Source organism: Notolepis coatsorum (assembly GCF_963971535.1).
Source record: "Notolepis coatsorum genome assembly, chromosome: 19".
Taxonomy (NCBI): domain Eukaryota; kingdom Metazoa; phylum Chordata; class Actinopteri; order Aulopiformes; family Paralepididae; genus Notolepis; species Notolepis coatsorum.
Window position 1 is genome coordinate 39,199,037 of NC_140183.1, and position 144,179 is coordinate 39,343,215.

At 42.8% G+C, this 144,179-nt stretch overlaps 5 protein-coding genes across 5 annotated transcripts; 1 reads left to right on the forward strand and 4 right to left on the reverse strand.

The window, feature by feature from the left end:
* Window positions 1-3,788: 3,788 nt before the first annotated feature.
* Window positions 3,789-39,904, reverse strand: rab11al (RAB11a, member RAS oncogene family, like). Its single transcript, XM_084336822.1, has 5 exons — window positions 39,537-39,904; window positions 32,920-33,115; window positions 27,187-27,380; window positions 22,812-22,892; window positions 3,789-5,819 (listed from the first exon to the last, which is right to left on the reverse strand). Exons 1-5 carry the CDS (start codon window positions 39,574-39,576, stop codon window positions 5,683-5,685), a joined length of 648 nt encoding a protein of 215 aa, XP_084192948.1. The 5' UTR covers window positions 39,577-39,904; the 3' UTR covers window positions 3,789-5,682.
* Window positions 39,905-41,807: 1,903 nt separating this feature from the next.
* On the reverse strand, window positions 41,808-54,127 carry rab25b (RAB25, member RAS oncogene family b). The gene is made up of 5 exons (XM_084336409.1): window positions 53,823-54,127; window positions 47,403-47,598; window positions 45,209-45,402; window positions 44,944-45,024; window positions 41,808-42,779 (listed from the first exon to the last, which is right to left on the reverse strand). The coding sequence occupies exons 1-5, from the start codon at window positions 53,857-53,859 to the stop codon at window positions 42,655-42,657; spliced, it is 633 nt and encodes a 210-aa protein (XP_084192535.1). The 5' UTR covers window positions 53,860-54,127; the 3' UTR covers window positions 41,808-42,654.
* Window positions 54,128-59,791: 5,664 nt separating this feature from the next.
* Window positions 59,792-65,838, reverse strand: lamtor2 (late endosomal/lysosomal adaptor, MAPK and MTOR activator 2). Its single transcript, XM_084335771.1, has 4 exons — window positions 65,644-65,838; window positions 65,251-65,413; window positions 63,672-63,761; window positions 59,792-60,834 (listed from the first exon to the last, which is right to left on the reverse strand). Exons 1-4 carry the CDS (start codon window positions 65,709-65,711, stop codon window positions 60,778-60,780), a joined length of 378 nt encoding a protein of 125 aa, XP_084191897.1. The 5' UTR covers window positions 65,712-65,838; the 3' UTR covers window positions 59,792-60,777.
* A 1,828-nt stretch (window positions 65,839-67,666) lies between these two features.
* On the reverse strand, window positions 67,667-117,425 carry ubqln4 (ubiquilin 4). The gene is made up of 11 exons (XM_084335977.1): window positions 117,257-117,425; window positions 115,080-115,231; window positions 114,801-114,964; window positions 92,414-92,676; window positions 90,970-91,128; window positions 89,756-89,984; window positions 89,114-89,253; window positions 88,915-88,998; window positions 83,840-83,955; window positions 71,512-71,692; window positions 67,667-68,960 (listed from the first exon to the last, which is right to left on the reverse strand). Exons 1-11 carry the CDS (start codon window positions 117,401-117,403, stop codon window positions 68,799-68,801), a joined length of 1,797 nt encoding a protein of 598 aa, XP_084192103.1. The 5' UTR covers window positions 117,404-117,425; the 3' UTR covers window positions 67,667-68,798.
* A 7,163-nt stretch (window positions 117,426-124,588) lies between these two features.
* LOC311246463 (1-phosphatidylinositol phosphodiesterase-like) lies at window positions 124,589-140,586 on the forward strand (the record flags this gene model as incomplete). Its single annotated transcript, XM_084336617.1, has 6 exons — window positions 124,589-124,594; window positions 128,928-129,088; window positions 129,237-129,411; window positions 130,527-130,593; window positions 133,466-133,469; window positions 139,734-140,586. 6 exons carry the CDS (start codon window positions 124,589-124,591, stop codon window positions 140,584-140,586), a joined length of 1,266 nt encoding a protein of 421 aa, XP_084192743.1.
* Window positions 140,587-144,179: the final 3,593 nt, after the last annotated feature.

The following is a 144,179-nucleotide window of genomic DNA, read 5'->3' on the forward strand; positions in this document are numbered from 1 at the left end:
AAGGTGTAAGATTAATTTATCCAACTCACCCAGTATCAAATACTTTGATTCAGTGGAGAAGCAAAGAGAGAGGGGTGGGTGACTCACACGGTGACATTTATTATTTTCTTGTTAGTATTATTTACAATATTGTATTAAGCTTACTATAATAGTAATGGTAGAAACTGTTGGGTGTTTTTTTTTATTTTTCTTCTCTTTATATGAAAAGGTCTTTATGCATTTATGTAGAATCCTTTTTGAGGAGTGATAGGAAATCCTTATTTCAATCAATGCACTTACAAACCTGTCAGAAAAATCACACAAGATGAGCAAGTAATGCATTTGAATGTAAAAGATGACCACTGAAACTTTAATGCACTCCTTAAACGCTTATTGTTTCATCAATTTTACAAGTGAGCTTTAAGTTTTTTTAGTTTTAGTTTTGGAAAAAGAATTTGCGAGGATGATTTTCGCCGGTCTATATTTGAGTTCTTCCACGTACATTTATAGAAAGTAACTTAAAATAAAATTTAAGAAAAGAATAAAAAAAAGAATTTCTCAAATCTATTTTGCTAACATGGGTTATTATTTCATAGAAAGCGGAGGGAAAAAAGTCAGTATCTGGATGTTATTTATGAGAAGTTAAAAAATGAAGCAACATATTTATGAGTAACCTCAAGACATTTTGTTTTTTAATTAAAAAGTACAAGAAGTTAATATATTTCTAAACACAGGGAAGTCACTTTCTACTAATAATTAAAAGTTTAGAAGTTTTATTTATGAAAGTTATGGAGACTCACCTTTGCCCGCATGCTTCACTGTAAATGAGGTAAATTGCGACGTGAGTTCCATAGCTTAAATTTGAACTTCAGACATGCACTATTTCAAACAGCGGTGCATTCGTGGTGGAATAATGACAGAAAATAATATAATATTTTTTAGGATTTGGGAGATATTTTAGTCACAGAGCATCAATTTTGTGCCTCAATTATATATTTTTCCTGCATCAGCATTCTTTGTGTAGTGCTGCTTGCTATGACCTTTGACCCCCTCGACTAACCCCCATGTTACTGACTGAACCCATTACACATTTCCTCTGTAATCTAAACTTGCTTTTACTTATCAAACGTATATATAAACATTTTAAAAACATGTTACGACTGCAATGCTTGGAATGAATGAGGCAGCTGTGCCCCCCCCACAGAGGGGTCACTCATAACCTGTACACACATCCATGCATACATTTTGTATGTCTACTACTTGGACAGTTTGCGATCGTGTAATTATAGCCTGAAGAGAGAATCAAAGCCTTAATGAACGACTTTCCCTAACGTGTTAATAAGACAGGGTGCATATTGGGAGATAAGACATCGAACAGTGGAGAAAAACAGTGCACCACCGTGTAGTAGATCTATGTAACTAGCTGCACACACGTATACACACAACAACACATTCATATCCGTACTAGTTTGCATGTATGTCGTATGGTCATTTAGATCGGAGGGACAGCACAAGTTCTAACACCAGTGTTTCTTGTGTCGTTCCTCCCCCGTAGATTCTCATAGTTTGAGGCCCTTTGGAAAATTGACAGGGGTTTGAGTTCGGGGCAGCGACGCCATTTCAGTTCCTGCTGTATGTCCACATCTCCGTTATTTGAGGATGATTGCATTGTGTTAAAAATCACATAATGTATGGATTGACTTAAGTTCTTAGTTGACTTAAAGGAGCACTTCGCAAAAATAAATAAAAAAAACGTTGATTTATTTTGCTCATAGTCGCACACATCCAAAAACTATAAACAGTTTTGTGCATATTAATGACAGTTATTGAGAGTACATTAGTTTGAATATGGCCACCAGTGGTCATCAGGGACATTGAATTACAGCATCATGAAATTATGTTGATGAAAAAATAGCAATACCTTGTCTTATAGGGACTGCTACCTTATCCTTTCATCATAGAGCTGTAATTAACACTGACTCAGTGTCCCTGATGACAATATTCACTCATTTACTCTCAATAACTGAAACTAAAGGAATGTGTGCAAAACTGTTTAGAGCTTTTGAATGTGTGTAAGTGCCCCTTTAAGACTCAAAAGTTTAATAAAAGAAACTTGACTAAGTACAAGATTGGCACATTTGTGTTCTTCCTCCGTAATGCAGCACTCTGTCATTTTGGGAGGAAGAATTATTCGCTGAACAATCATTTGAAAATTCTTAGAATGATCCTATCTTACTTTATCCCCATTACGCCGGCTGGCACATAGGGCAGCAACAAGGTTTCTCTGCCCTATGCGCCAGCCGGCGATCCTATCTTGTGTCATAGTAAATCAAAACAAAAACCTTTTTTGATGCAGCAAAACGGATTTATTTTCTTTTATTTGGAACGGAATTGTTAAAACAGCGAAACGGTAACTCTAGTTTGCCTTCTTAGCTTCAAACAGTTTTCTAGGGACTGAGGACATTTGTTTATTATACAAATACACTCGTTTTTATTTTTGTACTTTCCGATGTTCAAATTTTCCTCTCAAAACTACACAGTAGAACTTTAACCCGCCCCCTCGAAACCTGTTCCAAAGGGGTCAAAACAGACAGTTTGTCTTTGGTAGCGTTTCCGATTCTTCCAGCACAGTAGAGATGTTTCATTCTGGTCTAATAGTGTTCTTAGTGCATTAGTCTTTTGGGCCAGCATCACCTGGCACTAGTCTCTGGTTTCTCTGTGAACAGTGAGGGAGGGTCCTCCATGTGGCCCTGGGTGTGGCTGACCATCACTTTGATGGATGATATAAAAAAAAAAAAAAAAAAAGTCTTTGAACTCTGTTACAGTGTGCCATGCTCTTACGAGGCATGTGATATTGCAGGTTTATTTCTTATAGCACATGTTTTTTGTGAATTACATTTTTTGGAACATTTTTATTATTGTATTCTGCGCCATATTCGTTTTGGTTCTTTGTTATTTTTCCAAGATTCAAGATGTATTGTAAATGTTTCTAATAAAAACAAAAAATGAAATAATCTCCAATGGAATAGTGTGCTATGTTCTGATGTACAAGATGACGAGACAGTGTTGAGGAAACTGCTGCTTAATGGTCTTAATGGACTTTTAAGTCCAACCAAAATTGACAGATGACCATTATCATTCTTCAGAATGTCTATGTATTACCAAAACATGAATTTACAATTAAATTTGTTTTATATAGAATATTTATAGTAATCGTCTTATGTTGTCAGTGATCAAACGGTTTCTTATGAAGCCAGTTTGATCCGGATGAACTAAAGACGTCATATGCTTTTGAAGTCTGATGGCTAATACCTTAGAACAGTTTGATATCGGTTCCGAGGAGGCTTAAGGGTCTATAACTACCGCACTCGTGGGGTCTTTGTCTTGGAGAACTGTTCAAATATTTGTATCAGTTTTTATGTTTTATTTAGTAAATTTGAAAGCCCCTTCATTTGAAAGGGAGTGTTCACTTCGGTCCCATCAACAATGTGATCGAACTGATCACTGAAATTCAATAACAAAGCAAAATTCAAATCATGCTGCATCCAGTGACATCACTGGTCAAATATGTCACACTTGCCATAGAGCATCAGACAGGGGGCGCCCTTTGTTCTCCCACAGCTTTAGAGTGGAGACTTCTCGATGCATGAACGGAGTATGAAACTTGGGAATTCTGAGAACATCCATTCTAACAGAAATCGTCGATTGTCTCTTTTGAATGAGAACAAGATTCCCTGCTTTCATTTCAGACAGACTTTGAAAGAATCCCATTTCCCTTGTGAAAGGGCAAATAAAAAGATAAGTCAGACTATTAGCAAATGAGATTTATTTATACATAACTCAGTCCAAATATACACATTTGAATAAACACTTAAAAACCTCTAGCCTACACCACCCAAGGACCCGTGAAGTGAACAGAATGCAGAGGTTTGTTGTACAGACAGCAGGTTTAATGACTGTTCATGTGTGTCGTCGCCCCTTCTGCTTTTAACAGTGTCCCCCGGAACAGTAGCAGTCCTTCTCCTCTTCCTCAATAACCCTCGTCTATAGATCCTCATCCTACCCAAACCCATGCTAGTCCCTGACAACTACACCCCCTGCTCCACCCACACAAAAAAAAGCGAAAGCCGGGACACTCCTTAGGGAGAACCCAGAAGGCATGATCCTGTACAGTGCAGAGAGAGAGAGAGAGAGAGAGAGAGGAGTGGACGGGTGGCCAGTGGAGGATTTCATTGAAAGTAAAACAAGCCGTCTCTGGTACATCACAGAGCAGGGGAGCGGGGCAGGGCTGAGTGCCCTCACTAACCCATTCCCTCGAAACATGATCTTGTTCATCCATCCCATGCTAGCAGCCAGGCGGCATGGCAGAGTCCTCGGCCCACTCCCAGCCAATACCCCCCCCCCGCTCTTTCTCTTGCCACAGGTTGAGGAGGTGAAGTGACCCGTCAGCGATAGTGATGCAGTTCTATCGTCCCGTCGGAGTTTGGAGAAAACGCCCTGAATACCTCACATGAAAGCATGACTCATCTGAAGAAAAGAAGTGTGCACAGGACAGGAAGCGGGGTCCAGACACAGACCACAGAACAAATAAAAGACACAAGTTGACATGTAGAGGGGCGGAAGTTATCACTCGGAGAATGAACCCCCCACGCTGACATATTCCAGCAGGTAGGTTTGGGGGATGAAATTACTTAATTCCTTGTTCATCCATTAGCGAGGGGTAGTTGCGCTTTTAACAGCTCCCTCGTTAAAAAAAGAAAATAATAATTTGATTACCTGCGAAAGCTAGAGCATGAAGAGCAAGAGCACGAAGAGCAAGAGAGCACCCTTCACTTTGTAGTGAGCAGCGTCAAAATCTAAACCACCCAGTGTCGATATACAAAACAAAAGGTCAAATCTAGTGTTCAATAAATATAAGAGATATATAACTATATATTTCAAGATGATGGGACCGACTGTGGAGACAGACAAGGTACAGTTTGGAGACACTCCGGGTCTCTTCTACGCAGATTGTTATTGCCCTTTCCTCCGATGTGGAACACAGTAGTAGAGGGTGTTTGCAGTCTTACTAAGTACAACTTTACCTGGGAGGACAGTTAACAAGAAGAGAAGCTGCGTTCTATAATAATATGCTCAATTTCTCATTTTGAGTAAATCAAATTCCACTCACGTCCCTCTTTCATATTTAAAAGCGGATCGAGGTCCAAGCGGAAAGGCGAAGCTTCGCGTGTTGGGAGTGGACCGCCGGCGGCTCGGTGGAAACAAGGCAAATAATAGGCTAGATTTTGCAGAAGCAAAAGGTTTCTGGTTTGGTCTGGATATTCCCGGTCCATCCCCACTGTCCCGTCTACCTCCTGATGTTCCCTTCCCTCTTCCTACAAACTTCTTTTAACGCTCTCAGGTGTAAGTCTTGTGGAACGATTTGATTGGAATTCTAGAACCCCACAGCTAACGAATAGAATGTTCAGTTCTAAAAATTCTATCTCGCATGCGAGCTTGTACACCTGGAGGACAATGGCCCTACGTCAACCCTAGTACCAGGGTGCCCCCCGCCCCCTCTTATGCAACGGTTCTGGGTTCCTGTCTCTCCACCCCCCCCCCCCCCCCCCACCCCACCCCCACCCCACCCACACATACACACAACGCCCTCTCTCCCCTGTCTGTCTGTCTGTTTCTCTGGCCTGGAGGTGGGGGGTCTGTGTCTCAGTTGTTCTGGCAGCAGGTGCCCTGCTTGGCAGGCTGCGTGGGCTGCACTATGATGGGCACCACGTTGGAGCCGGGCGAGAAGTCCGAGTCGCTGCGCCCTGACATCTGCCTCTGTGACACAATGTTGTAGATGGCTGTGGGGGGGGGGGGGGGGGGGGAGGAGAGAGGGAGAGAGAGAGGGAGGTCAGTGAGTTTAGGTCCGGATAACAGATAAAAGGAGGTGACAATGGGTCTCATTCTCCAATATTTTCCAAAGACTTCTCTTAGGGCAACCATCTTGGAACCGACAGACAGAATCGACGACAAGTTCACTCCGATTCCCCAATGCATGGGGAAGATGTCTTAAGTGGCTCAAATGATCACAGCTGTGATACCGGTGTTGAGGAATGTCACCATTCTGAAACGTGAACGCGCGTCCCCGTCCAGGTAATTTGCATACAAACCACGCCTCCGAAGCTCCTTATAAGGCAGCCAATAGGGAGGTGTAGTGGTTACGTCATTTTCGTTTTTTCCTGTTCCACCATCTGTTCCACTTAATGTATTTCCCCATTGACCATTTCTAAATCTGCTCGTTTTAGATAAATAAAGCATTAACGTTGGCATGGTGTACCTTTCTGTGCATATTCATCCACAATCTATAGCTAAACATGAAAATATTTGCAATTAATCGTAAAGGTAGCAAAATAACAACGTTTATGTTTTCGTTCGCTGGGAAACTACACTGCTATTTGGCGCTGCTGACTGACGTCACCACAGCGTAGCCTCCTGCCTGTAGTCACAGACCTAGGATCAGATTTCCCTTGCATCCCATAAGCTTAACAATTCGTACAATGGGAAAATAACTGACCCTGAATCTGTGGCTAGTATCTCTCTGGTGATCATAACCATTAATCTCTAAAGCCAACCACCATTTTTAAAAACAATCACGTTACCATATTTGTATTTATATTTTAAATCGTATAACGTTATTTCGCTGCATATTAAATCACTGTAAATACTAATGTAAATCATTGTTTCGTTGTACATAGTGTATAGTTTATAACGTAAATGGTTCTCTCTTTGTATAATTTTGTCCTCACAAACAAAGTATTCTGCCAGGGAACTTATGGACACGACAGTAGTTATAAGGTTTTTGAGCTTGTAACGTTAACGTTAGTTAGCTATCGTGGTATCAACGGGCCGTGACGTGTAGCTAGCTAGCTAGCCGGCATGATGAGTGTGCAGTGCTTGCCCCACATGTCTGAGAAGAGGACCTGCCCATTTTATTCGTTCCCCAAACTCCTCTACATGCCCCGATTTAAAATGCTTCACGACAGTAGACATAATGCTAACGTATAGTACGTTTAGCGGGGTAACGTTAACGTTAGCTAGCTAGCTTGGTATCAGCTGGCCGTGACGTGGATTAGGCGACAGCACTGAACAGGCTGCCTAGTGAACAACAGGCTGCCTACTGGTAAATGTAGTTCTTTTTTACGACAAATTAAAAACCTTATAACTACCTTTATTTAAACCAAAAATGCTTAAACAATAATGTTAGTGGTAGAAGGGAACTCATTTTGTGCAAAAATGGAAAGCTTGCCAATGTTCATCAAATCGCAAAAAGTCAATAGTTAGGCCCTTGTTACACACTGTTTTTGTGCTCGTTTTTATACGTTTTTGAATAAGTTTGCTGTCCCTTTTACACAGAAATTAGTTTTTTGGCGGATACGTTGTGGCCCTACTGAAAACGCTAAATTGTGTTTACCGTTTTGGAGTAGCGCCAAAACTCGCCGACAACAGTCGTGTAATTTGCACGGAGCCGTTGTTGCGAAAACGCCCATGCGCAGTAGATACCATCTGCGTGCCCTTCCGGTGACAGCAGAGCTGTCCCAAATAGCTGCAGCTACCATGTGTTGTCAAGTTATTGTTATAAGGACCCCAGTCCAAGCTACAACATTCCCTTAACAATTGTTTGTATTGAGCCGTATTGTATTGTACCCATTATGCAATATGTTAAATAAAGTTTACATCCATTCATTCTGCTAGCATTACCGATTGCATGAGCACTGCCACTGGCTAACATGAGCTAGCGTTAGCTATCAGACCCTGTTAGCTCAAAGCTCCTCTTTCAATCTTAACAAGCATTAAACAAATGGCCCAGTCATCTATTCACCTTTGTTTAATACACAGTGTTGTCTCTAATGTTATCTAGCTACTGATAGCTCCCGATATCATCAGTTTGGTGCTGGCTAACTAGTGTGAGCTAACGTTAGCTTCTAGCCACAATGCTATACTGTTATAATGGCATCTTCCATTCACGTTAGCATGCAGCTAACAATGTAGCAAACAAAGTCACCAATCTTTTTTGAGACTAAACTATCCGCTCTTGGTGGTCACTTGTGTTGATGTTAGTTTTGTTTCATCAACAAATGAGAGAGCAGAACACACAGTGAATGTATCCGTTTTGTTTATTGCACTTTTATTACACTTTGCTGAAAAAGAAGTGCTGCATTGGGTAAATAGGCAAAGATGGTGGCGCCCGCCTTGTTGACATTTTCTTTGCAGGAAGTGTATTGGCACATTCAAGTTCTGATTGGTTGAAAATTGCCTTCATGTTCGCCACCTACTGCCACCTACTGCTTTGGCAGTGTACTACATCACTGTGCTCCAGGTGACAAAACGAAAGTGTGACTCGCCTCGCTACGTTGCTGCGAAACTCAAAATGAAAATGAAATGAAAATGAAACGAAAGTCTAACCGCAGCCTTAGACACACCTGTCCAGCTCATTAGAATGCAACTGATGATGCAGCCGTGTGAAAATGGTGGCCGATATGCGGAAGCGCTTTGCGACCGATAAAAATTAGATTAGATGAATGTATTGTCATCATATATAATACATACTCTCTTGCGCACACACACACGTACTGTATAGCCTACGTGCGTAATGAATGAACGCAGTATAGGCTTATATTATTCTAATGACTTGTTTTATTAGGAGAGTCGTAGTACAGCCCCCCATGCAGTCCGCTCATGGTATGCCCAACTCTGGCGGCCTTAATATGTGTACTGTACGTATAGGGCAGATCATAGTCATGGGCGGCGGGTGTATAAGGCTGGGGCAGGCTGTGCCTTCCCAGACCAGTCGACACATTATTTTTATTTATTTATAAAAAAAAAAATTTTTTGCCTTTATTTTTTCCCCTGTGTACCTGTGTGTGTGGGGGGGCTGGGGTCCGTCAATGGATAGGTGTGGCGACACTTAACATTCCAGACGGCCTGAATACACTGAAGACTGGCAGGAGCCCCCACCAAGAACTTGTCAACAACATCCCTGCAGAACACCATATGCTTGCCTGTACCTAATATGTAGAATTATTGTTTGTTTGTACATTGTCTGTACATGTCTGATGTAAATATTTAGCATTTATATATAAATAATATTGGGCATACTGCATAATTAGGCAGCCTGTCTGTGTGTGTGTGTGTGGGGGGGGGGTCGCCCCGACGGAGGTGTCAATGGGTAGGTGTGGTGACACAGTTGACATTCCAGACCGCAATGCATCCAGTACTGTCTGTACCAATCACATCGCACGCACCGTTTGTATAAACATTATACAAACATTATAAACATAATTTAGCTGCTGCTGATGCATAATGAACGAATGGTGAGTTGTTTAAAATGACAACATACATGTGTTCATTATTTGATTTGATTGATCCGAGAGACCGAGAGAGATTGCTCCAGAGCATCAGAGCATTACATTTTCAACTCGAAACTGCGAACCACAAAGCACCGCCGCCACTGTTGAAATGTATATACTATATATGCGCAGGCTGCTGGCTAGTGTGTGTCTTGTGCTGCAGCCGGCTCGCTGGCCGAGGTGTCAACGACGAAGGTGTCAATCTGTGGCAGCGTTTAACATTCCAGGTATACAGGCAGTAACCAATCACGCATAGGCTCAGGTTAAATAATGTGGCCAATCACATCATTCACATGATCATCCTGAATCTCAGAGTAAAGCAAACATCTGTGTTCTGAATTTCAGCCCGCCGATCGCTTTGTAGAGAAGCGAGGAGGCATAACTAGCGATCACCTGAGGCTGTATGTTGTTTTATCTTGGCAAACAAGGGCTTGCTCTAAGAGGACATGATGAGAGTCCGAGTTCATCAAATCGTGGAAACTTTTTAGAGCTACTGTATGCACATTGTTTTCAAAGCATGATGAGATCTAAATTACGAAAAACTTTCACTTCATTGCAACTTGTGATTCAATTCTCACCAAGACGAAACGTCGCATTTATCTGCATTAAGGTAAGACAATGGTTCATATATTATTGGATGCCTTCATTTGAACACTTAATTTGCACTATATATAAATGAGTGGGGCTCGCTGTAGTATAGCCTAGTAGTGTGTGTGTATATGAAATCAGAACCTGGACAGTTTGCGTGAAACCAAAAATAAAACACACAGCAAGACTTATGGAATATTAAGTTCCATCTATTTCCACGCAATTAGCTTTAGTTCTTATTTATTTATTTATCCACTGTCATTTGCAGTGTTGGTGTAGTAGGCTACATAGTGTATTTCAATATCGGTTTTATTGATTAATGATATATTTGAAGGAATGCAGGTTATAGCTATATCAAACAAATGTCTGTCCCATTGTACCAATCAATAGGATATATTGCATGTTGGCTATAACCTGCATTATTTCAAATGTATAATTATTAATCAATAAAACAGATATGTAACAAATAAGAAATACAAATTCCACAGAAGGCATTAAATAATTATTATTTTCAATCATTTCACAATAATTGCACAATTGTGTTTGAATATCTGAGTAATTAAGTAATTATACATTTGTCCAAAATAGCTGGTTCAGATATGGTTAATTCAGCTGCCCTGTGATCAGATGAATAAATTTTTTTGATCCACTTTTTTCTCCCATTTTCTATATTTTTTTCTCCCATCCCAATTTCGTATCATCCAATTCAACCCTCCCCTGTCACGAACGCCGTTTCTTGCCTCCCACAAGCCGGCTACAATGTGGACTAAGTCATACATAGCACAAGTCCCCTCCGGTACTTGAGGTAACAGCAGTCGCATCTTTTCACCTGCGCAGCTCGATCTCTCAGTGGCGAGGAGTAACGCGTGGGAGGCTCACGCTGCCCCCGACACTTCCTGATTCTACTGCGCAGGCGCACCAACCGACCTGTAGGAGTCGCTGTCCACAACGCCCGATCCCCACCCATCAGTTTCCCACCCCCTAATACGGCCAATGTGTATTAGTACGGACGACCAGCTAAACTGAAAGCAAATGTGGAGCGCTGGGCTCGAACAGGCAAGCCCAGCGTCTCCCGATTTTGTGGCGAGCGCCTTGCCCAATACGCCACGTAGCCGCCCTGATCAGACGAATCCATATTATTTATTTTTCCGACATCAAATGCGTAATTTTTTATCGTACAAATATTGTCATATTTATTGAAATTATGATTAATTAATTAATTCCAATGAGGCCTGTAGGGTTGACATGAAGGAATCACTATGATTCCTCCCAAATAAAGCCATTAACACTTTCAGTGCCGTTCACGGATAAACACGTTTCTGGCGCCCGACTGTTGAGTGCCAATCACTGATTAACCCGTTTCTGGATCGTTATTTCTTTTATTAGCTATTTCCATTGATAATTCATCGGGCAGCCTGTGCAGGCGGTCCTGAATGGGTCTGAGATCGCAAACGTCCATTACCGCCACCTAACGCCTTGCACGTACTTGGATTCTCTCTGGCTTAGTCTGTATGTTGATCTAACAAATCCAGTCCGGGTTGTCCTACTCGGGCAGTAGCACCGTTCATAACACATGGATTGGGGAGAATCAAGCACCGTGTATTCATGTATTTTCGTGGATTATCTTGGCAACACGATCAAGATCAATACTTGGAATGGCGATCAGATAATTGGATTATTCTTTTTGCAGTACATCCTAGTCAAGGTAAGTGCTATACGTTATCAATCTTGCGTTGATCCAAGCATGCCTTTATTGTGACCCGTGCGTGTCCTGTAACGTTACTCCACAACGTATGCCGTTGGTGACGATCGAAGCATAAACACCCCCCCCCCTTTCATGCATGCATGATGAAACATAATACCGTTAATCTAGCGTTGATTTCAGATTGATTATCGATCCAAGCGAGGAATGGCACGCTTTCTAGTGAAATGCAATAAAACGCTGTTTAGCAGCGTTTCCTGGGATTACACAGAATTACTCTAAAACTATACTCATATTCACCACGGTATAAAACGGGAATGTATTGATGAAAAAATTATCCGTTTCTTGCATGTTGACCGGAAGAAACTCAATGACAATCGACTACATTACTAGATCCATAGCTATAATATTTAATATAGTTTTAGCACTGCAAACACCGGCATGTACCCCCGTTCATTACGGCGCTGGCACACACGGCCATACGCCCACAGCGACCTCTGGCGCCCAATGTGTTAAGAACACAGAGCACATAGTCTGTCAAGTTAAGTGTGCTCCTCAGCACTCGTAAATCCTGCTCTCAGCCACGGCCGAATCCAATCTTAGGGACGTTTGGGGAATCTCTCTACCGGCCCTAATGTGTCTCAAATCAGCCTGAGAGCAAATTTTTTGTCGTAAATCCGTTGGAGAATGAGACCCAATGAGTGTTGTAAGGTGAAGCAGGGCTGGTTCTATGCTGGCTCTCGTCTGTGCTGTATATCCCTCTCTCTGGCGGACATCAGCAGTGAAGTGGCTCTTCAACGGGGGGGATATTGAATCTATTCTTAGACATTCCTCACCTTTTAATAAAAAGAAAACTACAGCCGGGGTGAGCTCTGTTCCATACAGATCAGAAGGGTTTCCAAGAAAAACAAAGAGCCCCCCTGGCTCATGCTTTGATTCGACACAGGTTAGAAACACACAGGTTATACACAACACAGGTTAGACACAAACACAGGTTAGAAACACACAGGTTATACACAACACAGGTTAGACACAAACACAGGTTAGAAACACACAGGTTATACACAACACAGGTTAGACACAACACAGGTTAGACACAACACAGGTTAGAAACACACAGGTTAGACACAACACAGGTTAGACATAAACACAGGTTACAAACAACACAGGTTAGAAACACACAGGTTAGACACACGTTATACACAGGTTCGACACGGACACAGGTTCGACACAAACACGGGTTAGAGTCAGACACGGGTTAGACACAGACATGGCTTAAGACACAGTCACAGACACGGCTTAAGACACAGGCACGGGTGAGACACAGACAAGTGTGATATACAGGTTAGACACAGACACAGGTTAGACAGACACAGGTGAGACACGGGTTAGACACAGACACAGGTTAGACACAGACACAGGTGAGACACAGGTTAGACACAGACACAGGTGAGACACAGACAGAGGTTACACCTACCAGCACCGCTACTCTTGTTCACGCCCTGGTCACATCCCGTCTGGATTACTGTAACTCCCTCCTCATTGGTCTCCCACACAAGTACCTCTATAAAATCAAACTGGTCCAAAACTCAGCCGCCCGCATTATCACTAGAACTCCCTCCCATCAACCACATCACTCCTGTTCTCCACCAACGTATCCGGCCCGCGGGATGATTCTGACCGGCCCGCGAAAGATGACAACATGATAATAAAAAAAAAAGAAAAGAAAAAAGAAAATTTTATATATTTTTTTATTTTTTACTTTTTTCTTTTCATGTCAACGTTCACACGCACAATATACGCTTACCTAGGATTTGACTTGATTCAACAACAAAGCAGTCGGGGCAAGCCGAAAACGGTCGAAAGTGTGGTTATTTGAAGTTTGGATTTTTTCACAACTGAGGTAGGTAGATTAAATGTTTAGAGACTAAAGTACAGAAAAAAGGTACCGTTGGGTACCGGTATCGATTCACAGGTACCGGTACCGTATCGGTTCAAATGTGAACGGTACCCATCCCTACTGAACACACAACTGCAGGGCAAGGGCATTTTTGCTCATGAAATGCATAGCCATGTGAAAGCCTTCATGACAAAGTTGCAATTAATTTCAAGGCAACTAGGCAGCAACAATCTCAAACACATGAAAACCCTGAAAGAAGTCAAACCATCAGCTGATCACCGGCACAGGTACTCATCCATGTTGGGAGCACTGCATGATGAATTTTCAAGGCGTTTAAGATTTTAAAAAGGTTGAGGATGAAATGCAGCTGGTTTCCTCTCCCTTTACCTGCAGTGTTGATAGTGCACCCACTGATTGTTCAGCTTGAACTCATTGACCTGCAGTCTGATTCACTACTGAAAGAGCACTTTAAGTCAGCATCACTGCTAGAGTTCTACTCTGCTCTCAAGGAGGAGAACTTTCCAAACATGAGGAGACATGCTCAGAAGATGTTGGTTCTCTTTGGATCCACCTATATGTGAACAGACATTCTCAGTCATGACGTTTACCAAGTCCAGGTACAGATCCTCTCTCACTGATGAACATCTGGCAGCTGTGCTTCGCATCTCCACCTCAGACATGCAACCTGATTTTGATGGACTTGTTAAAGCTCAACAGAGACTGGATTTATCACACTGAATGAAAAAAAAGAGCTGAAGAACACTAAAATGTGGAAATATAACAAGTGAAATGGGACACTTGATATTTTTTTTTCTTTTTTTTGCACAGTTCTGAAAACATTAAATGTTTAATATAGGCATGTAAAGTAAAAAAGGCTACAGGGACACTTTTCTTTACACAGTTCAGTGACATGTCTTGTTTATTTTGGCTATAAGATGATGTGATGTCTTTAGAAAGCTAAGAAAGTCCTTGTTTCAATAGTATATGAAACTCAAAATAATAACTTTATTTGTATAGCACTTTTTCATACATGCCCTTTGTTATTAATGTTTCACATTTTGTTTATCATTTTGGAAATAAATTCTATTTGAATAAATGATATTTTTGAAAGCTAACCCCACCTTTTAATTGCCAAATAATAACATACACTCTTACCAGGGGTCAAAACAATGCTTTTTATATAGAAATAAAATTTATATTATGCATAATTGAGTTTGAAATTTTGGCCCGGCCCGCCAACATATTTTCAGTTGCTCATTCGGCCCCCCGGGAAAAATAATTGCCCACCCCTGACCTAGCCCCTCCTTATCTCACAGAACTACACTCCCTACTACACTCCCTCTCGATCACTCAGATCCTCCTCTTACATTTAGCTGACGCTTTTATCCAAGTTCTGTATGACAAGATACAAGATTCCTTTATTGCCACACAACCAGGTTGGTGGTATTTGTGATCGGCACAGAGTGTATTAAGCTCTACAGTATACAGTACATAAAACTGGAACATAGATACATTTAGGAAGTACAGGCACTGCTGGGCCTTTTTCGTGATGGAGGTGATGTTGGTGTCCCATTTTAAGCTATTGTTGATGTGGGTGCAGAGGAATTTGAGTGAGTCCGTCAGGGTTATGGGTTGGTCAGAGATTGATAGTGGGAGTTTGTGTGTTTTTTTTATGGCTATTTCCGTGGTTTTGAAGGTGTTGAGCAGGAGGTTGTTGATAGAGCACCATCTCGCTGCTCTGTCCAGACCGAGGATGGTGGTGTCATCTGCATATTCGAACATTTTTACTGAGCTGTCCAGGGAGATGAGCTGGTTGGTGTACTGTAGAGGGCCAGGAGGAGAGGACGCAGCCCTGAGGGGCACCAGTGCCGAGTGTCAGGGAGTGGGATGTGAGATTGTTCACCTCGACTTTTTGGGTTCTCTTGCTGAGGAAGTCAAGGATCCAGTAGTTTATGGCCTATTGGCACGGTAAGCAAATTGGTATGGGTCTAGTTGGGATGATAGAGGATTTGAGGTAGTCTAGGACCAGGTGCTCAAATGACTTCATTGCCGTAGATGCGAGTGTCATCAGGAAGGGCACAACTCTATCAGCTGAGTAACAATGTTCATCAAAGTGTTGAGTGCTACAGTAGGTTAGTATATTAGGACAAGTGCATGACAGTAAGGTTAGTTAGGGTTAGATTTTTATTTTTATTTTTTTATTTCAGATAATGGTTGAAGAAGTGCGTCTTTAGTCGATGGCAAAAGATTGGACAGGTTTCGGTTGTCCCAACTGTGGTGGGCAGTTCGTTCCACCATTGTGGGGCAAGGACTGATTAAAAGGCGGCTTCTCCTTGATGACCCTCCCGGAGCTCGGATAGGAGTGGGTCTGAGATGGCCAGAAGATGCAGAGCGTAGGGGTCTTGAGGGTGTGTAGTTAGAGACCATTGAACGGAGGTAGGCGGGAGCGGTTCCCTTTGCCGCACGGCATGCCAGGTCGAGGGCCTTGAAGCGGATTCGTGCGGCAATGGGGAGCCAGTGCAGGTCCCTAAGAAGTGGGGTGACATGAGCTGACTTCAGTAGGCTTGAGATCAGGCAGGCCGCTGTGTTCTGAATGAGCTGAAGAGGCTTGGTGGCAGTGGCCGGAAGGCCAGCAAGCAGTGCGTTGCAGTAGTCAAGGCGGGAGATGACTGTTGATTGGACGAGGAGTTTGGTGTAAGGCTGTCCCCGAAGCCTGTTTTTGGGATTCGAACTTCGTCAGGGTTTTTCGAACGAAAGTTCGAACCTTCGTTTTTTTTTTTTTTTTAATAATTTTTTTTTATATAAATATCCGCAAACTAAATCCTCAATTTGAATAAAGTGATTAATCTGATTAAATGAGTCTTTTTATTAAATCAACTTTCTTTAATGAATATAACTTAGCAGTTTTTTTTAATACTATAATATTAGTGTAGCCTAATATTTATCTGCAACTGTGAAGAAAAACCCCATTGGTTTAAACAGAATGAATAGACACATAAAATAAATGTAAAATAAATCTTTTTTTTATTAATTTTTTTTTTATAAAAAATTCTAATTTAGAATTCGAATGTTAACGTAACGTTCGAACGTTCAGGCTCAGCCTTAGTTGGGTGGCTTCTTTTGTCAGGAAGGGGCGGATCCTTCTGATGTTGCTGAGGAGGAATCTGAATGTTCTGGTTGTCGCTGCGATGTGAGCGGTCGGGAACTCTGTCACAGCTGCATTCTCGATTGTGATGGAAAGGTCGGTCAGGGGGGAGGATTTGGCCGGCAGGTGGAGCAATTCTGTTTTGCTTAGGTTCAGTTTGAGGTGGTTGGTCGTCATCCAGGCGGAGATGTCGGACAGACAGGCCGAGATCCGCTCAGAGATGTGGATATCCAAGGGAGGAAGAGTTGAGTATCATCGGCATAGCAATGATACGAAAAGGCATGAGACGTGATAATGTTACCCAGAGATTTAGTTTTCCTTCCAACTTGTCACTCCCCCTTCCCGTCTGACTACCATGGGATCCAAAGCCTTCTCCCGCTGTGCCCCCCGCCTCTGGAACTCCCTACCACAAGACATCCGTGCAATAGACAACCTCCCCACCTTTGTTTCCCCGTCTCAAAACACATCTGTTCATTCTGGCATATTCACTTTAATTTTATTTTTAAGTTTATTATAACTGCTCCCCTATGTGTAACTCTGTAATATTGTGTTTTTACTGTGTAAAAACAACCTTGGGTTCTTTCGGACCTTGGGAAAGGCGCCTTTAAATCAAATGCATTATTATTAAACACAACCACAGGTTAGACACACAGGTTAAACACACAGGTTAGACACAGGTTAAACACACAGGTTAGACACAGACAGGTTAGACACAGACACAGGTTAGACAGACACAGGTTAGACACAGACACAAGTTCGACACACAGGTTAGACACACAGGTTACACACAGGTTAGACACAGGTTAGACACACAGGTTAGACACAGACAGGTTAGACACAGACACAGGTTAGACAGACACAGGTTAGACACAGACACAGGTTCGACACACAGGTTAAACACACAGGTTAGACACAGGTTAAACACACAGGTTAGACACAGACAGGTTAGACACAGACACAGGTTAGACACAGACACAGGTTCGACACACAGGTTAGACACACAGGTTAGACACAGGTTAGACACACACAGGTTAGACACACAGGTTAGACACACAGGTTAGACACACACAGGTTAGACACACACGGGTTAGACACAGACACAGGTTAGAGACAGGTTAGACACAGAGACACAGACACAGGTTAGACAGACACAGGTTCCACAGTGACTCACTTTCACTGATTCCAATCACTACCAGATGGGAGGGCTTATAGGGAGAGCCGCTCTACAGGATGACCCTGGATGACCTTTGACCTGCCCCATTGCCACTGTGACCGCCTGCACCTGGCATGTAATGCTCCGGTCCAATGGCTCTTCCTATATCGACCCACTAAGCGCCTCCCTCTGTTCTCCTCCCTTAATGAGCTAATTAGCACTATCGTTAGCTCAATGGCGCTCGCTGGTTTGAAGTTTTTATGAATTAGAAATTACTGCCGAAGACAGGGCGCAGGCAGAATGGCTAATTGTTCAAATGGAGGCAAGAGGGGATTTGGACGTGGTGATAAAAAGAGAGTATAAATGGCATGTGGAGCGTACTGATAGACAGCCCCTGAAGCCATTGAACTGGAAGCACCACTCAACTGGTGGTTTGTCCCTTTCAGCACTCAGTCACTAGCAATTGTCTCATCAAATGCATTTCCTAGGGGTAACACACCTCTTGGTTAAATTGCTCACACAGCAATTTACTAATGTACTTAGTGGGAGACGTGTCTTGCTTGAAAATTAAGTCTGGCAGGCAAATGCCAGGCAAATCAAAATCTGGTGGGTCCAGGTTTGAATTCCGGAGCACATTTGTGACCAAAAACAAAAAAGGGAAACTTCTCAAGTGGTTTGCTTGGGGGAACGGCTGGCTTGATCAAGGCTCTCCCCCATGCCTTGACTGTCTGAGTGGCCGCAGATTACCCATGCCTTCAATATTAAACATTCAGCTGCTGCTCAGTCCACTGACTGCTCAGCAATGATACATGTTGCCACAATGAGCTGGATTTTGCTGCCATCTAATGGTAGAAGAATGGGTCGCAATGTGTGGAACATCACAGCACGCTCTTGGTCAGATGCTTTGTAATAATGAATCAATGTTAACAATGCTATGATGAAAACACTTTGTAAGAGTTCAAATGTGACAAATTCTAGCATTTTGAGTCAGTATTTTTTTTGTCATATTTTACTAAAACAATATCTGGGCTTTCATAACCTGTATGTCATATTGATAAAGTCGGATTAAGCATAGTTCACAACAGGCCTTTATGAATTGTGATATATAAAACGGTTATAATATCACAGCTAAGGGCCGTTGTTTGGCCCGATGACAATCCCCTTAGCTGTGATATAATCCAAATATATCACGGCCTGTAGTGAGCTATTGCTTTAATTAAACGGTCACCACGTATGGCAATATAAAAGTTATAGACACACTCCAATTTAAAAGTAGTGTAGGTGGTTGCTATGCAACATACACTATCTAGTTTATTTTTACCCTTGCTAGCGAGAAGAAAAGTGATAGATGGTTACAGCAGGGATGCTATCCTTATGACAATATAGCAGCTGCTAATTTAGCTTAAGAAGCTCTAGTCTGAGTCGCTCAGAGCGCATTCAGACCAAGCAGCCAATGACCTGTTTACTGTGCTTGCTAATCTTAACATGACAGTTTAGCAGCCCATCAAACAAATTTACAAGACAGATAACTAAGTTAGCAGCTGCTACTCATAAGGATATGAGATAAGAGTCCTTTCTCAAGCGCAATCCAATAATCCATGCTGTTCCCCATATTAACACTATGTGGACCGTCCACGTATATATACACGTGTTTCGATTCCACCCGTTGAGGACCAGAGCCACGAGTTAACTCGTGGCGAGTTGTTATTGTTTTATTCCATATTAATAACGCTATTAACGTCCGCGATCGACTTGCAGGACCTACCCACATATTTGATTTTCGAAACATGCAATACCGGCCAGATCCGCTTAGGGGCGCCATCGCTCCACTGCAGTATCATTGAGGGCGATTGAAAAAAAAAATGTTCACTGTCTGTGGGCGTTTCATACGAGCCTCGGTTCCAAACGAAAACCCTCCATCTTTGATCCCGTTACCGAACGCATATTTCAGCCTGGAATAATGGGATTTATGATTAGCCAATGGACATATCGATCTACCAGATTCCGATGACTAATGACGAAATGCTGCCGGCGATCACATGGCCTGACGGTAGGATACTATTCACCCAAATTACAGCTGGATTGGACATTGTTTTAAAACGTAACGTGATCGATCAGTGAAAATGGTATATTGAACGCATACTGTATTGCTAATCAATAATAGTAATCGGCGTTCCCCGCCGCCCCCATTTCATCCATAGATGCTCTGTAATAGTCCGGATGCTACGCAGTTTGTTTTATTTCATTCGTATATATACAGCAGAAATGGCGTTTGATATAACGTGACTAGCCTTTAGCCTATTATCTAGCTCCCCAGAAAAAAACCGAGGCGAAAACTGCGATAAACCTTATATTCACGGCGCTATAAAATGACAACCAACAGATGGATTTTTATTTTCTTTAAGCCATTATGAAGGCACGGTTTATGCACTCAAGTGACAATGAGAATGGACAGATAGCAATACTATAAATTATATATATAGCTGTTAGAAAGTACATCGGTTTGTAAACAAACCTCTGTCCTCTGGCCTATAAATCGGCGCTACATGCTGGTCGTCAATGTGTTAACAAACAAATGCAAAGTCAATGGGGTCAAGTTCCTGTCTGAAACTCACTGAAATGTGAGCGAGTGCCACTCCACCAACAGCCACACTAGTACCAGGTCCAATGCGTCACACATGCCTGTCATCCCTGTATGCCCAAGTCATCCCTGTATGCCCAAGTCACTTGATTGATTGATTGAAAACTTTATTAACAGATTGCAGAATGGGTACAGTACAGTACAGCTCAATACATACAATTGTTCAGGGGATGCAGACCAGAGTAAGACTTTCGTCTTGTTTACATCAGGGTCCCCCATTTTCAATTAATCGTAACATATATGACATACATGACATACAGATAGACAGTACTGCTACATCTATACATTTATAACATACCAGATTTGCAAATACAGTACCGTTTGTGATACCAAAAGGTGGGTGGGGGGGGGGGTTGGGTAGGAGTGGGGGGGGGGGGATGTTGGGTATGAGGGGTGGATGGGGGACACTGTACAACTGTACAAACAAAACTGTACATTGGAATATTGACAAGACCATACTTGGTAATTTACTTAGAGGGGGTTGTTAGGACATTTACAGGGGCCAGTTTCGAATTGCAGTCTCCCGTAGGTGTTTTTTGAGAGTGTTTTTGAAAGTGGGTAGTGATTCACATTCCTTTACAGCTTTTGGTAGGGCGTTCCACATTGATGTGGCATAATTGCGAAACGTGTTTAGTCCCTTGTTTGAGCCGAATCTGGGTTTAACATGATTTGTGGAGCTCCCTCTGGTGTTGTGATCGTGGTATTCACTGACCTTTGGGAAGTATTTTGACATGTACATGGGTACCTTGGTCGTGTAGTGTATCTTGTAGACCAGGCCCATTGCAAGTTGCTGTACTCTGTCGTCTACTCTAAGCCATCCTAGGTTGTCAAAGTGGGCAGGGGTGAGGTGGGTTCTAGGAGTAAGGTCAAGCAGTAGTCTGACCAGTTTGTTTTGAGATGTTTGTAATTTTGTTTTTAGCGCCTTTGAGGTGCTTTGGTACCATGAGGTGCAAGCATAGTCGTAGTACCCTTGAATGAGTGCTCCTGCCAGAGTCTTCAGGGTATTCTTGTTTACCAGTGAGGAGATCCGGTACAAGAATCGAGTTCGTTGGTTGACTTTTTTTATTACATTGGATGCCATTTTGTCACAGGAAAGATTTGCCTCTAGGATGGAACCCAGGTAGGTAATATCTTCTTTCCTTGTGACAATATTGTCACCCACTGTAACTGAGAAGCCGTCGGTCTTGCTGAGTTTGTTATTTGAACCGAAGAGAATGGACTCTAGTTTGCCCATGTGTAATGATAGTTTGTTATCAGCGAGCCATATGCAGATTTTGCCTAGTTCTGAGCTGAGGGTTTTTTCAACCTGTAACTTGTTCTTGTCAGAGACCAGCAGAGCTGAGTCGTCCGCAAACAGGAACAAGTTGCAGTCACAAGCTGACGACATGTCATTTGCATAAATTAGGAATAGTAGCGGTCCTAGTATGCTTCCTTGTGGAACACCACAGCTTACTGTGAGGGGGGGGGGGGGGGGTAGGGTACCGTTTACCTCCACCATCTGCTCTCTCCCCTCCAGGTAGGATTGCATCCAGCTCACTGATAGACTATCAAAACCAATTGCTTTTAGCTTGTCAATCAGAATGGTGTGATTGACAGTGTCGAAGGCCTTTTGTAGGTCCAGCATGACCATGCCGCAGTATTTGCCCGCGTCCACCTCTTGTTTGATGTGGTCTGTAAACACCTAAACTAACGCTAGCTGATAAGGTTAACTAAGCTGGTCCCAGAACAGTTAAACTAACCCTGGAGCCGGTCACAGCAGAGGAGTCCTCTGGACAACGTTACGTTTAGTTGTTGCAGAGCTCCCAACAGCGGGTAATGGGAGGGGCTGAACATGAGACCCCTTCTCTCTCTCTCTTCGTCTCTCTCTCTGTATGTTCAGTGCTTTTAAGTAGCCAAACGTTACACTATAAAAACAAACTGGGTAGTTGATGATGATAATAATGCAGAGGAAAATTACTACTAAAATTACTATTACCTAAATATAAAGATAAACTAATCATTAGTGAAGATTAAGATATGTAGACTAGAATAGAACATGCAATGCAAACTAGTTTGGTTCCAACTCAAATATAATTCAGTTAATGTCTGTTAACTATATATTTGTTTTATAGATGGCTAAGGGAGGAAGGAGTAAGGTGTGTGACTACACATATATATATAAAGAATAACAGCCGAAATATAGAAATCGGAATATTGGCATCGGCCCTAAAAATCCAGTATCGGCCGGGGTCTACTTAACATATACAGTAGATAACAACACATTGAACACATACAGTGAGTATGAAGACATTGAACAGATATAGTATGTGTGACTGACCTGTGAGGATGGTCTGGAAAGCCAGTTCCACATTAGATGAGTCTAACGCCGATGTCTCCAGGAAGGACAAGCCGTGTTTCTCTGTGAAAACACACAAGCACACATTATCCTCATGTCTTGTGGTTCACAAGCCCACATTTGTTTCCAGGTTAGCAGACTATAGGCTAGGCACCAAATCCATGGGCCTAAAGCATGAGGAAACGGTGAAGACAAACCCGGGATAAAGTGGATAAAGTGAGAAAGTCAATCTCTCTCAAAAAAAAAGAAACATACTTTCTACCTCAACTCTAACATGGGCCGAGAGGTCTTCTCTATTTGTCTGACTTTCAGACAACCATCTTATCAACGACCGTTTACAAGTCAAAGTATACGCAACGCTAGAAGCCAATAGGCTCAAGGTCAAAAGCAAGTCTAGCCACTCTACAATAATGAAAACCGCAGTGGGTTGACAAAATCGTAGAGTCTAAACAGTCTGCCTGTAAACAATTTACTCGCCGCTGAAATGACAAGCAGTACATCCAATTCTAACGCAATGTTTCTCAAACTCAGGTCGGGAAACAGTGATGGTCCCTGGGTTATTAGCCATGTGGTCCTGGGGCTGGTTATCCGGTAGTAGACCGCTTTTGAGTATCAGTTGTAGTTTAACAGTCCCTGAAGATGACTATACTATTATACGGCATGCAAATTTCGCGATTCTGATTGGCTGAAACAGTCAAGTTAGACGTGGTTATTTCTCATAACCCACGCTTGTGATCCCAGAACCCGCCCACAACCGAATTACAATCACTCCGCCAGTTCGACTTTTTAGGAAAAACCAAGATGGCGGACAATAATCTTTACAAATGGGTGTTGAAAGCGTCATAACGACTAATTCAAAAACGATTCTGTCACGTGGAATGTGTTAGTTTCTTACACAATGTTGGATTATGTAATTGGTGGGTCATGAGTCATTGTGGAACAAAATAAAGATTGCGCCAAGTCTGTTGTTAGCAGCGATGCAGTGGTGGGCATACGCGGTCAAACGACGTTTAGGCTACGTCACACAGGCAGAAGTGCGCGCATCCTATTATTATGCAAAGTCTAGGTGATAAGTGCCAGTCGGGGTATACCCCGGCCGGCACTTATCACCTAGACTGTGTGTGTGTGTGTGCGCTTGTGTGTGGAGTGTTGGGCGTGTGTTATGTGACAAAAGACCGCCCGTCTCGTCCCCAGCTCCGACTCATGAAAGAGGAGAGAGACATGTATGCGCGTGCGCGCGCGTGCACGTGGCGTTTGGCCTTGGCCCATATTACGACTGCACCACTGGTTGTTAGATGCCATTCGTCAAAAGGACACTAATTTCACTGTTAATAAAAGTTCCAATCAATCAATCAATCAATCAATCAAACCAATAACATGCTTTGAAGCAACCTATTCAAAATATAAATCGCGGGAAGTGTGGTGTTAGATGGCATTCGTTGTAAAATCTCCCTCTCCTTCAAAAGGACAGTCATTTCACTGGATGTCCCGCACAGGTTTGTTTGTAAACACAAGTTGGTAAAAATGTCCGATTTCATTGCAAATTTTGATCCATTTGGTGGACTGACATTTGATGAATGGGATGCACAGCAGGAGAAGCCGGATAAGGAAAAAATACTGTTTCAGCTAAGAGGCAAAATAACGACCCAGATACTCTTTTCACAAACTGCACTATAACCAGGAATGTTACCATCAATGTAAATAAACCATAATCACCCTACAAAAACAGTACTGTATTTGTAAATCATGTATGTCATATATGTTATGATGAACTGAAAATGGGGGACCCTGATGTAAACAAGACGAAAGTCTCTCTGGTCTGCATCCCCTTAAAAATATTGTGTATTTAGCTGTACTGTACCCATTCTGCAATCTGGTAATAACATTTTCAATCAATCAATCATTCCAATAACAACCGCTAACTTCATAATTCATCTGTATCGCAACCGAATCACGGATTTCGTCGAGGCAGGTAGCATTATGTTGGGAAAAATGAAATGAAATAAACAAATGTGAATTAAAGAAGTTAAAATGAAGTTTAGCCTATTAAATTGTTTTAAAAGCCTATAGCCCATGACATATTTTAACAGACTAGAATTTTTTTTTTTGGGATGTACTTTTTCTGCAGAAGGTTTTGTGAATAAATCTCCATTATGCTTCAATTAATGTGTGTTTATTGTATAGCAATAAGGTTGGATGAATTCTGCAATTGTATAAAGATGTAAGCACTGTCTATCTGTAATACAATTTTCAATCAATCAATCCCATAACCCACGCTCATGCCTTGAAACAGTGCTGCTTCTACACACGGAGGCAACGTCTCTTTTTTTTTTGGAACTACTAACGACCACCCCTAGGCATAGTCTAATTCTCATAACCCACTCCTGCACGTGATGTAATGCTTAATTACTTGCTGCTCCACATGATGAATGAAAAAGTGACAAATAGGAAGACAACTTTTTCCTGGAGTGCACATATATCATGTGGGTGTCTGATGGGCCTAGCAACACGGCAACTCAGTCACATTGTTCTGGGCTGTCTAGGTCAGAAAACCATTCCGATTTCCCTGTCCCTCCAAGTCAAGTGGGGGCTTATTAGACAATGGGAAGATCCTTGACTTATGTGTCTCCGTCTTTAAGATGGTGGCTTGCTTGTAACCATTTTCATCTTCCACCTAAACGATTCACTAAAATATGTTTCTGACAACATATTAGGTCGAGAAATAGGATATGCAATTGTTGGATCTTAATTCATATTTGATCTGCAATGCCTAGTTTGACAGTTTGATCGGAATTTCTTGAGCCAGGTGCGTGGAGCCAGCCGCGGGAAGCAGCAGCTCATTCGCTTTTAAAGCTACAGGCACAGAAACAGCCAGTGGAGAACAGACTCAAACAGAGGGGTATTTTCAGCAAAACACTTCAGACATGTTTAGCGGACCTTCAAGACCTATATTAATTAACTTGTTGAAAAAGGAGTATAATATGGGACCTTTTAACATTCTGAAATACTGTAGTGATTCACCATAGTATTTCTATAGCAAAATATTATTGTAATCACTAAAAGTAATCCTGTGACTTTACCACAGAAACTACATTATGTATGGTTATGTCTAGTGATTTGAGTATTTATATGGTTTTGGTAAAAAAAAAATATATATACTATCATTTTACTATAGTTAATTTTCCTACGGGATCTCCCCTCCTCGTTGCCACCTATGGCCTGCCAATCTCCCACGGACGTTGACAGGACAGAAACCTGTGTTCTGCACACATCAAAGGGCCCGGCCCTCAGGTTTAGAGGGGCCTTGTGATCGACAGCCAGCACAGCACCGCTGCAAAGCTTGTGTCCCCGATCGCTCAACCCCACATCCTCCCTCTCAAGTGCTGCCTTTGAAACGCTCCGCCTCTGAAAGGGAGGTTATGGTAATGCTTTATGAGGAGAAGCAGTGTTTGTTGTGTGTTGCATGGTTTAGCTGATTGCTTTGTGCCCGCTGTGGTTACGTTTGATTTTCTTTTTGTTTGTTTTAATTGACGGAAAGGACTCTTTCTAAATGAAATATGAACAACAGAAGAAGATTTACACTTCCATTTGGGGTCAAAACAAAAATCACATCTGTGCAAATAATTTTTAAAGATTCCCTCACCACTTGTTTTAAACACTTTAAAAATGTTACATCGAATAACAATTTGTTTGGTGTGGTTTTTCTGTAAATGTTCCGTTATATGCGCGTTGCTCACCTATGACCAATGTGTTTTGTGGGTTGCTTTAGGTTGCTAACATTACTGAAGCTGCTATTGCTAAACTGTGCAGTACAAACACTGATTCCCTCTATGTTATCAGAAACATTTAAGCAATCTTTATAAATAAAAGCCAGATATTTCTGCTTTAGCACAGGATTCTTGTGTAAATAGTGGATGGAAGATTATTCAAAATCTGGTTTGTATTGTAAAACTGCACAACGTGCCATTGTTTGGTTAGCTAGCTACATCTCACTGGATAATGCCAACATTACAGGTCAGGTGCCATTGTTTGGTTAGCTAGCTACATCTCACTGGATAATGCCAACATTACAGGTCAGGTGCCATTGTTTGGTTAGCTAGCTACATCTCACTGGATAATGCCAACATTACAGGTCAGGTGCCATTGTTTGGTTAGCTAGCTACATCTCACTGGATAATGCCAACATTACAGGTAAACCCATTTCACACAGCGCAGCGGCTGTCAGAGATGTCCAGGCTTCACTGTTGCCTGGACATTATAGAAACAACACAGTACCTTATAGAGGCCATATTGACGACCCCGACTATGATCCCACTCCTTTTAATCAGGCCTATATTATATGGAACATGAGAAATACCTGCCATGCCCTTGGCCTCGTCTGTGGGCACTGCCCGTAGGTGGCGCAGGTCGCTCTTGTTGCCCACTAGCATGATGACAATGTTGGTGTCTGCGTGGTCCTGCAGCTCCTTCAGCCAGCGCTCGGCGTTCTCGTACGTCAGGTGCTTGGCGATGTCGTAAACCAGGAGAGCTCCGACCGCCCCGCGGTAGTACCTGGAGGACACGAGAAGGGACGGAAAGAGACAGACGTCAACACACCACCGCTTCCTCTGGGATCTTCAAGAAGATGGAGGTGGTCGAGGTCAATACAACATAGGAACTGGAACAGCGAGACGCTGAGCTATGCATGAATGGAATTCACTCCATAGACATTATCACACAAGAAAAACCGTAAAATATAATTGTTAAAACAGCATGTTTTGACGAGGGATATTTGAACAGATGTAGAAACTATTGAAAAGTATGATGGTTAAAGTTCAGTAATATTATACAATGTCAATGAGTTAAGAAAGTTGTGAGAAGTTGTTTTTCAAATGTAATTGAAAAGGTGAGTTACAATTATGTGGTCAAATACACTGTATTGGGACTTTATTGTAACATCATTATGTTAGAATGATATTATTTCAAATTGTAATTAGTTGTTAAATTAGGTGTGTATGAACATACAGTAGATGTGTGGACCTATAGTTATGTACAGTTAAGTATTATTTAGCTACTTAATATAGTTTGATTATTGTATTATGTAGCTTGTCTCATCTGTATGTGTACTAGTCCTTTGTCCGGTTTACTTATAATGTTATATGCAATGATAAGTATTCACAATATACGCTTTTACAATATAAGGAACCCAGGAAGAATAGCTACTGCAATGCTGTAGCTAATTAGGGATCCTAATAGACTGAACTAAACTAAAAGCATTCAATTTATTAGACTAATCTAAAAACCAACATGTTTCCCGTCTACTGTCTGTCTACTTTGCTTTTAGATAAATGTAATGTCCTGTAAGAGTGAATCATCTTACTTTCTATTATACTATACACTGTGATATATCCAATAATTGCACTATAATTGCCATATATTTCTTGGTTTTGAGTGAGCAGCAATAAACCTGGATGATTCATTTTTATTGTCTCACATTTTTCTAGCAGTGGTGGCAATTTCCCAGTGATATACAGTAACAGGCCCCAAACTGAATGAGTGGAAGGGAAATTAAGACAACCTTGAGGACGAGACAAAAAGTCCCTCTCATGTCCTGTAATGCGTAAGTTACATAACACATGTGGCGGCACGGTGGTGTAGTGTCGCCTCACAGCTAGATAGTCCAGGGTTCGATTCCCGCTTGGGGACCAGGTCGCTGCGTTGCCAGGTAGGGTATCTCCCGGGCCTTTCTGTGTGGAGTTTTTCCCCTCCAGAATATAAACCCAATGGAAAAACATGCAGAACAGATCGCTAACGCTGTCGAAGACAGACATGAGCACTTGGATTGGGGGGGGGGGGACGACGACGACGACGACGGGGTGGGTCAAGCGCAGAGACGAAATTTCATCGGCGACCCAAAAATTGCATGCATGTGTTCCTGTCTGTGCCGCCCATCGCATGAGTGTGTCGCTGCATGACGACAGTGGTAAACATCGGACCAGACATGTAGATCCAATGCAAAACTAGTTTGGGTTTGAGACTTGTCCTGTGATTGCGGTGTTAACGATAGCAAAGTCCATTTAGGATACAGCAACTGTTCCATTTTCATTCTAGTTACAAGTAGCGCTGCTTTTAATGTAATATCTTTCCTTATTGGAGTATCTTTGATTTAAGTCAGAAGATCTACAACATGTGTTGGGATGATCAAGTGTAGCTATACCTCCACCTACAGGCCTGATTCATTCTGTAATGTCTTCTGAATTTGGCTCTAATGGCAAATATAATGTGTTGAGAGACCACATTGGGTCTACTCAGTATATAGGAACTTCAGTGCAATTTAGTTGCATTTTCTTTTTACAGAATCTGTGTTGATGTAAAATTACCCAAAATGTTATTACTGTTGTGAAAATTATGACCAAAATTATTTGGTCAAAATTATTTGGGTGCACGAGTCAGGGAATCTCATGATTCGATTTAGATTCTTGGGGTCAAGGTTTGATTCTCGATTCAGTACAGCATTGATTTGATTCTAGATTGTTTTGAGTTACTTTTCCCATTTGACTACGGTAGACAGTTCGTTTAATAGGTCTCAAAGAAATGTTTCTTGGAAATATCTTTGGAGTTAATTAATCGATTTTGAATTGGTAGAGAACTAGAGATATAATTGCAACATATTCATGTGAATACATTTTTTCCCCACCCCTACTGGATACCAACAGAATAAGACCATTTCACATATCCAATCTGCTTCTGTGAAAACTAGGGATATCCCGATCTGATCACGTGATTTTCAGAAGATCGGGATAAAAACAAACATGACCATGTTCACGTCTTAAACTCATACTGAGGCCTTAGTTTGTTTTAAATTGCATATCATCATTCATTTATTTATCGTCACACAGAGCAGAAGAATTTTGCCAAAACAAACGCATTTCCTTTGATTTAATTATACATCCGCATTTCATTGTATACTTGTATGCCGTGACAAATAAAACTCTTGACTTGAAAAATACATCAAATGATTTATGTCAAGGATGAGGGACATCCACTAGTTGCAGAACTTGCAGTCACCTGATTTTTACAGACGATGGCGCCATTGCTCTCATGAAGCAGCAGGTTGGAGGAGGAGTTTTTAGATTACTCCGGTTGCAATGCCTCGCTTGAATGAAGTTAACTTTTCACCTGGATAACGTCAACATTCAGGGTGAATGTAATGTGAGAAATTGGGATGAAAAAAAAATCTGATCGGGAAAGATCGGTATCGGTAGATACTCAAAATCACATGATCAGGATCGGATCGGGAGCAAAAAAAAATTATCGGGACATCCCTAGTGAAAACATTGCATAATCTGCTCGGTTATCCTGACTGGCCCATCAGTCAGTTGTCAGTAGTTGTAAAGTATAAAAGCTTGCTAGCCCACAAACAATTTTTTTTTTTTTTAATCCACTTTTTCTCCTTATTTTTCTCCCATCCCAATTCCGTATTTCCAATTCTCCCCTCCCGTCTTGAACGTTGCTCGACTATGCCTCCCACTGGTCGGTCGTAGGGAGGATAGAAGCCTTGCATCACGTGTCCCCTCCGGTACACGAGGAGGCAGCCTGTCGCATCTTTTCACCAGACAGCGCGGACTCTCAGTGGCGAGGTGTAACGCATGGGAGGCTCACACTACCGCCGCTACTTCCTGTCTCTGCTGTGCAGGCGTCCCCCAACCAACCTGTAGGAGTCACTGTCCACAACGTCCAATCCCCACCCGTCCAATCCCCACCCATCGACTTCCACCCGCTACCTCTGCCAATTGAGATAGTATGACGACTGGCCCAAGCTGGAGGCAATGCTGACACCGGGATTCGAGACCGGAGTCTCTTGCATTGGTGACAAGCGCAATCTCCGCTGCGCCACCCAGCCACGCCCACAAACAAGTATTGAAACTATTTAGCTACAATTTAGTTCATTTGAATGGTTAATAAACATCCACAGCAACGGTTACAATTGATTTATCATCTGCTAACACAGGTTAGCCAATGGTGGAGCCCCATAGTGAATGATTTCAGAGCACTGCCTGACATTTTAGGAATGATGTTGAGTGTCAGATGGGTTTGGCTCAACGGTCCATTCGTCACAGACACACACACACACACCTCTGCTACAGCTTGTACTGTGATCACAACAATTCTGAACATTTCAGCCTACTGAGCCGGAGGGGTTTAGATAAACTGTGTCCATAACACATGTATGCATAATGCATTATGGCTGGATCCACTATTACACCTGCGTGCAAAGTGCAAGGGGGTATTGTAATTGTGTGTGTGTGTGCCAGCGCTGTTGATCGCCCCCACCCCCCCCCAAAAAGAAAATTGACAACACAAATGAAAGTCAAGGTTTTAGTCATTGGTGTTTATAGCACTGGAGACCGAGATGACGACCAAGATGGGGACAGACGAGACTTCTGGCAGAGGGTCACTCAGGGACACAAGCTTGGGTGAGGTCTCCTGGTTGAGGTGAGGTCTCCTGGTTGAGGTGAGGTCTCCTGGTTGAGGTGAGGTCTGCTGGTTGAGGTGAGGTCTCCTGGTTGAGGTCTCCTGGTTGAGGTGAGGTCTCCTGGTTGAGGTGAGGTTTCCTGGTTGAGGTCTCCTGGTTGAGGTGAGGTCTCCTGGTTGAGGTGAGGTTTCCTGGTTGAGGTGAGGTCTCCTGGTTGAGGTGAGGTCTCCTGGTTGAGGTCTCCTGGTTGAGGTGAGGTCTCCTGGTTGAGGTGAGGTCTCCTGGTTGAGGTGAGGTCTCCTGGTTGAGGTGAGGTCTCCTGGTTGAGGTGAGGTCTCCTGGTTGAGGTGAGGTCTCCTGGTTGAGGTGAGGTCTCCTGGTTGAGGCCTCCTGGGCCTAAAAAATATTATGAAGTGTCTCCTCGCCTCAGTCTACTTGGTATTCGCCAAAATATTCTTGACTGGAGGTTGAGTTTACGTGGAAATGTGCTGTGGCCTGGGTGTAGACTGAGTGCTAGTGTTGTCAAAAATATCGATGTTTCGATACATATCGATTCTGAATATTTAAAACGGTTTCAATAAATTTAAAAAGAAAATTGTATAAGGAAGTTGCATTGTTTATTTCAATACCTGTAATAGTACAGTAGTCCACACACACACACACACATGTGCATTCAGTTAAGTTGGAATATGACTGTAATACAAACAGTTCAGTTTATCAGGTACATGCAACACAGATTACAGTGTTTACATCTGTCTGCTTGAGAAAATACCATGTTCTGCAATACAAATTATTGAAGTGAGATGAACAGACTGAACTTTATTTTATTAGATAAAACATGTTGACAAAGTTTTACTTTGCAGTTGAAAAAAGGTAATAAATTAAATTTGATAAAAAAAAATCGTATCGTGACGCAAGTATCGCGATAGTATCGTATCGTGAGGTGTCTGGTGATTCCCACCCCTAATGTCATATATGTTATGATGAATTGAAAATGGGGGACCCTGATGTAAACAAGACAAAAGTCTTTCTCTGGTCTGCATCCCCTTAACAATTGTGTGTATTGAGCCATACTGTATTGTACCCATTCTGCAATCTGTTAATACAATTTTCAATCAATCAATCTGTTATGCTTAACACACAGTACTATTAACTTTACTTAATTTCTAAGATTATATCACAGTTATTTTTAAATGTGTGATCTAGAAGATAAACAAAGGGTTTTTAAAGTGTTATATTTATCTTCTCTTATAGTACCAGAGAGACGCTGAGGAGAATCAACCAGCAACAAAAGCAAAATATATTAAAAAAAAAAGATATACCGGTATTTATCTTTTTTCTTCTTCTTTTTTTTACATTTTAAGATTGAACCTTTTTCCCTGTGGTATCGAAAATGGTATCAAATATCGATACTTTTCAAGGTATCGTATCGAAGTTTGAAATTCCAGTATCGTGACAACACTACTGAGTGCCAGTCTAATTTCATGTATTGTTGAAATGTTTATAATATTATTTAATTAATAAAAACTTGGTTGGTTTTAAGGGTATTTTTTATATATATATATATATAAAAGTCCTATAGAAATAGAGTGTATTATTGTTAACATTACAGCTTGTGTGTGTGTGTGTGCTCACGCGGAGGTGATGGCCCGGTAGCGCTCCTGTCCAGCCGTGTCCCAGATCTGAGCCTTGATGGTCTTCCCCTCCACCTGGATGCTGCGTGTGGCAAACTCCACCCCGATGGTGCTCTTGCTCTCCAGGTTGAACTCGTTACGCGTGAAACGGGACAGCAGGTTGCTCTTCCCTACACCTGAGTCACCGATCAGCACCACTACAGGAGAAGAAGAAGAGAGAGAAGCGGGGGGGGGGGGGTCAGGAAGAGGAACAGACAAAAACAGGAACGATGAATCAGCGAACCAGTAACTGTCGACTAGTTACGACATTTGTGATTTGATTAATCAGACCAGGGTAAAACAGCATTTGCAAATAATTATTTGCGTTTTTAAATGTAACTGCCCTCACTGTGATAATGTTTTACAAACTAAATGTTTTGTTGATGCTAACACAAACAGAACTGACAAACAAATGGATTTCATTTATTGCATATACTGTATTTCTTGTCAATGTGTAGAAGGTTTTTTCTACACAAAAAGTAGTAATATGCAAAGGGAAACCCTTTGGCTCCATCATCTAGATGCATTACATGATCCTGGTCTTAATGAGGACATAGACTTCAGATGTTTTCTTATCATTATGTTCTGTCTATGGTTCTCCTTTTAATGCACATAATACACTATTCTAGTGGGCTGCTTGGGCAGACAACACACATTTGTGGCAAGGCAAGCGTTAGTCCCAATTAGTCTAAATAAGGTCTACCGGGTACCCGTCATTACATCTTGTTGTTGGTCACTAAGTTGACTGTGGGCATCATCTCTTCTTCCGATACTACATTCTGACTGGTCGCTCTATTTGAAGTCAATTGTTTATTTTCTCTGACCTCTAGCTTTTCTGGATAAAGATATTTTTGCCTCGATGAAGACCTCTGCATAGGTTGAAACATGTGGGCAATTTTAATGTAGCAGCCATTACAAAAAGGCTTTTTAATAGACTTCCTTCCTCTGTGTCGTTGTTCAAGTGGAGCGCCTGGACCATCCTCCTTTGTCCAGATGTCATGTCACGTTGTGATTTGTACAGGAAAACTTAATACCGCCAAATATATACGGTCAAGAAATACAGAAAATATTGGTGATATTTGTTTTCTGCTACTGTCCTGATACGGAAGACCTCACACACCATCAGGTGATATAGAAGAAGAGCTCACACCATCAGGTGATATAGAAGAAGCTCACACCATCAGGTGATATGGAAGAAGACCTCACACCATCAGGTGATATAGAAGAAGAGCTCACACCATCAGGTGATATAGAAGAAGAGCTCACACCATCAGGTGATATAGAAGAAGAGCTCACACCCATCAGGTGATATGGAAGAAGAGCTCACACCATCAGGTGATATAGAAGAAGAGCTCACACCATCAGGTGATATAGAAGAAGAGCTCACACCATCAGGTGATATAGAAGAAGAGCTCACACCATCAGGTGATATAGAAGAAGAGCTCACACCATCAGGTGATATAGAAGAAGAGCTCACACCATCAGGTGATATAGAAGAAGAGCTCACACCATCAGGTGATATAGAAGAAGAGCTCACACCATCAGGTGATATAGAAGAGCTCACACCATCAGGTGATATAGAAGAAGAGCTCACACCATCAGGTGATAAGAAGAAGAGCTCACACCATCAGGTGATATAGAAGAAGCTCACACCATCAGGTGATATAGAAGAAGAGCTCACACCATCAGGTGATAAGAAGAAGAGCTCACACCATCAGGTGATATAGAAGAAGAGCTCACACCATCAGGTGATATAGAAGAAGAGCTCACACCATCAGGTGATATAGAAGAAGAGCTCACACCATCAGGTGATAAGAAGAAGAGCTCACACCATCAGGTGATATGGAAGAAGAGCTCACACCATCAGGTGATAAGAAGAAGAGCTTACACCATCAGGTGATATAGAAGAGCTCACACCATCAGGTGATATGGAAGAAGAGCTCACACCATCAGGTGATATAGAAGAAGAGCTCACACCATCAGGTGATATAGAAGAAGAGCTCACACCATCAGGTGATATGGAAGAAGAGCTCACACCATCAGGTGATATAGAAGAAGAGCTCACACCATCAGGTGATATAGAAGAGCTCACACCATCAGGTGATATAGAAGAAGAGCTCACACCATCAGGTGATATAGAAGAAGAGCTCACACCATCAGGTGATATAGAAGAGCTCACACCATCAGGTGATATAGAAGAAGAGCTCACACCATCAGGTGATATAGAAGAAGAGCTCACACCATCAGGTGATATGGAAGAAGAGCTCACACCATCAGGTGATATAGAAGAAGAGCTCACACCATCAGGTGCTCCAAACAGGTTTAAACACTGATCATTTGACCCAGTTGTGTTGGTAATCTACGTTCACATTTACATTTTACATTTAGTCATTTAGCGGATTCTTTTATCCAAAGCAACTTACAAGTTCTGTACTGTAACAAGTCAGCAGGAAGGGTACAACTCTGGCAGCTGAGCGTAAGTAACATTGTTCGTCAAGATATTGATTGGAAAAGTGTGTTTTTAGTAGACGGCGGAAAATTGGGATTAATAAAAGTCTCTATATCTATTTACTGTATCAAATCAAATCAAATGTATTTGTAAGGCCCGACAAAACACGTTAATGTCCCCATGGGCCGGACACGTCTTCTTTAAACAAGTCAAGAAGAAACATCACAATAAGTCAAGAACAAAACAAGAACACCATTAAGTAATTTTTTTTTTAAAATAAATGCAAAATAAAATGCAACACTCCCAGACATACCCCACGCGAAGGTAAGGAAAAACTCACTAAAACCTAGCAATAGGAAAAAATGCACCACAGGCAATGTGGAGGAGAGAAACCTTAGAAGGGCCATTCAAGGGGGGGGATCTCCCTTCTTAGATGTCGGTGATAGTAGTGTTGCAGTAAAACAGGTGAACAGTTGGTAGGCAAACTAGGCATGTATCTGTATCTATCTATCCACGTCTCACTTCTAGGACAGAGATGGCATCACACCTAAAGGCCCACATTGTTGAGAGCTCCAGTAGCTCACCGCGTATCTCGGCGCTATTTCGGCGTCGGGGACAGCCGTGCGCGTCACGGATCTGGGGTACACGAGTTCGACTCCCGGACTCGCCGTATTTTCTCAGAGTGTCTTCCCCTGATCTATGTCCCATTCAACCCGTTTCTGTCGGTCATGCTTGACCAGAAAAAGCGATAAACGCTAAAAAATGAAGTTAAAAAGAAAAGAAAAAAAAGGCCCACATTGTATGAGCGTGGGCGGCTCTTAGCAAAGATACAAAACAAACTGAATCATGAGAGTTGTGATGTCTACAATCAGTGGTGATAATCAGTGGTGATGCATTGTGCCTCATCTTCACATCCATCCTCTCTTGGATCTCACCCTTCAACGGGGACGCCATCCATTTTAAGAATTCACATATGTTCTTCCTGTGCCCCAGGACACTTCAGTCAGTAATAGTATTATTTGTGAACATGCACCACTCTCTCCTAGATATCAGAGAGGGAACCACATCGAATCCGGTGATGTCACCGGGATGTAAGGTCGGGGGGCTGTTTCGTTGACAATGAATGCAGCCCTGACTTTATGAGGCCATAAAATGTTTGTAGCTCTTACACCCAATCAGAGGGTTCTCCCTCTCTTTCTTAGATAGAACATGTGAATTCTTAAAATGGGTGACATTCCCCTTTAGGTACAACGGAACACACACGTTACACAGCGATGTATTTTTCACAAGGACTACAAGTCAAGTGAGTCAATTAGATCAGAAGTGAAACACACACACACACACACCCCTGTAGTTGGGCAACAGAAACCACTCGCGGGATGTTGAGGTCACATTGACAAATCAACTGGCGTGTGTCTACATTAAGTATTGAAGCAACGTTGCTCATCCTCGAGGCAAACTGACTCAAGCTCATCACATGGCGCTGCTGCTGCACGGTGGTGTAACTGACACGGGTTGAAACCTGCCTGACTGTGATGGTGATGTGGCGCTAGGGCCAGAGAAGCTAACAATGGTGCTCTTGTTCTCCCGAGAGCCATCTTTCATCAACTTTCAACTTGGGGTAGAATTTGTAGTTCAAAAAAGGGGAGCAGCATTTTCTTGGAACCAGACGACTCTCTCTCTCGCTAGGGGGACTACATTTCCCACTACACATACATTTCCCGTCCCCCGAAGTGCCAAAATGGGTAACTGTCCCGTTCTCGATTCCGTGTGTCACAAAAGGATCCTGGGTGGAGGACAAAAATCATTATGCAACGTCTTCCAGTCCCTCCGGCTGTCTGCAACGCGATAACGCCGCTAGACTTACACGCCCTATCGCCAAGCTATTGTGTGTGTTGCATTCCTCAGCAATAAAAGATACGGCACCTTTTCTATTGTACGCATAACTCTGCACAACCCAACGTGGCCTAGCCCAGTGTGAGCCTAGCCTACATCTTCCTGGGAGTCCAGGAATGGTGACAAAGAGGGACAATTAATTTCAGAATCTTGTCAAGTTGAGCAAACAATGTGGCCTAATGCTGAGAATGAGATTCAAAGCCCATCTGTTGGGGGCGGGCGTCATCAATATCCCACAAAGCCTTTAAAACCAGTGGCCAGATTACAATCATATGTCTGAATTCCTTCAGCACAGCCCTTTTTACCATGTAGTAATGTAATGTAGGCCCTATAAAGCTAGTGACATGCGCAGTCAGTGTTGAGCTATCGTTGACATAGGCCCACATTAGTAATCGCAATCTGATGTCGTTTAAAGTATCTGCTCAGAACCTATTCGTGGGAAGGGCAATGAGGAGCACATGTATGTATGACTTTAATAAGAGGAAAGTTGATAAGGAAGGAAGAATGTAGCGTTTTGGTCAGTCCGATTATGTAAATTTGTTTTGTGCCGTACTGCATGGATGGAGATTGTTTTATAGACCAACTTGTTCACCTTTCAGTTTCTCTAACAAACACCAATCCCATCGTTTGTGGCGACTAGTCACCTCACACCTACCATTCCCATCTATCCATGCGAGCCTGTCCATTCAGTTGTATTGAAGGAACGGAATCATTCTATTCTTGCACAACGCCCTTTTTCCCCAGTGAATGACTGAACGGATGCACATGTGAATGAATTGATCCCAGGATGAAAAATATAGTGCGATCAGTTGAAGAGTCCAGAGCCAACTACCCCCCCCCCCCCCCCCCCTCCTTTCTGACTGTGCAGCAAAGAATAGCCTGCCCTGAACGAGGCCTCACTCACTCAACAGACTACTCCTCAGATGGGAGCAGTCTGTGATTCAACAACAGCTCACTGACTGACTCATGCTCTTCAAACAGAGAGTGAGAGAGGGGGGGGGGGGGGGGGTGCAGTAAACCGGAAGTACTGGACTAAATAAGAATGCCAACACACTAGTTGTTTCTGATAATGTGACGATAAGACTGCCACTCTGGTCACCTGATACAGTTTCTATGGATCACTGTGTGTTTGCAATGTAGCACTATATTCAGATAAACCAGCCACCAGCGCAGGAACTGTCTGGGGCTTAAGAGAATGTAAATATCATCGTATCTGTTCTGTCAGAAAGACACACACTCCAATCGCTAACACACAGGCGCACACACACACTTAACCTATGTCATGGAGGTGGTATTTCCAGTTTGACTACACATGCTTGTTTAGACTTCCATATTTGAGCAAAATACCCTAGGCATTGTATTACCCTTTGTTATAAGACCATGGACAAAGGGAACTGGAGTTTACTGGCAAAGGGCAATAAAGACAAGCTCTTCAGCTTCAGGTTTTTCCTTCTCCCCACCTGCTTAGAGTATCATTTTCCATGGCCATGGCACGGGATGAATGGGCTTCCTGCATAATACATTGTAGAAAATAATCTTCACCAGGCTGGTCATATCTGGACAAAAACTACCTTCAAAACTGTATTGATTTTCATAACAAGGACTCAGTTAATGTAGCCACAAATATTATAGTCTAATTTATAGATAGATAGACCCCGTAACCGTAACAAATCATGTTCAAATGCTGGGAGTCGTTCACGTTCTCTACAGACGACACAGACACAGGTGATTTCATGATGTAGCCTACACGGTGGAATCAAGCGAATAGAATAAGAGCTATCCTATGCGCTGTTGTCTTGTAAAGCTATAATCTGTTTTGTTGGGTCATCCTGCCATAGGGTTATGACCCCGTATTGACCAGCACTGCTCCTCCAGATGATTGCATCACAGGCCCCTGCAAGATGATGCTACTTAGTGCGATGTAAGAGCTGCTTGTCCTGTTGTTGCAATCAACGAGCTCAACAGCTAACCATAACGTAGCCATAATTATGTTCGAACGAACAAAGTTACAGTGGCATCAACTGCGCACTTCCTTTCCTTTATCAATTTTTTTTTACTAGCGATCGCGTTTGATATGGAGTGAATTCGCATTTGACAACTGGAGACAAATCGAAAACAAATGAAAATGTACTCGCTCGCACCTGTCAAGTGTCGAACATAACAACATAGAAGGTCGGTGTTTAGCTATACACATACAAAATGGAAATGACATAACAAGATAAACAATCACTCACCTTTAAAAAGATAGTCATATTCGTCTTCTCTGTTCGTCATATCTTCTACTCTTGTGCTACTATCTACGCACTTTAGGATGTGAGTGCTGGGTATCCGTCTATAATATTAGAACAAAGTTCTTGCACATTTATTCCGGAAAGGACCACCGTCCACGGCTTTCGGTTCCCACGGAAGAAGGTCAATTCTTGCTCTGACGACAGTAACAATCGGAATTGTCTTTAACTATAGCCTAATGAAATAGTATTTGTCGCTGTTGTTGTTTATAGGCATCAGATTCCCAATAACAACTATGGTAAACTATCTTTCCTCCGAAAGTTTCCTCTCTTCTTCCTGTCCTCTGTCATTTGCCATTTCCGAACGACGTAACGTCAATTGTTAGTCCCACCTCTTACTCATTTTCCACTGGTCAATGGATGACAGACACCTGCCACTAAGGTTCGCGTGATTGGTCCACTTCAGTGTCACAGATGATTCGACTGCTCAACGGTCCTAGGGTGACGCACCGGTATTCAGCCCCAAGCCTGGAGGTACAGGTTTACAGGATCCAGCAGCTTTACATTATGCACAGTATCATACAATTATCTCAGTCTAACACGTGGCAGTGTAGCTTACAGTGAAAGCAAACTCTCGCAAAATAGGTCTTCCTAGGGACGCGGAAGCAGGGTTTTAATCAAATGTCCCCCCTTCCCTCGAGGAGACATAATTGGTGGGTAGCCTAATTCAAGGTGATTAATTTAGTGGGATCCAGGGACTAAGTCCTTGAGAGGGACCCCATCAAAATGAAAAATAATTCAATTTAATTTTGATTGATTGCATTTACTGGAATATGTATCTAACTGGTAATGTTACTCTCCAAAGTTATTTCCAGAGCCATTTATTACCAACAATGGTATATCTGTTATCTCCTCATCTTGTAAAAAGGGTCCACCAAACCTTTTTTCATATCAAGGACCCCCAAATGGACCCCCGTTTTATCATATACTGTCCCCCCATCTGATAACATTTGTGTTGTTACTTAGATATAATTTACTATAGAATTGTATAGGTATGTCTAACCGTATAGAATAAACGCTAAATGTCATTATTAGCATTATCACACTGTGCTAACTTCAAGTGAATGAGGCAGAGTGAAAACAAACTATTCTTAATTTTGGGGTCCCTTATGCTATGAATTGTATCCTAAACACATAAACAAAAACAATCCTGTCATATGGAGGTCCCCAGCCTAGTGGCTTATCAAGTTGGGTTTCATTCAGTGTGAAAAGGCTGTCATAGACACTAACGGTACACAAAAACCACGGTTCGGTACGTACCTCGGTTTTGAAGTCATGGTTCGGTACAGGTTTTCGGTACAGTGGGGGAAAGTTTGGCTTTCCATGTTCCACTCAGGGGTGATGTAGTGTGCAGTAACTAATTGTACTTGTAGGGCTGTTCGCCACACTATGAGGCTATGCTAAATTACAGGTAATCTCTCAGTGTTGTGTGTGTGTTGAACGAAGACCCGGCCCTTTGCGCAAATTATATTTTGGGAAGGGGTGAACTTGGAGTTTTTAATTCAATTCTGCATGAAAAAAATCGTTAGTGGTTAACATACTATTGTATTCGTTCGGTACACAGCCGTACTGAACCTAAGGTCCAGTACTGAAATGGTTCGGTACAGATACATGTACCTTTACACCCCTAATAGACACTTTTTTTTTTAATCTACTTTTTCTCCCCATTTTCTATTTTTCTCCCTTCCCCAATTTCGTATTGTCCAATTCTACCCTCCCCTGTCTCGAACGCTGTTAGGCCATGCCTCCCACAAGCTGGCTGCAATGTGGACGAAGCCTTGCATCACGTGTCCCCTCCGGTACTCGAGGAGGCAGCCGTCGCATCTTTTCACCTGCACAGCGCGATCTCTCAGTGGCGGGGGTCTGCGTGGGAGGGACACGCCGCCCCCGTCGCTTCCTGATTCTACTGCGCAGGCGCACCAACCGACCTGTAGGAGTCGCTGTCCACAACGTCCGATCCCCACCCCTCAGTTTTCCCTCCCCCTAATACTGCCAATTGTATTAGTATGAACGACCAGCCAAGCTGGTAGCAACGCCGAGAGCTGGGCTCGAACCCAGCATCTCCTGCGTTGGTGGCGAGCGCCTTGCCCACTGCACCACCTAGCCGCCCAATAGACACTATTTTTAACTCTTTTTTGATCAATGTATTATTTGTTGCAAGATACAAAATGACACCAATATGTATTTTTTTTCTTTTCTTTTCATAAATCATTTATTTCACAACAGAAAGCAGTCCATCTCACCTCACCATTAATCATCTGCAAGAGCTCAACAGTGAAGGAAAAAGTTATATTCATTACAAGACAGACTGTCTTCTCCAGAGTCAGTCAATAACTTCCTCTCTGTGCGTTCAGTAGAAAGCTATCTGGCTGCAAGCTAGCCTAGCTTAGCACAAGTTAATGGAAGCGGATACGGACCACTAGCCTAGCTTAAAATTCAGGGGGAGATGCTTTTGGCCAACAGCTAGGCTAGCTGGTCCGTATCCGCTTCCATTAATTTGTGCTAAGCTAGGCTAGCTTGCTACTGAACGCACAGAGAGGAAATCGGTATATATCTTCTTGTCTGACTCTGGAGAAGATGGTAAGCGCATTTCCTTTAAATATTAACCACCACGAATCATTGTTTCAGCTGGAAGAATACATGACACAATCACTTGTAATTTACATTTACAACATCACTGTCTCCGAAGGCAAAGTTAAAACATAACATGGGTGTCATTGTCCCTTCTCTCTGTATTTATTGAGTCTAAACATTGTCTTGCAACTCAAAGACATTTTCCACTGACCAACTGTACACTCAGACAGTAGAAACCGGTCAAAGGTCTCCTGTCTACATTCATTCACAATTCATCATGTTTTTGGAATACACTGTGCCACCTATGAACGTGTGTCACCCTTTCAAATCAGTCAATTTCTAAGTGGCGTCACTCAAGCTAGCCTGCAGGGTTTTCGCCACCCAGAGTTTTTATTGTGGCCTGTACCACTTGAGACTGTAGGTGGGGGGGAGGAAGTCCCATTGAGCTCCACTGTACAACCCCCCCCATCCCCCTGGAGAATTAGTCTGATCAAATGTTTCTGCAGCAGGGCTTCTTTTCCTCTGTGATGTCAGCTCTGGGGGCGGGGCTGGCCAGGGACACAGCACGGATAGAGCCCGGAACCACCTCCCTGCTGCTCACCTTCCTGTGGATCTCTGATAGAGGGAAACACAGATGTAGTTTAGATCAGTGCTTCTCAACATGGGGTCCAGGGACCGCCAGGGGTAACTGAGGGAGTTCCAGGAGGTCTCCAGCAAAATGAGGAATTGTTTACAGTGGAACAGGAGGTACAGTGAGAGAATGTATAAGAATGACTATTCTGCTCTCTCCTCTCTCCACCTACAAACAGTTATGGAATTCTGGATTATATCATATGTAACAACAAATATCTTGTCAGATGGGGATCCCTGGGACAAGATATTATCAAATGGGGGTCCTTGACCAGTTACATATCAATTTGGGGTCCCTTGACATGAAAAGGTTTGAGAACCAGACAATCAAATGAATTATGGATATTTGAGGACTGACTTTGCTTATTACATGCCACAGTAACAGATATATAGGGGCAAGTTTAAGTTGTTATTATTATTATTTAATTGTTTTTATTTTTATGCTGCTACTTCATGCTTCCTCTATTGCCTTACGTTGCAATTTTATTTTAAGTTACTATTTAATAAAATTGTATGCCTTCATTTAATTCGTATTAATTCAATTTAATAAAAAATTAAATGGAAGGTTATTCAAATGCTGCTGGAAGGTCGAGGAACCAAACCCCAATATTTTCTCTCTCCTGTACCAGTGTGTATGAAGTATAATAAATATGATGCGTTTATAAAATAATCTAAAATAATCTGAATCTGAAGAGGCCAGTACAGTACTTCAGGGTAAACAAAAAGAGTAAACAAATATCTCTGGTACGGTCATCTCTGTCTCCTGTCCCTCTCTACCCCGTCCTGTGAATATTAATGTTAGACTACTAGAGGTTAAAGGTCTTTGAGGTCCCAGACCCATACCAGTCTTTGTTATTGTTGTAGCAATGGAAGTTATAACTCAGGTAAACCAAGACATGTCAGAACTGGGAGAAGAGCATCCTAAGTTGTACCACATGTGGAGATGAGACTGATACTTTGTTTGTCTTGTTCCATATAAGACCTCACTTCACTTCACTTCACTTCACTTCTCTTCACTTCTCTTCTCTTCTCACCTTACCTGTTGCGTATTCTAATTGTTATAGGCCTACATACAGTACTAATAAATCGAACTTCGACACAGATATTTATTATCTGTGTTTTAAAATATTTTGATATTGTGATTAAGTATCCCTTTTTTATATCATTATCATCCACATTCAAGAAATCATCATAACAATGATCAACGTCTAATAGCAGTTTTGTCCCGCGGCCCTCCATATAAAATCCCTGGGTTAGTCTTAAATACCCCAACAAGCTGCAGCACAGCCTCCCTCTGACACAACCACTAGTGACACAATAGGTTAGCAATCCCTTTTTGGTCTGTTGCTCTTCCTGTCCAGGCGACTACAACGTGCCACTGGTTTCAAACTATCAAAATGGTATGGTCATAAAGAAACATGCTGCCTTTGGAAACTCATAAAACCAGGGGGAGGGGTGACAAAGTTATTTTGACTAAGTACTGTAGTACAGTTTTGAGGTATGGCTACTTGTACATACGTATTTTAATTTAAGGGGAAAGTCCTATGGTACTTTTACATTACTATTACTCTATTCCACTTTCAAAGGAAAAGTCCTGCTTTTTTTTTAATTTTATTATTACACTTCACTTACCTGAATCCTACATTTAGCTACTAGTTACTATGAAGAAACAGATTCTGCACACAAAATGTGTAAAATGTCAATGATAATCATGCACTTTCAAATATGAATCCTGGCGGCTTAAAGAGGAACTAATCAATTTGGAATGGAATACTTACTTTTACAAGAGTACACTAAGCCTATACTATCACTTTTACAAGAGTACACTAGGCATACTATTAGTTTTATAAGAGTACACTAGGCATACTATCACTTTTACAAGAGTATACTAAGCCTACTATTACTTTTACAATAGTACACTAGGCCTACTATTACTTTTACAATAGTACACTAGGCCTACTATTACTTCTACAAGAGTAGGCTACACTAGGCATACTATTAGTTTTATAAGAGTACACTCTGCCTACTATTCTAATGGGGTATTTCTACTTTTATCAAGTAAAGGACTTGTGTACCTAACTAATAAGAGATTGATTATACCATGAATACGGTATATAACAATACTTTAAAAACTTCACTAGGCCTATACCTGAAAGGACATCGTTGAATGCCGTCTCGACATTAGTTGACTCCAAGGCAGAGGTCTCAAGATACAACAGGCCTTTCTTCTCTGTAGAGGAAAAAGAGAGCATTTAAGTCTTTTGTCAGTAAATGGAATTAGATTTCAGCTAAATCACATATTGATACATATGTCTCATAACATATTGATAGATAAAATTATCCAGTCAAGATATATATACAGGTCATACAATGATTCTAATCAGCTTACCATTAGAAATGGTGGATGTTCGTACCTGCAAAGTCTTTCGCCTCCTCAGTGGGCACCGATCTCTCTGAGGCCAAGTCAGTCTTGTTGCCCACCAGCATCACCACGATGTGGGGGTCAGCGTGGTCATACAGCTCCTTAAGCCAGCGCTCCGCACTCTCATAGGTCAGGTGCTTGGTGATGTCATAAACCAACAGGGCTCCAACAGCCCCTCTGTAATAACTGGTTAGAACAGATAGGACGTTTAAAACATTAGGAATACAATATGCCGTTTATAGTCTGTTATCTCATTCATTAGACTTTAGTAATTCCCACGTCGTTCACAGACAGAGTAGCCACCCTATGCCTAGCTCTTATGGCAACTGAAAGATTCCTTTTTCAAATGAGTGCTCTGAAGTCTTGCACAGTAAGAAAGCCCCATCTTAATTAAGTATTCTAAGCCTAAATATCATAAATTCTATTTTCAGACTAAAACTGCCAATGGGGTGAGAGAATGTCGCTTGTTCCAATTGAACTGAACTCATTGATATGATATTTTCTGAAACAAGTGGCAATATCTTAAAATTAGACAGGCCAGTCCTTTTGCTTCATGATCATTTGAGCTTGTTTTGAGAAAATCCATCAAACAAATGACAGAAATGATCTCACCCCATTGGCTGAATTAAAAAAAAAGTTCCACCAAAAATTCAGATTTTAAGACTACAAGAATACAAGATTAAATTACTTGAGATTATTTTTGCAGTGTACACCAATCCACATTACCTTCACTACCTTTATTTACCTAGGGTAGGCTTGCTGAGCATGGGTGCTCTTTTTCAGCAACACCCAGCTTCACACTGAACAGCTCCACACATGAGGGCTGCCCAGGACAGGAGGGCGTTATTCATTCACGTCCCCGCTCATATTTTTCCTGCTGGTTTGATTGATTGATTGATTGATTGAAAACTTTATTAACAGATTGCAGAATGGGTACAATACAGTACAGCTCAATACACACAATTGTTAAGGGGATGCAGACCAGAGAAAGACTTTCGTCTTGTTTACATCAGGGTCCCCCATTTTCAATTCATCAGGTAACAGGTCTGGGGGATCGAACTGATGACCTTCTGGTCACAAGCCCGCTTCTCTAACCTTTATGCCATTGCTGCCCGCTAAATTCCTTCCTCTCTTACTCCAATAAAGTCCAATCTAATAGGCTTGAGCTTCTTGTGTGAGGCTGAGCACAAAGGGGAAGGGGGGAATTAGCATATTGGAATTATTCAGCAAAGTAATTACTCCAAAAAAGCCGGTCCGACAGAGAAGAGAGCTAATCCTGCGCTGGTGTCGCATATCCTCAGAGTGTCGTAGAAATGTTATGGACATGGTTCTATTGTTTTAAAACATGTTTCCGTGCTGTTAATCCTTCCAGCTTCATTACATCATTTTTAAAGATAATTTCCTCATCCAAGGAAAGGGTGCCGTCAAGGTCTGGGTGTTGAAATACAGGTTTCTATTAGCCAGTTGGAGTTGTGGACCTGGTGAGCCAACTGGAAAGAGACTGGGACCGGGAACCTGCTGGTTGTTCTTCAGGTTATGCGGGGGGAGATTCCACATCCCCGCCTGTCCCTTATGTGTGTTTGGCCTGATAACAACCAGCACCAACCAGGGTGCCCACACGCAACGGTGGCTGGCTAACGGATGATACATCAAAACAGGGATAGTATCTTTGTTTTTAAAAGTGTCTCTACGTCCTTTATATGTGTCTCATCTTAGTTCATGTGTGTGTCACTGTATGTGTGTGTGTGTGTGTGTGTGTGTGTGTGTGTGTGTGTGTGTGTGTGTGTGTGTGTGTGTGTGTGTGTGTGTGTGTGTGTGTGTGTGTGTGTGTGTGTGTGTGAGTGTGAGTGAGAAGCCCTCTGTCCTTCATTGGTTAGAGCATGGCACCAACACTGCCAGGGTTAAGTGTTTGATCCCCACCGTTAATATAATATATGTGCTCATAGCAGTTGATAAAAGCACCCACAAACTGCTATGTTATGTTATTTGTAGTAGGGTAAGAAACGGACAGACAGACAGACAGACAGACAGACAGACAGACAGACAGACAGACAGACAGACAGACAGACAGACAGACAGACAGACAGACAGACAGACAGACAGACAGACAGACAGACACACAGATAGACACACAGACAGACAGGGGTCATGGCATTACGAAGCCTGTAGTGGCCCACTGAACTCACGCAGAGGTGATGGCGCGATATCTCTCCAGGCCGGCTGTGTCCCAGATCTGGGCCTTGATGGTGAAACCTTGCAGCTGCATCGTGCGCGTGCTGAACTCCACGCCAATGGTGGTGCGGCTGTCATGGTTGAACTCATTTTTGGTGAAACGGGACAGTAGGTTGCTCTTGCCCACACCAGACTCTCCGATCAGGACCACTGCAGAGGAGGAGCAACAGGGCCGTTATTGCAAATCAATAGATCAATAGATGATGCGTTTTCATTGTACTCTATGGGTTGAGCATGTTTTATGACCCTATAGGGCCCAAGAAGCCCTCTGTATAATAACAATAATAATGTGAAAATGAAAGAGAGATAACATTCAGCCACTAGAAGTCACACTAGACCAGCATGTAATTTATCCAATCAGGTGCATTCCACTTGGGGAAATGAGTTTAAATAAAAGTAGGGAGGGGGATACATGCTTGCAAAATGTAAACAACAACATTAACCTGATACCTGATTTTGGACCTGCCAACGTTTTTAAAATGATAAATCCATTCATCAAAAATGTTTTGGGGGAAAAGCAATACTTTTATTCTTCACCTTTCTAAAAGCTCTGTGGATGTATTTTTTTTTTAAAGATTTTTTTTAATGATTACTCTACATAAAAACGTGTATGTACTGTACAGCTGAGCTATTTTTCTTTCTTGCTTTTTGAAGGCACCTTTTCCTCCCATGGCAGTGGATTCTCTATTGTAGGTTTTTTAGAGGAATATTAATAATCCCCTTTTAGTTCCAAGACATACAGTAGAACCCCCAGTCTAAGCCAAGGAGATACTCAGTTTGAGGTGATGTGATATCCTACCAGAGGGCATCACTCTGGTTTTTGTCCATCGAAAGACTAAACCCAATCCATGCACCCCTGACGATCAAGCAGAGATAACTCTTGTACAGCTCTTGTAACATTCACAGGATTTACCGCGAACCACTCCCTGGATATTTTAGTAAGGGGCGTGTCCTTAAAATGGTGCACTCAATTTCACTCACCTTAACCCTTTCCGGCGACCGTCGGTTGTGTGATAGTAAAGGGTTAACCTTCTGTCGTGTGGCAGTGAAAGGGTTAACGTAAAATATTGAGCTGCCTGTGACTGTGGCTTATTATATCATCAGGGCGCTTGTCACAGTGGCGTCCGTCCTGTTTTTCTAAACGGCACCAGATCTGAGCTCATTCACAGGTAGGGAACTGTAGTACTGTATTTAAGGTGAGTTTGGAGGAAATTCTACTTTATTTCAGGGTGCTTGAATTTCAGGAATTGATGAAAATCATGCACTTTCAAAATTCAAGCCTGTCAAAACTTTGATAGGGAAGTAATCAGAACCATAATAACAGCAGACTCTCCATTAGAATGCTCTAGTCTAAACTCAGTATGGGATATGCAGGTGACTTCTGTCATGTTCCTCTGAAGGCCGCGTCCCAAAGCAGGTGCGACGGGTTGAGCTGCCACTTCCTTTTAGAGTATCTTGGTCAGAGAAACCTATCTACCATGTCAACAGAGGCGGGACAAGGAACAATGGATACACTCCTCTGTATCCTTTAAGTGACCTATGTTTGTGTTTCAGGTCCGAGTAGTTGACAATGCATAGTGCAAGCGGTTTCAGTATGCATTGCAAGCTATTGACCAAGATAAGGATCTGAGTTTTTAAACAGCTCCACTTCAGGCAAAATGTTGTCATCTGTTTGACATTTTTTGTGGAATAAAGGAATGTTGTATAAATTGTAGTGCCTCAACTCAGTGAATTTCCTTGGGTCCTGGGACAGTTCCACTTGTATTAGTGAATTATACAATATATTCACTACTGCCAACTACAGCCAGAGACTATACATAAGAGGTTGCCCTGCCTACACCCTGACACACTTTAACACAGCTGCAGAAATAATGATTTGGAAATGGGTGGGTGGATGTGTGTGTGTGTGTGGGGGGGGGGGTCTGACAGTTCCCAGGATGATTTTCATTGAATGAATATGGTTACATATTCTGGTTCAGAAAGGTTATCATTCCTATAACCTTCCTGAAAGTCAGTCTCCCATTAATGGAGCAGCTCCCTATAGGCTATGTCTTGATGATATCACATAGGAGTCTAGGATGGATGGATGGATAGATGGATACTAGATCTAGATAGATAGATAGATAGACAGACAGACAGACAGACAGACAGCCAGCCAGCCAGCCAGACAGACACACACACAACAGAGTTGTTTGTGTTCACAACTATTTACTGGACTATCCTAAGCCACATGAATAACAAGTGTGAGTTTTTAATGACCTTCCTTATTAAAAAGAGCATAATCTAGAGAGAGCAGTGACCTGCTTTTCAACTTCAGTCCACTTCACTCAGACCAAATTCAAACTCTGGCAGCGTTTCTCCCGACATCTGTTCATATCCACCAGAGCAGACTCTATACGCACACAGCTCCATACTGTATCCAACACTGGCTTCATCTTTAACCTGTTAAGCTGTAGCCCTATTTTCAGAGATTTTGCCTAAAGGTACATGCCTAAGTAAATGGAAGATTGCTCCACTTCTACAAGGTCAATTAGCATGTTCTTGGTATCTAGGAACATCTAGGGACCTGTGGGTATGTATTTCCAGTGTCAGAAATATTGTGTCTGTTACTAGGCTTGAGTAAATTGTAATAAAAAAAGGAGAATATAAATTATGATTTTATTTTGCATCTGTGCCGGTGAATAACACCATGTTACAATTGCTGCGCTAGAGATTTCGCTCACTGAGCTCATTCAGCACTTTCTTGAAATCAAGTGTACAAAAACATCTAAGCAAATGAATAAAGGGAAGATGATTAAACAGAAGTATTTGTAGATACAGTAATAGATTATAACCATGAATTCATATTTGACCTTGAACTTGACCTTATTATTGCCAAATCATACATCTATGGATAGGGAAAAGGCTCCTCTCTTTCCTCACGGTTTTACGATAAAAGAGATATAATTAGCATTTTTTCGATAAATTCTTATTTGCGGTAAATCTTATAAAACATTGGTAAAAAATTTAATATACACTTTGACTGCTGTTTTGATAGGGTTAAGGTCTTTACTCTTGGATACATTTGAAAGAAACGCACAACATTACTCTTAACATCCAAGGGCCCACATCGGGTGTGCATTTCTTTTAATACAATATATAGATGGAATTAAAGCCCTATTTGTTGCCTGTCGATTGGCCTTTCAGGTGACAAAATTCGTTCAGCGGTTCTCGAGGTACATGCGGATATGTGAGGCATGCGCCAAAGTACATATTACCACCCCCGACTCCTGGGGCTCTAGCTCGGTCAATCATTTGGCGATCTCGAAAATGTCTGGACAGGGTTGTAGCCAATCAGTGTGGCTTTCCAATGATACCCCACATGGGGATCTAATATGGTCTGTATTGATCGATTTATGATTAAAAAAAGCAGGGTGCCCTTATAAGGGGACCTTACAGCTTAACAGGTATTAACCAGGAGTGCGAGCGGCTAGGTGGCGCAGTGGGCAAGACGCTCGCCACCAACGCAGGAGATGCTGGGTTCGAGCCCAGCTCTCGGCGTTGCTACCAGCTTGGCTGGTCGTTCATACTAATACAATTGGCAGTATTAGGGGGTGGAAAGCTGGTGGGTGGGGATCGGACGTTGTGGACAGCGATTCCTACAGGTCGGTTGGTGCGCCTGCGCAGTAGAATCAGGAAGCGACGAGGGCGGCGTGTCCATAGATATATATATAGATATCTATGGGCGGGTCCCTCCCACGCAGACCCTCGCCGCTGAGAGATCGCGCTGTGCAGGTGAAAAGATGCGACGGCTGCCTCCTCATGTACCGGAGGGGACACATGATGCAAGGCTTCGTCCACATTGCAGCCGGCTTGTGGGAGGCATGGCCTAACAACGTTCGAGACAGGGGAGGGTAGAATTGGACAATACGAAATTGGGGAAGGGAGAAAAATAGAAAATGGGGAGAAAAAGTAGAAAAATTCTAAAATTAACCAGGAGTGCGAAAGCGGGCACTTGCAAGAAAAGAATGTTTACGAGTTGTTCTACTTTGGTTTGTTTTGGGTAATTGTTCACTCTGCAGGGAGATCATTGTGCCGCTTTGTTTTTTTATTGAGTGAGATGAGAATGTGGCTGACTTCCCTCCTCCTCCTCCGGTACTGACTCACTCCTTATGCAAACAATAGCCCTGGTTTCTATGGCAAATGACGACAAGAGGGGCCTTCTATAGCTCGCTGGTTTGGCCACTCTTGAAGAAGGTGAGAAGAAGTGGACCCATTGTGAAAAGGGTTGGATTTTCCTTTTTGTTTGTTTTCATGACCTTCGGGAGAGCGTATATATGTAAGCAACTACACGTATAATAATAATAACTGGACTTTGAAGAAGTCTTTATTCGGCATACAGTGACACACACATGCGATGGGCGGCACACACACAGGAACACACACATGCAATTTTTGTTGGGTCGCCGATGCGATTGAGTCTCTGCACTTGACCCATCCCGTCGTCCTTCCCCCCAAGGGCAGCCGGGAGCAGATAGGGGCGGCGGCGTGGGGCCGCGCCCCAGGGACCAATCCAAGTGTTCCTGTCCATCTTTGTCAGGGACGCGACAGCGTTAGCGATCTGTTGTGCATGTTTTTCCATTGGGTTTATCTTATCGGGGGGGGAGACCCTTGTGAGCACGGGGAGAACATGCAAACTCCACACAGAAAACCTGGTCCCCAAGCGGGAATCGAACCCTGGACCGTCTAGCTGTGAGGCGGCAGTGTTAACCGTGCATATAGGCTATAGCATGCATACTCTGATACCCTATAGTGGACCTGTTACTCTGAACCCATTCCTACTCTAGGCTCTGTTACCCATAATGTACAAACTCATACTCCGTTGCCTACTGTTACACTGTAATAATTACCTACCTCAAACTATAGTCTACCCATATAACTCTGTATAGCATGTACAATATAGCATGCACAATAATGCTGTATATACTGTGTATATATGTATCCACATCTGTCTGAATATACCTGCATATAATCCTTTTTACATACCTGAATATACTATATATATATATATCCCTTACCTATTCTTACTAGTTATACCGCTGGCCAGTATACCTTACTACCATAGTGTTTTTATACCTGTATCACTGTACATAATAACTAGGGGTGTAACGATGCACATTTGAATATGTTATAATCTATTATAATCGAAATAAAAAATAAAATAAAGATTTTTTTTGAATGTTAATGTTTTTTTTGTGTGTATTGTTTTTATTGACCTATAGTCCATTCATGCTGAGTGAATCAGTTCCCCCAGCCACATTTGTGTATTCAAAATTTTTGGGGGAATTAACTGATAGAAAATGAATCGAAAATGAATCAAAAATGAATCAAATCGAATCGTGGTCAAATGAAGAGATTTCATGATGCATTGAATCGTTGCCTGAATAATCGTAATCGAATCGAATCGTTGTGAGGTTGCACCCCTAATAATAACACAGTACATTCATCTGATTAGTAGTACAAGTTTAATCACTTGTACATTGTATATTGCTATTGCACTACTGTTACATTTGCACTCTGGTTAGATCCCAACTTCTTTTCATTGTACTGTACAATGACAAAACATTTAAATCGATTCTAATCAAATTTATTTGAACTATCTACCAACTGGGCTTTGTCGTAAGGCTACCCTATTGTCAAAGAACTTGACCTTTTCGAACACCGTCACCTCTCTTTTACCTCTGTTAGGAGGCATACCTGAGCCAGTGGAATTTCAGTGACGTGGAAGTGTTGTGACACTATCCACATGTTCGACTTCTGGTGTCAGAAAATATACCTATGAACTCAGAACATTCCCCTGGGTGCTCTCAGTGTCATCTATAAAACCTTTCCCAATTCATTGTCTGTGGAGAGACTTCAGACTTTATACCTGATAACATCATAAACTTTATTCTTTTGGATTATTTGGTTTTCATTCACTAATAATTTTCACTAATATTTCTGTACTGTCTTAGACCACAGGAATAACATGTGAATATGTTGAACATATGAATTCTGAAATTGGGCGTAGTTCCCTTATTTGGAATAAGTCCAAGTCACTGGTGCAAAATTAAAGAAACAAATACATCCAAGTTACATTCTGCTCAAGTATCCACATTCTAAGACATATTGATCATATAGGTGACACTGACATGCAGCCTAACTGTGTGGTAGATGTGTTACTAATGATCTACAGCAGTGTGTTGACACACTGCACCCATTACTGCCTCTGTGCACTCTCCACCTGGTAAACAAAAAAACAGTAGATTACCTCCAACATACCTGTCCGTGACTTGAGATGCGTGCGGAATCAAGACACTGAATCGTGTGCAACATGAGAGAACGAGTGTGCTCACCTTTAAAAACAAAGTTGTAGGCCTCTTCTGACCCCATCTTTAGCCCATTCAAAGGTGCCACCTTACAATGTCCTGCCTTGTCTTCTACTACAGCAGTCACAGGTTGAGTGGAAGATGTAAGGTGATTCCCACTACTGCAACAACCGCTCCCTCGAAACCCTCAGACATCAGACGAGGTAATGGCCATGAAAATATGTTTTCACAGGGGCAACGTCAATCCCCTCCTGTCCTTTCCTCCCTCTCTCTGTATTAATAGAAAGTCGGCTTGTTTGAACAAGGCTTGCTGCATGTAGTAGCCAGGTAGTTCTGCTGAGTGTGGATGGGGGTTGGGTTAGGCTGGGGTAAGGTTGAGCCAGGAAGAGAGGTGTGTCTTGTTGGTAGTGTGTGGGTGGGGGGGTTGGACAGGTAGGGCGACTGGCAGGTGCAGCAGCATGTCGAGAGGGGCTGGGTGCCACCTGCTGGGCCAATCAAATCACTTCAGGAAGCAAGACATGACCCTTTCCATCATCATTAAAAACCATCAGTCTCCATCTGTTCCTGGGATGGAGAAGTCGTGAGACGAAGACAAACGGACAATATTGTCACAGCGAGCCAGAGGCCAGGGTTTGACACCTGGTGGAAGGCATTGCATCATTGCTGAATGGACTGCATGAAGATTCTGCATTTTGTTACACGTCCATTTTAGATTCCTTGGGCCGATCCTTATCCTCCTCCTTTCTTCATAGACTTCTTGTATCTATTGTCTGCTTTGAACCTGAAGTTGTCTACATGATACTTTTGGAGGGAAGTAATAAAAAAATAAAAACTTCTGAACATGAATATGCCAAGACAAAATATTCAAAATGTTACAGAAAAATATGAATTGTTACATTGAAACATATAAAGAGGAATGGATTAGGAATAGACGACTCTTTGTAAGACTGCAATGTGGGAGTGGGGGGGGGGAACAAGACTGAAGAAAGGGGGTAAGGGTCTGGCAGAGGAAGCAGAAAGGGGAAGCTTCTGGCTGCAGAGGAAAGTCGAGGCCTGGGGAACGGACAACCGAGGACCATGTAGGTGTATGCGGTGATGTTGGGCCTGATGAGTGGGTGTAGAGGAGGGTGGTTTCAGGACGCTGGAAACATCTGTGAATGGAGATGTCATCAGGGCTCAATCGTCACACTCTTGGGACTGCAGAGTCTTGAAGAGGTGCTCATTGGGAGTACAGGGACTAGAGGATGACATCTTTTCGGGATTCCCACAGGATGGGAGTCAATTTCACTTTGAATCCCGTGATTGGGCAGGACCGGGAGTAAAAGTAAACGGGAGCAGAAGGGAGTGGGAACTATGACAACAAAATCAACAGGATTTGGACGGGAGTGATACATCGGTGCTTCACTAATGTAAATGTTTGGTGGTTTTATATTTAACTAAGGCAGACATCAGGGATGTACAGCGTGCTATGAAAAAATCGGTCTGTGCGATGAATGAATTTACTGCACTAGCACCCTTGCGATAGGCATTCGGTTCATATCGATACTCTTATTTTGAAAATCCTGTGGCAAGTCTAATTTCTGCCCAAGCGCAACGCCGGCAGCGTGAACACTTAAGGTAACTAACTTGCGTTCAGCGGTTCTCTGATTTTTCTCTGATTGGCCACGACGCCCACGTGATCGCGCGCTAGCACGCCCCCTTATCCACGCCTGCCGCTCTGTGTGTTGTGTTGCAGCACGCGGCAGAGGTCCCTGCCTTCCTCAATTTATATGCATGGAAGTATTGACTACGCCGTAACGAATCATTAAAGAAATATACCGTTGACTGGAATATGTTGTGCCTTTACACATATGTTGAATTATGTAATTGGTTTGTCATGACAAACCAATAAAATATCGCATCGCCGGCTGTCTCTGGCTTGCTCCAGCGGACACAAGAGCTCAGCGATGACGCTCGTGGCAGCATATTCTCCCCGCTGGCTGAGCTCTGGTGTGGCCAATCAGAGAAACGCTGAACGCAAGTTAGTTACCTTAAGTGTTCACACGCTCCATGCGTATAAATTGAGGAAGGCAGGGACCTCTGCCGCTCTGCAACACAACACACAGAGCGGCAGGCGTGGAAAAGGGCGTGTGCTAGCGCGTGGTCACGTGGGCGTCGTGGCCAATCAGAGAAACGCTGAACGCAAGTTAGTTACCTTAAGTGTTCACGCGCTCCGGCAGCCCAACAACAATAGAATAGAAATACTTTTATTATCCCGTGGGAAATTAGACACTGCAAATCGCTCAACATTTAAACATTTAGACAGGACAGGTCACAATTTAGAATGATAACACAAATCAAATCAAGTTGCCTAGGATAAGAGTAGAGTAAAATAAAATAGGATAAAATTAAATGAAATAAAATATACAGAAATAAATACAGTAAGAATATACTGAGCAGGGAGCTCCAGTAGCTCACCGCGTACCTCGAGCGCTATTTCGGCGCCGGGGACAACCGTGCTCGTCACGGATCTGGGGTTTAGCGAGTTCGAATCCCGGACTGCAGCCGTGCCTTTCCCAGAGTGTCTTCCCCCCCATCTGTACCCGCATTCAGCCTGTTTCTGTCGGTCATTCTTGACCAGAGTAAATGCGATAAACGCAAAAAAGAGCCAGCGGAATGGCCAAAGTTTAAAAAAAAATAATAATATATTGAGCATACTGAGCATGGGGTGAACAATTTGGTCAATATAATTATAATTTACATCTAACTAATGAAATATGAAATATATATTCCAGTATTCACAGTGTCACAAGGTGCAGTATGCTTTAGGTAGTGTATTGTCCTCCTTGGGTTCCAATAAGACCTAGATCTATGTCTGGCAGCCGTCGCTGCCCCCTGTTGTGGAGCCTGGAGGCCGCTAGTCGCGTCCTCCTGCCACTAATGAGCTGCCGCTCTGTGCTCAGTGATGCAGTGAGGCACAGTGATGCATTATATAGTCTGATGGCTGTTGGAATGAAGGACTTCCTGTGCCGTTCAGTGCTGCATTTGGGTAGTGTGAGCCTAGCACTGAACATGCTCCTCCTGTCAGCCAAGTCTGTGTATAGTGGGTGGGTGGGGTTTTCCCTGATGGCCTGGAGCTTAGCGAGGCTCCTCCTCTCCGCCACTCTCGCTAGAGAGTCCAGCTCCACCCCAACCACGCTGCTGGCCTTCCTGACCAGCTTATCCAGCCTGGTTGTGTCCACTGCTCTCAGTCCGCTGCCCCAGCAGGTCACAGCGTACAAGAAGGCACCCGCCACCACCGACTCATAGAACATCCTCAACATCCTTGTACAGACATTGAAGGATCTCAGCCTTCTGAGGAAGTAGAGTGCGCTGTTATGTTAGAGTGTTATGTTATGTTATGTTAGAGTGCGCATTTTGCGACCAGGAAATAAGTCCCTGCCTGTTTTTCCCTGCAACGCTTCCAATGCATCTTACATGCTTTGCATCCTCACCAAAACTAACTAGTTAGCTGCTACCGGTAACTAAACTAAGCTAACCCGGCTGCGTGTATACTTTCGACAACAAATGTTTGTTTCCGCGTTCGAGTTTTGCGCTCTGATTGGTCATGTGACATGTGCGCCAATCGTGGGACAGCAAGTTCTGCGCCTATTTCCGGGTCTAACAGCCTGCAAACTACCTGGCGTTCTATTGCCATGCTCTAAGACAAACTCTAACCTTAACCAACTTCGAAAGAGTGCCTAAGCTTAACCGTCGAAATCAGGGCAGGCGTTCTATCGCCATGCTCTAAGACAAACTCTAACCTTAACCAACTTCGAAAGAGCGCCTAAGCTTAACCACGCAGGCTGTTAGACCCGGAAATAGGCGCAGAACTTGCTGTCCCACGATTGGCGCACATGTCACATGACCTGGCCAATCAGAGCGCAAAACTCGAACACGGAAACAAACATTTGTTGTCGAAAGTATACACGCGTCCCACGATTGGCGCACATGTCACATGACCAGAAACACGCGTGGCCAATCAGAGACGCGGAAACAAACATTTGTTGTCAAAAGTATTCAGGCAACCCGCCTCAGAGGCAGAGAAAACAGTGAAGAAAGGGAGGGGGCGGGGGAGCCTCAGCCTCTCTCTGTCCCTCTCTATATGAATTGAAAATGGGGACCCTGATGTAAACAAGACAAACATCTTTCTCAGGTCTGCATCCCCTTAACAATTGTGTGTATTGAGCCGTACTGTATTGTACCCATTCTGCAATCTGTTAAATAAAGTTTTCATTCATTCACGTCAATGATTTTAAGTAGGTGAGGTCAAAGGAGTTTGATAGTATTTACTGAGGATGGCCAGATAATGTTGATATTTAAACATAAATATAATATATAATAAATGTATACATGATCATGCAACATAAAAATAATTAGGAACCGTTTGGGAGAGGGAGGTAGGGAGGGGTTTTAGGTTGTGTGTTCCAAAAAATGTAACTTAGTTATTTCAAGTTTAAAGCTCAATATATCAAAACGTGGCACTTTACAGTGAACATGAGGTCTATTTGTATTAAAAACAATATTGTTTTTCATTTAAATGTCTGGAAGAGCAAAATAATTTTTTTTCAAATTATATGTTAAATGGGCTTATCGTCTCATATCGATTGCAGGCACCTGCATCGTAACGTGGCAGACTTTATGATATCGTATCGGCAAATATCGTATAGTTGTCCAAAGAATCGATATCGTATCGTGATGAAACTGGTGATTCCCACCCCTAGTAGTCCATACATCCAACACCAAATCCCATAATTCCTTACACGTAACGTGTCTGGCTGTGTGACGTCAACTTGTCAGCATGAAAATGACAGCCAAACATGGCACTGCAACTAAATAACACAAATACAATAGGAACATTTGTGACCGCTACAAATATAACACGTTTTATACTTGTGCTACAAGATTTTGGCCTGTGCTACAAAACTATCAACCTCTGTAGCACCAGTGCTATGTGCAAAAAAAGTTTACGTACAGCCCTACAGACATGATGTGACCCATGTACTGCATATTTTATACTGAGGAAGAAGAAAAAACGGAGCAGGATTGGTAAACAGGAGTGGGATTCTATAAAAGTTTGGCTCGGGATTGGGATCAGTCCTCTGTGGGAGTGAGATTTTTTCTAAACTCTCATTTGGGATTGGGATGGGATTATTTGAGAGGGTGGGAAGGAGTGAGAGTAAAAATCCACTCACATGTCAGCCTCTAACAGGGACTCCACCCACGTTGACCAGTACTTCCAGAGATGTCGGTGATGATGGGTGAAGACCAGCAGAGGGTCTGCAGGATATCAGTACCCCAGCACAGGGTCTGCAGGATAGGGAAGCTGGTAGGTCAAGGATGGTGAGGTGGGGTTGTTGACTGAGGTTGTGGACCAAACTAGCATCTCAATGGTGCCCACTTGATAATTCCATTGAAATGCAGTCCAGCAGCACCTGGGCTCATTTGCATTTGACTGGGTCCCTGATTCAGTGTAGCATATATATTGAAAGGGATGAACCGTATGAGGTGCAGCTCAAGGGCACTGGTGCAGGTATGAGAGGTAGAAAGTCATTACATGTGATTGTAATATGGAAAGAGACTATTACTGAGGTCTACTCAGTCCAGCTGCTGTATTACAGCTAGCATGTCCTTGTTTTCCTAAATAAAGTTTGTGGCTGACCTTTCTTTTGAAATTCAGACTTCCCCTCACTCGGTTCCTCCTACATATGCGTGCTTATCAAATATATTAATCAAAACCTACCTGCAGCTAAGCTTGCCCTTAACACGTTAAAACAAGTAATAGATTCATGAGAACATTTCCAGCAACATTCAGGATATTTTCCATAACTTTTTCAGACTTGGAAAAAACATTTTCAAACTCCATTACTTTCCAGGTTTTCCATGACCACAGGAACCAATACCCAGCATGCTCAAATAAAACATTCAGGTTCACAGCTAAATTAAGGAGATACAGAACAGACAACTGACCTCTCAGACCCAGCGGTGTGAATCGTGTGAATATCCATTCCACAATGATTTATTTTACAGCTTTGTGGCAATACACATTGATTTTCATTTTATCTCATCAACGACACCTATTCAGTTCTAGAAGTGTCCGTAAATCTTTTGTCAAGACATATTTTCCCACTGATATAATGGAAAACGTAATAAGAGCCTGGCAGACAGTGACCACCAGCGTATCTGAGAAGTGCTGCAGTGAATGAATCAACCACTGCAACGGTTGAAATCGCATCAGCAGCTACACATCCAGATAGCCTACTGGCACACTATGGAGCAACAAAAAGGCAGTTTTCTCAGTGGCAATTTTGACATGCTAATGCAGGGTAAACATAAGTGTAGGTAATCATATTAATTAGGGCTCCAGTCTATGTAGGTGTTGCTGTCTCACTGAAATGGTTCTGGCACACCTAAATGGAATGGAACCCTAATTATCCTGCAATGGCATGTCAAAATGGCCACTGAGAAAAGGGCCCATTGAACTCCTGAGGTGAAGAACCATATAAATCAGCCGAGTGTGACGGCATTCAATGTAATTTATAATATAGAGTACATGCGATACCCAACCCAAAAGTACACAACCTCTCCTGTCTTTACAAATTCAATTACACATCACTCCAACTTACTATCTTTAAATAAAGAGATGTGAAAACACCACGACGCATCCCAAAACCCAAACGAGGCATTATATGGTTCTTCAGAAGAAGAATTCAATTGACAGGAGGCACAACAAGGGGCATTAAAGGACCTGTGCACATGGTTAGTATTCATAGTACAAGTATAAATACAACGACCAGAGAATAAATACTCTGCTCACACACAAGCATCCACACAACACACAGATATATACACAATGCAATAGTTAGGACGTCACAAGTGTCCATCTATCGACTGGATCATACAATGCTTTCTTTCCAAGCGGGACGAAAACCGCAGGACGGCACTTCAGCCAAAGACGCTGCCACTATGATGCTGCCACTTGAGTTAGCGGTTCCTCTAAGTATTGAACCAGGGCCTCTGCCTGGAAACAACAAGAAAAAGAGAACAAAACGTCATGTTATTGAACTCAGCAGACAATACTGTATCAGTTAAGTTAATTTTCACTGTCTTTTTACCCTCCTCCCCACGAAGAAAGGCAGCTCCGAGGTCTCGTTTAAAAGGAACACGCCAACATAATGGGAAATGTGCTTGTCATCTTCTCCAGAGTCAGACAAGAAGATAGATATGGATTTCCTCTCTGTGCGTTCAGTAGAAAGCTATCCAGCCTAGCTTAGCACAAATTAATGGAAGTGGATACAGATCTGCTGGCCAAAAACACCTCTCCCGGCGTTTTAAGCTAGGCTAGTGGTCCGTATCCACGTCACAACATTTCCATTCATTGTGCTTAGCTAGCTAGCTAGCTAACTAACTTGTAGCCGGATATCCTTCTACTGAACGCACAGAGAGGAAATTGGTATCCATCTTCTCGTCTGACTCTAGAGAAGACAGTAAGCACCCATAATGTTGGCGTGTTCCTTTAAGAAATGTGAAATAATTATTCAGATAATGTTAGACTGAAAATAAATAATGAAACTTGTGCTCTTCGTTATGGGAATTATGTTGCCATTATACCATATAGGAAGGAATTCTGTGTCCATGCAAGCTTTTTCCTCCTGTCATTCAAACTTTGTTGTCCAATATCCCCTTCATATTGCTGCTCTGCGAGCAGTTCTTTTCATTGTGCTATATGTTAAAAAAGAAAAGCCTGACTGCCGAAAAGTTCTCATTAACACTTTCCGTGCCACTCACGAGATTTCTCGGTTTTTTTTTTTTTTTTTTTAGCGATCTGAAATCATATTGCATCACTTGAGCCTACCCGAGTATAGCCGAGCGGCGCCGGCGATCATTGTGGAAAAAAGCGCCCCCTGTCGTCTCCCAGATGACATAAGTGATTTTGGAATGGACTCAATGAAAATGAATGGGGAAAAAAATCCGGTACTCCACATTTTCCAGTCCACTGATCCAGCCGGGGTTACCAGAGTTCATTCTGGATCCTCAGATCCCCGCGGATCATGGAGTTCTACTGTATCGCGTTGGATCCATACACGTATCGATTTTTTCGAATGGTGATCAGGAATTGGAATATACCAGTTGGATACCATCTGATGTCAGGTAAGGACTCTATGTTATCAGTGTTAGGATAATCAGAGTAAGTTTGATGAAGTTATAAGCTGTTTTGTGAAATGTCTTCTTTCGGTTTCACTGTAAAAGTCTGCGAGGAAATCAACGGGGCGATTATCCGCGCGCGGCTCGAATGTGCTTGCGTGCACGTATAATATTGATCATCTAGCGTTTATTTGAAAACGATTCATAAAAAGGCCGTCGAATATCAACGTTGTGGAATATTCCAGTAAAAGACGATTTTCATAGAATGCTCCACAATGGGCTGTTTTTTATCTGAAAACGGGTGCTTTTCTAAATGCTCTGAAACGGAAACGACGCGATAAAAAAACAATCTGCCTTGACAGCACTGACTGGAAAATAGTCTTTGATAATGCGATGGGCAGATTAGACACATAGCCATAATTTAAAACATAGATTAGGCGATATTAACGTTAACATTGGCGCCGATGGTGGCATTCAGCCGGTAAAAAGGAAAACCCGGCGTGGCACTCAAAAGTGTTAAAGGGGAACTATCTTACTATTTCTTTCACTATTTGGGCAATTTTACACAATTCCTGTGAATCTATGGAACACATCTGTATGTTTTAATTAATTTCACTGTGGGGGCATTATCCCACGGGACAATGCATTGGTAACTTGTTTCAAATGACAATATATATCCCCGTGAATATTATTGCACGGATCGTGCTTCGAGTCGTGAGTCTGTGTGTCAAATGCAGGGGGAGAGACAGAGGAGATCACTCCATACGAGTCTCTCTCTCTCTCTCTTTTGGGGAAGTTCAAGTGTCTGACAGGGAAACCGCTTCCGCATTATTTCCACTCGCTCCGTTGTTGAGCGAATTGTTGATTGTGGGCGGTGGCTACAACCACAGAGGAGGCCGAGAGGTCTCTGCTAAATAACCACTTCCGCATTATTTCCACTCGCTGCTCATATAAACGTATCACAGTTGATTGTGGGCAGGCGGTGGCAGATCAGTGCCTATTCACGTCAGCGAGCGAGTCAAATCAGAATGGCTTGGTTCAGTGCGGGAGGATTTTGTCTCGTCTGAACTGGAGGAATGCACCAAAAATAGAATTTGAGACCTAGACAGTGTTGCTACAACCCCACATTGCTAGAAAACAATGCAAACCCCTGGAAAAGGCCATTTATAAGATAGTTCCCCTTTAAAGCTGCACTATGGAAGAGTGGCACCCTGTGGCTTTGAAAGGCAACTGCACCTAGTTTAAAACATTACAGATAAGAGAAAACAGTAACAAAAATGTATTTCTTCCAAGCAAGTTAACTTTGGGAACTGCTTTACATGTTCTGCTCTAGAAATGACACAGTAGCCTTTTAAAGATGTTGCACCTGACCAGAAGAGCGTGTATGCTGTTGTTTTTGTCTTGAAGAAATACTAAACTGTGGTTATGCAAGCCCTGCTTTTTCTGCCCATTCCTAAGAATTAGTTTAGCAATAGTCTCTAACAGATTGGAAAAACAAGGAGTGAATCCTGGTGATGACTGCTGCAGATTCTTGGGGGCAACTAATATTTTAGTTTGACTGCTTATGGACTCACAGGAAAGTATGGACTACAAAAGTAAAGCTCTCCCAATAGTGGAAAAAGTCCATTTGTTGTTCTAATTTTAGACACAACTGCAGGCGAAAACGATAATGACTTTGCACAGATTTGACTGCAGAGGTGCTAGAATTCTCACCTTGGCTTTGAGCATGCCAAAGCCCACAGTCTCTTTGGCGTACATGCAGAGGAGGAGATTGGCTACCCGTGTGATGGCAACCCTGCCTTCCTGAAAGGGAAAAAAACAACAGAGAAGTCGACTATGAGCGGTTGATGGCTTGACGTAGGTTGGTGATGAATACGAGAAATGCATAATCAAATGAGTTAGTACCCCACCATCACTCGCATATCTAGAATTCTATTTTAAACCCTGACCTCTTTTCTTGATCCTCCAATCACAACTGTTGCTTCCCTCGGACAGAGTTGTGATTGGGGGATCAATAAAGGAGTGGGGCTTGAGATGGGTCAAGCCATTGCACAGATAGGCCCTCCTACATTGGTTCTCAACATTGATTGATTGATTGATTGAATACTTTATGAAAACTTTATGAACAGATTGCAGAATGGGTGCAATACCGTATGGCTCAATACACACAATTGTTAAGGGGATGCAGACCAGAGAAAGACTTTCGTCTTGTTTACATCAGGGTCCCCCATTTTCAATTCATCGTAACATTTATGACATACAACATACAAACAGTACTGTTACATCCAGTACATGGGGGGAAGGGCCCAAAATGGGGGCCGTAGGGAGTTGCCAGTGGGACCATGTGAAGATAGATTTTAAACTTTAATTAGCCAAGAGCAGAGGTAGGCAACCATGTGTTTGCGAGCTACCAGTCAACTGCAAGAGGCCCCAAAGTCTGGGTGTTTCCCACTACTGCCATGGCTATGCCTCAGGCAAATCACAACCTCTGCATCAGTAATTTAAACTGTGCAACGCCTAGCCTCTTGTTCATTATCCTAATATCCTTTACTTATTAATGTAAAATTATTGACTTATTCTATGTATGCGTTAGATTAGCCTATGATAAGTCTTAAAGGTGATGGTAATTTTCTTTCCGTCTGCTTGGTTGGTGATGGTAGATCTCTCCAGTCTAGGAAAAGGACAATGTAGATCACCTAAAAAGGTTGTCTACACCGCCTACAGAATGCTTCAATCACCAAACATAAAGACATAATTGAACCCTTGCACTGAAGATCCATATAAGTCAGTTTTTTATTTTTGGACAGCCCATGTATTTGCAGTTGTGAAGTTAATCTAAGTCACTGTGTGAATGTGATATATATATGTGATATATATGTAATAAACACATTATGGTTCTTCGTCTGAGGTACTAAATTATTAAACTAAATAAATAACACAAAGCAAGCTGTTATTATTGTATTAATATAACAATAGCCTTATTACTTTCTGTAGATGTCACCTCTACTCTCATAGTTAACCGTGAGTTTGGAAAAGAAGATAAAGGGTTTTTGCTTTGTAGTAGATACAGGCATTTGAGGACTAGTACTACAATAACAGCAAAACGTGTTTTTTAATCACTTTGATGAGGTCAAATAGAATAAAATTGACTATCTGCAGTGGAGGAGTGTGTACAGAGCCGGGCAGACAGGTTATCGTGTCTCCTGTGGAGAGCCCTGGGATATTATTACCCTGGACACAGAACAAATAAAGATTGGGAACGGCCTACTAGACGCGTCTGGGCTTCTCTCACCATGCAGTCCATCAGGATGAATTTAAGTTTGTCTTCATTGAACGCCTGATGGCCATTCTTGTCATAAGCTGCCCATATGTTGCTCGCAATGGCAGCAGTCACTCGGGCATCCGTGTCTCCATAACCAGAGTAAGCTAGAAGAGAGCCTTCATTGTTCAATAACCTGGAAAACAAAATGCGTAGTTAACGTTATACATTAGGCACGGGACATGGTACATTTGCAATGACGTGATGTTATCCAGCAATCGTGGCTATGTAGCACCAGAAGTACAGTGGTTGTAAGAACATTAACGTTATCGGGGTAGCCAGCGATTGTGTCAAAACACTGCTAACGTTAGCAACTGGTTAGCATGGAATGATAACGTTAGTTCATCTGACGTCGACGTTACTTACAGTGTGCTTTGCACTCCACTTGTATTCGCTTGGCTGAGGACCTGGGTCAGCGCTTTGGGCCGCAACATAGCTATCTATCAGTCTATATATTCACTACTAATAATACTTCCGAGAAAATAAAAAACGCAAAAAATTGTTTCGATTTCTCAGACTGTGTCCGTCAATGTGATCAAGTCAACTGACGTTTTCTTCCTCTTCCGGATCTCCAGCAATGCATTATGGGAATGGTAGGCTTTGGTAGTGGTTATAGATAGTTGACATGGTAGTTAACACTAACTTTTAAATGTGTCCTGTGTTTCTTCTAAAAATAAATACAATAAATAAATGAATAAAAAAAATAAAGAAAAGAAAAACAATTAACTGATACTAGCCAAAGCCCGGCTTATTACTGCTTTACAATGTTTAGCTCCAACTACCCATCATTTTAAAGGTTGGTGCACTAAGTAGTATTGGGAAATAAATGAGAAGAGGTGAAAAATGTCCTGGTATATTTTCATAACGCATAAATACCTGTTCCTGGAACACTGATGGTAGAAAGCGACCTGAAAAATAACTCCCTTCACTTGTTTTTTCTCTTGCAACAGCACACACATTTACTATTGAAAGCAGCATCTCCTAAGCTTACATTTAATTCACATTGCCTCAAAATGATTTGTTTATATTATATATTGGTTTATAATAAGCATTTTATTTTGGACATAAAATAGAACAATCCTTGGAATTACATGGAAATAATTATGTCTTGTAAACGTATTGCAGGCTCTACAAATGTCTCTCCCCAAACTGCACAACACACCTAAATCAGAAATAAATAACAAGTGTCTGTAACATGTATATTGATTATCTATGACAATGGAGAATCTTGGTCAGATTATAAACACTGATTGCCAGGGGTGTAAAGTACTTGAGTAATTGTACTTCATTACAATACTTAAGTACTGTTTTGGGGGATTTGTACTTTACTCGAGTGTTATTAGGTTTGTATACGTTGTACTTTTAATCAATTACATTTCAGAGAAAAAAAACGTACGTTTTACTCCTTACATTTAAAATGTAGACCTACAAATTACAAATCTCGCAGGTCCAACAATAGTATATTTGTTTCTTTGGCTGAATAAACGTTAATGTTATTAATCCTGCGGCCGCTCTTTATTTAAGAAACAGCCAATCAAATCCCCATCAATGGGAAATTAACCCGCCCATACCCATGCTGATTGGTCCTTGTGCAAGACTAGAAAGTGGGGATCTTTGATTAAACACCTGCTATCAGAAGAATATTCAGAAAAAAAGTTTTTACTTTTTAGTACTTAAGTAGCCTACATTTAAAAGTAGAAACTTTTTTACTTTTATTCAAGTGTCTTTTTAGCCAGATACTCTTAACTTTTACTTGAGTACGATTTTGAGACGGTACCCATACTTTCACTTAAGTATAATTTCTGGGTACTTTTTACACCCCTGCTGATTGCACTGTAATGTTCCACTGCCTTACCCCAAGGCAACAGACACTGTAGTGCAACATAATACAGCCCTCAGGTTGCAATAGACAAAATAAATTATCGACACATACTTCAGGTTTTTTAAAAGTTATTATTAGAATAGAGTGAATGGAGTCCAAGAAAAAGGCAGAGCTGAACAGGTTTTCTTTAAGGGTAGGTTCTGCAAATAATGCATGGGTTGAACAAAAAAAAATCATATGCCATTAGTACACATCATTGCTATAGATTTCACAAATGATTTTGGAATATATTGCTGAACCCAATACATGTAATTTTCAGGCACTACACCACTGCTTGTATGCAAATACAACAACATGGTTCATGTAAAAGGTTTTCTTCTTTTCATCTTTTAAATCAGCTTTAAAACATATTTTGATATCTTTTTCATCACGCTTTCTAATCAAAAATCAAGAGCTTCAACCTTGATTCAACCATGACTTTCCAATTCAACAGCAAATCAACACGGTTCACAATTACCGCAGGGTTGATGGAATAGATTACTTGAACTTCTTCTAATGCAACCCCCCCCCCCCCCCCCCCCAAAAGAAAGAAAACAAGAAGCTGAACATGTAACACGGACATCTTAGGCAGCTGTGATGAGTAATCAGAGGAGATTTCAACAGCCTTGTGTGTAGCCTGTCAGGGGTCTATTCCGTGAAGCAGAATCACACAGCTCACCAAGGGACTTGGCTACGTCTTTGAAAAGTTTTTGATATGAATCTTGTCATACTAAAACTTCCAATATTAGGTTGTGGAATGTCAATCAGTCATACATGTTCATGGTTAATAATTAAACAAAAACTCAAGAAATTGTTGTTAGATATATATATATATTTTTTTTTTAAGTTATACGTTAACTGTGAAATGCGGCTTCCTGGAATAATCCCCACGGTTTTTGAAAAGAACAAAGTGTCAAGAACTTGTCAAAGAGCGTGAGTTGAAGAAAAGGTAAGGAGAGAGACAGTGGGTAAATTCTACAGCTCTTGCAATAAATACTAGTCGATCAGGCATGAGGAAAAATGACGTCAAAACAGGCAGATTGCTCTCTGGACAGAAAGGAGTGAGAGGGGCTTCCAGCTGACGACTGCCAACAACACTCCAGTTCAACACTTGTGCCGCTATGTTACCCACCTAAATGCAATCCATTAAAGTTGGTTAATTCCTGGGTAACTTCATGCAAGAGTCCGGCGAATGAGCACTTTTGTCATAAAAAAAAAAAAAAATCTTCGGGTTGCGCTGGCAGGAGAATTGGAGACGGTGGCGGCGATGTTAGTTTGTGGCGTCATTTCACAGCGATGTTGTCATTCTACTGCACACAAGCATGGGACCTGTTTCTTGTTAGCGACTGAAAATCGGCGACAACCTCCTCACCCAGTCAGACCCCCCCCCCCCGTTTATATTTCCTATGTAATCATAGATCAGCCAAAGAGATGAGATGCAAATTGGAATTCCATTGAGTCTATCTTGAGGGGCACTGCAGACTTGTGTGTGATGATGGGACTGTTCATTCGTTTTTCTTTTTTTGTTGTTTGCTTGGAATCTCCCATTCCAGCCCTTGACCCTATCAGTCTTCGACCTTCAACCCCCCCTCCCCCCTCTCTTTCCTTCTCTCTTTTACTCCTGCCTCCCTCACGGTGACCTGAGGGGCGGCTGAGAGAGTTAGGAGGGCTGAGAGCCCAGCAGTCTCTCAATGGCGGCGTTGATATCCCCTCCCGTGGCGATGAGCGCCTGCAGGTTGGCCTCGCGGTTGATGAAGCCCATGGCGCTGAGCTGCTCCAACTGCTGCTGAAATCGTACCTCCGGGGTCTGGCCTCCCGGAGTCTGGGAGGGAAAGGGGGACGAGGCACACGGTTAAAACGTTGGGGACACCCCTACATCCATTACACAACCTTCTCAAGACATCAGGGACTGTATTTATCAAGTATATTGAAATTAGGAGTGCTGATCCGAGACCAAATTGGCTCACAAGTAATATATGGGGTGTATATGGTCATAAGACCTGAGCACTGATCCTAAGGGTCTCGGTATATTTGCTTAAAATAAAGATTTTTTTTGTGCATACTTTGTACACGTTACATGTCTGCAAGATGCAATGAAGCACGTCAACAGTGGAAATGGAAACGGGTCCAGAACCTTTCTCTGCGGTGATCCTCCTCGAGAGTCGCCATGTTTTATGTTTACGTTGCAAATCCGAATAGTGGATAGTTCAAGAAAGACATTATTTTTTCTATATAATTCTATGCATCTGCCTGGGAGGATACGGCCCTGATCTGCCCTGATCTGCCCCCCCCCCCCCCCCCCCCCCCAGTGGATAGGCCTTTCAAACCCCCAGGTACATGCAAAATACACAGGCAAGTATGTGAACAATGCCGCTCACAACGCAGCCGCTTATCTACACGTACGCACGGTTAAAAGCAAGTCTACCGAGACCCTGAGTCATTTTCTTTTATCATTCCAACATGTCACTACAGTGTTTCACTTGGCAGCAAGTAGAAGCCAATAAGCATTTTCCAAATAATAAATAAACTAAAGGCCAGCGATATGACCAGCGCATGAAACCAACTTTTTCATAAAGAGACCCCAGAGGTTCATTGGATTCAACATCTCACCAGCCAAATTACTTTCTCAGCAGCCAAAGGAGTCATTTGAATGGAAGAACTCATTGAGAAAAGGTGTGCCACCTGCCCAAGTGGCTAGTAGTTTTAAACATGCCTGGGCCCTCATTCATCAACGTGACGTAAAAAATGTTCTATTTCCATACTTAAGCACAGAATTTAGAATCTGTGCACGCACAAAAAAAACGGGATTTATCACACGTGCGTACACAGGTTCTACGCACACCTGTCTTGATAAATATGACTTTGATCCTACGTTTGAGGTCGTGCACTGTTTTAAGTATTTGCATACCAGAACCGCCCCGATTAACCATATACGGTAATGGAATACCCCCATGAAATGTGGAAAAATGGACTAAGCCGAGGGAAGCGTGTTATGTGACAGGCTGACAGACGTGTACACGTACGGTGATGTCGGATATGATATCTATTAACCATTGCTGCCTGGGCAGCGCAAACACTAATAAAGACCGTGCTGGAATATGACTGCCTTATCCCGTTTTGTTTGATTAATACCCAGGGATTAAAGTTATCCTCAATTTTATTCCAAATCGCGACAGATTTTTCGTCAATTTTCTACCTGCTGCATATGATTTCTAGAGGCATACAATCTATTTTGATGTCAGTATTGGGTAGCCTATATAAACAATAATACGAGAGCATACAAGAACAATGAATCTCACTGTCATGTATGATGTAGCCTGCCTTTTAATACATGAACTTGAATTCCATCATGTTTGTGTGCGGGACTCACAAGGCTGTTGTCACAATGGGTGGTACCGGTACAGTATAATAACAGTCTACACAATATCACGATGGACCATGCCATGTAGCCTATGTTCTATTATGACATGATCTGTGACGACAAATGTTCTAGAATGTTTGATTAAGATATCATACTCTGACAGCATGCCTATGATCAACAAAAACGCGAACTTGAATCCCATCATCATATTTACATAGTCTGTCCACTATCTGGTGTCATTGCAATGCGTTTTTTATTCTTTCTTATACAGTAAAAAGGGGGAAGAACACTATATCGTGGGTGTTCATATGACTTGTATTCTGCTTACAGCTTCGAAATTCCACTTGTTTCGTTTAAACGTAAAGCCTTTTAAATATAATCAAAACGTTCCCGTGTTTCTGCGGTCTGTGCGCAAAATAATAACGAGTTGAGCTACGCGGAGCGCAGTCAGTCAGTACACCCCGTATATTCCGATAACGCTATATAAACCATGCTGCATTCATTCTGAGAGAAAGATCTATTATTCCAAATGCTATTTATAGGGTTTTGACCATAATTACACTACTGTTGCTATTTTACAATGAACTATAATGAATTACGGTTCATACAGAACATGCCAGTGTTGAAACTAATGCACAGAAGCTCATTTCCTTGTTGTAATAATATATTCTACCAACGGGCGCCAGGTACGCATGGTCCGAGCTGTGCGTAATTATAAGCACGAAGTCAAGTTCAAGTTGAAATTGATGAATCCCACACTCTGCTTAGCAATGGTCGTACGCACAGCTTAAGCACATATCTGTGCGTAAATCACGTTGATGAATGAGGGCCCTGGATTTACCAGCATTTAGTTGGAGGCTGGATTTAACAGTGCCAAGATTTACCAGCATTTAGTTGGAGGCTGGATTTTTAAACAGTGCCAAGATTTACCAGCATTTAGTTGGAGCCTGGATTTTTAAACAGTGCAAAGATTTACCAGCATTTAGTTGGAGGCTGGATTTTAAACACATACCGATGCACCACCTCCTCCTCCTGCAAACATGTGTAACATCTGCTGCATGAGCTGCTGCTGCTGCTGAGAGGGACTGCTGGCAGAAGTGGGACTGGATCCGGGCGCAGAGGCGGGAGGGTTCTCTGGGGTAACAGTGCCGCCTGTGGTGGGTGGAACTACTGGAAGCCCCCCGGGAACCATGCTAGAGGAGAGAAAACATTCATGTCACAAAAATACTTTTGACATATAATATACCTGTAGCATTTGAACACAATCCAGGCTCACATCAAGGTCTTCAGAGGGAAGAGGGGCAAAGGTCTAGACGTTTCCTTGACAACAATGTGAAAATTCAGGATCCTTCAACTTTAGGATGCTGCATATTCCGCGCCCACAGGATTCTTAATCTTTAGGATGCTGGTGCCAGTCAGCTCTCTTAACACTTTCAGTGCCGGAAACATAGATCTATGTTTCTGTCACGGTATTTATTTTATTATCTATATCCATTAATTCAGCGGGGCACCTTGTGCATACTGTTCTGAGTGTGTCTAAGCTGGCAGACGGTATTATACCGCCCTCTAACGCCTTCGGCCAGTAATGCTCCCAGTTAGAAACGGGTTTGTTTATTTTCTATACCGAGCTGCGGCGTGGGGGCGGGTCCTAAACACTCCGGCAAAACACACGCTTATAGGGATGGCTTGGACAACTGACCCCGCCCGCCCGTTGAAGAGCAATGCCCAATAATGTCGGAGGCACGATCGCTGTGGATAACTGGAATGGCGATGAGATTATTGGATTATTTTTTCTTCATTACTTCAGAGACCAGGTAAGGACACTATATATGAAAGCTTGCATTGATCTGATATTTATTTCTACTGCGATTGAAGCTATATGTGTTTATGTGTCTGGCTGTTCTGCCGTTGGGATGCAGGAGGGGGGGGGGGGGGCGCCGGTCTAAACCCCATTGCATGCGTGCACCACAAAGGATAATAGTGATGATCTAGCGTTGATTTCAGGAAGATCCGATAATCAGGCGAAAAATGACAACGTGTTTATTGAAATACACAAAAATGCTGTTTGTGTCTTTTCCCTGGAATTGCTCAGAAGCGGCCGGACTATGTTCATATTCAAAACGGTATCAAATGGAAATGTACGGATGAAAAAATAATCTGTTTTTTGCACATTGACCAGAAGTAGCTCAATGAGACTCGAGGGCGTTATTAGACCCATAGCGATACTATAACATATAGGTTTAGTTCTACAAACTACAACTACGTTTACATGGGGTTAATGGTCGGCACGGAAGTGATCACTTCCCGGAAGGGGCGTGGCACTCAATGTGTTAACACTTTGATTACCAGCCATGCGGTGCGCCTTACCCCCGTTAAATGCCACCACCCACTTCAATGATAGCGTTGTGAACGCATAATCTCTTAATAGTCTTAAATTATGGCTATGTGTCTAATCTGCCCGTCGTTTATCAATGACTTGTTTGCAGTCAACATTGTCGAAGCGGATTTTTTTTTTTTTTTTTTTTTTTATAATCGCTTCATTTCCGTTTTATAGCATTTTGAAAAGCCCTCGTTTTCAAGGAAAATATAAAGATTCTGTGATAATCGGCATTTACTGGAATATTCTGGCATACACAAACGTTGTCATTTTTCGGCCTATTTATGAATCGTTTTCAAATAAACTCTAGATTATCGATAGTATATGTGTACTTATGCACGCTATAGAAGCGGGCTGAAATATCGATTCTCTCATTTCCTGATCGCACACACAGACACACGCATAGGGCAAACGCTGATATCTCTGTGAAAATGGCTCTGATTATCCTAAGACTGGTAAAATAAATTCCTTACCTCAGATCAGATGTTATCCAAAAAGATTATTCCAATTCCTGATCGCCATTCCAAATATCGATCGCGTTTATTGATTCAGCGTTGGGTATGTAAATACATAATCCACGCGTTTTCCGGGCCGGCGATCACAATGGATTCTTCAGTTGGCTTGACGGAAAAGTTAAATGAGGAGACAAGGTATTTCTATCTTTTCATTTACATAATTTCATGGAGCTGTAATTAACACAAGGATTCAATGTGGCCATATTCAAACCCATTTACTCTCAATATCCGTCAAACTAAATGAATATGTCCAAAACTGATTATAGAGTTTTCGGATGCGTGTGACATTATGTGCAAAGTAAATCAGCATTGTTTTTTTTGGTGAAGTGCCCCTTTAACACATTGGGTGCCAATCACGGCTTTTTACGTTTCTGGGCCCAACCGTTGAGTGCCAAAAACATATAAATACGTTTTTGGATTGTTTGATCTTTTTACTTTGATTCCCGCTCTACACAGTTGCCCAGAGCGATCTGCATCATTTAGGCAAGTCCCGACAATTTTGAACTGCATTCTGATCGACCATCACCAGGTGGCAGTATCGTCCCGTGTCTGAAATGCATGGGGCTCTGGTCTGATGGCCAGATTCACTTTCAGTTTCTCCTCGTGAGTGGCCACTCCTTCTCCCGGGACAGAAATTCACAGTCCTCGCCTCTGGATTCCGTCTGACCATCGAAACGTGTATAGACATATACACTGGTAATTGCGATGGCAATGCGATCACTTGGAATTATACTTTTGGAATACCTTCTGGCTAAGGTAAACTACATTCTATGTCTATTTTACCTAATCTGAAACGTGTTCCCCCCCCCCCCCCTTGATGATTGTGTGATGATACATATATATCATATACCTTTGATCAGCCAGAACGGTTTGGGCTTATTGCACATAATGTGTTTTATCTCACGATCTATGAAAAAATACTATTATTTTTTAAATGCACGATGTTTAGCGTGTAATAAACTACAGCGTGTGGAAACAAACTATAACAAACAAGTAATGTTTGTCGAAATGGGCCACACCTTGTCTCTAGTCTACAGCTATAATACAGAACACAAACACAGCTTCGCAAACATAGTGCAGCGACCAAGGAAACGACTAGAAAGGCCGGCATTCTAAAGGTAAATGAACCAAACAGCGTGGCACAGAAAGTGTTCACACCAAAGATACTTGGGCAGAAGAGAGATGTTTCACTCTGCCTCCACTTTCTGTCATGGCAACGACTAGAATCTGCTCTTAGCCTTAATGAGAGACATCTGAATAGTTCCTAAAAATCATTCATCAAGCTGAAGGTGATGTTGTCATTGTGAGCTATAATCCCCCCCCCCCTTTTTTGTCTCTAATTTTTTTAAATAAAATATCTGAGTTCTACACCAGGTTGGTTATGAACAACTCGTTAGCGCATCTGTTCCCTTTCAGCCAACTGGGGAAGAGTTAACGCCCACTTTGTGTAGACATGTAGATAACCCTGATCTGCATTTAAGTGATGTTTTAATTATAGATTCCCCAGTAATATCATTACAATTGAATTAAATACAATTAGGCCTGAATGAGTCGTGTTCCTCCCAGCCACCGGCAACGACATTATCAGCCAAATTTGCTCCACACTCCAATGTGGGTCTCAAATTGCGGTACAAATCAAGGAGAATGTGTCTCGGGTAGCGAACTCTACTTAATATTATTATGTTCTCTCTCTGCAAATAGACATGCCCTATATCTCTGAAAACATCTGAGCGCACACCGCGAGAAGTATTCCTATAATAACGCTATGAACCAGGCTGAATTCATTCGGAAATACCTATTCCAAATGCTATTTAGGGTTTGACAATAATTAGACTAATGTCGCTATTTTACAATGCACTATAGTAAATTACGGGTCATACAGAACACGTCATTGTTGAAACTAATGCATGAAACTGATGCAAGCATAATGCCGTCCGTCTGCAGTCTTCATATTCTACCGCTGGGCGGCAGGTACGCACGGCCTGAGCACAAAGTCAAGCACACGTTCAAATTGATAAGTCCCACACAATGCTTAGAAATGATCGTACGCACGGGTTACACACATATCTGTGCGTACGCACCATTGATAAATGAGGGCCCAGGTGTGGCGAGGTCCCGCATTGTCTGAATATATTATCTGAATGAGCCTTAAGGGATGTTAGCCTGTGTGTCGACTAGTATTTATACAATGGCATGCAAATTTCTTGATTCTGATTGGCTGAAACAGTGAAGTTGCCGGTTGTTATTTAGTATAACACACTCCACGTGACCCTCAATCCCTCCCACAACCGAATTACTTATTTTTTTCTGTCTGAATCAATCCGCCATAGATAGAAAAATGGAAGTATGAATAGCTTTTGAACGAATCCTCCAAAAAAGATAGTCAACTGGAATACCATAATTCCTCTAATAGTAACCTGTATTCTATTAAAATCCGGGTCTCTATTAATATCCGGGTGCGCTGTTGAGTTAAGCAATTATAAGCCGGCCTCCTAATACAAACCGGGTTACTAATATACACGTGAGCGAACCTCTCCTTACTTCCGTATGGAACACGGGTCGCGCGCAACACAACAACAACAGAGCTGAAAGCAGCTGACGGTAAAAAAGCACGTTGCTACCCACAGCACCCGGAGCTGCTAACTGGCTAACGCTATGAGAGCTAACGTTGATACCCACAGCACCCGGAGCTGCTAACTGGCTAACGCTATGAGAGCCAACGTTGCCACCCACAGCACCCGGAGCTGCTAACTGGCTAATGTTATGAGAGCCAACGTTGATACCCACAGCACCCGGAGCTGCTAACTGGCTAACGCTATGAGAGCTAACGTTGCTACCCACAGCACCCGGAGCTGCTAACTGGCTAACGCTACGAGAGCCAACGTTGCCACCCACAGCACCCGGAGCTGCTAACTGGCTAACGTTATGAGCGCCAACGTTGATACCCACAGCACCCGGAGCTGCTAACTGGCTAACGCTACGAGAGCCAACGTTGCCACCCACAGCACCCGGAGCTGCTAACTGGCTAACGTTATGAGCGCCAACGTTGATACCCACAGCACCCGGAGCTGCTAACTGGCTAATGCTATGAGAGCTAACGTTGCTACCCACAGCACCCGGAGCTGCTAACTGGCTAACGCTATGAGAGCTAACGTTGCTACCCACAGCACCCGGAGCTGCCAACTGGCTAACGTTATGAGAGCCAACGTTGATACCCACAGCACCCGGAGCTGCTAACTGGCTAACGTTATGAGAGCTAACGTTGCTACCCACAGCACCCGGAGCTGCTAACTGGCTAACGTTATGAGAGCCAACGTTGCTACCCACAGCACCCGGAGCTGCTAAGGTAAAGTTACTTGATTTCACTTTGAAAACATTGAAATGACCAGTGACCACCTGTAATTGCACTGTTTACTATTTCATACAGTACTTGGTTTCAATAAATGAACCCAGTACATTTTACTGGGTTTAAACTGACACAAAATGTTGATTTATTAATTATGATCCGTTTGAAAATTTGAAATATAGGCCTCTCTCTTATACATGCCTCCTCCTAATACAAGCCTGGTACCCACTACAGTTGAAACAAATACAAGCCGGGGTTACTATTAGAGGAATTACGGTATGTTAGTTCGTTACATACACATGGATTATGTAATTAATTTGTCACGACTCATTGTGAAACAAAAGAAAAATCGCGGAGATAAAAAAAGAAAAAGCATACGTTTTTTGTTGTTGTCAGATTTTATTGATTGATTGAACATTTTATTAACAGATTGCAGAATGGGTACAATACAGTACGGCTCAATACACACAATTGTTAAGGGGATGCAGACCAGAGAAAGACTTTCGTCTTGTTTACATCAGGGTCCCCCATTTTAAATTCATCATAACATATATGACATACATGACATACAGATAGACAGTACTGCTACATATTGTTTAAGAAGCACAGTGAAGTTACCGGTTGTTATTTATTTTTATTTTTTTATTATCTTTCTTTTCCTCCTTTTTCCCGATTTTTCTCCCATCCCACCCTTCCTGGTTGTTGCGTACTTTCCCCTACTGTTGGTCCGGGAGACCGGAGACTGTCACGTGCTTTCCTCCGACGCATGTGCAGCCTGGGGCAGGCCAACCTGGCCACGCAGGTTCTCACCGGGGAGAGTGTAGCGTGTGGGAGGCCACACTATCTCTCCTTAGTTCCAACCCTTGCTGAGCAGGCGCCCCGACCGAACTGTAGGGGTCGCTGTGCACAACGCCCAGGACCCACCCTTCAGCTTTCCCACCCCCTGATACAGCCAATTGTATCAGTGTGAGAGGCCAGCCAAGCTGATAGCAACGCCGGGAGCTGGATTCGAACAGGCGAATCCAGTGTCTCCCGGTGTTGGTGACGAACGTAATCTCCGTGCGCCACATGCCCCCCCGACCGGTTGTTATTTGATTGATTGAAAATGGTATTAACAGACTGCAGAATGGGTACAATACAGTACAGCTCAATACACACAATTGTTAACACATTGGGCGCCGGGCATTGTGCCCATCATTGTACCCAGTCTGCCAGCACTGTAACCCTATGGAGATGTTTACCTTCTTTGCAGGGCTATAACTTTAAAATGTGTATTGCTATATTGACATTACTATGGCCCATTCAACATCGATTATCTATCGTTCCGGATGTGGGAACGTTATATTTTTTCATTCATACATTGTTGTGTTAATACCTTCGAGAATATAAGTATGTTTTAAGCTTTTCTGCTGTAATTCCAAAAACGCTAGTTATAGGCCCTGATGCATATGATAGATTATCGATTGGCGTTTCTTTCCTATACACGCTATATTAAAAAATTCAAATGTATATGATCGGTATACATTATGCTTAATCATGTGTGAAGGAAAGGGGGGGGGGTCGTTTATAATTCCTTGATCGTCAGTAACGGCTTTATTTAGTATGGGTTGATATATTGATCAGACTGATTGCAAACAAGGAAATGGACAATCGGGCTGAAAATAACGTTAGTGTCCTCTTACCGTTCGCCGATGAGACTGGAGGAAAAAAAATCCCAATTATTTGACCCCGAACTCCTAGATACATTTCCGGTTTGTATGGCGCAATAAACGCCGAAATCATATCGATTATTGCGTTTAGAAAACGATCCAAATGCACTCGAGTGTTCGTCTGGAGTCCCGTAACAAGATATGACTGCCGGAGGGATTTACTTGATGCACCAACCGCCACTTCCCGTTTGACGTGAGTGCATCCACCAGGCGGCGGTATTGAGGCGTTGCAATCTCAGACAGGGTGCCACTGCAGTCCGGAGGGAGGCTGGATGAATTATGAATGCCATGGCGAAATTTTTTAATATTGATCCCAAAAACGATTTACGCCGTTGTTGGCGTTCAACGCATGGTGGGCAATAACGACTTACACCGTTCTTGGCGGACAATGTGTTAAGGGGATGCAGACCAGAGAGACTTTCGTCTTGTTTACATCAGGGTCCCCCATTTTCAATGCATCATAAGATATATGACATACATGACATACAGAACTGCTACATCTTGTTTAAGAAGCACAGTGAAGTTACCGGTTGTTATTTGATTGAAAATTGTATTAACAGACTGCAGAATGGGTACAATACAGGGCGGCTAGGTGGCACAGTGGGCAAGGCGCTCGCCACCAACGCAGGAGATGCTGGGTTCGAGCCCAGCTCTCGGCGTTGCCACCAGCTTGGCTGGTCGTTCATACTAATACAATTGGCAGTATTAGGGGGTGGGAAGCTGGTGGGTGGGGATCGGACGTTGTGGACAGCGACTCCTACAGGTCGGTTGGTGCGCCTGCGCAGTAGAATCAGGAAACGACAAGAGCGGCGTGTCCCTCCCACGCAGACCCTCTAAACTAGACTAAATATAGCCTATAGAACAGATTTTTACAGCCTAATCTAAAACAGATTTTTTACACATTGGTTCAAACATGATCACGGAAGGTGACAACCCTAACATGTCATGTTGTGTCACAACAGAATGAGTAGGTGAGTGTTAGGCCTACAGAAAGTGTAATCTATTGATTGACTTGCATGACCTAGTCAATTCGGTAGAAGAGTCTGGTGGGCGAGATTATGCATGAACAGCCTGTGATCTAAAAACTCCTGCCTGTGGCTGAATAATGAAGCCCAAAGTCGCGTCACGTGCAAGAGCATATTACCTACTTCTTATGCCGTGCTCAATATTAAAACTCACTGCTCGTCCACCCAACGTAAACAGAGCAGAGATAAGCAATAATGAAGTCGTGTTTTGAACAGAGCAGAGATAAGCAATAATGAAGTCGCGTTTGCAGAGATGAGCAATAATGAAGTCGTGTTTTGAACATTTATGTTGTGTTGATGGAATCACGTTAACACATCCACCGCCGGAAACGGCTTACGACATGTTTCAAGTTCATGCGAATTCTGCCATTCCACGGCGTACAACGTTATTGAGATCATATTTAATTTTTTCGCCATGTTATTCATAATTCCCTCACGGAGCCTGGTCTGATGCAGTGGGAGCCTGCACAACTCTGCAAAGCTTCAATACTGCCGCCTGGTGGATCGACGAGTTGCAACCGGAAATGGATCTCTTGTGATCTCGGTGCACCGGGGAAATGCGTCCGGCACTCACATATTGTTGCGGGACTGTAGACACACATCGTGTATATGAATCGCTGCCATAACTCAATAATCGAGATGAATTGGGGCGTTTATTATTATTATACAAACCGGAAATGGATCGAGTCGATCGCCGTCAAATAAGTGGGATCTTTTTACTCCAGTCTCATCGGCTAACGGTAAGAGCACGCCGACGTCATTTTCAGCGCGTTTGTTTATTATTATTCATGCAAACTGCTCTGATCAATATATCACCCAAACTACATAAAGCATTTACTGACGATCACGGAATTATAAACGACCCCCCCCCCCCGTTCATCCGTGCATGATAAGTCATAACGTTTAGGATCATGTACAGTTGAAAATTTTAATATAGCGTGTATCGCCAACAAACGGCAGTTGATCATCTATATATGCGTTTATGCCTATAAATCACGTTCTAGGAAATACTGCAGAAAACGATAAAAACATATTTATATTCTAGACGGTATTTTCGTATGAATCTATGAATGAAAAAGTATAACGTTCCCACATCCTGAACGATAGATAATCGATGTTGAATGGGCCATAGTAATGTCAATTTAGCAATACAATTAAAAAAGTTATAGCCCTGCAAAGAAGGTAAACATCTCCATAGGCTTAGACTGGTGGCAGTGATCATACATTGATGGATATAAGCGTGGCAGTTAATGTGTTAATATAGAGAGATGAAAACAATACAATACGTTATTTCGATTGATATGAATAGCTAGTTACGTTAATATAGAGATGAAAACAATACGTTATTTATATTGATGTGATGTCGGACTGAAGGACTTGGGCTGTGGAACTGAAAGCTAGGTTAGGATTGTTAGGAGTAACGCGATTGGGCGCAGAGAGAAACGTCAGTGACCAATCAGATTGCGCAAACCGAACGCGGAAGTACAACTGGCTTAGGGAAAGTATTCACGCGGAGGGGACACGTGATGCAAGGCTTCGTCCACATTGGAGCCGGCTTGTGGGAGGCATGGCCTAACAACGTTCAAGACAGGGGAGGGTAGAATTGGACAATGCGAAATTGGGGACGGGAGAAAAATTGAAAAATGGGGAGAAAAAGTAGATACAAAATAAATAATGGGTACAATACAGTACAGCTCAATACACACAATTGTTAACACTTTGATTGCCCATCACGAGTTCTCTCTTTTTATTTTTATTAGCGATCTGAAATCATATTTCATCAACCAAGTCTACCGTTGGAAAATCAGCCACTCCAGGCGCTCAGATGTGAAAAAAGCGCCCCCTATCGTCTCCCAGATGGTAATTCACCCTTTTGGATTGGACTCAGTGAAAATGAATGAGAAAAAAAACCCTGCACTCCACATTTTACTTCTCACTCACGCAGCCGGGGTCGATCAGCTCCACTCTGGACCCTCAGAGCAGCGGGGGATTATGTGTTTTTACAGTATACTCGTGGGATCAATAAAAGGATTGATTTTTTCAAATGGCGATCAGGAATTGGAATAATCCATTTGGATACCATCTGATCTCAGCTAAGGAATCTATGTTACCAGTCTTAGGATAATCAGACCCGTTTTCACGGAGATATACGCTTTTATGTGATTATGTGATATGGCTGTTTGACTCTAAGAGTAATTGTTAGACTAGAAGTCTTTATTTGTCATGCAGTTTAACACACACGCGAGATGGGCGACCCACAGGAACACACACACACATGCACTGAGTCGCCGATGAAATGTCTCTGCACTTTTCCCATCCCGTTGTCCTTCCCCCCATGGGCAGCAGGGAGCAGATAGGGCGTAAACGTGAGCCGCGCCCCCGGGGACCAATCCAAGTGCTCCTGTCCGTCTTCGTCAAGGACACCACAGCGTTAGCGATCTGTTGTGCATGTTTTTCCATTGGGTTTATCTTATCGGGGGGGGGAAACCCTTGCGGCACGGGGAGAACATGCAAACTCCACACAGAAAGGCCTGGGAGATACCCCACCTGAGTACCTGGCATCATGGAAACCTGGTCCCCAAGCGGGAATCGAACCCTGGACCTTCTTGCTGTGAGGCGACAGTGTTAACCACTACACCACGTGCCGCTGATCAGGAACTGAATCGATTTTCAGCGCGCGGCACTAGCGTGCACACGTACACATATACTATCGATAATCTAGCGTTTATTTGGAAACTATTCATAAATAGGCCGCAAAATGACAACATTCTAGAATATTACAGTAAAGGGCGATTAGCATAGAATGTCTTCTTTTTTCCGTGAAAACGAGTGATTTTCAAAATGCTATCAAACGGAAATGAACCGATAAAAAAACAATCTGCTTCGACAATGTTGACTGGAAATGGGTCATTGATAATGCGACTGGCAGATTAGACACATAGCCATAATTTAAAACATAGATTAGGCGATATTAACGTTAACATTGGAGTGGATGTGGGCATTCAAGCACTAAATGTGCGCCCCCTGCTGGGCATTCAAAGTGTTAAGGGGATGCAGACCAGAGAAAAACGTTTGTCTTGTTTACATCAGGGTCCCCCATTTTCAATGCATCATAACAGACATACATGACATACAGATAGACAGTACTGCTACATCTATACTGCTACATCTATACATTTATGACATACCAGATTTACAAATACAGTACTGTTTGTGATACAAGAAGAGTCTAAAAAAGAGAGTATATACATTTGACGAAGAAACTATACATTGGAGGAGGTTGGTAGGTAGGCGATTGGTAGGTGGGGTGGAGGGGGGGTATTTCGTATAACACACTCCACGTGATCCCAGAACCTCAATGTAAATAAACCATAATCACCCTACAAAAACAGCACTGTATTTGTAAATCTGGTACTGTATGTCATAAATGTATAGATGTAGCAGTACTGTCTATCTGGGTTTAACATGGTTTGTGGACAGTGTTGCGTTGCTCATATCAACACTGGTTGCACGCACGCTAATGACGCAACGTGCACGCACTCCCGCGCATGTGCATAAATGTTCCCTTGCATAAGGACAGACTAAAGACAGTTCCTAATTTCCTCTATGAATGGAATGTAACACCTGACGACCGGTGCTATTGAAATGCAAAGTAGCCAGGTGGGTACTGCGAGTTGGCACATCAGTCGAGTGCAGCGCATTCCTGTGTGCACGCGCTTCTGCTCACAACTTTGGTTGCACGGCAACGCATCACTGTTTGTGGAGCTCCCTCTGGTGTCTACTAGTGGATCTACTATTGGATCTACTTTCTCTGTGGATGGTTGTGAATAAATCTCCATTATGCTTCAATTACTGTGTTTATTCTATAGCAATAAGGTTGGGTGAATTCGGCCATTGTATAAAAGACATTACACCACTTGTATACATGTGTTATAGGAATTAGATCATGCCTAGGGGGGTCTAACGACCCTCCTCTGCGCGTCAGGCCTAACAACCACCCCTAGGCATGATCTAATTCCTATAACACACTCCTACGCATGATGTAATGCTTAATTATACCCCAGAATATAATTGTTCATAAAAAGGGATTTTGTTCTAGTGGTGCCAACATGCATGTTTTTGAGAAAATATTATTTTCGTTATAATAATTTATAGTGCAAGATCAAGCTGGTGAACAACCATAAAACATAATTTTTTTTATTGTAAAGCACATCTTTTTTTTGGCTCATATTTATCTAGGGTGTCAATAATTCACGAGGGCCCTGTAGACTAATGCAAGCTAATGTATGTGACTTGGGAGTAGAGAGAGCTAGAGAGAGCGAGAGAGAGCGAGAGAGAGCAAGAGAGAGCGAGAGATGCTGGCTGTACCCGGGCATGAGTCCTGGGGCCTCGTTCTGTAAGGTCTGCAGGCCCTGCTGGATCTGCATGAGTGCCTGCATGGCTCTGGGGTTTGTCATCACAGACAGCGCTTCAGGATTCTGCATCTGCTCAATGACAAATCAAAAGCACCCTTTGGTTTAAGGAAAACGGACTACATTTAGTAGAATCAATACAGCATAGTATCATGTTTCACGTGCAGATGTTATGTCGATACACTGGCGCATCGAATTTGCAATAAAAACTATTGGGAGTGAGGTGAACAGATTGAAAACGTTACCTTATTAGATGAAACAGATGTATATAAGTTACTTTATTGGTCCGAATAGAAGACGACCCTGATTATAAGACAATCGGGCTGAGCCCAAACGTTCAAACCTTTGTTCATTATGTTGGCATTCGAATTCTAAATCAACATTCGAATTTTTTATAACTTTTTTTTATATATATTTTTTATGTGTCTATTCATTCTGTTTAAACCAATGGGTTATATTATTATTATATATTATATTATAAAAAAAAGAGTTATATTCATTAAAGAAAGTTGATTTAATAAAAAACTCATTTAATCAGATGAATCAAATTGAGGATTTAGTTTGAGGATATTTATAAAAAAAAAATTAAAATTAAACGGAGGTTCGAACATCCATTCGAAAAACCCTGACAAAGTTCAAATCCCAAAAACAGGCTTCGGGGACAGCCTTATAAGACAACCCCTCTATTTCAAGACTAAAATACTTTTTTGAAGATCAAATCTTTTGACAAAATACGTTTTTATAAAGAAAATAATTTGATTTGAAAACAATGCTAATAAAACATGTTATATTCAATGTAGGCTGTCTTCTAACATCACACTCTGTAACACTGGGACCGCGAGAATTGCTGCACCCCCTTCAACCGGCATAAAAAATGCACTGAAATAGATCATATAAACGACGAGAGAGGGATGGGGTTGTGGGAGAGCATGTGGAGAGAGAGAGAAAAGAAAGGTAGGCAGGTCAAGGTGTTATAGGGAGAGATACAAAGGAGAGGAATAAAAGATGAATAATTTGCTTGTCGTGTCCTTAGCTGGTGAACTCAATGCTCTTAGAAGCCTTGGCACTTTTACACAGACAACTGAGTAGGAACTGCCGTCTTAGAGAATATTCTAGGTTGCCCACTCAACGATATGAGGACGCAAATATACAGACACACAAACAGACCGAGTGGAGGAGTAGGATAAATCTGCAGTGCCGCAGCCCCATACAGGCAGGGGCCTGTACTGTGCGTTGGGGGCCTGTACTGTGCGGTGCACTACTGCGCATGCGGATGGGGGGGGGGGGCTCTCTCTCTCTTTCGCTACGTGTTACTGAGACATTAGCGGAGACACGTGTTACTTTAAATTCATAATGACATTTATGACATACACAACATACGGATATACAGATATAAGAATCTAACATACAGATATACAGTACTCACATTTGTGATTGATTGATTGAACATTTTATTAACAGATTGCAGAATGGGTACAATACAGTACAGCTCAATACACACAATTGTTAACATTTTAATTCTTTCTGTAGTTAATTAATCTAAATTAATGCGATAAAGTCCCAGCCCTATTTATAATATAATGTATAACAATTTAAATTTGATCGACTTTCTTTTAATTTCTTTTTTTTAAATTTAAATTTTTTCTCCCATCCCAATTACCCGCTGTGCCAATTCTCCCCTCCCCTGTCTTGAACGTTGCTCGCATATGCCCCCCACTGGCCGGTTGTAGGAAGGATAGAAGCCTTGCATCACGTGTCCCCTCCGATACACAAGGAGGCAGCCTGTCACATCTTTTCACCTGCTAGCCCGGACTCTCATTGGCGAGGTGTAACGTGTGGGAGGCTCACACTACCCACGCCATTTCCTGTCTCTGCTGTGCAGGCAATGTATAACAACATTTATAATGTATAACATTTATAATGTATAATGACATTTATAATATAATGTATAATGACATTTATAATGTATAATGACATTTATAATGTATGACATTTAAAAGTAGACGCAGAAAATAAGACAATGCCCCTTTTCCAGATTATTTTCTAGGAAAAAAACCCTGGCTTGACAATGCCATTTTGCTGCCATAAAAATTATTGGAATGAGTTGAACAGACTGAAAATGTCATCTTATTAGATAAAACAGATGATGGAGACATAATTTGCAGTTGAAAAAAAGTAATATGATATCAGTGTTTCCCATACATAGGCTCTATGAATGTCAATCTAGAGTGATGTAAAAATTGCATGCATTGCAATATTACTGTTCAGACTGAGATCGCATTGCAAAAAGTCTGACCTGTATCTGATTTAGGATCACATAGTGGAGCATCACATAGTGGAGTAGTCCTTTGGACAACATTACCTTAGTTCTCTTTTATTTCAGCTCCAACAGTGAGGCATGGGAAGGGCCGAGCCTGAGACGCTCTCTCTCTCTCCCTCTTTTCTCTCTGCTCCACCATGTGCTGCTCCACTATGTGCTGCTCCACCATGTGCTGCTGCTCCACTATGTGCTGCTCCACCATGTGCTGCTGCTCCACCATGTGCTGCTGCTCCACCATGTGCTGCTCCACCATGTGCTGCTCCACCATGTGCTGCTCCACCATGTGCTGCTGCTCCATGTGCTGCTCCACCATGTGCTGCTGCTCCACCATGTGCTGCTGCTCCACCATGTGCTGCTGCTCCACCATGTGCTGCTGCTCCACTATGTGCTGCTGCTCCATGTGCTGCTCCACCATGTGCTGCTCCACCATGTGCTGCTGCTCCACCATGTGCTGCTCCACCATGTGCTGCTCCACCATGTGCTGCTGCTCCACCATGTGCTGCTGCTCCACCATGTGCTGCTGCTCCACCATGTGCTGCTGCTCCACCATGTGCTGCACGCTCCACCATGTGCTGCACGCTCCACCATGTGCTGCTCCACCATGTGCTGCTCCACCATGTGCTGCTCCACCATGTGCTGCTCCACCATGTGCTGCTGCTCCATGTGCTGCTCCACTATGTGCTGCTCCACCATGTGCTGCTCCACCATGTGCTGCTCCACCATGTGCTGCTGCTCCACTATGTGCTGCTCCACCATGTGCTGCTGCTCCACTATGTGCTGCTCCACCATGTGCTGCTCCACCATGTGCTGCTGCTCCACTATGCGCTGCCGTCTTCAACACGCTACGGGGAGGAGCCACGGACCAGAATACCACTCTTGAACTCACCTCCTGAACCACTGGCAACCCCAAATATCACATATGTCATTTTACACGGGATCCATAGCTTCAATAAACATGAATCGAGAAAATGTACATTTGAAATAAGCAGCTAGTATGGAACCACTGTGTTAATACGACATCAGAAGGTCATAAACCTTACCTGTTGGAGAAAAACAGGAAGCTGATTTCTCATCTGCTCCTGTAGCTGAGGGTTACCAGCAAAAAGGGGGTTGTTCAACAATGTGCTGCTCCACCATGTGCTGCTCCACCATGTGCTGCTGCTCCACTATGTGCTGCTGCTCCATGTGCTGCTCCACCATGTGCTGCTGCTCCACTATGTGCTGCTCCACCATGTGCTGCTGCTCCACCATGTGCTGCTGCTCCACTATGTGCTGCTGCTCCACTATGTGCTGCTGCTCCATGTGCTGCTCCACCATGTGCTGCTCCACCATGTGCTGCTGCTCCACCATGTGCTGCTCCACCATGTGCTGCTCCACCATGTGCTGCTGCTCCACCATGTGCTGCTGCTCCACCATGTGCTGCTCCACCATGTGCTGCTGCTCCACTATGTGCTGCACGCTCCACTATGTGCTGCACGCTCCACCATGTGCTGCTCCACCATGTGCTGCTCCACCATGTGCTGCTCCACCATGTGCTGCTGCTCCACCATGTGCTGCTCCACCATGTGCTGCTGCTCCACCATGTGCTGCTGCTCCACCATGTGCTGCTCCATGTGCTGCTCCACCATGTGCTGCTCCACCATGTGCTGCTCCACCATGTGCTGCTCCACCATGTGCTGCTGCTCCACCATGTGCTGCTCCACCATGTGCTGCTGCTCCACCATGTGCTGCTCCACCATGTGCTGCTGCTCCACCATGTGCTGCTCCACCATGTGCTGCTGCTCCACCATGTGCTGCTCCACCATGTGCTGCTGCTCCACCATGTGCTGCTCCACCATGTGCTGCTGCTCCACTATGTGCTGCACGCTCCACCATGTGCTGCTCCACCATGTGCTGCTCCACCATGTGCTGCTCCACCATGTGCTGCTCCACCATGTGCTGCTGCTCCATGTGCTGCTCCACCATGTGCTGCTCCACCATGTGCTGCTCCACTATGTGCTGCTCCACCATGTGCTGCTGCTCCACTATGTGCTGCTCCACCATGTGCTGCTCCACCATGTGCTGCTGCTCCACTATGCGCTGCCGTCTTCAACACGCTACGGGGAGGAGCCACGGACCAGAATACCACTCTTGAACTCACCTCCTGAACCACTGGCAACCCCAAATATCACATACCGTAATTCCTCTAATAGTAACCCCGGCTTGTATTTGTTTCAACTGTAGCGGGTACCAGGCTTGTATTAGGAGGAGGCCTGTATAAGAGGGAGGCCTATATTTCAAATTTTCAAACGGATCATAATGAATAAATCAACATTTTGTGTCAGTTTGAACCCAGTAAAATTTACTGGGTTCATTTATTGAAACCAAGTACTGTATGAAATAGTAAACAGTGCAATTACAGGTGGTCACTGGTCATTTCAACGTTTTCAAAGTGAAATCAAGTAACTAGCTCAGTATGCAGCTCAGTATATTAGTAACCCGGCTTGTATTAGGAGGCCGGCTTATAATTGCTTAGCTCAAGAGCGCACCCGGCCATTAATAGAGACCCGGCTTGTATTTGAGACCCGGTTACTATTAGAGGAATTACGGTATGTCATTTTACACGGGATCCATAGCTTCAATAAACATGAATCGAGAAAATGTACATTTGAAATAAGCAGCTAGTATGGAACCACTGTGTTAATACGACATCAGAAGGTCATAAACCTTACCTGTTGGAGAAAAACAGGAAGCTGATTTCTCATCTGCTCCTGTAGCTGAGGGTTACCAGCAAAAAGGGGGTTGTTCAACAATGCCTGCAAAGGACAAAGGAAGATGTGATCCAAATTCAATATGTAAGTAAAAAAACCTGCCCTCCCCCAACAATGTTTTTTTCTTACCGATGCCCGAAAAAAAAAAAAAGTTTCACACCTGGGATGCAAGGTCTGGATTTTGTGCCATCGACTGCATCATGTTGCGCATGTACGGCGCCGACAGCATGTTCTGCATCAGCTGGGGGTTCTCTGTGATCTGCTGCATTAGGCTCTGCATGCCAGGGCTGCTAAACACACCTGGACAGAAGACAAGTGAGCCTTGGGTTAGAAACGTCAGCAAAAACCTACCCCATCAAACCTAGCTTATTTTTTTTAACCATAACACGGTATAATTCCTTTAGTTTTATTTATAAAGTGTATGAGTGACTTAGACTTAAGTGATACATTTACCAACACACTTCTCTCTTTCACACACATACAAACACTTTCTCTCCCTCTTTTACTATCTCACACACAGCCTTCACTCCCAGACTCTCGCTCAACTTGTACTCACATATGTGCACACACAGCTGTCTACGTCATTATCCAGATAACTCTGTAATTCATATTATGTACGTCAATGCTCCACTTGTTTTGTGAGCTTGCCACTAGGCTAGGCTATAGGGCCATCGCTGTAACCTAGGTCTCTGCCTGTTGCAACACGTCATTCTGCCAGTAAAGTCTATCCTTAATCAAAGACTCTGTTGTCTGCCTCCGTGAATAATATCTGGTCAAATGCTTCGAGAAGAAGAGACTGTACCATTGCCCAGGCCCATGGCATTGATGCCCAGGGGGTTGGAGACGCTGGGGGCGCTGCCCCCCGAGGAGGCCGATGGCGTGGAGGTGCCCGTCCCCCGGTTCTCCGATGATGACGGCGTGCCTGGGGGTCCCCAGGGGTTTGGTAGAGGCTCTCTGTTCTCCGTTCTGGACGGCTGCGCCCCAGAGCCGTCCGCGTTACCGCCCAAGGCAGAGAAGGGGTTGCTTCCGAACTACACCAGATAAAAGTCAAAAAAAAAATGTAACCTTCTCTTTCTCCAAATTTTCTGTTTTTCTCCCCGTCCCAATTTAGTCGTTGTGCCAATTCCCCCCCTCCCCTACCTGGTCGTTCTACGCATGTTCTCCTACGAGTCGGTACATGGGCGTCCCGAAGCCGATCGCACGCTTCCTCCGATACGTGCGGCGACTGCCAGTGACGTCTTTTCACTTGGCAGCGAGGACTCTCATTGGTGAAGTGTAACGCGTGGGAGGGCACGCTATCTCCACCAAGTCCTGCCCCCGCTGAGCAAGCGCCGAGACCTGACCTGTAGGCGTCGCTGTCCACCACGCCAGATTCCCACCCACCAGCTTCCCACCCCCTAATACTGCCAATTGTATTAGTATGAATGACCAGCCAAGCTGGTAGCAACGCCGAGAGCTGGGCTCGAACGCAGCATCTCCTGCGTTGGTGACGAGCGCAATCTACGCTACGCCACCTGACCGCCCCAAAAGTCACATTTCTATAGGAAAAAGGACCAACTTGGTCGGAGATTGTTGTCCTGCATGTCCCCTTAGCCTGGCTATAACATGGCACAACACTGAACGTGACTTCAGTTCCTTGCAACTTCATTTCATTATATACTGGTTTATGTGCCTGTTGTGCTGCGTCTTGTGGCCTTCGTTGTTTGACCTTTTCTATTCTTTCATCTGAACTGCTTCATTCAACCTCCGTGAAACCAAAAGTAAAATTTCCAAGTGCACAATAAAGTTTCTATTCCAATTCGTATGTGTTCTGTAGTAGAGGCAGCCTGATGAAAGTTGTTTGGAATGAGTCTGGCTATAGCATCGCTATGGTTCCCCTCTGCAACCGGCAAGTAATTGCGCAAAGGTTGCACTGTGTAAAAGGTTGCACTGTGTAAAAGCCAACATTAGGGAACTGTTGATAAGAGGCAGGTATGTCAGCCTGAATGAAAACAAGAGAAACAAGTTATAGCCCACCTGCTCCCTAGCTGCACTGAACATAGGCTCCTGGATATCTGTGTACATCCTCCTGAGAGCGTTGTAGCCCCCAGGGATGCTCTCCAGGTTGCTAAGTGCCCGGTCCTGGTTACGCATCATCTCTTGCATCATTGCCGGGTTCCTCGCCAACTCCATGGTCTGTTGAGGGGGAGAGAGAGTTCAGAAAATGAATCAGGAGTCGTTGGTCTTTCGGTGCTTATTACAACGGAAGAGATGCCATGTTTTGAATACCGACCGCCTTGTTATCTAAGAGGGTTTAACATGGGGTTGTGTGTCCAACCTACCCACTGCAAACATTCAGTCATTAACAACTGGTATTTGCATAAGTTGCTGTTTGATCATTTCTCCTGTTCTTTAACATTTCTTTGCGCTGCTCCTTCAAATTGGGACACATGGGGCCCACCTGGGCTTTCTTTTAACAATAGAAATTCCATACAGAAATCCCCCCCCCCCCCCCACAGTCTGACATGGGCTGAGTTGCCGAGTTGCCTGAGGCTGCGGTTACAGTAGGGCCAAAACGATTCGTTTCAGTTTAGTTTTTCAGAACACTAAGTCTCCTGACCACCGAGTGATGTATATATACATGTAGTACAATGCCAAAGCAGTAGGTGGCAATGTAGTTCAAACATGAAGGCCATTTTCAACCAATCAGAAAGGTTGAACGAGTCACTCCACATCCTGCTCAAAATCTCAAAAATGGCACATCTTTAAATACCTCTCATGAGCCATTTAGCAACATAGCATTTATTTTTCAGCAAAAACTAAGTGCAATAAACAAAAACGGATACATTCACTGTGTGTTCTGCCTCATTTGTTGATGAAACAAAACTAACAACACAATTGACCACCAAGAGCGGAGTTTAGTCTCACAAAAAGATCGCCGATTTTGTTAGCTTACGTGCTAGGGATATGCCATTATAACAGTATAGCATTGTGGCTATCGTACATTAACCTAGTAATGAATGGATGAAAACGTTATTTAACAGATTGCAGAATGGGTACAATACAATACGGCTCAATACAAACAATTGTTAAGGGGATGCAGACTGTTGTACTTTGGACTGGGTTCCTTATAACAATAACTTAACACATGATCTTAGTTTAGCCGCAGCTACAGGCAATCTGAGGAGGACGCAGCTGATATCCTGTATAGGTCCAGCCAGGGGATAATTTGGCATCGGTATTTACTACTGCGCATGTGCGTTGGGCAAGAACGGCTCTGTATCCGGCTTGCGCAAATTACATGGCACTGTTGTCGACGAGTTTCCAAAACTAAAACACCCTTTCAGCGTTGCCGCTAGGAAAACACGCTTTCCTGCCAAAACGGCGTTTCCTTTTAACTTGGACATGCAAACGTAGTCATTCGAAAATGCAACGTTGCTGTTTTCCCCAGTGTAACCATGGCCTGAAGCTCCGCGCTGACCTGTCTCATGAGCTCAGGGTTGTTGAGCATGTGCGAGATCTCGGGGTTGCGCTCCATCAGCTGCTGCATCTGCGGGTTTCCCACGATCATCTGCCTCATCAGGTCCGGGTTGGACATCATGTTCTGCACCAGGGGGTTCTCCATGATCTGAGAGAGCATCTCTGGGTTGGACATGAGCTGCCTCTGCATCTGTTGCTGCAGCTCCATGAAGTTGGACGACCCCATGCCCAGGCCGGACAGGGAAGACAGGTCGCCCAGCCCACCTGTGGTGGAGGAGCAATGCACGCAATCAACAACTGGCAAAGTGTAAGGAAACAACTGACAGACAGTATTGACTTAAGGTCTGTAATGATAGTAAGTAGTGTTGACATCTCAAGTTACACAGTCAGCAGGGATTAGGGATTCCTATCCAACATTTCCCACTAGTTGTATTGAGTACACAGGAAATTAATTATTATATAAATATATGCAATTGTAATGAGAAACTGTGAAACGAGACATATGCTTGATATTTCAGCATACGTCTCTTTAAGATGAATAAGATAAGATGATCCTTTATTAATCCCCTTGGGGAAATTCGGGTGTAAAGGCAGCATGGGGGGGGGGGGATACAGAGCTTCACAGTCCAGTATCTATATACACTATATACAATATAAAATATAGATACAAATACAATATAATTAGGGCTGGGAGTCTGGACTTTATCGCATAAATTTTGATTAATTAACTACAGAAAGAATTAAAAGTAAAAAGAATTGATGCATTTAATCGCATGATGATTTTTCTTTATTGTTTCAAAGGAGACCAGATTCATGCATGTGCTATAAGTATAAAGTATAATAAATCGCAAATAACTTTTTTTCTTCTGGTTTGTTCATAAAAAAAAAAGAAAAAAAGAGAAATTGAGATCAATCAAGAGTATTTTTTTTTCCAATGGTCAACTGTTCTGGAATGTACTTGAAAGTACTGCGTTTTACTTTTACCTCGAAAGTGCTTGAGTTTATAAAAGGTCTTTTGCGCTATATATATTATTCCTTTTTTTTTATCTACCTTTTCTCCTCCTTTTTTCTGTATTTTTCCCCCATCCCAATTTAGTCGTTGTGCCAATTCCCCCCTCCCCTTCCTGCTCGTTGCGCGCATTTGCCCCCCACGTGCCGGTCTAGGGAGGGTTGAAGTCTATCACATGCTTCCTCCGATACATGTGGAGACAGCCAGCCGCTTCTTTTCACCCGACAGGGAGAACTCTCACTGGGGAAGTGTAACGCGTGGGAGGATCACACTACCTCCCCCAGTTCCCTCCCTCGCTGTGCAGGCACCCTGACCGACCTGTAGGAGTCACTGTTTACAACGACCAGGATGCGTGAATACTTTGGGCAACCAACATGTCCTTCCGCGTTTCTCTGATTGGCCAGCGATCGGCCAGCCCTCTACGCTCGTTTTCCCCCTACGCCGGTAACGTGTGCATGCGCATTTTCTTTTTGACGGCCCTCACACGCCAAGCGAGGCTAATCGCGGAAATGTAATGTTATGTTCGAATCCGTAGAATACATATTTATCAAAACAACATATTTATCAAAACAACTACCAGATTCACTCATAACGTTATTTCGCCAACACAGCCCAGCTGTCAGAAACTGTACATTGTAACGTTATATAACATAACGTTATATAATGTTATTTCGCGTTTTATTCATAACGTTATTTTGCGTGACAACACAGCCCAGCTGTCAGAAACTGTACATTGAGGGGGTTTGAATCACTGTACATTGAGGGGGTTTGAATCATTGTTTACACTCCCCACTTACTGTACCATGTTCTACATATAGAACCTCATCTCATGCACCGGTTTGAATCAAAGCCCTATCGAACGTACTCAAGCTCTACTGTCTTTAACTATAAATGTTTACACTCCCCACTTACTGTACCATGTTCGTTCAAGAGTGGATATATGTTGCAGAACATGCCTGTTAATTACCTTTTAAATATCTGTTATGTGGTTAGGGTATGTATGTTTTTTAAATAAATGCCCAGTCTTGTAAATAATAATAACAATAATTGCGTTGTGAAACCTGTGGTGCTCAAGTGCAACATCCCATGGGACACGTGAGCCTTCAGAGCTGCTCTTATTTGTAAATAGAAGAAAAAGGAGTTTTTCATTGTTCAAGAGTGGATATATGTTGCAGAACATGCCTGTTAATTACCTTTTAAATATCTGTTATGTGGTTAGGGTATGTATGTTTTTTAAATAAAAGCCCAGTCTTGTAAATAATAATAACAATAATTGCGTTGTGAAACCTGTGGTGCTCAAGTGCAACATCCCTATATACTATATACTCATGTACCATGTTCTACAGTAAGTGGGGAGTGTAAACATTTATAGTTAAAGACAGTAGAGCTTGAGTACGTTCGATAGGGCTTTGATTCAAACCGGTGCATGAGATGAGGTTCTATATGTAGAACATGGTACAGTAAGTGGGGAGTGTAAACATTTATAGTTAAAGACAGTAGAGCTTGAGTACTTTCGATAGGGCTTTGATTCAAACCGGTGCATGAGATGAGGTTCTATATGTAGAACATGGTACAGTAAGTGCGGAGTGTAAACATTTATTGTTAAAGACAGTAGAGCTTGAGTACGTTCGATAGGGCTTTGATTCAAACCGGTGCATGAGATGAGGTTCTATATGTAGAACATGGTACAGTAAGTGGGGAGTGTAAACAGTGATTCAAACCCCCTCAATGTACAGTTTCTGACAGCTGGGCTGTGTTGTCACGTGAAATAACGTTATGAATAAAACGCGAAATAACATTATATAAGCGTGTATTATATAAGCGTGTATTAACCTGGGGGAGCCTCATGAGCATGCGCGGCAACGAGCACCTGGGGGGGAGCCTCATGAGGGGGTAAACGAGCGTAGAGCGCTGGTATTCACGAAGGAGAGCACTGGCCAATCAGAGAAACGCGGAAGGACATGTTGGTTGCCCAAAGTATTCACGCGACCAGGATACACCCCACCGGCTTCCCACCCGCTGACACTGCCAATTGTGTCAGTATGGACGACCGACCAAGCCGGAGGTACCGCTGACAGCCGGATTCGATACCAGTGTCTCTGCGGTGGTAGGCAGACGCTTAGTCCGCTGCGCTACCCGGCCGCACCTATATATATTATTCCTAAAATTGCTGCACTTTGTTAAAAATAGCATTGATCTGTTGGTCTGTGTAGTAGCTAATACAGGATTTTGCTGCTTAAACATATGTATATTCATTGATTCACTCGTATACCAAAATTTATTTGCATTGAAAAATATTGCTTTTCGCATCAAATATTGATATGCGATTAAAACGTGATTAATTTAGATTAATTAACTATAAAGTCTCGAGTTAATTCGATTAAAATGTTTAAATCGAGTCCCACCACTAACTATAATATAAAAAAGTACAAAATACAAGATAGTCCAGTGATATGAGTCCAGTGATATGAGTCTCACTCTCTAGTACACATTAATACAATATAGTCAGTCCAATGATATGACTAGTTCTCAAGTCCCGAGTTCTGACGATGATAGTTCTGGCAGCAGTGCCGGCCGTCCGAGCCCTTTGTTGAGCCGGATGGCTGCCGGTATAAAGGACTGAGGTGGTTTGTGGTGTGTCCGGGGGGGGGGGGGGTAACTTCACGCTTGTTGACATTGCTCTTTGTGCCCAAGCTGCAGCAAGTGGGAAGTGCAAGAGCATGTAATTATATAGAAGAGCAGTGCTATACTGGCTGGTAAATATTGAGAGCATGGGTGAGACACGGACGGACCATTGTTGTTTTGTTCAGAGACTAGACGACGAGGTGGCAGCCACACCACCTACAGTAAACGCATTAACACAGAGGGGACCCAATATGGCCGTATTTTGGATTAAATTCAAAGACCAACAGGTGATAGTTGACTAGTTAAGTTAAGTCCCCCGTTATGTCCATGAAAAAATAAAGAAAGAATGTCCTTATGCATACTGTGCACAAGCTAGCAAACAAGTCACCATAACATCCGGTGTAGCGACAACACAAATGAATGATTGGCATACTGTACATGCATCACTAGCTAAGTAACAACAAACGTGCATTACTAGCTAAGTGGGTGGGTGGACTGGACACACATCCAACTCACCCTGAGCATCGGGTCCCCCCAGGGCTGTGTTCTGAGCCCCCTGTTGTATTCGCTGTACACACATGACTGTGTGGCCAGGTTCAGCTCCAACTCCATAGTGAAGTTTGCGGACGACAGTGGTGGTGGGCCTGATCTCTAACAATGACGAGAAGGCCTAGTGGGAGGAGGTTGATGTCCTGGCACTCTGATGCCGGGATAACAGCCTACTCCTGAACATTGGTAAAACCAAGGAGCTGATCGTGGATTTTAGGAGAATACAGCAGGGGACACACACGCCATTGTGGATTAATGGGGCTATCGTATCACCTGACCTCAGCAGAGCGTACTACGGGTATTGCACTACCATCCCTGCAGGACTTATACAACAGGAGGTGCAAATCCAGAGCCTGCAGAATAATAAAGAAGCCCCACCACCCCAACAATAGCCTGTTCAAGCTGCTGCGGTCAGGCGTGCACCTCCGAATACATGCAGCAAGAACAGAGAGACTCCGACTCAGCTTCTTCCCCCAGGCCATCAGAACACTGATCTCTCCACACAAGCACACATGAACACACACACCCTGCACTCTCTCACACACAAACACAGGTCACTTTAAAAAAACATAAATGTATGTTTTTGTATAGTTAGTATAGTATAGTTTAGGGCTGACCTTCGAAGCTTTTTTTGGCAATCGAAGCTTCGGGGCCGAGCTTCGATTTTAATTCGAAGCTTCGAGAGAATTATAATAATTTTTTCAATTTTTTTTTATCTTATGTTGTGGGACTTGTACAGCACTTGGTAAACTTTGTTGTTTTTAAATGTGCTCTATAAATAAAGTGGATTGGACAAATTAATTAAGTAGCCCCTTTCGTGACTGTGACGCAGCCAACAAGGTTTCACTCGGCTGCGCTGCCTGGGTGCAGTGGGGCTGCTCTCACAGCCAACGACATGACATTACATAATTATGTTGCAACCTTCATCTATCAAGCAAACAATTACATTATATTTAATTTATAATTATATCAGACAATGCACCTACAAAAGCAGATGATTACAATTAAATTAGCCAACTTTGTAACACATTAGTCATAGCAGCATAGGCATAGCCTTATTAATGTTTTGTGTGGCGTCGCCGTCGTGTACAGCTCCAAGGGATATTCACTTGCATTTGCAGAGATGCATTATGATCGAAGCTCATGCCATCGAACGAGGCTTCGAATCTTTGAAGTATTTAAGACAGCCCTAGTATAGTTACATATAGCATAACTGTATATTGTATAGTAGTGTATATAGGACTCATTACCTTTAATTTGTAAGCTTAGCATTGTATAGTATTTTATCTTAGTACTGGTCATCATGTCTATCTATTATCTATTCTATTTTATTCTATTATTTGTATTTTTTGCACAATCAAGGCGGGCATGGCCACCTTCATTTCACTACATGTCTCATGTATGTATGTGACTAATAATAAATCTCTTGAATCTTGAAGTTGCAACAAACGTGCATCACTAGCTAAGTCACAACAAATGCACATTACTATCCAAGTCAAGCCTACTGTATAAAGAGACAATACTGAAACTCTTATTTTCATAAACAGCCTACTGTATAAAGAGACAATACTGGAACTTATTTCGGATTAACACCAGTAGTAGTGATAGCTCGACTGGAGGAGCCCAGAGGACCAGACCAGACGAGCAAAAGTGTGTTTGCGCAATGCGCTAAATAAGCTACATTGGTTCGTCTGTCAATGAACAGATAGAAAAGTGACAGAAGGCATTACTGTCCGTTTGTTTAAAAAATGTTTTTATTAGAACCTAACGTCAACTCTGTCCAACAAATGGATACTAGTCGGATGGATGTAGATGGACAGACACAGTGGATCAATGTAGCCGTATGACATTAAAGATCAAAGTAAGTGCTCTACAGATATTGAGCGTCATTTTGTAAAATGTCCAGTGTCACCAATAATACAGATGAGTTTATTAGTCATGGGAAATTCCACATCACTGTGGTAACCCCACCTCACATTTGCCGGTTCTCCCCAGCACGGCAGCGGATCTGACAATTCCGGGGAAGTTGTGATGGAGATCATTAACACTTTGATTGCCTAAGGCTAAATTCATGATATACCATCCCTTGCCAACTCTATTTGTCTATGGAGAAGTTCCCCTTCTTTGCAGGGCTATAACTTTTTAAATTCTATTGCTAAATTGCCATTATTAGGGCCCATTCAATGTCCTATATGTATTGTTCAGGGTGTATGAACGTTAAACTTTTTCATTCACATATTCATACTAAAATATGATCTAAAGTATAAGTATGTTTTCATCTCTTTCTGCAGCTTTCTCCAGAACGTGATTTATAGCCCCAAATGCATTATATTGATGATCAAATACAGTTTGATAGCAATCGGCGCGATATAAAAAAATCCAACTGGACGGACTTCTGGAAGTTACTACACGTCATCTGATGTTGACCGGATGGGCGAGGGGGCGTTTATAATTCCGTGGGCAGCGTTATACCATTCATCTAATGTGGGTCAAATGTTCATCATAGCAGTTAGTGTCGAACACGGTAATATTACACGCTAAAACTCACCCCAGTCTCCGCGGGCCGTTGGGCGATCAGCGTGGGGTAGACAGTTTTCCATTATGGGATGTTGAAATACCCGGTCCATTTCCAGGTTGTATAATAATATATACGTCCAAATCATGTTGTTTTTTCGAGTTATTTGCAGCGATCGATGTTCACTGTGTGAAGACTGAGTCTCTCTAACATTAGCGAGTGCCCGGACCCAGGGTTAGAAATTAAAAAAATATTTCAAGGGCTTTTTTTGCCCCCCTTAATTGATTTTCGGGGGCTTTTTTTTTCTTTTTTCGGGGGCACTGAATTTTTATGATAAACGGTAGGGGTGGGACGGTTCACAAAATGGACGGTTTGGTTCGTATCACGATTTTGGGGTCACGGTGTTCAGTTCGATATGTTAATTTTTATTAAAAAAAATATTTAACACTCAAATCTAAACATGCTTCTCATTTATTAAAAATAAAATAAAAGGTTTACAGTGTTTACAGCCTTAAATAATGTTTGGCACACAAAGACCGAACTGACTGAAAAATATAGGCTACATTTGTCAAAGTATTAACTTAGTGCAAACAAACAATATGCTCAGCCAGCACTAGACTTTCCTTTCTTTAATATAAACACACAAAAACAATGTCAACCATGTTTAAATTCCCTGATTGTCAGTTCTTAATGGAAAGATTCGTTTTCTGCTTGAAATTATTATGTTTCTGTCTACATTTATTTAGACTAACATTATTTAAATATAGAGTGCAACTGTGGTGGATTACGTAATTCGGTGAGTTGGAACCATCTATGGGTTGGCGCCGGGTCCCCACGGACATTTTAGCGTCACGGACCACCAGCTCAGGCGGCAATGTTATCAGCTCCGGTAACGTTAGGACTGGAGGAGTTCATAACATCAACATGCAGTGGAAAAGCGGCAATAGTCCCGGTTGGAGTTAGTAAAACACAGTTGTATGTTAGCCTTCTTGGATGTTGAATAAACGCCTATCATTGTCTTTAAACACCCCGCCTCTCAGACTCCCATTTCCTCCTCTGCTACAGTAGCTAGTAGGGGTGGGACGATACATCGATCCAGATCGATATATCGATCTATTATCAATAATCAAATAGGATCGATGCCACGTAAAAAGATCGATTCATATTGCGATACTCTTATTTTGAAAATCCGGCGACGGCGACGTCATCGCCCCGCGCCCAGTGTTGTGAAACTCAAACTCCGTTAACATCAACAGCAGTAGCGTCTAGAGCGTCACTAGTGTGCCTATTCTGTGACCCAAAACATGTCCCTGCTGTTTTATTCCACAACGGGCCCAATGCATCTAACCTGCTTTGCAATCCTCGTCACTCCATTATGCCCACGTCGCGTTAAAGATCGAAGATAACGTTACTTTAGCGTGAGCTAACAAGCTAACCCAGGGCCATAGGCAGAGATTAGTGGGGACTGGGAGGGTGCATTCTCGGGGATAGCCCCACTAACAGGATCTGGCCGGTACTGCACCTTGGGACTCCCAATATGCTTTTCCAGCCAAAATACAGCTCTGTGACAGTGAATAGGATATTAATATCGAGAAAAAAAAGAAAAATGAACCAAAAACAGTGAACAGGAGGTCTATTTGTATTAAAAAAAATAGATTGTTTTTCATTTAAATGTCTGGAAGAGCTCAAAAATAAAAATGTCATGATATTTCCATTGCCTTTTTCTTTGTTGATTTAAATGTTACTGATTGTATTAAATGGGCACATAATATCGTTTCATATCGATCGCAGGCACCTGAATCGAATCGTATCGTATCGTATCGTGGCAGACTGTGTGATATCGGATAATATCGTATCGTTGTCCAAAGAATCGATATCGTATCGTATCGTGATTAAACTGGTGATTCCCACCCCTAGTAGCTAGTAGCTACGGTGACATTTCATTGACTACTACAGTATTAGCTTGCGGGCTGCGTCGGGCTACCATAGTTAAAACGTGCGTTGTGTTTACAAACTCCTAACGCTATGGCAAGATGTGTGTAGGCCTATGTAATGTTAATGGCTATGTTTTTAAAGTCGTAATGAAGATTGATTTATATTGTGCGTGCCATTTTTACACAAACTGACTATTGGCAGCTGGTTGCAGTGCTGCTGCTGCCTGCAGCCAGTGCAGAACACCGGCTCCGCCAAATGAATTTTTTTATTTGCGCGTCATCTGAACCGTACGATACACAGACGCTCCATTACCGGATAAATATATATATATAATTACTTAGTAAACTGTCGGGGGCATTAAGTGCCCCCCTTAACTGATTTGAGGGCATTTTGTCCATTTTCAAGGGCATTATGCCCCAAGCCCCCGTTAATTTTGAACCCTGCCCGGATCACATATGGAGTGAGTCCTGCCGGGTTAAAGGTAACATCCGTTTTTTCGATCTGCCGATCGGCCACCAGATGGCGGTCTTGAACCGCTAGAGGATTGAGAGGAGATCACACTTGTGTCTCAGGGCCCCAGAAAGGAAATATGATTCCGATCACAGATTTTTGAAATATTGATATCAAAGACGAGTTACGGCGTCTTCGGCAACTTGAGCATGGCGGGGAAGGACGCCTAAACTCGTCCTTTGGCAACTAAAGTGTTAACACTATGGCGTCCGCTCACGAGTATATACGTGTTTCGAAAAAGAGCGTTGTGGACCAGAGCGACGTATATACTCGTGGCAAGTTGTTATTGTTTTATTCCATATTTATAACGCTTATTAGGTACCCGATCCACTAGGGGTGGACGGTATAAACGGTATAAACGGTATGAATTTGCTCTACGGTATGGATTTTGACTATACCGTGTAACCGGGTAGAGCAGCTCTAAAATAGCAATGACGTCATGTAACCACAGCGCGACTATTTCAATCGCATTTGCCCCTAAAAATAGATCGAATTAGTCATAGATAATAGATATGTGCAAACTGGAAAAAGTTATTTAGGAGGCTTCGCGCAGTGGGCGCACTGGGCGTGTCAACACGCAATTGTCATTTCATAATAAACACATATCACCGCGGCGCACAGCAAGTTTCAATTTCAGTTCCTGGCATTTTTAACCAGTGGAGAAAGGTAAGAGATCTTACCTATCGTTTTTCTTATATGAATTATTCTACGTTAATAAAACATACCTGGTGATCAACTACAGTTTGCTGTAAACATTATGATATGTGTGTAATGTTATGATAACGACGGGAGGACGGCTGCAGCAGTGGATTTGCGAAATAGCATGCAGCTGCAGAGCCGCAGAGCCAGTGGCTCTTTCAGGTCTGGTCACAGGTCCGCTCAACAGCGCCCCCCCACCAAACGGCTGAACGACCTGAAAGAGCCACTGGCTCTGCGGCTCTGCAGCTACATATGCTTCTAGCAAAATCCAGCCCCGCTGTTTGCAATGGGAGCAGCACGGAGTCTCGACTCTGGACTTATTTTATTTGGAATATAATGACTTTATACGCAAAAGTAGCCTAGTTTTAAGTTAAAATATTATAAATCTACATGCCTTGAGGATGTCATTCTTTATATAGCCTGCCTATCAGGCAAAAAAAATTATTCTAACGGAAACACTGATACCGTGATATATACCGTTACCGTCTATGCTTCAAATTATACCGTGATATAAATTTTAGACCATACCGTCCACCCCTACGATCCACTAGCAGGATCTTTCCACAATTATTTGATTTTCAAAACATGCAGTACCGGCCAGATCCGCTTAGGGGCGCCATCGCTCCACTGCAGTATCATTGATGGGATAAAAAATGCTTTTACAGTTCTGTGGGCGGATCATAGATCCTTGATTCCAAAAGAAGACCCTCCATCTTGGATCAGCTTGCCGAGCGTTTTTTTCAGCGTGGAATAATGGGATTTATGATTAGCCAATGTGCATATCGATCTACCAGAATCCGATGACTGGTGAGGAAATGCTGCCGGCGATCACATGGCCTGACGGTAGGATAATATTACCCCAAATTACAGCTGGATTGGACATTGTTTTATAACGTAACGTGATTGATCAGTGAAAATGCTATATTGAACGCACACTGTTCCCCGCCGCCCCCATTTCATCCATAGATGCTCTGTAATAGTCCGGATGCTACGCAGTTTGTTTTATTTCATTCGTATATATACAGCAGAAATGGCGTTTGATATAACGGCGCCAACGTTTAGCCTTTTTTGCAGCCTCCTGCAGAAAAGCCTAGACGAAAAGCGTGATATACCTTATATTCACGACGCTATAAAATGACAACCAACCGATGGATTTTTATTTTCTTTAAGCCATTATGAAGGCACGGTTTATGCACTCAAGTGACAATGAGAATGGACAGATAGCAATACTATAAATGATATATAAAGCTCTTAGAAAGTACATCGGTTTGTTTACAATCCTCGGTCCTCTGAGGCCTAAATCGCCGCGGGGCGCCGGACGCCATAGTGTTAATTAACAGACAGCCTTTTGCTGCATCATTTCAGAAAGTTTAAACCCTGTTGAGTTTTGTGTGCAACGTGATCAGACCAATCATTTTACTGCCGCGGTTTTGCACATAGCATATTTTAATACACTTTATTGTATATTAATTATATATAGTTATTGCCTGACACCACAGTTCGCCCTTTGCTTTTTAAATTTTTTCAATTGACAAAAGACGCGGGCCCTAAGAGCATAAACTCTTAAAATGTCCAAAGCTTTGCACTGTTTGGTGAAGCCGCAGTCGTCCTTTCGTTTTCATATGTGCAGCACATTGTGTTAACTCACTGGAGGCCAAACCCGAGATAGTCCGGGTTAACTCGCCATGCTCTGGGCGCCAAACCCGAGAAATCTCAGGTTTTAATCCATATTTCTTTTATTAGCGATATCCATTCATTTTTCATCCATCCAGCCTGACGTTATCATTGGGAATGGGTCTGAGCTCGCAAAGGGCAAATACCGCCGCCTATCGTCTCCCAGATGGTATTGCACATCATTGGATTGGATTGGCTGGGACTGTGCATCAAAAAAATAAGTCCGGTCCAGGTTTTACTTCTCGGGCATGCAGCTGGATAACGTTGGATCAATAAACACGATCAATATTTGGAATGGCGATCAGGAATTGGATTAATCTTTTTGCATGACATCAGATGTGAGGTAAGGCGTTTATGTTATGAATCTTGGGGTAATCAGCGTGCGCCTCAGCCTACAACGCCGGGCTTGTGGCAGGCAACATGAATGACCACAAGGTGGCGAGATACAATGTTAGGAGGGCAGTAATAGAAGTAAAGAGGCGCTACAGGTAGGGTTGCCCCCCGGCCCCCCGGTTCTAAACGCGAACCGGTACAAAATTAGAAAAAAACTGAGTATTAATAATAGGGATTCCCCGATCGATCGGCCACCGATCGTTATCGGCCGATAATCAGTATAAATATGCGATCGGTGATAATGCTTTATATTCGCCGATCGTCAAAACCGATCTCACTCGCTCGTCTCGCTGAGTTCTGTCTGACACCGGGAGTTGTGCGGCGTCTGCTCCTCCCTCCAGCCCCTCCCGCGCGCATGTAAACACGGGTCTAGTAGTCTAGTCTAGTGGGACGGGAGGACGGCGTCTCCCTTAGCTAACGTTAGCTACCATTACAAAATGACCCAGTCAACCATTTACTTCCAGTCCAATACATGAGGCATTGTCTAACCGAACGGTATCTAGCCGGCCAGCTACCGATAGCTCCTGACATCAACAAACACTCCAGCAAGTATAGTAGAGACGTGTATGATACCTCAGCTAGCTCATGTTAGCTGACGCCAGCTCACTGTTCAAAACGAAATGTCCCACTGAACTAAATAGTTCACAGAGGCGCTGTATCAACGTTATATAGCCGGCCAGCAGTAGCCACAGATAGCTCCTGATATCAATGTTTTATAACACTCATTCGATGCGTATTCGAGCTGAGGGCATGTTGTTGAATATGATCGGGTCTAGCTGCAGCTCCGGAGAATCCTGGCCGTAGCTGCAGGCTACTCGAGTATAGGGTCTAGCTGCAGCTCCGGAGAATCCTGGCCGTAGCTGGAGGCTACTAGAGTACACACAGACAGTGGAGCTTGTTGCGTGGTGGCGATGTCTCGCAGATAATACAAGTACAAGTCTAATTATATAATACCGTAATTCCTCTAATAGTAACCGGTATTCAATTAAAAACCGGGTCTCTATTAATGACCGGGTGCGCTGTTGAGCTAAGCAATTATAAGCCGGCCTCCTAATACAAGCCGGGTATATTTTGTTATTGTTGTTATATGCTGGCCTGGCTGTGCAGTAAATACCATATAATGATATGGTGTTAATGTTTACCAAGAGAGTAAGCCTACCTCAGAATTGTATAAAACGAAGTTATTATTATACCAGTATTGTGATTGCACTATTTTACTTTATTTAACTTTTTTTGACCACCTGTAATTGCACTGTTTACTACCGTATTTCATACAGTACTTGGTTTCAATAAATGAACCCAGTACATTTTACTGGGTTCAAACTGACACAAAATGTTGATTTATTCATTATGATCGGTTTGAAAATTAGAAATATAGGCCCCTCTCTTATACATGCCTCCTCCTAATACAAGCCTGGTATCTGCTACAGTTGAAACAAATACAAGCCAGGGTTACTACTATTAGAGGAATTACGGTATATATATTAAAAAAAAATTATAAAATAAATTTAAAAATTTTTTTAATCAAAAGCGATTGGTATCGGATCGGTATCGGCCGATATGGCTCACGACGATCGGTGATCGGTGGCAAAAAACGTGATCGGGGCATCCCTAATTAATAAGCTCAGACATTATCGGTACTGCTATCGATACTCTTACTCTTATTATTATTATGAGTTTTTTTTTGAGGAATTTAAACGTTGCAAACTATCTCTCCTCTGCTCTCTCTGTCTGCATGAGAAGCGAGCCACAGCAAGCCATTACACACACTTGTCGCGAGCCGCTCACACATACACGGGTAGGGAGGTGCCTGTCCGTGGCTAGCTACGTTAGCTACGGAACTAATAGAATGTACCATTCAGCAACACTGAAACTGACAAACGTTATGCCGAGTTCATACTACACTACACGTATGAACTCGACATAGCGTTAACGTTACTCCGTTTCCATGAAGTGTTTAATTAGCAGCAATCTGTTCTGTTGTTGAAAATGTAACGTTAACGTGGCTAGCTACTAGGGGTGGGACGGTACGCAACCGAACCGTGTACCGTTCGGCACGACCTCCACGGTTCGGGCGTCTGTGTATTGTACGGTTCCGGGGATGCGCAAATAAAAAAAAACTTCATTTGGCGGAGCCGGGAGAGGTGAGCGCTGGCTGCAGGCAGCAGCAGCACTGCAGCCAGGTGCTAGTCAGTTTGTGTAAAAATGGCAAGCAGCACAATATAAATCAATCTTCATTACGACTTTAAAAACATTAACATTACATAGGCCTACACACATCTTGCCATAGCGTTAGCAGTTTGTACAACACAACGCACGTTTTAACTATGGTAGGCCCGCTAGCCCCAGCTAATACAGTCAACGAAATGTTACCGTAGCTAGTACTAGCTAGCAGTGGAGGAAATGAGAGTCTGAGAGGCGGGTTGTTTAAAGACAATGATAGGCGTTTATTCAACATCCAAGAAGGCTAACATACAACTGTGTTTACTAACTCCAACCGGGACTATTGCTGCTTTCGTGCTGCTTGTTGATGTTATGAACTCCTCCTAAGCTGATGGTCCCACACGCTAAAATGTCCGTGGGGACCCGCGCCAACCCATAGATAGTTCCAACTCACCGAATTACGTAATCAACCACAGTTGCACTCAATATTTAAATAATGTTAGTCTAAATAAATGTAGACAGATAATGTACGTATTTTAAAAATAGAATGAACAGAGCAGTGTTGTTTTTAAACAGTACAGTGTGTGTGTGTTAGTTTGATGTATGCTGTCAGTTCGGTCTTTGTGTGCCAAACATTATTTAAGGCTGTAAACACTTCCTCCTCGTGGTAAAATGATGTGCCTGATGTCAAACTGCCTCATTCTTTCAGTTTTTGTATGACTACGTCCTTGAGAATAACTGAAAAGTTGGATTATTTTTAGGCTATATATATTTTATGCTGATTCTGGTACGTACCGAACCGTGGGTTGTGAACCGTCCCACCCCTACTAGCTACGTTAGCTACGGAGCTAATAGAGTGTACCATCCAGCAACACTGAAACTGACTAACGTTAACGTTATGCCGAGTTCATACTACACTACACGTATGAACTCGACACAGCGTTAACGTTACTCCGTTTCCATGAAGTGTTTAATTAGCAGCAAACTGTTCTGTTGTTGAAAATTTTATGTTAAGGTAGGTATCCGACGCACTTCCGGCGAGGACAGGAAGCCGTCATGAAATCGTTGTAGTCTTATTAACTAAAAGATTTTAACAAAATAAAAAGCAGCAGCACTAATAACTGAGTCATGTTTGCTATGTACTTCTTTCTTTAGGGGCGTAGGACATTTGTTTCACAGTTTTAGCATGTTTTATAGATGGCCAGGTTAAACACAGGTTTTTGTTTTTTTAAATGGGGGGGGGGTTTGATTTGATTGAAGTTTATTTCAAGTATGCAACACAATATATTTAAATAATAATCTAAAAGAACCGATAAGAGTATCGATAAAGTAACGAACCATTAAGCAGTATCGATAAGAGTAGTAGTATCGATAAAATCCTAACGATACCCATCCCTAGCTACAGGGATAAAATTGAACTTCAATATGAACAGGCTGACTCTAGAGATATGTGGCAGGGCCTCAGAACGATGACAGATTACAAAGGCACCTCCCTCAAGCTGAACAGTGACATCTCCTTAGCAAATGATCTCAATACCTTCTATGCGAGGTTTGAGGCTGTGAATAACAACACCAGCCTAGAAACCACTGCAATGGAGGGGGGGGGGGACACTGCTGATGGAGACTCAGTGTTCAGGGTAACAGAACATGAGGTGAGGAGGACCTTTAAGAAAGTGAATATAGGGAAGGCAGCAGGACCGGACGGTATCCCCGGCCGCGTCCTAAAAGTCTGTGCCGACCAACTGGCCCCGGTATTCACTGACATATTTAACCTGTCCTTGGAACAGGCTGTCATCCCCACCTGTCTGAAGAAGTCCACTATTATCCCTGTACCCAAAAAATCCAAGCCTGCTTGCCTCAACGACTACCGCCCTGTAGCTCTCACCTCCATAGCCATGAAGTGCTTTGAGAAGCTAGTAAAGGGCTACATCTGCTCCTCCCTCCCCATCAACCTGGACCCCCTGCAATTTGCATACCGCCCCAACAGGTCCACGGAGGACGCCATAGCCCATGTGCTGCACACAGCAGCATCACACCTGGACAAGAGGCAGGAGAACTATGTGAGAATGCTGTTCATCGACTACAGCTCAGCATTCAATACCATAGTCCCCTCCAAACTCATAGCCAAGCTCAGGGACCTGGGCTTAAACTATGACCTCTGCCAGTGGGTCTTGGACTTCCTGACGGGCAGACCCCAGGTGGTGAGAGCAGGCAACTGCACCTCCTCATCCATCACTCTCAACATAGGGGCCCCCTAGGGCTGTGTTCTGAGTCCCCTCCTCTACTCCCTGTACACACATCAGCGTTTCCGTTAGCCGGTAATTACCGGTATTTGACTGGCAAAATATGTTGAAGTCCGAATATTTAAATATCTCCGGTCATAATGTCCGGTGAAAATAATTTCTCTAAGCACAATTTTATTATTTGAATTGTATTAAAATAGGCTCAAATTAAATAGCCTATGAACGAAACAATCATTACATGTTGCTTCACGCTGATAAAGCGCGGATGGCGCCGCTCGGATGTGAATCTTTTTTTCTTCCTTTTTTGAGCCTGTCTGGCCACCATAACGACAAACAGGTATATCAGGCCCAAGTGGAAAGTTTAATTATCCTGGCTGAGGTGCGACATTATATCCACATTTTCCAGTTCACTGATCCAGCCAGGGTTACCAGTGACACGGTTCATTCTCATGGAGTTCTACAGTATCGCGTTGGATCCATACACGTATCGATTTTTTCGAATGGTGATCAGGAATTGGAATATACCAGTTGGATACCATCTGATGTCAGGTAAGGACTCTATGTTATCAGTGTTAGGATAATCAGAGTAAGTTTGATGAAGTTATAAGCTGTTTTGTGAAATGTCTTCTTTCGTTTTCACTAAAAGTCCGAGAGGAAATCAACGAGGCGATTATCCGCGCGCGGCCGTAATGTGCTTGCGTGCACGTATAATATAAAAATATTGATCAGCGTTTATTTGAAAACGATTCATAAAAAGGCCGACGAATATCAACGTTGTGGAATATTCCACTAAAAGACGATTTTCATAGAATGCTCCAGAATGAGCTGTTTTTTATATCAAAACGGGGGCTTTTCTAACTGCTCTGAAACGGAAACGACGCGATAAACAGCCTTGACAGCACTGACTGGAAAATAGTCTTTGATAATGCGATGGGCAGATTAGACACATAGCCATAATTTAAAACATAGATTAGGCGATATTAACGTTAACATTGGCGCCGATGGTGGCATTCAGCTGGTAAAAAGGAAAACCAGGCTGACCGGCATTTCTCGAATATGTCCGGGGATAGAAATCTTGCAGGACAAACAGACCGGCACGAATATGTTCTAACGGAAACGCTGACACACATGACTGTGTGGCACAGCGGAACAACAACACAATCATCAAATTTGCTGACGACACAGTAGTGGTGGGCCTGATCTCTGCAAACGACGAGAGGGCCTACCTGGAGGAGGTCAAGGTTCTAGCGGGATGGTGTCAAGAGAACAGCCTCTCCCTGAACGTCAGCAAAACAAAGGAGATGATTGTGGACTTTAGGAGGTCAGGGGTCAGGGACTACAGCCCCCTCAGCATCGACGGGGCACTGGTTGAGAGAGTGAACAGTTTTAAGTACCTCGGAGTCCACATATCCGAGGACTTGACATGGACCACACACATTGACAGTGTTGTGAAGAAGGCACGGAAACGCCTCTACTTCCTCAGGCGCCTAAGGAAGTTCCAAGTCAGTCAGAAGATCTGTAAGAACTTCTACTCATGCACAATAGAGAGCATCCTGACTGGCAATATCACCTCCTGGTTTGAGAATAGCACCGCACAAGACCGTAGCAGACTACAGAGAGTGGCCCGTTCAGCCGAACGCACAATTGGAGGGGGGCTTCCCACTCTCCAGGACATTTACAACAAGCGGTGCATGGGTAAGGCTAAGAGAATTATCAAAGACTCCAGCCACCCAAACAACTGCCTCTTTGAACTGCTGCGGTAAGGCAAGCGATACCGGAGTCTCATGGCAAGCACAGAGAGACACAGAAGAAGCTTCTATCCCCAGGCCATCAGGATGCTCAATGAACAATAACACTATGTAACAACCATCAAATGCACTCACAGCACACACATCCACACGCACACACTCACTTTAAACAAACAACTCACTGCAGCACCCACTTTAGAACACCTAAACACACTTTATATTTATTGGTAAAGAATTTGCACTACAACCCATACCTCATTACACCTTACTGTAAATTGTACCTAAATTGTACCTCATCCCATTTCTGCTTTGCACTGTATAGTTTATTGTAACTCAGTTACTTCTACTCTGCATTGTACATTATATGTATATACTGAACACTTGTCTACGTACTTGACTTCTATTTTATACTTGCTATACTTATTTTATACTTTTATATCTATTTTTGTCTAGCACAGTCTCTGGAGCATAACAGAAAGAAGTATTTTGTATAAAAATATTCTGTACTTCTGTATGACAACTAATAAAGAAACTTGAACTTGTTCCTATCACTGCCATCGGAGCATGTGCGTGTGAGGTTCGCGCCGACCAAAGTACGGAGAAGCGATTTTTCAGACCCCGCTTCTCTTCGTGCATGAGGACACATACTATCGATAATCTAGCGTTTATTTGAAAACTATTCATAAATCAAGCGACAAATGGCACGATTTCTAAGGAAATACATTTAAGCTCGATTTGCTGGAGTTTATTGAGATGAGACAGAATGCCCTACAAATATATTGATATTCATCATGGTATAAAATGGAAATGTATGAAAAAAATTTGTTTTGTGCATGTTGACTGGAAGCAACTCATTGACAATCACGGTGTTATTTAGATCTATTGCTATTATATTTGATATGTTTTAAGCACTCGCAAATAAGTCCTATTCTCCATTGGATAAAGCGTTGGCCCAGAAGGGCCATCAGCAGAGGGCGCTGTTGGCCCTGAATGAGTTAATGACAAATACAAATAGGGAGGTGTCTGACGTCACTGGTTGTTCCACCCGTATAGGGATTTATCATTGGGGAAATGGATTATCGGCTATTGTTTTTTTTTTTTTTTTTTATATATTTTTTTTGCACAAATCTCTCCAATATTCAACACATATCTTTCCACATCACAATATGCAACGTCCAAGATTTGCCTTTTTCTTTTTTTTGTAAGAACATACAAAACATGTAAAAGACTCATACAAATACATTAAAAACTGACATGGAAATTAAAAAAAGACTTACGAAAAAAAATACTATACATTGTGCATATATATCCCTGATGCACATACTTTACATGTAGACCGATCTACCTGCGAGCAGGTATGTCTACCTGCGAGCAGGTATGGATTATCGGCTATTGTAACAATTCTGCCGCATGGAAATTGAAAAACGTTCCATTTTTGCACAAAACGAGTTCCCTTCTGAACTTGAACTTCTATCACTTCTATCACTAACATTATTGTTTAAGCATTTTTGGTTGAAATAAAATTCAGCGATTTTTTTTAATGATTAATTGCGAATATTTTCATGTTGAGCTATAGATTGTGGATGAATAGGCACATAAGGTACACCATGCCAATGTTAATGCTTTATTTGTTTTAAACAAGACAATTTAGAAATGGGCAATGGGGAAATACATTGCGTTGGACAGAGGGTGGAACACGAAAAACGGCAATGACGTAAGCACTACACCTCCCTATTGAACCTCAAGAGTAGGGATGCCCCGATCGATCGGCCACCGATCGTTATCGGCCGATAATTAGTATAAATATGCGATCGGGGAATTCCGATAATTAGTCATATTCGCAGATCGCGGAAACTGATCAAGTGGATATCTCACTCGCTTGTCTCAGACGCACAGGACCTGCAAACTGCTCCTCCTCCCTAGCCCCGCCCGCCCCCGTGTAGAGTTTGTAAACAAAGAGGTGCGGCTCCTCTGCTCGAGTCTGTAGTGCATTCGACCTGAGCTAACGTTAGCTACCTAGCTATCGTTACTGTTTAAACAAAATTACCCAGTCAACTATTCACCTTTAGTAGGCATTGTCTAACGGTATTTAGCCGGCTAGCTACCGATAGCTCCTGATATCAACAAATGCTCCAGCAAGTCTTGTAGTGCATGTTGATACCTCCGTTAGCTCGCGTTAGCTCGCGTTAGCTGACGTTAGTTCACTGTTCAAAACGAAATGTCCGATTGAACTAAATAGTTGTCTTAACGTCATCTAGCCGGCTAGCAGTAGCTACAGATAGCTCCTGATATCAATGTCTTATAACATTGATTGAATGCGTATTCGAGCTGAGGGCTTGCTGAATGTTAAATGACCAAAGCATAACGTTACCAATAGGGTCCCGCTGCAGCGCCGGAGAATCCTTTTTGGTAGCTGGAGGCTACTAGAGTACACACAGACAGTGGAGCTGTTTGCAGATAGCGAGCATTTTGACTTGTTGCGTGGTGGCGATGTCTCGCAGATAATACAAGTACAAGTCTAATTATATAATATATATATTTTATTAAAAAAAAAAAAAAAATTATATAAAATTATTTTTAATTTCTTTTTAATCAAAAACGATCGGTATCGGCCGATATGGCTCACGACGATCGGTGGCAAAAAACGTGATCGGGGCATCCCTACTCAAGAGAGTTTCCAATTGAGGAAGATTCTTCAAATGTTGCCATTTCCATCAAGATTTTCTAATGCAATACTTAAAAATTTGCATAAATATATGTTGATTGGAACGCGGCTAGACAAACAAAGTGCTTGTGGTTTGTTTATCTCCGATCAACTCCCCTAGCTAGCAACATAGCAAAGTTAACGCTAGAAAGCTAATGTAACTCAACACTTAACTGACAGTGTATGGAAAAACAAACATCACAACATCTGTATCATGCTAACCATCTATAGCACTCTTTGTAAATGAATGAGATTTTGTAAAATAAAATTATAAACGAGTATGAAAGATGATTAGAAAGCTTGTGAGTTCGACTTGCAAGCGAGCAAGCTAGCCTGCAAAGCTCAACTGTATGTTATTAAATTGTTTCAGTTAGGGATGTCCGATATTATCGGCCGATATCGGCATTAAAATGTGATATCGGAAAATATCGGTATCGGTTTTCAAATTTTTATTTATTTATTTATTTTTTACATTTCTATAACCTTTATTTACCCAGGCAAGCAAGTAAGAACAAATTCTGATTTTATTTATTGTCAAAAGTATGCATAATGTTGTGTTAATTCCACAACAAGAGATATGTAATGTTAATTACCTGAAATTATTCCATTTTTGGGGGGGGGGGGGGCCCTGCATATATCGGTATCGGTTGATATCGGTATCGGAAATTAAGAGTTGGACAATATCGGTATAGGTAAAAATGCCAATATCGAGCATCCATAGTTTCAGTAAGTTGCTAGGTTTTGGGCGGGATCAGAGAGCTTGCTGTTAGAACTCTGAACAGCTGTTTATGATGTACCCTGCCCAGTTTTTGCAGCCAGTACAATTTTGACATGACAGTGCCAAATTCAAGACTATACAAATAAAAGTACAGGAGGGTGAGGTGGGAGAACAATGAGGCAGGAAGTGAAAGATTGTTATTTGTAGGTCTATTCAAATCTTAAATATCACTAGAGCACTGCCAAAACTTGTTTATAGAGGCTGAAATGTCATTCTTTGACGTTCTGATCAAACTTTCAAACTAGACAATGCAGATCAAATATCACTCAAGATCTAGCAATAGCATAGCAATCTTACAGCTATAAATGTTATCAGAAACATATTTTAGGTACAACTTTGGGTAGAAAAAGAGAAAGTTGACAAGCGAAAGACCCGCCATTTCCTTTTTGAAAACGGGAGCAGAGAACCACGGACTGCCCACTAGCAGCTCGTTTATCCAATCAGGTGCATTCCACGCGGAGAAATGGCAAGTAGGGGGGGGGGGAATACATCACGCAATAACGGGGACTCGCTGCCCAAAGGTTGATGTCCAGAAAAGTCCTGATCACAGCAAAATAGAAAGACAAAAAAATCCAGGCAGAGGGAGGGGTCTCTGCAGATAAACACACCACCACACACTTGTAGTCGGTCTTAAGCGATGATTGAGAGGGATTATGTTTGTATGAGTCTATACATTGTTTTTTTGGGGGGGGGGGGGAATTCTACTCATTATACCTTTATTATAGGCACTACACAGACTAAGCCTACTCTCATTTTAATACTGGATACGGGGATTACTGGGAAGAATGCGTTTCATTCAAGAGTGAAAAAGCAGTCATTTTCAAGGAAGTTCTAAATGCCTACTCAGTAAGTTGGCGGGCTGTGCCGGTGTGGCCCCCGTGGCGGCGGCTGGGCTGACGCTGGGAGCCGCAGCGGGGACAGCGTCGCTGCTGTTGGCCTGGGGTGTCACAGACGAGGGGCCGACACCAGAAGCCTGAGACGTACCACCACCACCACCACCCGAGGATCTGAAGAGACAAAGCCATGGTCGTATATAAAATAAATGTTAGACATGGGGTTTGTACTTAACCTGCTAATTTTATTTTGTTTTGAAAACATGATTAAGAAAACCTAACGTCTTACTTAGGGGCAGTCTTGATGACGAGGTGAACAGTGAGTCCGTCTTTGATACCATGCTGGTTTAAAGTATCCCCGTCCTTCAAGATCTTCCCGGCGAATATCAACACCAGCTGCTCCTGCTTGGCCTTAAACCGCTTGGATATCTCCTCTTTGAACTGTGGGAGCAAGGCAAGTTTATTTGTATAACACATTTCATACACAGAAGCAATTCAAAGTGATTTACATTAAATGGATAAAAGGAAAGAGCATAGAAAAATAAAAAGTCCAAGTGCAATTAGTATCAGCAATTAAAGGTGGACATAAAAATCTTTAGCCTCTTTTTAAAAGTATCCAGAGTTGGGGCATATCTAAGATCTTCTTGAAGTTTGTTCCAGATATGCGTAGCATAATAACTGAATGCTGCTTCACCGTGTTTTGTTTTACCGTAATCCTTTTTAGGGACTAGGTTAGCAGACCGGTCCCTGATGACCTGAGAAGTCTAGGGTTCATAGGCTGGAAACAAGTCAGTGATGTATTTTGGCCCTAAACCATGAAGTGATTTATAGAAGTAACTATGATTCTATGACACACTAGTAGCCAATTCAGAAACCTAATAACTAGTGTACTATGTTTCTTAGTGTTTGTTAGGATTCTAGCAGCAGCATTCTGAATGAGCTGTAGGTGGCTACATGTTTTTTTGAGGAAGGCCTGAGAAAACACCAATACAGTAGTCTAAACTAGTAATGGAAATGAAGATGTAAAGGTGTGTCTTGTTTGGACACATATCCTCTAAAAGTGCTAAGATGATAACAGGCCGATCTTGTCATAGACTTGATATGAGAGTAAATGTAGACGTAGGCCCCGGTAAATGTCAACCCCCCAACAACCCCCCCCCCCCAGCCACCCAACCACCTCCAATGTACAGTTTCTTCCCCTTCGGATGTATATTTTTATGATATATTTTTCTTACACAGTATATTTGTATGTCTTGTGTCATAAATGTCTTAATGAATTGAAAATGGAGGACCCTTATGTAAACAAGACTAAAGTATTTTTCTGGTCTGCATCCTCTTAGCAGTTGTTTGTATTGAGCCATACTGTATTGTACCCATTCTGCAATCTGTTAATACAGTTTTCAATCAATCAATCAGTCAGTCAATAATAACACCAAGATCTCTCAGTTGGATTATAAACTTCAAAGAAAGGGAATCAAGACGTGTATCACATCACCGTACTACTGACTATCTTGTATTTTGCACTAGAGACTCATATCACTGGACTCTCATCACTGGACTATCTTGTGTTTGTACTTTTTATATTATACTGTATTTGTATCTATACTTTAAGTGTATCTATAGTGTATATAGATACTGGACTGTAGATGACTGTGAAGCTATGCATCCCCCACCCTGTAACCTCCCCATGCTGCTTTGACACCCGAATTTCCCCAAGGGGATCAATAAAGGATCATCTTATTTATCTTGTGTGTCAACTCTCACCATGCCTTCTTTAGCGCCGAAGACAATTGTCTCAGAACAGATTAGTAAAATACTCATCATAGGTTAAGTCTACTTAAGAGTGATTGTTTAAAAAAAAAAAAAAAAAGGGAATACGAGCAAATAAACTCAAGTCATGAACCGGCCTTGGCACCCCGCCCCCTCATTGACCGCTAAAAGACCACAGATAGCTAGGGTTATATTGTACTAGCAAGGTTCTCACAGATCTATCCCAATGTTTGTTGGCTGCTTTTTCTTCCATTACAATCCGTGATCGATGTTAACTTAGTGTTCGTTACTTACAACCACATACGTCGTTGCGACTCCTACGTTTTAAAGACAACATCCATCAGCACCCTAACGTTAGTTTACTTTAAGGTTAGCTTAGCTAGCTAAATGTAGATGTCGCAATGTCCCCAAAAAAGAGCCGTGGATCAAAATGATAAGCAATCTAACGTCGTGGAGTCCACAGACGCCATTGTCTAATCTACGATGAACATAACATGCCAAACAACACGTCAGAGTGGCTACAGAAGAACTTCCCCACTTGCCGGTGGTGCTTGGCAGACAGTCAGCCTGTCAGGCAGCCAACTGACGTTAGTTAGCTAGTTAGCAAGTGTCGCTAGCTGGCTGCTAGCGCTAGCCGAGCTAACCAACGTCATAGCATGACTTGCATAGCCAAGTGTGTAAAGCAAGAACGAGTACCTGGGCGACAGAAGAATCCTCCGAGATCGCAATCTCCTCCTTATCTTTTGGGGTTTTGACAGTGACTACGATCATAGTCTCGCATTGAGGATCATTTTGATCTACGTTGGAATCCACACTGGGGTCTGTGCCGCTGTTCTCCGCCATCTTTACTACTCCTCAACATCCCCCGAGCTGACACCTGAGAACTACAACAATGAAGCCTACTGGCGGGGAGGTGTCATTGCAATCAATGCCACTGGGCATTTGTATTTCTATATTGTATTGTATTTCTATAATAATTTGTGCGTACGAAATAAAAAAATATAAATAAAAAACAACAACATAGAAATGTTAACGTTTTACTATGATTCAATTGAGTAGCTATGTCTCTCTCACATTATACTTCTGTAAGTGTCACAGGTGGACAGGATACTTCCTGTGTTTTTTTTGTTTATTTTGTTTATTTTAATTTTTTTTTTTTTACTAAAGACGTAGTGAACTTCCAATTGCCCCAGGTTTCCTACCTCACTAGGGACATTTCATTCATGGACTGTGATTACGATGATATGGGGCAGCTGGAACTGTGTAATTGGGGAGAAGTTGCAGGCTATATTTTTATGTGGGATTAGCTGCTGTGTTATATATATCTATGCTTGCGCCAGCCCCTCTCCCTGCAGTACCAGTGACTACAGTTTCAAGACCGCAGTTCTAGGACCCTTGTTCTTCGCGACACTGCCATCTAGCGAATTGGATGACTGCATTTTTTTTAACGGTTTATTCCACCAAAATGCTACTTTGTACAGCTACTTATAGTTTTAAAGGAAAACACAGATGTGACTCAGATTTATTTTTAAATGTATAATTTATTTACAAAAGTGTATAACAATATACATCACTATTAAAAACAATACAACATGTATATACAATTTAAAACCACCCCCATTCATCAAAGAGAAGCCGCCTATTCTTGGTCCTCGCTCCACGATGGTGGAATGAACTTCCCGCCACAGTTAGGACAGCCGAATCCCGACCAATATTTTGCTGTCGACTAAAAACACACTTCTTCAATCAATATATGAAATGAAAAAAAAACTAAAACAACACTACCCCCCTACTGCTTGACCTTACTCCTAGAACCCACCTCACCCCTGCCCACTTTGACAACCTAGGATGGCTTAGAGTAGATGACAGAGTACAGCAACTTGCAATGGGCCTGGTCTACAAGATACACTACACGACCAAGGTACCCATGTACATGGCAAAATACTTCCCAAAGGTCAGTGAATACCACGATCACAACACCAGAGGGAGCTCCACAAATCATGTTAAACCCAGATTCGGCTCAAATAAGGGACTAAACACGTTTCGCAATTATGCCACATCAATGTGGAACGCCCTACCCAAAGCTGTAAAGGAATGTGGATCACTACCCACTTTCAAAACCTCTCTCAAGAGACACCTACGGGAGACTGCAATTCAACACTGGCCCCTGTAAATATCCTAACCCAACCCCCTCCAATGTACAGTCATTTACCTAGTATGGTTTTGTCAATAGTCCAATGTACAATTTTGTTTGTTTGTACAGAGTCTCCCCCCCCCTCAATGTACAGTTTTGCTTGTTTATACAGTGTGCCCCCCCCCCCCCAACCACCTCCAATGTAAATTACCCAGTATGGTTGTCAATATCCCAGTGTACCCAACCCCCCCCACCCAACCTCCTCCAATGTACAGTTTCTACGTCAAATGTATATACTCCCTTTTCTTGACTCCTTCTGTATCACAAACAGTACTGTATTTGCAAATCTGGTATGTCATAAATGTATAGATGTAGCAGTACTGACTATCTGTATGTCATGTATGTCATATATGTCCTGATGAATTGAAAATGGGGGACCCTGATGTAAACAAGACGAAAGTCTTTCTCTGGTCTGCATCCCCTTAACAATTGTGTGTATTGAGCTGTACTGTATTGTACCCATTCTGCAATCTGTTAATAAAGTTTTCAATCAATCAATCAAAGAAGGATCATATCTCGCCTGTTTTGGCCTCTCTTCACTGGCTTCCAGTTTGTTATAGAATTGATTTCAAGGTCCTGCTGTTCACTTTCGAAGCCCTGAACCAACTGGCACCCTCACAGATCTCTTAATCCCTTACACCATCTCCAGGTCTCTCAGGTCGTCTGACCTGGGCCTTCTGGCCGTCCCACGTCCCATGCTCAAGACTCAAACTCAGAGGTGACCGCGCTTTCGCAGTTACAGCCCCGGCCTAGACTATGGAATAGCCTTCCATCTTCCACCAGACTCGCCCCATCTGTTGATTCTTTCAACAGTCTCGACTTAAAACATACTTCTATTCACTAGCGTTTGAATCTTCTTAATGGGTTTTGTGCTGCTTACTAGTGTATATGTCTCTTCTACTGTATGTACTGATCTTTGTACGCCTGCTTTACCGTATTATAATGTGTTATTATTTATATGGCCTTGTACAGTACTTTGGTCAACTCTTGGTCTCTAACTACACACCCTCAATACCCCTCCTCTCTACATCCTCTGGCCGCCTCAGACCCACTCCTATCCGAGCTCCGGGAGGGTCATCAAAGAGAAGCCGCCTATTCTTGGTCCTCGCTCCACGATGGTGGAATGAACTTCCCGCCACAGTTAGGACAGCCGAATCCCGACCAATATTTTGCTGTCGACTAAAAACACACTTCTTCAATCAATATATGAAATGAAAAAAAAACTAAAACAACACTAACCTTCTTACTGTCCTATACTTGATTGATTGATTGAAAACTTTATTAACAGATTGAGGAATGGGTACAATACTGTACAGCTCAATACACACAATACTACCATGCACTCCTCCTATACTAATATGTCATGTCTATGCACTCAATACTGCAGCACCCAAGTTTCAGCACTGTTTGATCATTGTTACTCAGCTGAAAGAGTTGTACCCTTCCTGCTGACTTGTCGTACAGAACTTGTAAGTCGCGTCAGCTGAATGACAAAATGTAAATGTAAACTCTGTTGTTTTTAAACATGCTTTATAAATAGAGTTGACTTGACTTGACTTCAAATCCCTGAGTCCACATCGCAGAGGACCTTGTAGTATCATTTCAGGGTCAAACTGTTGTATAAGTCTGATTTTCCCCAGGGCCGGCCACTACTGGACGAAGCTGATAATTGTAAGATGCAGTGCACACACTTTAGATAGATTCATTCTGTTATTGTTCTGCTAGTCCACCAAAGAGTATTCTAGCAGGTCTGAGAAGAGTGATTCAATCCCTCTCACGTCCTTTGGCCCCTGCCACGGTACACATAATTTAGGTCTTGAGACAAAGTGATTTAGCATTACAGTGGTAACAGTAAACACAGACTTTGTCTTCTTCCCCCACGTTGGAACTTAGAAACAAAAGACTGAGCGGCTAGTTGGATAAAAGTTAGCATCTGAATAGAGTGGTCTGTTGATCAAGCCAAAGTAGAACAAAGAGATGGCCCGTAGGCACTCACCACTGATACCACAAACAGGACACCCCAGAGATGCAGCTGTCCTGCAGACAAGAATCTTTTTCTCACCCCCTTGGCAAACGGGGAGAGGGAGATAGGGATTCTAAACTATGCATTTTAGTTTAAGTAGGTAAAAGACCACCAGAACCCTTTTATGAATCCCATAAGGAAAACTAGACTCTTATTCACCTTTGCAGAGTATCAATAAACCAATACAGGAAATAGCCATAAAAGTAAAGTTGGTTAGTTTAAAAACCCTATGTAGGACTTGTTTGGAAATATAGTTAATATAGTTAATGTGTGAGGACATTAGAAAAAACTAGATTGGATTAAAGAAAACATACCAGTGAACTTAGATATTTGGAGAGTAAATACTTTGATTTAAGGATAAAGTATTTGTTAAACAAACCTAACATAAGTCAACATAGAAAATAGTAAGGAAACTATAGTTGGTAAATCTAAAGCAGTCAGCAAAATCAGGTATAAAGTAGATTCTTACTTCATTTTTGCATTTGAATTAAAAATAGGTTAACTTAGGTATTTAAGTCACTAGGGAAGTCGGCAAAAGCGTTAATCTATTCGTTTATTAAAGTTAGGAAATACCCCTGGGATTTTAAGATAGTAAAATTAATCTAAATACCTTTAAAAGCTAAAACTCCAAAACAATATATATTTTAAGGACGGCCTCTTAAAAAGTAATCAAAACTGGGCGCGATAGATTCCCCCAATCAGGAGGTAGAGATATTTCCCTCTGACGTAAAGACTCCCGTGTCCCCAGGAGGAGGAGTCAAGACTTTAAAATAGCCTGCACGACAGCAGGAAGACACACGCTTTTCGAATAGACGCTTTTTGACCACCACCCACAGGAGAGACGGCAAGCAGAGAGACGGACGAGGAAGAAGCTCTGAGAACGAGAAAATAATCCTTTTGTTGTCATCAGACAACAAAGAAAATCAACAACTCAACGACGAAGATTAATATTCTTTAATCTACTTTTGATTAGTCTGATATTTGGTGCCAAACGGCATAGAGTTTGCGTCCATCAAATATTATTGCACATACTCCTATTTTTCATTTTGAACCAGATTCAGTTGTTGTTCACTTTTGGACTCTGACAATAAAAGCGGATCTGAACATTAGATCAATTCTCTTCTCTTCATTTGGTGCTTCCACTCTCGCCGCCGTGCTATAAGACTGGGTTGGTCTTATTATCAGTAAATAGGTTTTAAGGTGTACTTTACAACACAACGCAGAGTAATTTAGATTAGATGTTTTTTTTAAGATAAAACCCTTAGACCTTTTACTATAATTGGTGCTGTGGCCCTTTTTCTGAAAACGCTTGATTTTTTTCCCGACGAGACGGGCACTCGGCTCGTTGAGGATCGGCACCTGAAATCGTCACAACAGCGTCCTGCAGATCTACGGAAACTAGGTAAGTGGGATACAGAGTCTGTGATGAAGGGGGGGATTCAAAGCGTTCAGTTTAGGCTGGGGTTGTTGAAAGCCCCGCAATGACCTCGTAGCTACTCGCCGAGGGCAGAGGGATCCGTCTAAGGTGGAGTAGTTATTGATGGTGGCGGGGAGACGTGACGTTCGATATCATGTTGTGCGGAGTCAATTAAAGCGGGAATGTTCAGAATATCCCTCTTTAATAGAAGGAAACGTGCTGCGCTGGGTAAAATGGCGTTTGATCGCTGCCGTATTATCTATGTGTTTGAAAAGTACGTTAGAGTACAGTCTGAATAGGACTGGCCGGGATGGGGTTATTGAGCCACTGGTCGTCTTTCAGGGCTGTATAGATGAGATGAGTTTTTCGCATATTGTAAACCGTGAGTGGAGTATGAAGCGTGCGATTGCTGGGATAACGCCGTGCCTTTGCTCGCTGACGCATCTCAAAGCGACAGAAAGCAGTGGCATCAGGACGTCGGCAAGGACGCGGATGGGGTTTCCAGACTTCAGTCCAACACCGTTACAAGTCGCGAGATCGGGTGGTTATGTAAGAGGGGCGCCGATGTGGTATGGTTCGTTACGAGTCGTGGAGATCTCAAATGGTGGAAATAGGCGAACGGAGGCCAGCTTTGGGTGAGCATGTACAAGCTTAGAGGTTCGTCCAGGCTAGCCGGGTGCCGGTGTTCTACGGAAGGGGAATTTCACTGGACATAGCAGCTATCCTGCCGTAATCTGGCCGTTTTAGAGCTTGATTAAGGGGGATCGGATTGCCTGCTAACCGTGAGAAAGTTAGTTGCAACGAGGCAATGTTCGACACATATCCCACAAGGGCGTGCTCGCATGGGCGCCTATTTTCACTGTTTCGGCCCGCGACGACGATTACAATAAGCTCTTAGCAACAGATTGTTTCATTATACTGTTTACAATGTAAATGTTCATTGCGTGTATTCTAATACAGACGCTCTTATTGCGATAAAAATTAGCATGGGGAAACTATTGAAAAAAGTAATGTAAAATGTGAATCTTAGGTTGGGAGATACAATGTGCAAGCACTGGAAGTGAATGGATGTTTATAACTAAGGTAATGTGTTTCACTAATTATATATGTTTGAGCGTGTCTGTTAGCGGTTAGGAATGAATGCCAAGAATGTGTAGGTTATTGTTGTATTATTATGAAATTCTAGTGACCAACAGCCGCGGGGAAATGTAATAGATAACGCAGTTTCTTTTTCGGGGGCCGATGGAACGCAGAGGACATTAGCTACTACGTTAGCCGCGGGGGCGAGCGAAGTTAACTATGGACGGGGCGTCGTGGTATCGAGTATATGGAGTGGATCGGAAGTGTGTTGGGGTCACTGGGATGTGTGGTGTACGTTATAATTTTCAAATTCGGTGGGTTAGGGAGGAGGTAGGCACTCCGAACCTCTAGCCCACAGCAGGCGGCAGTGGAATCGGAAGATTCCCTGGACACGTTAAACGGAAATATAGTCGCTGGGGAGAGACTGAATGGCCCCCGTGTCTGGCAAGATGACCAACATCTTACTGTGTTTCCGTCTAGTCGGCCCAGGAAACGTCGCACGTAAGTAAGTGTGGGCACTGGGTGGTACGTGGACGACGGTCCACACCTAGAAGTAGGGCAGTGCACCGGAGGGGGCACAGCACCTGCTGTGAACAGGCCAGGCTGGTGAAAACGGTCAAAGTTTCCATACCCATAGCAAGTGGGATGGGGATCAGACCGTAGGTTTCAAAACTGAGTGGCTGATAGGTACTACGGACAATTAGCTGCTTGGGGTCCTGACTTGATGATGGACTATGAGATCTCTATCGACTGCGTCACCGGCCGGTCAGAAAGCATTATGACCCTATTGGCATAAATGCGTCTGGCTCAATGTACAGTCAGGCCACAGTAAGCCGAAACCGAATGCGTTAGTAGGCGAGTTGTGCTTCTGTGATCAGCAGGTTTGAAAAGAACCACTGGGAAGCAGAAGGGTAAGGGGTGTCGATTCAGAGGAATCTGGACTGGCACTCCTAAGATTGGAAAGGGACCCAGCCTTAAACTGCACCTGAAGGTAAAATAAGGGGACTTCTTCCGTTCTTGAGGAGACCTTACCACCGGAAGTGGAGACCTGCATCTCTGTTGGGGGAGAGGGGCCGGCGTCGGGCAAGACAGCCCTGAAGAAGGAGCTGGTTGTACCGACGTAGTGGACTACCTAAGCCTTACGGGGAGAGGTGCATCTAAGTAGGGGAAGGAGTGCATCCGAACGGGAGGAGGGTACTCTTAACTGGAAGGAGGTTAAAAGGGTCAAAGCGTTAAGGTCATTGTTTAATGAAATAAGGAATTGAATGGGGCGAATAGTTTGACCCGGAAGTCGTTCTGAGCACTGCTAGGACGATGGCGGTAGCTGGCGGCGGGGTCAAGCTAGCATTTGCAATGGCCTGTATATAATGTAATGTTTTATGTTGTTTAAATTTGTACACTAAATGGTAAATGGCTGCTTTTTTATATAGCGCTTTTATCCAAAGCGCTTTACAATTTGTTACTCACATTTTACCCGTTCACTCACACATTCACTCACACACCGACGGCGGAGGCAACCATGCAAGGTGCCAACCTGCTCATCGGGAGCAATTAGGGGTTAAGTGTCTTGCTCAAGGACACATCGACACGCTGCCCGGGAGGAGCGGGAATCGAACCGGGAACCTCCGGATTGCCAGACGACTGCTCTACCTCCTGAGCCACTGTCGCCCCTCAGCGCTTAAAGGGATTAAAGTTCTGCTGCGGAGTGGAGCTGTGTTGGGCTAACGTTGCGGTGTGTCGGGCCTGCTTGACACAACGGGACAATGTGCCGTTTGGGGACGTTTATTGCGGTGTCGTGGTTGAAGCTAAGCTAATGCTAACTAGCCGCGCTGGCTATCACACAAATGGCTAACGAAGCTAATATGCTAAGCTACCTATGCTAACGACATAGCATGATGGGACTCTCGGAATGTCTCGCGAGGTGTTAAACAAGAAGCGCGACCATCTTGGGTAGGGGCGCCGGGCGACCATTTTGAGGGATTTATTTTTTTCTAGGTGGTGTTTGGGTTAGGATTGCACTAGGGGGCGGTAGAGCCATGTCTTAGGCTCCCGTCCTGGTTTAGATTACATTCTTCACGTGTGGGATCATTTGTTAAGGGGTCTAGCCTCTTATAATACAATAACTATATTGCATTGATAGTAATTTCGGCCAATAAGGTAATATATAGACATAGTATCTCTCTCTCTCTTTCTCTACCTTGTCAAGTTGGGATCTAGGGTGGCTTGCTATTTGGTATTCAGTTAAAGGGTTATGTTTTCAATTTAAGGTTAATGGAGGAAGCTTTAGGTGTGGGACTGTGTCGGTTCTACACAGTTATGGCCGGTTTTGGGTGCTGGTGATGTTGATTCAGGGAATGGGGCAGACAGGGTTGGGTTGATGGGTATTGCGTGTGGAGTGGTTAGAGCAGTATGGTGGGTGGATTTGGGAGCGTACAGGTGTGTATTGGGAAGTGGGATGAGGTACAGTAGTACGCGCTCTCTCTTTCTCTCCCTCGCCTTCTCTTTCCCTCTCTCCCTCTCTCTTCCCATTATAAGCTTCACCAGTAGGAGTGTGCATCACATGGTTGTGATGGGAACTCAACAGTGCTTAGAAGCCACATCGTAGGGCTGAACGGCAGGATTACTTTAGTGTTGGTAGTATAGTTTAGTCTAATAGTGAGATGTAGGGGGAGGTGGGATCCCAGCCCCCCCTCCTCTCTCACTCTCTCTCTCTCTCCCTCTCCCCCTCCTTCCCTATCCCCCCTCCCCCTCCCCCACTCTCTTTCCCTCTTCCCCCTCCCGCTCTTCCTTTCTCTCCCCCCTCCTCTCTCACTCTCTCTCTCTCTCCCTCTTCCCCTCCTTCCCTCTCCCCCTCCCCCACTCTCTTTCCCTCTTCCCCCTCCCGCTCTTCCTTTCTCTCTCCCTTTCTCTCTCCCTCTTTCTCTCTCTCTCTTTCTCGCTTTTTCTCCCTTGTCACGGGGATGACGTTGATGTTTGAGTTTACTTGCTATTTGGTGTTCGACTACAGTGTTATGTTGTTAATATGAGGGCGATGTAATAGGGGAAGTGGAGGTTTAGTTTAGGTACGGATGGGGTGGCACAGGTGTGCATTTGGGAGTACAATGTAGTACAACTCACTCGTTTTCTTATCCCTCCTTCTCCTTCTCACTCTCCCTCGTTATTAATTTGGTTCAGTGGGCCTGGTGGCTCATGCAGGTTAGGCTTGTTTATTTGTTTATTGATATTTCCTGTTTATGTACTGGGTTAGGTGGTGCTGGGTAGTCTGTAGGTTAATTATAGTTCTGGGTGTGGTTGTTTTGATTTACGCTGTCCCCCCTAGCCCGTGTAGGATTTTTTTCCTCCCTTCCCGTCCTGCGTCCTTAGCTCAGGTCCTGGCTCTTTCCCTGGCTTCTTTCCTAGCTCCTCTCCCCTTGATGATCATAGGTGCTCCCTCCCTCCCTCCTCCTTCCCTCCCTCACACAGTGGTGCAGGTGGAGGGGATGGGGGGCCGAGCAGGGGTGGGCGTCCCGTTGATGCAAGGATATCGGGATACCATTCTGTGATCTGGGTGGTAGACATTCTGGGTTGGGGAGTGATGAGGCCAGGGTGTGCAAAGGGTGTGACATAGGGGACGTGCCTGGGGATGTTATGCATTGGTGGTTCAGTGGTAGGAATTCTCGCCTGCCACGGTTGTGTGTATGTGTATGCAGTTTTTCCATAGTGGGTTGGTTCTAGTTCGGGCGTAGGCGAACAAGGTGTGTAGTTTTTTTTCATTTTGACGGGGTACAGGCTCCCAGCTCCCCCACTGAGGTATCAGGGGGTCGAGGGGTGCATTTGGGTACGGCGTTAGGCTTTATGTCATATTATATGTGGGGCTTATGGTGGTGGTGTTTGTTGTTATTGATGTGAATCTGAGATGCTGTGTAAGTGCAGCAGTGGATGGGAGGTTGTGTGAATTTTGGATATCCTTGTGGGGAGCCCAGGGGGTCTCTTTCAGGTCGCTACTGGGAGGGATGCCTTGGGCTGCGAATGGCGGACCGGTGGGATATCATGGGTCTGCAGGGATTTCATTAGGAGTGGTGTCTGCGCCTGTGATTTATAAGACAGGTGGTGGGGCGCTACGCCAAGCACGAGGTTTCAGAGATATGAGTCACTGAAGGTTTATTTTTTTCCTCGTGAGATGATGAAGCGTTGAGTTAACACCTAGATTTTGGTGTTAAAGAGGGGGATTGTGTATTAATTATGAATAAATTATGTGAATAATGTGATGTAAAATGTGATGTAAGATAGGAATACATTTTAGACTTTCTCAGATAGAAATAAAGAGCGCTACACATAGAAGGAAATGTTAAAATTAGATCTACACATAGGCATTAAGCTGTCAGTGACAATTAGAATGTTATATGAGATTAAGATGACAAATACATTAAGCAAAGAAGACATTTTGATGCAACTAAATTACCATATCCAGCACAAATGTTTAGAAATGATAGGCTGTGGAAATAATTCTCATTGTTCAAAGGAAAGGACCATCAACGTACCAGAAACAGACGGGAGAGGTTGATGCAAAATTGTGTTGCTCAGAGATTCGTGTGAAGCGTACACTACAAAGAGATTGGAACATCCCGTTTGCAGATTGGACAAAGGACAAAACGCAGCTAAGGCTGTGTCGTTATGATTCAAATAAATTACACTAACTCTCTCTAAAGTGATATTAGTATAGAGATGCGCAACATTTCCATGCTTAAGATAAATAATGGAATGAAAAGCGAATATCACTGATGTTAAGTGTTTTTTCTTTCTTTCTCCACAGTTGCTCGGGGGCAGACAGAGGCAGTTCCGACGATTCCAACTCCAACTGGGGAAAAATTGACTGTTAAAGTCTGGGTATAAGTATAATAAGCGTCTTATCAATTCCTGTCTGCACTGGAAAGAATTGACAGTATGAGTGAAGTTTAACTCAAGTTTGTAAAAATAGTTTGAAACACAGAGAAACTTGTTTTTCCAAACGGTAATAATATGAGTGCATGAGAGTGAAGGGTGAATGTTAAATGTAGAGCAAATTCACCAACTTTGATAGAAGCAAATAGAAGTAAATAGAATAACAAAAACGAGAGTTGACAATAAGTCTATTTCAATAACCCGGAGTATAAAAAATAGAAGCAATATAGAGATGGCCAACAGTAGCCAGGCCAATAGTGGGGAAATGCCAATAACCTCTGCAGACACTTCACTGACCGCATTGAGCAGTGACATTAACCTGATTGATTTGAATATGACTGATTTCCCTCATGTGACGAGCGGGTCAGAAGGACTTGGAATGTTAAACTTGCCTCCAACACAGGGGGGTCCGGCGCAAGAACAGCAACAAAATCCGAGGGGACCACCCTGGCAGTCACGGGGACAAGGTGGAAACAGAAGAGGCGGGGCGAATGGATCCAGACCTCAGCCAGGGTCAATAGAGTGCTGGACGTGCGGGAATTCCGGACATATGTCTAGGGACTGTGACCAGGAATATCGACCCCGAGGAGAAGGGTATCGTCCTCAAGCCAGAGGAAGTGGTCCTCGATGGAATAACAGACGAAGAGGCGGCTACGGGCAAAACCAGGGTCGGTATCAAGAACAGTGTCCACAGCCCATAAGCTCCCCCTGTCCAGAACCCCCCCAACACCAGAGCCAAGATGAGAGGCGGGGCCCAGAGACGGGAAGTCAGACCGCCAGCGCCGAGATGGAGGAAGGGGGGCAGACCTACAAGCAAGGGAGAGCGTTTATAGAAGCGTTCGAACGACATGAGGCGGTTCATCAAGACCTGATGAAGACACAGCGGGCGATTGGGCAAGCCGCACACGAGACGCAGAGACTGGAGCAAGAACTGGCTAGAAAGAATGAACTGCTGAGTGGTACAGTTTGTGAGGTCATGCTTCGGGCGTCAGAACTAGGCCGCCGTGATCAAGGAATGCCCTGTGCTCCGTTGCCCGGACAGGGAACTGGACCGCAACAGGGTAAACAGAGCCACAGGAGGGGTGAGTTTCCAGGCCCCTCCCCACACCAGGCTCAAAAGACAGCGGCTGAAAGGAACAGGTATGTGGCTTTCTCCCCAGAACAGGCTCAAGGGGGGCGGGCCAACAGATGGACTGTCAGAGGAAAGAGCCATGGAGGTAATGGTAGAGAGCAAGGACAGACTCTGGGGCCGACGAACCCAGGGCCATCCGATTACATGCGGGGGGCCCACAGGGCCCCACAACCGAGGGAACAGGGACAGGTTTGCTGGCCATGTGGACTGATAGGTCATTATCAAAGGTCATGTCTGCAGAGGCCATCGGCTGAATAGAAAAATATAGATAGGTATTAAAAATAAAAATAAATTGAATAAAAAATACTACTGATTAGAATAAAAATAGAAAAGAAGATGTGTAGATAGGTTGGATGATTAGATTATGTGTGCAAGTTACTAAAAGAATGTGCGACTAACATGGAAAAGTAGAATATGAAGTAACTGGCAGTTGCATGAGCTAATCGTACTAACAACAAAGTGGTAGTTAAAAACATTTAATATTAGACAGTGGAATGATGTGGTACTACTTCAGTTAGTGACCAGTAGTAATTATCCATGCTTGATCAATAAGTGGATTGGTCAAAGGGTGGACTGCGGACTTAAAGAGAGAGAATGAACTGAGTATTTTATTTGTTCTTTTAATTTTTTTCTTTCTCTTTCTTAGTGTATACGGGGGTGGTTATGCCCCTAGATGATAGGTTGATTTTGTTTCTTAGGGTGTGGTTGAAAAACGACACGCAAAATTTTTGTTTATTGTTTTCATTTATTGTTTTGGCATGTTTTTCTTTGTTTTTGTTTCTTTTCTCTATCTTTTCTTAGGAACCTGACGGGCTGGGAGTGATCTCTCACCGGTCAGGGTAGGAGGATGGTGGCGACACAGCGGGACTGGTAGTATATGTCTATATAGTGGACTGAGAACAAAGTGGATGGACTAGAGCTGGTTCATGATTTTGTTCTCCGCCCATTAAGAATCCAGATTTAGGATCTGGGAGGTTGTGTCGCAGTTTTGTGGGGAGTGTTGGAAAAACATGATTCTCTGTACATGGATGAGCTCAGTAGATTTTGGTCGCCATTGGCCAAATAGCTTTTGTGTAGGGTGTGGACATGTGCAATTGATAATTGGCTTATGGGGGACTCTTTGATGGCTTGTTAGAGGCTGGCAGAGTGGGTGAAAGATGTGTGGTTAAAGGCGACTGTGGTTTGTTGCCGTGCGTATAGGATCTGTTGGAGGAGGGGTCTCGTCAGTGCTGGCTGTCCGAGCCGAGGAAGCTGTCCAGAAACAGAGGTATGATTGTGAAAATGATATTCCACACTCATAGGGTGGTGGGGTATAATACTGTGTTGAACTTGAGACATTGGTCTAGTAATAGAGTACAGCACAAAATAATGAGAACCATGTGATTTCTTTTGAATATTAGCGATAAGGAGCCATGAAATATATAGATAACAAATTTGGAGAGAAATGTATTGTCAATACAGAACAGTAAAGATGTATCTGAGCGAAAATGTGATATTCCAATCAAATTGTCTGTTGTACATAACAAATCCAAATAGCGATAACAGGACAGAGGGATAATTATTTTCCGTCTGTGAAGACTGGAGCAGTACCAAGACTGCCCACAACCGGAAGGAGCAGTGATTAGCACAAGTTCAGAAGGATGTCCTCGACCACAAAGAGTTATCAAGAAACCTCAGGAGGTTTGATGAGGGATAACTGGCAGGATGAAAGCTAATGATAATTGAGATCTCAGCGATCCATGGAGGGAGCAGAATTATTGTATATATTTTTTGATTTTATGCTCCCTCTTTTCTTAGAAATGTTTAAATCTTTTGGTGCGATGTGTTAATCCTTTTCTTTCAGGGTCAGACACACAAATAGACATGTTTGGTTAATTACATGATAAGTATAGAAAAATAAACAAAAAAGCTGATAAATGGGACGATGTTCTCTTTGTATAGAGAAACGGACCTAGACTGGATGTCAAATTATAATAACTGATAAATGTGTGTGAAAGTGAAATAACGAGGGTGGGGGGTATATGAGTGAGTGGGGATTTGGAACTGTACAGAAATGAACTTTTGAACTGTTTTTTAGAGATTCTTTAAATTTTTTGGTTTTTTTAAGTGGTTTTGCTAAGGTTAAAAGGTTATGATACCTGGGAGATGTATGACCAGTTTGATTGGGAAATTACTATGGGCATATGTGGGTATATAAAACCCACAACGGGGGACTGTAGTATCATTTCAGGGTCAAACTGTTGTATAAGTCTGATTTTCCCCAGGGCCGGCCGCTACTGGATGAAGCTGATAATTGTAAGATGCAGTGCACACACTTTAGATAGATTCATTCTGTTATTGTTCTGCTAGTCCACCAAAGAGTATTCTAGCAGGTCTGAGAAGAGTGATTCAATCCCTCTCACGTCCTTTGGCCCCTGCCACGGTACACATAATTTAGGTCTTGAGACAAAGTGATTTAGCATTACAGTGGTAACAGTAAACACAGACTTTGTCTTCTTCCCCCACGTTGGAACTTAGAAACAAAAGACTGAGCGGCTAGTTGGATAAAAGTTAGCATCTGAATAGAGTGGTCCGTTGATCAAGCCAAAGTAGAACAAAGAGATGGCCCATAGGCACTCACCACTGATACCACAAACAGGACACCCCAGAGATGCAGCTGTTCTGCAGACAAGAATCTTCTTCTCACCCCCTTGGCAAACGGGGAGAGGGAGACAGGGATTCTAAACTACAAACAAGTAGGTAAAAGACCACCAGAACCCTTTTATGAATCCCATAAGGAAAACTAGACTCTTATTCACCTTTGCAGAGTATCAATAAACCAATACAGGAAATAGCCATAAAAGTAAAGTTGGTTAGTTTAAAAACCCTATGTAGGACTTGTTTGGAAATATAGTTAATATAGTTAATGTGTGAGGACATTAGAAAAAACTAGATTGGATTAAAGAAAACATACCAGTGAACTTAGATATTTGGAGAGTAAATACTTTGATTTAAGGATAAAGTATTTGTTAAACAAACCTAACATAAGTCAACATAGAAAATAGTAAGGAAACTATAGTTGGTAAATCTAAAGCAGTCAGCAAAATCAGGTATAAAGTAGATTCTTACTTCATTTTTACATTTCAATAAAAAATAGGTTAACTTAGGTATTTAAGTCACTAGGAAAGTCTGCAAAAGCGTTAATCTATTAGTTTATTAAAGTTAGGAAATACCCTTGGGATTTTAAGATAGTAAAATTAACCTAAATACCTTTAAAAGCTAAAACTCCAAAACAATATATATTTTAAGGACGGCCTCTTAAAAAGTAATCAAAACTGGGCGCGATAGATTCCCCCAATCAGGAGGTAGAGATATTTCCCTCTGACGTAAAGACTCCCGCGTCCGCAGGAGGAGGAGTCAAGACTTTAAAATAGCCTGCACGACAGCAGGAAGACACACGCTTTTCGAATAGACGCTTTTTGACCACCACCCACAGGAGAGACGGCAAGCAGAGAGACGGACGAGGAAGAAGCTCTGAGAACGAGAAAATAATCCTTTTGTTGTCATCAGACAACAAAGAAAATCAACGACGAAGATTATTATTCTTTAATCTACTTTTGATTAGTCTGATATTTGGTGACAAACGGCATAGAGTTTGCGTCCATCAAATATTATTGCACATACTCCTATTTTTCATTTTGAACCAGATTCAGTTGTTGTTCACTTTTGGACTCTGACAATAAAAGCGGATCTGAACATTAGATCAATTCTCTTCTCTTCATTTGGTGCTTCCACTCTCGCCGCCGTGCTATAAGACCGGGTTGGTCTTATTATCAGTAAATAGGTTTTAAGGTGTACTTTACAACACAACGCAGAGTAATTTAGATTAGATGGTTTTTTTAAGATAAAACCCTTATTCCCTTTTACTATATGGGTAACAGTGGACTTAACTCGCCGCACGGTGCGACCCCCCCCGAGGGTCGGTGCTTGGACCCCGTCCAACTCTCCGGGCGAAGGCTCCAGCGAACGGTGGTCCACCAGGTTGTAGTTGACTTGTAACCTGGCAGTCGTACCCGGTGTCCGCGAGGACGTTCCGAGTATAATGTCTTTAGGAGTGAGGTAACTCAGTACCCTCTATTCCCGTCCCTATCTGTCTCCAGGAGGGTAAGCCTCCCCTCCTCACGCCACCGGAACCTGTGGACGGCTGGCTAAATTGTCTTCATCGCCGGTGGATAACTCTCCACGATCGACCCCACCCCCCGGCCCTAACAGAGTCTGGTTACCGCTTGTGTGCTCCAACCCCGATATCTGAGTCCCACTGGCTTATCAATAGTCTCAGCGTCTCATCCCCGCACACAATCAGCAACACCTGAGTTCAATAATGACAGCCACTTGAGTCCCTGCTCCTTACGTCATTACTCGGCCCATTCACATCACAGTACTCACAGTTGCACGAGGGTTTCGGACAGAGATACGGGATGGTTTGAAAGCTCGGCGTTGCTAATAAACATTTTAAATATTTTTTATAAACTGGTCAACATGGCATTATTTCCGGCGTTGGCTGCCTGGTGTGATCACAGCGCATGCGCATCATGCACACAACGCCGGAAATAATGCAGTGTTGACCAGTTTATGAAAATTATTTAAAATGTTTATTAGCAACGCAGAGCTTTCAAACCATCCCGTATCTCTGTCCGAAACCCTCGTGCAACTGTGAGTACCTTTGAAACGTCTCTGTGATTCTTGTATAACGAACGGTTCGGTCAGAACCAGTCATTCAGGGTAAATCTAGGTTGGTTTCCTATTGAGGAGCAAGTGACTGTGGATTCACTCGGTGCATCACAGTCACGAAAGGGGCTAGGTGGTTGATGGTGGTTGAGAAGTGAGAGAGAGAACCCTTGTAAGTTCTCTCTATTTATACACTGTGGAGCGCAGTTCTGGAAGGTTCTAGCCTGTTCTAACCGGTTCTACTATGACATGATCATACTGAAGCTTAACTTGAATTTCACTATAGGCGTGTTCGAGATGGGATAGGCGGACGCAGATCTGCGCAGGTTTTACTACGGCCTCGCCAAGCGCGTTGCATGACGTTTAGAATGTTGTCCGACTTGCTCTGAAAATCTGACGAGACGAGGCACGTAACTCTCGCGGGAGCGAGCCACGCACAGCCTTCAGAGTGAGGCGCCACAGTACCTCTCAGCCGGCTGCTCCCGGCTGGGAAGCGACTTGCTATGGTCGTGCAAAGCGCCTATTGGCTCAGAAAAGTCACCAGCCACATGACAGCCAGGGAGTTATGAGACGTTTGATTAATTGATTGAAAACTTTATTATGTTATGCGTTATTTACATTTACATTTACATTTAGTCATTTAGCTGACGCTTTTATCCAAAGCGACTTACAAGTTCTGTACGACAAGCCATCAGGAAGGGCACAACTCTATCAGCTGAGCAACAATGTTCATCAAAGTGTTGAGTGCTACAGTGTAGGTTAGTTTATTAGGACAAGTGCATGACAGTACGGTTAGTTAGGGTTAGATTTTTTTTTTTTATTGTTTTTTTTTTAAATTCAGATAATGGTTGAAGAAGTGCGTCTTTAGTCGACGGCGAAAGATTGGACGTGATTCGGCTGTCCTAACTGGGGTGGGTAGTTCATTCCACCATTATGGGGCAAGGACTGAGAATAGGCGACTTCTCTTTGATGACCCTCCGGGAGCTTGGATAGGAGTAGGTCTGAGGCGGCCAGAAGATGCAGAGCGTAGGGGTCTTGAGGGTGTGTAGTTAGAGACCATTGACCGGAGGTAGGCGGGAGCGGTTCCCTTTGCCGCACGGTATGCTAGGTCGAGGGCCTTGAAGCGGATTCGTGCAGCAATGGGGAGCCAGTGCAGGTCCCTAAGAAGTGGGGTGACATGGGCCGACTTCGGTAGGTTTGAGATCAGGCGGGCCGCTGCGTTCTGAATGAGTTGAAGAGGCTTAGTGGCAGTGGCCGGGAGGCCAGCGAGCAGTGCATTGCAGTATGATGCGTTATCATCATATCATCATGATAAACTTCAAGCTGTCAGACACACACACACACACACACATGCGTCGTCTGTTTTGCCTCAATACTGTATATATAATTCTGTTTTGCCTCAATATACACAGTATACATATATATATTGATGCAAAACAGAATTATTCAGCAGTGTGTTGTGTGTGCGTGTGGCCAGGAGCGTGCAACAAGATGGTATACATTATGGTATATGAATAGTATATTCCACTATAGCAGTATATGGTGTGCTGTACATTTGAATCTGATCTAATTTTGCACACGGCCATCGCATTATAATGAGCTGGACAGGTGTGTAATGTGTGCGTGGTGACGTGAAAGCGTATCTGCCATGCGAGACTAGGCGAGAGGCTCTCGTGAAATCGGAAGTGTCCGCCTTTTTAACTCCTCCCCCGGCTTCACTCGGCTACTCTTGTCTACTTTCGAGGCGAACCGAAATCCATCTCGAACACGCCTTATGACACGGCGGCAGTTACACTAGGTGTTCTGCGTCTGCCCCCCGTGCCAAACAAGCAAGCCCAGCTCTTGTTAGCGCATGAGCCCGTTATAATTACACTACTGTCGCTATTTCACAATGAACTATAATGAATTACGGTTCATACAGAACACGCGCCAGTGTCGGGAGTAATGCACGAAAGCTTATTTCCGCGTTGAAACTAATGCATGAACTGAGGAGCGCATATGCCATAGTAACGATATTCTACCACTGGGCGTCAGCTACGCATGCTCTGAGCTGTGCGTAGACATAAGCACAAAGTCAAGTTCACGTTCAAATTAATAAATCCCACACTTTGCTTAGAAATGGTCGTACACACGGGTTAAGCACATATCTGTGCGTACGCAACGTTGATAAATGAGGGCCGCAGGCCTATAAATTACCTTATTATAGCCAACTTGCACATCTATGGATCGGGCCAAATCTCCTCTTTCAAATGGCAGAGTTCAATTTGGATTTAGTATCGCCAGGCGTGCAGGAAGAACTCTGAATGAAATCTGTACAGTTTCATTCTTATAATGGATATGGCTCCGCCATTTTGGATCGGATTGCAACAGGGATTGTTGCTAAATGTTCACAGAAGGTAGACACACTCACTGCACTCCAATATATGCCAATAACGTTCAGTTTTGTGATAGAGAATCCCGAGAAATAAGAGATAAAAAAAAATTCATACAAAAGTAATTTGCTTGCAGGAAGCTGGAATCGGCTGGGAAAGGTAGTTTTTCAAAATTTCAATGCTCATTGAGAGCTCTGGATGCCGCTAATTCAAAATGGCGGATATTTGCTAAATTATTAAGACATTCCATAAACTAAAATCTCACTAATAACACTTTAACCTATTGGTAAACAAACGTTACTGAAAATATACACTATGACTGCTGTTGTGACATGGTTAGGGTCTTTACTCTTGGATACATTTGAGGGGGAAAAAAACTCTACTTAATCATACAGTCTGGAGAGATTGCTTTATGATGTGATGTCATCTGCGGTCTGCCGGTGGACCATACAGGTTAAAGAGGCTAAAGCAAAATTATGGCCTGTACTAGTCACCATCATGCAGACAATGTTTAAATATTGCCTTTATGTTTACTATATTTTGTCTTAGTCACCTCTCTGTAAGACCGCTTCAGGTCCTGTTCCTGAAGAGTGAGTCCCCCTGTTCTAGACAAAACTCCAGTTCTATTCAGTTCTATTCAAAATGAGCCCCAAGGGATCCGCAGGGGTTCTTGAAGGAGTCCCAAGCAAACCAGTTTAATATCACTATTCATTTATTTACTAGAAGTTAGTACAAACAGACCAAAACAGTATAAAACAGACTATTTTGACAAGTATTATATTCTCCCAACTCTCCAGCCACAGTATAGACAATGTGTAATTATGTACTAAATCATATCTCAAAGCAAACATCTTGTCAGATGATGGAGCCCTGGGACAAAATGCTTTCATATAGGGGTCCGTGGCCTATGCATATATGCATCTATTTGGAGGGATCATTGACAAGAACAATTTAGGAAACTCTGCTTTGTACTGGTTCAAATCTGTTCTCATCGACGTTCTGTAGAAGTGTCCCTTTGAGCCTCATGGGGGCAGCCTTGAGCTGTTAACAGGATACAGAATGGCAGACCACCCTCTCATCACTGTGGATCAGGACATCACATGATATCTCATGCTCATGATGACACTGCTTTCCCAGGTTTCTATATACATTGCATCTGCATGGAGACAACAGCACATGACTAAGCATCAAGATGTCACAATACCTGTTTCTCTCCCTCTCTCAAAAAACGGGAACTTAACTTATACCAATAGCCATTCTGTCTGAAGCAGTAAGCTAAGTGTAGGCCTGTATTCAGCTCACTCCTTCAAGTTCATGTGGGCGTTGTCCGAGTGGATGCAATTCTACATTTAATATGCTCTTACTGTGTATTCGGGGCATGTGCAGTAGTTTAGGGTTCTGGCCTGACGATTTGTACAGAGCTGGCTGTGAGCTCATTTTACTCTGTACTAAAGCAACCTTTATACAAATACAAGAGAGACCCAGAGTGGAATTCCCCTTTAAGTCGACACAGGGACGATGCTTAGCACCGTTGCCTCACAGCAAGAAGCTCCTGGTTTCTAACCCCCACGGGAGGCCTTTCAGTATGGAGTTGGCACCTTCTGCCAATGTTTGTGTACGTTTTTCCTCTGGGTACCCTGGTTTTTCACTCACACCAAAAGGCATGCTAGGTACGCTCCTGCCATTGCCCTTGACTAAGGTAACCTACTGGCATGACGACTGGAGATGGTCCCCGGGTACTAGTGGCTGCCCACTGCTAAGTGGTTGGATGGGTCTAATTCAAAGGTATAACTTCCCCACAGGGACAATAAAGTGCCACATACCTTTACATTGATCTTTGGACTAGGTTGGCCTACATGGGGACATTTTCTGTCAAAACTGTGACGTCATCATTGGCCAAGAAGATATCTCAATTGCATTGGTTGCATTGTGTTTTCAAATGATAAAGAAATGTAATCTGGCCTGGTTTAATTTGACAATGACTTGCTCAACATGCCCACCTTCGCCCACACCTTGGATATGCAGTGTTATCTGGAATGCAAACAGAAGCATTGACCTTGATTACAGGCAACAAAGAGACAATATTATAAGTTAGTATCAGTCCACACCTAGTATTTTTCTCCCCGATAACTGAGTAATATAAGTAATGGATTTACCACTTGGTGCGGTAACAGTTGATCATAATCCTTGTTATTAAAATCATCAAGGCTACAAGGTATGTTATCAAATATAGGCCATTTTAGCCTAATTTAAAATTCATATTACATTATTGTAGGCTTCATTTGGATAGCATTTCAACAAGTGAATATGCTCAGGACTATCTTTGTATATTGAAATGAGGAGTTTGACATTCTTTTTGCAAAATGTTCACTAGATTGCTGTGTTTGCTGTGAGAATGAGGACCGCACAACAATTTCTGCTTTTCCACCATACATTTCTGCTTTTCATGTAAGTATGGTTGTAAATATATTTTTTAAAGTCCTGCATGGTACCACAAGTTACCATTGTGAGTGAAAAGATTTTACTATGTGGGTTGTACTCATATTTGTTTCCAGCAAAGGTATTGTGGTATATTATTCCCCACACAGTTATGTGCTTCTTGGTGTGCAGAGTTTCATTCCAAAATGCTATTTATCCATTTGAGACATATTTTGCTGTCTTATAGGAAATAAAATCAAATCAAATGTATTTGTAAGGCCCGACAACACACGTTAATGTCCCCATGGGCCGGACACGTCTTCTTTAAACAAGTCAAGAAGAAACATCACAATAAATCAAGAACAAAACAAAAACACCATAAAGTCAAATAAAAAAAATAAAGAAAATGCAAAATAAATGCAACACTCCCAGACATACCCCACGCAAAGGTAAGGAAAAACTCACTAAAACCTAGCAATAGGAAAAAATGCACCACAGGCAAAGGAACACACCAGCATTATGGGAAATGCGCTTACTGTCTTCTCAGACAAGAAGATACTAATTTTCCTCTCCCGGAGTTTTAAGTAGCTGATCCGTATCCACTTCCATTAATTTGTGCTAAGCTTGGCTAGCTTGCAGCCAGATAGCTTACTACTGAGCGCACAGAGAGGAATTTGTCTGATTATTTTCTGACTGGAGAAGACAGTAAGCACATTTCCCATAATGTTGGCTTGTTCCTTTAAATTGAGCAATCAATACTTTAGAAAGATAAATAATTTATTTTTCTAAAATGTTACCATTTTCAATAGTCAATAATATTCCTGAATGTATTTTAGGACCAATATTTCTTCCAGGTATAGGAGTAATATGGTGGATATCCCATTTTGTAACAAACCCCTTTCATTTTCAGATGTTTGTGTCATGGAAAGGATCTTTTCTTCAACAACAAGGAAAAGCTTCAACTCCCTCAGTCCTACAACATTGCCTGGATGGCTTCCATTCAGGACTTCTGTACCCTCTCTCGCGTCACCATCCCTGGTACCCACAGCACCATGACCCGCTATGGAGGGCCACTGTTTGAGTGCCAGGCTTGGCACTTGAGGGACCAGCTGCTGGCTGGCATACGCTTCTTGGATCTCAAAGTATTTGCGCTGAAGGACACCCTATATGCCATGCATGGAGTGATATACCAGCGCAACTCTCTCAGAGACATCCTAGACACAGTCCGAGCATTCCTGTCAGAGTTTAGAAGTGAGACGGTTCTCATCAGAGTGAAGCCAGAGCTTTTTGATAAACACCGGGTCAGTAAAATGGTTCAAAATCTGGTTAGCAATGACCCGCTTGTTTGGGTAAACTCTGGCATGCCAACCATGGGGCAGGTCAGGGGTAAAATTGTCTTTGTGCAAGAAAGTACCTTCACACTCGGCATCCCACTCATAGAAACAGGCACTAAAGGGGACCATAAGGTCACTAATGTTAAAGATAAGGACAATAAAATAATTAAACACTTGACTCAAGCCACGGAGGCTTGTGGAGGCCATAATATAGTTCTGACCTACTCCAGTGGGACTGGTATTGGTACATTCTGGGGCATGTTTCTAACTCCCAAAAGAGTGGCTGAGAAGGTGAACCCCTGGCTAAATCAGTACCTGAAGCAGTTCTATCCTAATCAGAACAAACCGTGCTTCGCTGTCATCGCCATGGACTTCCCTGGGATTGACCTCATTCAAACAGCTGTTGGTTTAAATACCTGCGTGTGGTGAATCCTGTCCAAAGAAAATATGTCTGACTAGAATTCAGTGGTTCTCAACCTTTTTTGGGTAAACGCCCCCCATCTGATGTCCAGCCCCCCCCCCCCCCCCCCCCCAAACCCCCCACACCCAATGGGAATTACATTTATGGCTCTCAATGTTGATGCAAATTCTCAGCCATTAATGTTTCTATTTGGCTCAGTCTATTGGGTCAGTTATGTCTATCAGTGGTATGTGTCAAATGCAGGCTTAGGGGCTAATACATAATCTTTTCTGGATTCAGATTTTTACTCATCTTACTCTTTATTACCAAGTGTGTATAAATTAAATTGTTTCTGACGTGGGATTTTGGATTTTGATTGTGCTCACTGCATAGGCTCTTCTCTGGTTCCAGTAAAGTTGTCCTGACATTAACAATATTATTAACAATGATAATAAATAAAATAAACTAGCATGTTTCTGATGTGCACCGTTGTGCTTTTAGTATACAGTACACAATAAGAAGGAAATGCCATATACTGTAATAAGGTTGTCTTTTGCCCTGTTGCTGAATGCAATATGTCTATTATTACATTACAGGGAGAAAAAAAAATTGTACAGGCTACAGAAGGCAGAATTCCGCTTGTCATTTTCATATTTGGATATTTTGCCTTGTTATGCATTTGAAGAAGGCAGTGATACAATAGTTTCAAGAAATAAAACCAAAAGTAATTCTAATTGAAGTATGTTGTGTATTATATTTATTACATTTCTTTAGGGATGCTCGATATTGGCTTTTTTACCGATACCGATATACCGATATTGTCCAACTCTTAATTTCCGATACCGATATCAACCGATATCAACCGAAACCGATATATGCAGGGTTTCCCCCCCAAAAAACGGAATAATTTCAGGTAATTAACATTACATATCTCTTGTTGTGGAATTAACACAATATTATGCATACTTTTGACAATAAATAAAATCAGAATTTGTTCTTATTTGCTTGCCTGGGTAAATAAAGGTTATAGAAATGTAAAAAAAGTTTTGAAAACAAATACCAATATTTTCCGATATCGGTAGGCCGATAATATCGGACATCCCTACATTTCTTAAATCCTCAACTAGCTCAGCAAATTAAGTCTATTGTGGCATTAACATCATTTAGTCAGACCATTTTAATCCTTATATTAATCCTAATATTTAGCATGAATTGCAGTTATCACAGAGTTCAGACTTGATACTGAGTCCAGACTGATGGTGGCCTAAAAAGCTGATGATAATGAGTCTCATTAGATCACAACCAACACACACTGTAGCTCCAGTATGCAGACAGACAGACGTCAGCTTTGTGGCTGTCTGGAACCTCCTGATGTTAAAACAGTTTCCATCCAGACTGAAGGCCAGTGTCACCTCACTATCAGTCTCCATGTCCATGTCCTCCATGTCCTTGTGCAGGAGTGATGTAACACTGAGGAGCAAGATGCTTAATAATACAGACACAAGCACACAGCTAAGACACATAACTTGAATCCCAACACAAATAAGACGGGGGAATGATGAATAAGAAACAATCTCCCTCTGTCTCTCTCTCTATTAAATTTTTTTTTAAATGTTTTAATCTTAGAAACACAAAGACAGACAGACAAGGTAAACTAGGACTATAAACATTATTAATATTCAGTGACACCACTGTATTTCTCAAGGGTTTATGTGGCTGCCATATAGCGGCATTTCCATACAAACGTCAACCTCAGCATGAAAAAACAGAATTATAGACATGAGCACAAATGTTTTAGTTACAGTAAAATATCCCCATTGAACGGAAATGCAGTTGAATTGCAAGTCTGCACTGCATTCAATACACAGTACACTCCTCCACCACATGTGCCTACAGGTAACTGCCAGCATCCATAATGAGACAGATCACTGTGGTTTTGAATGGGGAAATCCGTAACACTAAAGATGGCAGCAACGGCAACTTACTGCAAAATAAACATATTCTGAGAAAATAATATAAATAACTATATATAATATATAAAATGTATAAATGTGATTTCATGTTTATTAAATTGATAATTTACTGCATATTGAGGTGAAATGTGAGTTTTAAAGACGTTTAAAATAAAAAATTATCTCTGCCAAAAGGCTGTGAATCGCAGTAAGTGGTAGGTAAACTAAGTTTAACGTGTGCTTCTTATACATCTCTTGCAGTGAAAAATGACTGGGTTCATGCAAAAGCTCTAAATAGTTTTTCTGTACTTGTTTATGAGAACATACTGTAAGACAGTGATTCCTGCATTTCTTATCTTGCACTAATGTCAGGCTATATCCGTTGAAACTGTGAAACTACATCCATGTAGATCCTTTTAAACTCAAGATCTGTGAAAAATACTTGTCTTGTTTTGTTCTGCAAACACAGCCTGTGTGTGTGTGTGTGTGTGTGTGTGTGTGTGTGTGTGTGTGTGTGTGTGTGTGTGTGTGTGTGTGTGTGTGTGTGTGTGTGTGTGTGTGTGTGTGTGTGTAGCATGACCAGATTAGGATACATTCACTGTGATTGTACTGGGCAGTGCCCAAGTGGGAATGTACAGTAACTGTGTGAGTATGAAGCAGGGCGTTGCTGATTTGTTGTTGTTGTGGTCAGCAAACCTAGGGTTACCATCCAAGATGTTTAGCAATAAGTGAAGTCTACAATTATATTTCATAACTAATGATGGTGCCTTAAGGAATTTCCACATCTGTTTTTTTTTTACTCATATCAATTGTATCAATAATGAATGCACTTTGAAAATATTGCAGTTTACATTTACATTTACATTTCTGTACTCCACCAGTACAGAAGGGAGGAGAGCAGTGACTTGTCTCTGAAGCATTAAGGGGTTGGACAGACCTTACCCATGTGATAGATGTCTGTGGAAATACCTTACCCATGTGATAGGTGTCTGTGGAAAGACCTTACCCATGTGATAGATGTCTGTGGAAAGACCTTACTCATGTGATAGATGTCTCTGGACAGACCTTACCCATGGGATAGGTGTCTGTGGAAAGACCTTACCCAAGTGATAGATGGTTGTGGACAGACCTTACCCATGTGATAGATGTCTGTGGACAGACCTTACCCATGTGATAGATGTCTGTGGACAGACCTTACCCATGTGATAGATGTCTGTAGTGTGGACAGACCTTACCCATGTGATAGATGTCTGTGGACAGACCTTACCCATGTGATAGATGTCTGTGGACAGACCTTACCCATGTGATAGATGTCTGTGGACAAACCAAATAGTATCTGCTGCTATTATTTGTCACAATTAAAACACCTTGGAGCATCAAAAGTGAGTTGCAAGCCCCGCTTTGTTTTTTGTGGACAGACCGTACCCATGTGATAGATGTCTGGCGCACAATGATTCAGTAAAGGATTATTTTTTCTTGGCTAGACATAAGTCATTCTCCAGAATAGATTTCTTATTAGCATCTAAAGATCTATTTAGAAATGTCTATAATACCTTTTCGGGTACTTGGTCAGCCCAAGTAATTTCGTGCTAAGTCACCATGAGGCCTGCACTTAATAGAGCCCCTAGATGGCGCTTTAACTCCTTGTTGTTACATGATGAATTATATAG

Bases quoted from the DNA above. Each gene is read 5' to 3' on its own strand.
- rab11al (XM_084336822.1), bottom strand. From the start codon at position 39,576: ATGACGAACAGAGAAGACGAATATGACTATCTTTTTAAAG. The intron at 33,116-39,536 runs GTGAGTGATTGT...CTTCTCCTGTAG, and splicing joins ATATGACTATCTTTTTAAAG to TGGTGCTGATCGGTGACTCA. The intron at 27,381-32,919 runs GTGAGCACACAC...CGTGTCCTCCAG, and splicing joins TACCGGGCCATCACCTCCGC to GTACTACCGCGGGGCGGTCG.
- ubqln4 (XM_084335977.1), bottom strand. From the start codon at position 117,403: ATGGCGGAGAACAGCGGCACAGACCCCAGTGTGGATTCCAACGTAGAT. The intron at 114,965-115,079 runs GTAAGACGTTAG...TTGTCTCTTCAG, and splicing joins GTCATCAAGACTGCCCCTAA to ATCCTCGGGTGGTGGTGGTG. The intron at 88,999-89,113 runs GTGTGAAACTTT...TGTCCTTTGCAG, and splicing joins ATCCAGACCTTGCATCCCAG to GCATTGTTGAACAACCCCCT.
- rab25b (XM_084336409.1), bottom strand. From the start codon at position 53,859: ATGGGGTCAGAAGAGGCCTACAACTTTGTTTTTAAAG. The intron at 45,403-47,402 runs GTGAGTTCAGTG...TGTTCTAACCAG, and splicing joins TATCGCGCCATCACCTCTGC to TTATTACAGAGGGGCTGTTG. The intron at 42,780-44,943 runs GTATAGGCCTAG...TCCCTCTATCAG, and splicing joins ATTCAACGATGTCCTTTCAG to AGATCCACAGGAAGGTGAGC.
- lamtor2 (XM_084335771.1), bottom strand. From the start codon at position 65,711: ATGTTGCGGCCCAAAGCGCTGACCCAGGTCCTCAGCCAAGCGAATACA. The intron at 63,762-65,250 runs GTGAGAGAAGCC...TTTCCCTTTCAG, and splicing joins TCATCCTGATGGACTGCATG to GAAGGCAGGGTTGCCATCAC. The intron at 60,835-63,671 runs GTGAGAATTCTA...TGTTGTTTCCAG, and splicing joins TTGGCATGCTCAAAGCCAAG to GCAGAGGCCCTGGTTCAATA.